This window comes from Bombyx mandarina, chromosome 12 (assembly GCF_030267445.1).
Source record: "Bombyx mandarina strain Sakado chromosome 12, ASM3026744v2".
NCBI lineage: Eukaryota > Metazoa > Arthropoda > Insecta > Lepidoptera > Bombycidae > Bombyx > Bombyx mandarina.
The window spans coordinates 1220688-1324262 of record NC_143219.1 but is presented as its reverse complement, the minus strand read 5'-3'; the positions used below and the strand labels follow the sequence as shown (position 1 = coordinate 1324262).

The window sequence follows — 103575 nt, the reverse complement described above, 5'->3', positions numbered from 1 at the left end:
GATGCCGCTGCACGTAAATTCAACAATTCCTGAATCGCGGTGACAAGATGTTACACAGTTGATAGGCGTTCTCGTATTTCTCTTGCTAAATTTTACTTACCTGGCGTAGGGGATACCGTAATCATGCAGGCGGTTCCCCCAGGGCGAGGCTGCTCCGGAGTGCGGAGTGGTTGACCCTTGCGATTATTTTTATCAATAAAAAAATCATAATAAAAAATGTATACCCGAATAATTATTTTCATTATACCTCGAATAGAACTTAAAATTAATATTTTTATGATAAGGGATTTCCTTCCTATCCGGTGTCCCACGACACCACACATCTTTTTTTTAATTCAAAAGGAGTTTTCATTTAATTTTCTTGGCACAAAGCGTTGCTTGCGATTCTCTATGGTTCATGACCAGTCGACCTCTAAACACATTGATAAATAAAGTCACGAAGCAGCGCATGCACTGTCATATTTCTTGCTTTGCTCGGCGTTTCCCGGTCATGTTAATTGCCATCATAAAAAGTACCCTATACCTTAACCCTAGTTAGAAAATGAAATTTCATCTGAATCAGTTTTAACATTTTTTGTGATTGAATAAACAGCTCCGGACTTACACACTTATAATATTATAGATTATATAAGCGATGTGATAAAATATGTAAACGCTCCTCTAGAAAACAAACACTTTGACCTCAAACAAGTTATTAAGCTAATTACATCTTAATTGTGATTACGACTGTTTGTATCAATATTATCTCGAAAACTGCATAACGTATGTTAAGTGAGTGAGTGTCTTGAAAATAATATCTAATAATAAATGTGTATCATCACTACATAGTATAAAATAAATTCGCTTTCTCTGTCTCTATATCCATATATATGCTTAAATCTTTAAAACTACGCAACGGATTTTGATGCGGTTTGTTTTAATAGATAGAGTGATTGAAGAGGAAGGTTTATATGTATAATAACATCCATTAAATAGTGAGGAAATCAATAATAAATCACAGTTTCCGAAGCGAAGCGAGGGCGGGTCGCTAGTTAACATAAATCAATTTAATTATTGAACATAGAATGTATCAATTATTTTCACTCGTTACATAATATATTGTTGTGTCTTTCAGTGACTTACTTATGATATTGGTGGGTGAAGAATGTCTCAGTAGGTATAAGCATAAGCATTAAGTGGCTGTCTAAGTATATGAACATCACAAGTTGGATGCCGCGTTGCATTCAGATATGACGTCATGGCGATATGACTTCAAAACGCTTGACTACTTCGCGGCAGAAATAGGCGGTAACAAAATAGTTTTGCCGTGAAGCAGTAATGCGTTTCGGTTTGAAGGGTGGGGCAGCCGTTGTAACTATACTTGAGACATTAGAACCTATATTTCAAGGTAGGTGGCGCATTTACGTCGTAAATGTCTATGGGTTCCAGTAACCACTTAACACCAAGTGGGCTCTCGTCCACCCATCTAAGCAATAAATATTTAAAAAAAAAAGTTTTAGCGATGACCTTTTAGCAGGTCCTTTTATGGTCTCAAAAGTGCATTTTAGATTTTATGGCTTTATAGCTATAGTGCTTTTGAGCATTTACATCCCGAAAAACTAACCTTAATGCTATCTAAAATTAATTCACATCACACGTGAAATATCATTTAATTGTGTTTACGTCTTGACAAAACCTAAGAGCTTGTTACATAGCAAACTCCGGGAAACAATTAACAACAGGTGGGTTAGTCTGTCCTACAAATATACTTACGATAAGCTCACAAATACATTTAACATACATAAATATAAAACAAACTAACAGTCCGTAGGAAAGTTTACGATGCGATGTTAGAAAAACAATTCAAACACACACAGAAGGATATGTTCATAAGCTGATGAATGTGAAACTTTTACACTCAAAAGAGCTTTCGTGTAAATCAGCATTCGTAAGACGAGCGGGACCCGGCCCTAAGCACGGAGCAAACGTGTTCACCGCACAGACGCCAACAGTAGTGTTGTACTAATAAACATTTAGCAAAAGCGCTGCTATAAACTATAAACGCTTTTTTCTTGATAATTCACATTCAAGCTTCCCTTTTTTTTCCTACCTATGCTGATAGCCTTGAGAGGCTATTTCAGCTTCACCCTAATGTGTGTAGGTGAGCTCACGGGGCTCAAACCGAAGTGTTGCTAACACTGACCCTAGCAAGAGCAGTGCTTCGCAGAATCTACCATCGGATCGGAAACGCGACCCACTGAGAAGATCCGGCCAGAAACTAAGAAGATTCGTAGATATTATTAAAAGTTTGGCTTTGTTTTTGAACTAACCCACTCCTGTCGACCAATAGATCGATTTTATTGATGTGAATCGATAATACGTTTCAGATCAGAATAGCTAAAATTCGACATCCAGTGAAGGATTCAATGTTACATTACGTCATTGCTTTGTCGTGAAAATTTTTCGGGAACACCTTATTATTATTATATTATTGTATGAACGTGTTCCTTTCAGAATAAAATTAAGAATTAAAAAGCAATGTAGCTGACACAGGTACGCAGGTATCAAACTGTTTACGTTTAGAAACTAGAGCGTCGTACGTTAGTATATACAAATTGGTTGCCTACAAAATATGATAATAATAAAATATGATAATATAAATTGGCGACCTTATATAATTAATAATATCGCGTCGTTATTTTTAGCGTCAACGTTAACAATGAATAGCACGCGCTATTTGCTGCGTATAGATAGCACGTTATTTTAATAGCGCTATGTTCCCTGCCACTAGCCTGTTTTGCCAGTTCCGATCACGGCGCGCACGCAATATGCTGTGTCTATCGTTATTCTTGGTGCTCCTTACGACTCCCATATGGACCTATGTTACCGAAACGCCCTCTTTCATTGATCGTCTTGGCAAACTTTACGAGAAACTTGAAAAAATCACAATAGCACCCGCGCCGGATAACTTCGGATCGAATCCTAAAGATAAGCTTTACGCGAAGCTGGAGAGATTTAACGCGTTGTCGCCCGATAAATTCGAGTTGTCTGATGAAGAAGAAGAGTTGATATCTACTATGGAGAAGTGGGGGCTCAGTGCTGATCAAATGGATATTATAGTGAAGGAATTGCAACGGACCAGGGAGGATGATGAAGAGAAAATTGAGAGAAATGAAGAATACAACGACGAGGATGAGGTAAGGAGGAAATTGGAATACTTTACTCTTAAGCTTTGTGATATTGTACAGAGAGAAAAATATCAAAAATCAGCTTGGATAAGACCAACTGGACAGGAAAAATAAAAATTCCCTCAAACTACATAGGTATTAGTTAATGTTTTGAAGTCTGAATTTTCCTTACATAGTGGTGAATATAAAATGTATCTGATTAAAATATACTATGTGTGCGGTTCGTAATTATTTTTATCAATATTGGTTGCACGAAATATTAATTTAAAATGTTAATTAAAGGGGGTATAAGCTGTAGTATCCATAACGAAATTAGCTTAATCATTTATTGTGAGAAATAGCTATTAGATGAGTTGAACCGATAAAAAATAATATAATAATAATAAAAATAATAAATACATAAAATAAATCAAAAAATGGAGGAGGATGGAGATTCGCATATATTTATTTATTGTTTTTTTTTAGAACCTCTTTCTAAGTGAACCGATTTTGATGATTTTTTTTTATTCAAACACTACTCATGTGGCCACATTTAAAGTATATCAACATCTGATCGTTAGTTTTAGATTCCTTCTTGATGATGCAACTTTATTTGATTTCGATTTTTTTTTTTTTTTTGTATTTTTGTTACATGTTAAACTCTGAAACAAAGGATTTATAAACATGATTATTACACAGTTAATGATACAGAGAGTTATAATGGCATTCCTATCGATAATAGCTGATTCGAGTTTAGGGAATGGCTCGATTGAGCGATATATATCTTTTATTTTTAAAATTTTTGTTTTCTTTTTTTTTATTGCTTAGATGGATGGACGAGCTCACAGCCCATCTGGTGTTAAGTGGTTACTGGAGCCCATAGACATCTACAACGTAAATGCGCCACCCACCTTGAGATATAAGTTCTAAGGTCTTAAGTATAGTTACAGCGGCTGCCCCGCCCTTCAAACCGAAACGCATTACTGCTTCACGGCAGAAATAAGCAGGGCGGTGGTACCTACCCGCGCGGACTCACAAGAGGTCCTACCACCAGTAAATCTATCGATTTATTCATTGACGCAAGATGACGCAACGCAAGATTGTTTTGCGGTCGAAACAGGCGGGATCGTGGTCTTTTCCCATGCTTACCGACAGTACTTCAAGCCACTACTAACCAAGCCAAAAAAAAAAAAATGAGCTGTCATTTTTATTTTGTACATTATCAGGCAGTAGAGAAAGTTAAGAACTCTAATTTGGGATTTGAACGAACTCTGCCTCGGAAGTCATAAATAAACACAAACTCTATCTCTTTCTCTACGCTAGTTTAAATATTCCAATTCGTCCTAATATACAGAAGCTCTAAGTACTTTTTTTTTGTTATTTTATGACTAGAATATACGTTCGCTTCTTGTTATGATAAATACGATTTACAATTAAATTGCAAATTTTCATTGTGATCATGAAATATGACTTGGCGCGTCTGCCATTCTCGGCATTGACACCAAAATAACGATTCTTAGCGAGCGACACGAGCTTTTACTCAAATTTGCGTTTATAATCATATATATATATATATACTAGCTGACCCGGCAGACTTCGGACCTAAATTTTTGTATAAAATAAACTTAAAACAAACAAAAGGAATCCGTTCAAAGGGAAAACAAAATTGTTATTTTTATTAAAGTCCGAGCATTTTCATATTTATCCACCTTTTAAACCTTCTCTGGACTTCCACAAATAATTCAAGACCAAAATTAGCCAAATCGGTCCAGCCGTTCTCGAGTTTAGCGAGACTAATAAATAATAATAACAATAAATATTTACTAACAATCACGCCACGTTAACTGGTCCCGTGATAAGTTCGTAAAGAACTTGTGTTACAGGTACCAGATAACGGAAATAAATGTAAGATTTTTATTATACACATACATATATTTAATATACATCCATAACCCTGGAAAAGACATTTATATTTATCATACAAATATCTTCCCTTGGCGGGATTCGAACCCGCGACCCCCTTGTGTAGTGCCCATGTCACTTACCACTACACCAGACGGCCGCCGACGAAGACTAACGAACAGCAATTCATTTTTATATATAGAGTTAATAGATAGAATTTTATATTTAGAGTTATCATATCGAACAGATTTATTTTTTAATATTATGGCAGCTTCAAAGGTCTCTGACACCATTAAGTTATTTTAAATATATTCGTGGCTTGTACCACTCTATAACTTTTTTCTTCTGTTTCCATTTCAAGTATTTTCAGTGGTCCAAGTCTTTTTATAAGCTGTAAACGCAAAGATTATTCATTGCAACTCATGCATTTTGTAAGAAACACTCATTAGAAGAACATTCTAGAAATTAAAGCATCAAAATTTTAACGTTCAAATGGTTTAAAAAAAATGTTTTTTTTTTGACACGTATTCTCCAACATTAGTAAAACTTGTGTTTTGTAGCTCTTGCGTTTAATCGTAAAGTAAAAATGAATGAGTCAAAATTTCACAAAAGATTTACGAAACACAGAACAAAACATAATATTACGATTAAGTCATAGAGCTGATTTATTTACAATGAACCCAACAAACAAAGACTTTATAATTAGATTCTTTGTAATATTTTCTTTGACGCATCAAAAGAATTAGTGATTTATTGTTCGACCAGTCAAAACCTATTCGAGGCAAACTTGCTCCAGTAGGAATTCAATAAAAACAAAAAGTAGGAATGCAATGTCTCAATTCCTTTGAAACTGGCAAAGGAAATGAGATTAAGTCAATTATATAACCAAGTTTTTTTTTTGAAACATTTTTTTTTTGTAAATTATATTTTCTTGAAGTCCTATGTTGCAAAAATTGATATCTGAATGCCGTCCATGTTTGTAACCGGTGTCTTAAAATATATTTCCCTGTTACCGGAGCGGTAGGTAAGCTCACGCGTTCAACCTGAGAGAATTAGCCAACACTAGTCCTAACAGGAGCAGTGCTTTGCTGAATCTACTACCGGATCGGAATCGCGATCCACTGAGTAGATCCGGATGTAAACTCAATGGGTTAATTTGAATTACATTTAAATGAATTAAATTAAATTAAATTACCCACTAAAACATATAACCTTTAAAATTTGAACGTTATTAAAAACCATAAACGTTTTTATTTAACGGGTTTACTTACGATTTTCAGTTTTATAAATATCGTATACTAGCGGCTTCGGCTTCGCGCGGGTCTTGAACAAAAATTTCAACGATATTTGACGTTGTTTTATTTTTTTAAATAAAATAACACTTATTGCGGCATAACTATAATAGTTACACATAATATGCTATCGCGACACTTTTTATAAATAATAATATTTTCTAAAAGTCGTAATACATTATTTTATTCTATCATCAATAGATTTCGCAGCGCACGCGATGTAAAGAATATTTTAGGTAATTTTTTAACATTATTTTTACTTTGGTTACATTATTGGAGTTTTAGTAAGGATCCCTAATTTTTTTCAAAAAAGATTATATCCTATGTCACTCGGGAATAGTGGAGTTTCCAAACAGTGAAAGAATTTTTCAAATCGATTCAGTAGTTTCGGAGCCTATTCAATACAAAAAAACAAGTGGTAGTGGTGGTTTTAGTGGTAGGCAGCGGCTTGGCTCTGCCCCTGGCATTGCTGAAGTCCATGGGCGACGGTAACCACTCACCATCAGGTGGACCGTATGCTCGTCGGCCTACAAAGGCAATAAAAAAAAAAAAAAAAAAACAAAAAAAAAAAAAAACTTTCCTGTTTATAATATTAGTATAGATATCAGTGGCATTGCAAGCGCCATGCATTAACAAAGTAGGTATTTCGACCACGAATAGGATGTTAAGAGTTAACAAATCTGTATATGTCCTTTATAGTCTTTGCTGGTCTATAGGTCTATCCAATTTCATTTAAATTTGGAATTTTGCCACAGCCAATCAGGCTGCCACTACTCTGCCTTTTGGAAATTAATCATGTGCTCTGGTTTAAAGGAGCAACTTTCATGCCAATTAAAATGAGGTTTCAATCTTGTCTTGCGGTGGCCAGTGGTACTCTTACAGTGGTACTTTTGGGATCCCATGCCGCCTATATATAAGACAGAACAAATCAGGGTATTGGTCACTGCCAATGTTGGCACTAAGGGCTGGTTCCTTGTTCTCTGGACTTCCACAAATAATTAAAGACCAAAATTAGCCAAATCGGTCCAGCCGTTCTCGAGTTTTAGCGAGACTAACGAACAGAAATTCATTTTTATATATATAGATTATTTACGACATCACATTAGAAACCTCAAAAATAACAGTATTTCTCCACTATTTAATGGATGTTATTATACATGATAAACCTTCTTCTTTAATCACTCTATCTATTAAAAAAAACCGCGTCAAAATCTGTAGTTTTAAAGTTTTAAGCATACATAGGGACAGACAGACATAGGGACAGAGAAAGCGACTTTGTTTTATACTATGTAGTGATTAGTATCGATATTACTATATCCGTTATTTGGTGTGTTGAAACCCCGACGAAATGAAAATGAGGTTGTTAACAGAGTGTTAACTATGAATGTGGAAGGATTTAGAGGAAGAGGTAGACCTAAGAAGAAATGGATGGATTGTGTGAAAGACGATATGGGTAGGAGGGGAGTTAGCGAAGAAATGGTATATGATAGGAGAAAACATGTTGCGCCGACCCCAGGTGACTGGGAGAAGGGCAGGATAATGATGGTGTGTTGAAACCTCGTCTTAATGTTTGTAAAATGTTTATCATTCTAATATAACTAAACTTAATTTGTTTATGATAAACTATTCAAATGTGTTACGGTAGATTTTTTTTATTGTCCATGTAGGCAAACGAGCATAAAACCCACTTGTCGGCTCACCGCACTCATGCTTACCGAAAAGTTGGTATATACTTGGGACTTCGACTTTATAACTCTCGGTGGGCAGCGGTACTCAAATTGTGACGTCTATTACTATCTATTCACTATACATCAATAAAAAAAGTAAAAGAAATAGCTTCTCGATCACCCACGTTGATTACTACAGGAAGCGAACCCGGAACCACAACAGATGTGCGCCCCACACACGGCCCGCAGAGCCAAATGGGTCACATTTAAAACGAATCATTTATTTATAACAGATCTCACAGCGCAATTGTATGGTACTCGTGGCTTAGTGGTATCATGGGTAGATCTCATCCGAGAAATCTCAGGTTCGAGTCTAGGTATGTTTGGTTTTTTAATAACCGTTGCGTTAGACACCCTACAGCTCTAACACTAGGAGCAGGCTCCAGGACTTCAGTAACCGTACTCGTCGAACTCGGTAAAGAGTTCCACGTGCAACCTAACCTAAACATCAGCAGGCTGAGTTTCTCGCCGGATCTTCTCAGTGGGTAGCGATTCCGATCCACTAGTAGATTCATTCGCGAAGCAGCTACTCTTGAGTTGTTAGGTCACATTTGGAGGCGCTCGGGTAGCTGTTAGCAAATCCCACGCCTCCCGCCTGAGCCCTTGCTCGCCCACTTGTCCTGGTGAAACTGGGAAGGCCTCCGGACCACCAGTAATCCCTCTATCAGTTTTTTTTTCTTAAGTACGCAGCTTAATTTCTTCTGCTACTTGTACTAACACTTTTAAATTAGTCAAAAAAATAATCAAATGACGTACAAATATTGTTTACGGCCATGGCGTAAGCGTCCGTGGCAGTTGAACAACACGACTCTTAAACGCAACTATGTATAACAACCGACCTTAGCGTCACGAGAAAAAACTATAAGTCACAAAAGCCAGTTTATCGAGTTTCAATTAGTGCCAACATATGTTCTATAAGACTTATATCGGCTCCTAATTAGGTGTTGTCGTAATGACCACTCGAAAATACAATATTAACAACTATTCGATTCTGTAAAGCAATTAGGCGTTCCGATTTTAATAATGCCTATTAGATGTAGCCGCACTTTTGTGCATATTTTTTTTTCATCAATGGGAAATGTCCTTAATTCCGTTTACAGTGGTAGCAGAGTCATTCTCAAGTTGAACTGACTAAAACCTCCTTCTTAAAAATCTGCATCTAAACTCTGGCTTAACAATCTGACTTCAAGACTGAACTGAACCGATTCGTAGCAATGTAACCAGAGCCATTGTGTATCACGATGGGCGGACCAGACCGACCTTATAGCGTCGCCAATCCCGGAAACCACGCTGGTGGATCTGGGAGTATGGTGTACCTGTTTTCTGCAACAAAAATATCTCGTATCGGGAAGACCGCGAACCCTGAGCTTTGAGCCTGAGCGTGAACCCTTTTCTGAGCTCGTCCACTCATTTAGGCAATAAAAAAAATAAAACAAACCCGATGTCTTGTAAAAGTGAGACTTACTTCAACATACTTGAGATTTCACTCTCAAGGTTTTCTTTGTAGTGTTCTATCCCAATTCGGTGTCCCTTTACACCGGGTGCGCTGCAAGCTTATCTATTTAAAAACAGGAATAATGGCACGTATTGCATCGCCGAGCTGACGCTCATCAGAAATTAAAAAAGGCATATATCATAAATTAGTCACGACCACAAGAAATAACAAAGTGTGTTCTTCCTCCTATTAGTAAATTTACTAGCCTGATGATTGAAATTCGATCTAAATCTTACGTACTGAGATTTCATTATTTGTATTACATTAACTGATTTGTTTTTTTTTTGACATCAAGAAAAAAACAAAAAAAAAACTTGTATATTTCTAAATACACAAAATTTTCTAAAAATAGAATATCATTAATTAACAGATGTAGTAGAAAACGTAGTTAGCTGTTTTGTCTTTACCTATTTACATTTAGTATAATAAACTAAACCAAGCAAAGATAGCTGAACCGATTACATGTCCTTCTTCAAACGAGGCTTATGGAGAGTATTAAGCGGTAGTCAGCGGCTTGGCTCTGCCCCTGGCATTGCTGAAGTCCATGAGCGACGGTAACCAATCACCATCAATCAGGTGGGCCGTATGCTCGTCTGCCTACAAGGGCAATAAAAAAAAAAAGATTTAGTTAAATGAAATTTCACATCAAGAAATATTCACAGCACAAGAATGTCATTATTTCTGACATACCAAAAACAAGCGAGCGAAGCAGCGGGTTTGTCTAGTTTTATAATTACACTAGTGTTTACCCGCGTCTTACCTTTGCATATTCCACAGGCGCAACAGTAGGCGGGAAGACTGATTTGTCGGTAACTTATCTAATGTATCTTATTCTTAATTCCAAAGAACGTCCTTATATGTCCTTTAGCAGTTCCATCAAGCTCACAACCCACTTGATATAGAGCGGTTACCTCAAAAAGACGTGACATCATCGCGTGAACAGAATTGATACTTCGAAAGCATCTTTCATGTCAATACCAATGACAAAAGTGTGTGTCGCCGAAGCACATCGTTTAAAACAATACACAGATTATTATTTTACGCAATTTTATTGTAGGTAATTTATGAATAATATTATCCTCGCATACTTTAGGCGCGCGTAAGTTTCATATTAAGTCACGTTTCTCAGTAATAATGTTGCAATGTGATAAATACCGCTGATAAGAGAATGAATAAGTAAATTTAGCTAAAAATTATGATATGAGACTTTAAGTACTATGAAGATAGCGAAAGGTATGATAGTACGTCGAAACAGGTACTGCTTTTCTTCTTATACTAGATGATGACTTACTTTTTATACTAGATTTTTTTTTTTATAACGCCTTATTGTTGTGTCTTTAAAGTGGTTAGTTACCCTCAATTAAGAAAAATAGAATTATTATTCGCCAATATATGTCAGGAAGAGTTGATTATTGAAAACACGAATAAAACAACATTTTCTGAAAATAAATCGTAGCTAGATCGATTTATCGCCCCCGAAATCCCCTGTATACTAAATTTTATGAAAATCGTTGGAGCCGTCTCCGAGATTCAGATTATATATATAGAAGAATTGCTCGTTTAAAGGTATAAGATTACATGTGTTAATAGGAATGTTTTCAATAATGAAAGTCTTGTATGTCTGATCTTATTGCTGTATCCATATGGCGTATCCAAATAATAGAGGGAAATATACAGTTGATGCCAGTATTTATTAAAAGATATTTTTTTCGTTACCTATTCGCTGATAGCTTAGGGGGCTATACCAGCTTCTCGCGGACGGGTAGGTGAGTTCACGGGCTCAAACTGAAGGAATTTGCTAACACTAGCTCTAGCTAGAGCAATGCTTCGGAGAATCTACCACCGAATTGCGACCCACTGAGAAAATCCGGCGAGAAACTCAGTGGGCTGTTTTTTTTTATTGCTTAGATGGGTGGATGATCTCGCAGCCCACCTGGTGTTAAGTGGTTATTGGAGCCCATAGACATCCACAACGTAAATGCGCTACCCACCTTGAGATATAAGTTCTAAGGTCACAAGTATAGTTACAACGGCTGCCCCACCCTTCAAACCGAAACGCATTACTGTTTCACGGCAGAAATAGGCAGAATGGTGGTACCTACCCGCGCGGACTCACAAGAGGTCCTCCTTCTCCTCGAGTCGTGTTCCTCATGTCTGAGGGTCGTGACCACCATCACCCATGAGCTTCAATCTTAAGATGTTTTTCCACTTTCCCCTGTCCACGGCGTCATGCAGCGCGCTGTACACTGTACTGTCCAAGAGGTCCTACCCCCAGTAAACTCAGCACTCTTGCGTTTTTATTGAGTTTATGATGTATTATTTTCTTCGTATATATCAAAGTGTACTCTACACATTTCAGTGACGTCATTTGACCTATTTGTGCAATATTATATATTTAGATTTCCCTAACGCTGATTGGCAATCTGTGTACCTAACCTTCGGCTTTCGACCTAACATCCTGCCTGGACTCGTCCTGTTATCTTTCACTGACGAGCAAGAGAGTTCACGAAGCTGTCTCATTGAGCACGCAATGTAAAATGTCTTCAACGGAACTAATGTTTTCATTGACGTTCCAGACTTTTTGGTGGGAACGCTAGGATCGAAGTCGTGTGATTTGCTTTATTTTGTCTATTTAGTGTTTCTTCATTTAATGCTTTATCTAATTAACGGAAGAGTACAGTCCTATATTCAGTCCTAGATCCCTAGTGAGCAGGCGGGTTTTGTGAAGGGTCGAGGAACACGAGAGCAAATTGTAAATGTAAGGCAAATAATTGAGAAAAGTCTGGATTTAACATATACCAATACTCCTGTGTTTAATAGATGCTTTTGATTGTGTTCGATGGGACTGTTTGTGTAGAATTCTGCGGGAAATGGGCGTACCTCAACATCTAGTATCATTGATCGCTAGCCTTTACCGGGATAGTGTGTCTATGGTTAGAGTGAATGACGTAATCTCGGGACCTTTTAAGCCGGAAAAAGGTGTGCGACAGGGGTGCATACTTTCTCCTATTCTTTGCAATGTGTATGGAGAATATATAATAAGGAAAGCCTTAGAAGAGTGGGAGGGGGGCACCTCAGTCGGTGGCATGAAAATTAGCAATCTGAGATATGCGGACGATACCACGCTTTTCGCGTCATCTGAGAAGGAACTTGCTGACCTATTCCGTAGAGTGGAGTATGAGAGTGGTTTAGTGGGGCTCTCCGTTAATAAATCCAAGGCAAAGGTCATGATAGTGGACAGGACCAGTCGACTCTCTAGAACTGGAGAGCTATCAGTTCTAGAATTCGTCAGCGAGTTCATATACCTCGGGTCCTTACTGATTGACCGCGGGGGCAGTGAGAGAGAGATAAAGAGGAGGACGCAGATGGCCAAAATAGCGATGACCAAGCTCAAACGAATATGGCAAAATCGCAAAGTCTCTAACGTCACGAAAATGAGACTCGTCCGAGCCTTAGTTTTCTCAATCTTTCTCTACGGGGCAGAGTCCTGGAAAATTAGGGCATCCGATCGCAAGAAAATAAACGCATTTGGAATGTGGTGCTGGAGACGAATGCTCCGAATTCTGTGGACGGCCAAGAGGACAAGTAAATCTATCCTGGATCAGCTTCGCATCCGAGTCAGGCTCTCAACAATCTGTTACCAGAGGATCCTCAGCTACTTCAGTCATATTGCCCGCCGACAGTCAGATAACTTGCACAAAGTGATTGTGACGGGCAAAGTAGAAGGAAAGAGACCCCGCGGCCGATTACCTAGAGGTTGGTGTGATCAATTAACCGCTCTAACTGGGTTGCCAGTCGCAAACGCCATTCGAGCAGCTGAGGACCGGACAAGGTGGAAAGAGCTCACGAGACAGGCAGCGGTCAAGTTTCAGGGACACGACCTTCAGCAATGAAAAAAGCGACGAAGAAGAAGAAGTGTTTCTTCAGGTTCAAATGTGTAATAACGGTGGTTTATTAACTGTTTAATATCTGTGAATGTGCACAAATGTGGGAAAATGAAACAGAGCCGCTGGACGTAACTTCTTGGGATCCTCCAAAAAGTCCACTGAAAAAATCTCAATAAATGAGCACCATTTTACTGAGATTATATTTCATCCCATATCATCTCATCTCATTTCATTTAATCTCATTCTAGTTAATTAATGTTTCAAATTAATCATCTTCATTTCATTTCACTCCATATTATCATTTTTCATAAAAATAAGATTGAAAATTAAAATAAGACTTGACCTAAAGGTCTTAGTGACAGGTCATAAGATGCCTTAAAAAAAATTGACGTTCCACACGTTCCTGCTAACGTTTTCTCTAATGTTATTCGTGCCAGAACCGACCAGACAAAATTGATTAACTACACAAGACTCAGTGGAGTTATAAAGTTAAGGAGTTATAGAGTTGTAAAGATATAAAGACCAACATGTGAAGATCAAATCTTTGCATATTGGTAAAGTTTATGTCATGGAGGGCAGCAAGAAAAAAAAACCTATCGAATGTGTTACAAATTCGTATTAAAAGATATTGACTTTTTTATTTTTTATTTATATAGTTTTTATTTCGTTAATAAATCAGTTTTCGGCCAATCTGTTGTTAAGCGATTACTAGGGGCTTATAGAAATCTAGCTTGCAGTATGAGGTCGACCTCATTTCTATAATACGCCTGCCCCACTCTTCAAACTGGAATTCACGGTAGCTTCACGACAGAAATAAGTAATATTATGGTACCTTTTTTTTCCTACTTGTGTTGATAGCCTAGAGAGGCTATTTCAGCCTCAGCCTAGCGATCTGGTGAGAAACTCAGTGGGCTGTGTCTGTGGGTTAATTTACTCGTTGAGCCCTTCGTTGCGAGCGATGGGTTCGGCGAGGACGGTGACCAGGTTGGTACCTACTCGAGCTCAATACATCCTGCAAACGGGGATTGATGATCGCAGTATATTGGTATGATAATTAGAGTATAGTACATATACTGCAGTGAGTCCCATAGAGATAACCCACGGAGTTTCTCGTCAGATCTTCTTAGTGAGCCATGATCTGTAGTAAACACTGCTCTTGTTAGGGCTAATGTTAATAAATTCTCTTAGGTTGAGCCCGTGAGCTCCAGATACCGGTCCGCGCGTAGTTGAAATATCCCCTTTCTTAGACTATCAACGAATAGGCAGGGAAAACACCCACGGAAATAGATGGGGTGGTGCTCTGGACAAATTTAAAGACTTCGTATGTTTCGCACGCCTGCGTCAAGAAAACTAACAAACCCTCAATAAAAATACCAAACATCAAGGCGGCAACATCCTCAGCAGAACATTTTCGAATCGCAAAATAAACTACAAAGAATGTTACGAGGTATAAAAAAAAAAACCTTTCAAAAGATATTTCTTTGATCGATCGTATCGTAACAGCCGTATGTAGGATTGTGAAATGAACCAGACGCGAGTAAAAATACATTGGCTATTCTTGGAAGCGCATGGGCGATGATGTTTGCAGGGCCGTATTCGGGAAATCGATGTAAGGGTCTTGTTAGTTTTTTTTATATAATGTCATTTAAAGTTTGATGGATGATGGAAGATGTATGGAAATGGTAGTGCAAGGTAGAAGGGGAAGAGGTCGACCGAAGAAGACATGGATGGAGTGTGTGAATGACGATATGAGAGAGAGAGGAGTGAGTGTTGAGATGACGGCTGATAGAAGAGAATGGAAGAGAAAAATTAGCTGTGCCGACCCCACCTAGTGGGATAAGGTGGAGAAAAAGAATTAAGTTTAAGCTTTTAGTTAAAACTTTTGTGAGTTACTTTTCGAGTTCGTAGATGAAGCACTTTAACGCCTTAATTTTAAAATTGATGTTTCGAATTTTTTTTATTGCTTATATGGGTGGACGAGCTCACAGCCCACCTGGTGTTAGGTGGTTACTGGAGCCCATAGACATATACAACGTAAATGCGTCACCCACCTTGAGATATAAGTTCTAAGGTCTCAGTGTAGTTACAACGGCTACCTCACCGTTCAAACCGAAACGCATTATTGCTTCACGGCAGAAATAGGCGGGGTGGTGGTACCTACCCGTGCGGACTCACAAGAGGTCCTACCACCAGTTACATGTCTATTTCTTTTTGTTTGTCTTCTTTCTATTTTATCCTATGTCTTTTTCTTCGTGACCCGAGAAGATCAATCTCTATCTGGGGCTATGGATTGATTAGACTTTCGTAAATTTCACCTTGTCGTATATGAGGTCGAGCTTCAATTGTATCATGAGCGAAGAAAACACTATTCATTATAGATATTTCTTTAATTTTCACACACAGAGTACTATGTACAGAGTAGACTTTTTATTATATTTTTAGCCCGTGCCAGAGGGAGACATACGTCCCAAACTCTGTACTCTGCGCCTAGGAGATCCTATAAGATTTTTAGAACAAGAATCCTTTTTTTTTTTCCGACGGAAATAGACAACGATCTGTGTCTATTCGCTCGGGTTCTCGATACGCTCGCCATACGAATTATGCAAATGAGCAAACTCTTAGGATTTAACAAACAAAAAAAAACACATAACAGGATATTATATTTTTCGTTCATAGAGAATCTTCGTGATGGTCGTTTTCTTCATTTCTGAAACTCTTTCGCTAAATGAATTTTCGTCCCATTTCGGTTGTTGTCATTTGTCAAATAAAAGAAGTTTATGAATTTATAGAAATGCTAGTAGCTTAATAAAAGCATCTTCTAGCACTCTCGACACTTTAATTAAATATTTTGCGTGATCGCACCGTAGTTAAGTTGCTTTTCAAACAAGACTTAATGTTTTATAAAATTAGCAGACGGAACAAAAAACGTAACACAAGTGTACCACGTTCAAAGGAGTCGTGACCTAAATCGTTTCCAACAAATTTAAATCTTTGTTTAGATATAAAAAAAAAACATTTGATTCAGACCATTATAAGTCCATATGCTGTTAGTAGAGTAATACTTATAACCAGCTAGTAAAATTAAAATTAAAATTAAGCAATCGGCCGCTAATGATATATTATGTGGCAATCTAAGAACCAGCTGTCACTATTAAAACAAATCACGATTTTTTAATACTTCTACTTCTTTACTTCTAATACTTTTAAGTAAGAAGAAAATTGATTAGAGCATTTAAGCGTGTGACATAGCATTTATTTCATTTGAAATATTTTACATCAATATTTGAGACTATTTAGGTACGTATTATGAATGCTCAAAATAAATTACTTTGTGTAATAATTTTTTTCCGCCACGTACTATCCAATTTTGCAATGAATTCCCACGCTGTTTCCTGAGTGCTATGAATATATCCTTCTGCAAAACGAAGCTTGCGGAGAGTAACCACCGGTGGCCAACGGCTTGGCTCTACCCCTGGCATGCTGACGCCCACGGTAACTGCTCACCATCGGGTAGGGCCGAGTGATCTTCTGCCTACAAGGGCAATAAGAATGTAATACGTATACTAAAACGTACATGATCGTAAATAAATTGCTAAGTCAGAATGGTTTGTAGTCGGTAAAAAAAGGAATAACAAATTTAAAAAAAAAACACACTAGAATTACTAAACGAAATACTTACAGACAAATCGTGAGCACTCGAGAGCCTAACTCTTTTTACATTCAAATGGTAGCGTGTTGACTAATTTTTTTATTTTATTGCTCAGTTGTGTGGACGAGCTCACAGCCCACCTGGTGTTAAGTGGTTACTGGAGCCCATAGACATCTACAACGTAAATGCGCCACACACCTTGACACATATTTTATTGTCATCTGAAATTCTAACCATACAATGTGATTAAAGCAAGGAAATTTAATGTCGTTTCACTGATAAGGAATATTGTTATGCCAAGTTCAACCTTGATACTGCAGATGAGGTTTGAGGTTGTTTCGCCCATTGCTCACGACAGTGCGTTGCAACTTCAATACCGATTGAAGATCCCACAGACATAACCCACTGAGCTTCTCTTCAGATCTTCTCAGTGAGTCGCGATTCCGATCCAGCAGTAGATTCTGCGAAGCACTGCTCTTGCTAGGGCTAGTGTTCGCAAAATCTCTTAGGTTGAGTCGGTGAGCTCACCTAACCGTCCGCGCGTAACTGGCATAGCCCCTTAGCTTAAGCTACTTCCGCCGTGCCTATTTCTGCCGTGCAGCAGTAATGCATTTCGGTTTGAAGAGTGGGGCAGCCGTTGTAATTAGCCGTTGTAATTATACTTGAGACCTTAGAACTTATATCTCAAGGTGGGTGGCGCATTTACGTCGTAAATGTCTATGGGCTCCAATAACCACTTAACACCAGGTGGGCTGTGAGCTCGTCCACCCATCTAAGCAACAAAAAAAAAAACTTAACGCAAACATAAGTAAACAAAAATTGAAGATTAATACAACTTTTTTTTTACATTTTAGTTGCTGAAAGATCTTTCCGAAGGCGACTACCTAAACGACAAAGACTGGGAGATTGAGGAAGAGGTCACATTCTCTACGTCCAAGCCACTTCTCGGAACCATGCCCTCGGCATTCACTAAGACCACCTACAAAAAGACTATCATATCAGCCGCTGAGCCGATCGCTTTGACGAATGAGAGACCCAGAATCTTGGATGAAAGTTAGTATCACAATTTCATTACTGTAATTGAGTAAACAAGTAGACGTTTGTGAAATATATATGCATCGTAACATGAATGCTACCACAAACCTTGAAACACGATGTCTAAGTCTCAATTGTACCATCTAAAGGTTGTCTCAGCCCTTCGAATCAGAACACAAGACTGGGCAAACAAGCTGGGCGGTGTTGCAAATCAAGGCGAGCTCATAATGCATCTTACCCTCATTGACTATCATTCATAAATTGTATTTATTGGGGGTTTGATTTATATGAAGCGACGATATTTCTCTATCGTGGAAGTTATTCGTGATCATCATAATATACTAAGTAGGAATTTCATAAAAATGTATATATACATGGGTGATATGAACACCGACACGTTTGCTTGCTAGAAGTACGCCGGACGTTTTATCCTTTAGGCCACAACGACCTCATACACGCACCTGTAGAGCGCGAACTAAACGTACCTTGAAAACGATTTCAGCATCATTGACCAAATTGGGAACGCAGCTTCGTCAGGAGGCGTTCGCTAACGCGGCCAAGTTCATCAGGGAGAGTAGATGTCACACTCCACAGGCTCGCTGGCTCACCGTCCGACAGATGGCGCCCGCCGCGGATACAAAGTAAGTGCTAGTGCCCACTGGATAGTGTGGTGGGGCTTTAACTAAACATCTACCTATATTTTGTACGACGAGATGGATTAAAAAAAAGATATAAATACCGTCGAGGATACAAAGACGTGGGGAAGTATAGTGCATCGAGTGGTGAGTTTTAAACTAAACACGACCTTCAACACTGAAGAGACGGACTCAGAAAAAGAAGAAGAAGAAAATGGATTGGCGAGCTGACGTGATCTTGAGTAGTTGCCGATATTCAGAGACATCCAACGTGAATGTTGTTGCCCATCTTGAGACATGAATTAGAAGTATCTTTTGTATTCTACGACAGTTCCCACTCTTCAAGCCGGAACGCATGGCAGATTCGCGACAGCAATAGACAATACTGTGTTACCAACTCGGGCGGGCTCATAACGCGTTCTACAACCAGGAAATACAACCGACTTTCTTCGACACGATGATTTTCCTTCATTATGGAAGTCCCCGTGAACACGTATCAATACACCTCTACTGTACACTACAGTACACTCTACTGGTAGTAGGACCTCTTGTGAGTCTGCACGGGTAGGTACCACCACCCTGCCTATTTCTGCCGTGAAGCAGTAATGCGTTTAGGTTTGAAGGGTGGGGCAGCTGTTGTAACTATACATGAGACCTTAGAACTAATATCTCAAGGTGGGTGGCGCATTTACGTTGTGGATGTCTATGGGCTCCAGTAACCGCTTAACACCAGGTGGGCTGCGAGCTCGTCCACCGATCTAAGCAATAAAAATAAAAAATAAAATGAACAGTCAACAAGCAGACACACATATTGTACAATAAGCGGTCTTATCGCTAAAAGTAATAATGGTGAATAATTTCCAGCTACATGCCCTCGTGTGTCCGGCTCCACCGTTGCACTCCTGACTCCGGCTGTTGTACCAACGACGCTGACATATGCGCACCCATCGAAGGGAAATATGTCGCATTACCATTTTATGTGAGTACTCTAATCAATCTTCTTCTTCTATCTATATATATAAAAATTAATTGCTGTTCGTTAGTCTCGCTAAAACTCGAGAAAGGCTGGACCAATTTGTCTAATTTTTATCTTGAATTATTTGTGGAAGTCCAGAAAAGGTTTAAAAGGTAGATAAATATAAAAATGCTCGGAATTAAATAAAAATAACAATTTAGTTTTCCTATGATGTGTCCCTCGTCGGACGGATTCCTTTTGTCTGTTTTAAGTTTATTTTATACAAAAGTTTAGGTCTTTTATTTATCAATTGAGGCACTACGAAGTCTGCTGGGTCAGCTAGTTCTGAATAGATTTAGATTGACTGGTTACATGCTGAATTAGTCAAATAGAAGTAAGTAGAAAAGTAGAAATCAAACCCGCAAAATCATAATTTGCGTAATTACTGGTCGTAGGACCTCTTGTGAGCCCGCACGGGTGGGTGCCACCACCCTACCTATTTCTGCCATGAAGCAGTAATGCGTTTCGGTTTGAAGGGCGGGGCAGCCGTTGTAACTATACTGAGACATTAAAACTCATATCTCCAGCTGGGTGGCGGCATTTACGTTGTAAATGGCTATGGACTCAGGTAAATACTCGACTTTACGTTGTAGATGTCTGTGGACTCAGGTTTTTTTTTTATTTGCTTAGTTGGGTGGACGAGCTCACAGCCCACATGGTGTTAAGTGGTTACTGGAGCCCATAGACATCTACAACGTAAATGCGCCACCCATCTTGAGATATAAGTTCTGAGGTCTCAAGTATAGTTACAACGGCTGCCCCGCTCTTCAAACCGAAATGTATTACTGCTTCACGGCAGAAACAGGCAGGGCGGTGGTACCTACCCGCGCGGACTCACAAGACGTCCTACCACCAGTAAGAATAATACACCAAATATAATGCTAATTTGCAGTTACACAAAGCAGACGGTAACACGAACGTGGCCAGAATGGTGTTCTACAACCACACCAAATGCGCCTGCGTCTCCAGAGAGACTCTGCAAACAACCATCAGAACCAGGATCGAGAGCAAGCCCGAGCCTGAACCAAGGAGAGACCTGGCCATCGAAAGTCAAAACGACTGGAGGATGCCCACGGAAGCTCCGAAGCTGGACAGCGAGGAGCCAACGGCCCCTCCACAACTACGCAGGTTCGAATCTGTCACAGCAATTGCAACGTAGAATCGCAATGATTCTTCTTTTTCTCCACCTTATCTCACTAGGTAGCAGGGCCGGATTTAAACTTAATGCCGCTACTGGGCACCGGAAAAAATCCACCCCAATCCTGGAAGTTTACCTAAACTTATAGTTTATATATATTTTATTTTTCAAAATGAAAATAACTAATTTATTGCGGAAACTTTATCATATATGTCATATAATCCAAAAACATAAATAAATATGTATTTGTTTTTTTTTCTAACAATTATAAATTTTGCACTAAAGGCGACTCATAATTAGATTACATAAAAAAAAACTAAAAACTAATTAAATTTCTTTAATTACAGAAAATAGAAAAATCGATTATTATTTTAAATATCTAAAGAAATAAATTGATGAAATCATTTTGATTAATAATTTTTACCAAAAGTGCCAAAATTATAATTCACAAATAATGGATAAATAAATTGCTTGAATTATCAGTTAAAAAGAAAATTATTTATTAATTATATTGAGCAATCTTCATGCGACTAAAAAAAAATTATTTTCAAAATTTTGCCGCCCTGGGCACTTAACCCGACTGCCCCTAGTGTAAACCCACCACTGCTAGGTAGAGTCAGCACCATATCGATTTTTTCTATTCATTTCTCTTCTATCAGCCGTCATCTCAACACTAACTCATACCGTCATTCACACACTCCATCCATGTCTTCTTCGGCCGATCTCTTCCACCTCTATTTTGCACCACCATTTCCATACATAGAATCGCAATGATTAAATTATCTAAAGTCAAATACGAATGTTTTAGCTTAGACCAATTTTCTAAAGTAAGCACTGGACCCCCGCTATCACTAACAATTTACGCAAACGAATCCAATAATAATGTCACACCGGTAAGATCAACGTCATCTGTCTTCAAATGGTGGAAGCGAATATCAAGGGAACTAGTAAAATCGAGAACGCTCGGGAAGTACAACGCCATCTTTTTTTTTTTTATTGCTTAGATATGTGGACGAGCTCACAGCCCACCTGGTGTTAAGTGGTTACTGGAGCCCATAGACATCTACAACGTAAATGCGCCACACACCTTGAGATATAGTTCGAAGGTCTCAGTATTGTCACAGCGGCTGCCCCACCCTTCAAACCGAAACGCATTACTGCTTCACGTTAGAAATAGGCAGGGTGGTGGTACCCACCCGCGCGGACTCATAAGGGGTCCTACCACCAGCAATTATGCAAATTATAATTTTGTGGGTTTGATTTTTGTTACACGATGTTATTCCTTCACCGTGAAAGTCAATCGTGAACAATTGTTGAGTACGTATTTCATTAGAAAAAAATGTACCCGCCTGCGGGATTCGAACACCGGTGCATCGCTCAACACGAATGCACCGGACGTCTTATCAGTTAGGCCACGACGACTTCTAACGATTTTTTTACCACTATTTTTTGCAGATGCACCTGTCCGACTTTGTTCTTGAGTACACCAGAGAACGGCTCCTGCTCTTGCATCTGCGACTGGCCCGAAGCCGCCCGTCGGAGGGACTGCCTGTCCCTCGCGCGAGGCAAGGAGCACTTCGGCCTCCGAGACCGCGTCTGCGTAGCACAAGGACACTGCAACCAGCCGTCCTGTGAATACGGATCTTACGACAAAACTAACGGGATATGTCCTCTGCGCAGATTCAGAAGACTAAGGTTCCATCGTGTTAGGCCACAGCCGGAGAAAACCATAGTGGTTTGATTGCAGTATTCATAGTTTTATTATTAAGAATAAATCAACTTGTAAGATAAAAAGGTGAGGCTCCCCTTTAATGTAATTGTCCGAAATGAAATACACTACTTACACTGCTTTAGTGTAGCCATGTGTCTCTTCGAAGCTACAAAGAAGTTTTAAGTTATTTTTTAATAAAATAAATATCTTTAGGGTCTCATATATCAGCATCATAGTGTTATGACAATTCTTTTATTTTTGTACTAGCGACCCGCCCTCGCTTCGCTTCGGAAACATTAAAACACACATGAAACCAAAAAAAAAAAAAATAAAAAAAAAAAAATAAAAATTAAAAAAAATAGCCTATGTTCATCAGGGACAATGTCGGCTTCTAATGGAAAAAGAATTTTTCAAATCGGTCCAGTAGTTTCGGAGCCTATTCGAAACAAACAAACAAACAAATAAACAAATCTTTCCTCTTTATAATATTAGTATAGATATAGATGTTGAACATTTTAATGCTTGTGACGCTCGGAGTAATTGACGCTGGCATTTGAAAATATCGATCGAGTGGATTAAGTTACAGATTGGACGATTGTATGTAAATCTGTAATTTTTAATTGTGACGCCTTTTGGAAACAAATGTATTTTGAGGGAGCTTCGCGTCGACTCCGTAATGTGTATCGTAATGCGAGAGAATTCTAGACGCGTCTAGATATTTCGATTAATGTAAACAGAGTGTATTGAATACGTTCCCGAAACCGAAAGCCGAGATAAAATAGTCCGGAATCCTCACCTACTAAACGTAAAATTTTACCGCGTCCGAAGTAGCTGACCCCGTGTGTCTTCGCATTTTTAATTGTGTTTAGATATTGCATTCAATAAAAATGAAACGTCACATTATAATAATATGTAGAACTGAAATCGTGGCGCATAAAATAAGACTATTCTATTGTTGCATTTTTATGGTTCTCTTCTCAAATCTTCTCTATTTTAATTTAATTAAATATTACCTATCTGACACCTTTTTTACGCTTTGCTCGTTCAAACGTCTTCGCCATCTTGCTTTTGTTCTGTCCTTCTCTTTTTCCTTTCTAACCGTTTTCCCTCTCACTCACATCTTAATACTCCGTCCCAACTCTTTTCATACGTTCCCTTCTTACGACAAAATCTAAGCTGATTTTAGCATCGTCGTATTGAGAAGACACGACTACGTTGAACGCCTTCAATACACCCCGTACTTATAAATTATTGTTTTCTTTTAATGATAACGACGATCACTGGTCGACACATGAGACTGCGATAAGCGAAAGTTTTTTTTTAATGTATAACTCACTAAAATATTTAATTTCATGCATGTGATCCGAGGCTATGAGTAAATCAGGCGAGGGGAATACGAAAACAATCTATTTAAAGGAGCAAAAGGGGCTATTATGGATCGTATTACTTATGAGGCTAACGGCTTAATCTCGCTCGTTGGATGATGATGCTCGCAGCTGAAGCGGTATTAACTGGTTACTTGAGCCCGGGCGACTAAAATGATAAAAAAAATCAAAAAGGCGAAAATTAAACAATAATATCGATGTATTAACGTAAATTATAGCAAAATCGTAAATTATTCGACATAATATGCACACACAAAAAACGAGAAGTTACTTACATAAACAACTTTGTAAAACGCATAATATTTTTTACGCTTTTTGGAGAGTATTTACATGTTTTTTTTAATTATTATTATTATTATATTTGATATAAGTTTTGTAAATATTTTTAGTCAAAATAAATGTATTATGTACGCATTTGGATTTCCTTTTCATTAAATATTTTATTTGTATTTCGGCCAACCTTCAAAACAAACAGAGTAGGGTAAGTATGAATTACACAACAATAATGCAATGTTGGCAATTTCTGCTATTGCATATATTTTTTTGGTTTTTTGTTTTTCCAACCAAAGCTGATGGTCTAGAGAGACCATGTCAGCGTCGCCGGGCTAGTAGCGCACGGGGCACAATTCTGACAATGTTGCTAACACGAACCCTAACAAGAGCCGTGCTTCGCAGAATCTACCACCGGATCGGAAACGCGACCCACTGAGAAGATCCGGCGAGAAACTCAGTAGGCTGTGTCTGTGGGTTAATTTACTCGCCGAGCCCTTCGTCGCAAGCGACGGGTCGACGAGAACGATGACCGGTGCTTGGGGTACCTAAAAGCACCATCAAGGCGGGCTTATGGCCCGTCGACCGAGGGAACCGGTGGTGGTGTCGCCGGTGGCCACCGGTCTGGCGTCTGTGGGAGGGCGGAATGGATGTAATATGCTCTGCGTCGACCCTATACCGCCGTCTCAATCGCCCCGACTGGGCTCCGACCCGCCGGGGTAAGACGCCGGCTGTGAGTGGCAGGATTTTTTAGTAATGTCCAACTTCTAAATAGCCACAGGGTCCGGTGATTTCCTCCAGTGGGAAAAAGAAACAGTACTTATGTTAGAAATTACGAGCTGATCGTCAGTGACCACGCAAACTTTCGATTTTAGTTTATATCACGATTGATGTTACACGTTTAATTCGGATCTAATACTACCTACCACATAAGAAGTCGTCGTGGCCTAATGATAAAACGCTCGGTGCATTCGTATCAAACCATGCAACGGAGTTCGAATCCCGCCGGCAGGTACCAATTTTTCTAATGAAATACGTACTTACCAAACGTTTACGACTGATTTTTTTTTTTTATTGCTTAGATGGGTGGACGAGCTTACAGCCCACCTGGTGTTAAGTGGTTCCTGGAACCCATAGACATCCACAACGTGGATGCGCCACCCACCTTGAGATATAAGTTCTAAGGTCTCAAGTATAGTTATAACGGCTGCCCCACCCTTCAAACCGAAGGCGATTATCGATTATCGACTGACTTCCGCGGTAAAGGAAACTTCCTTGCATCCATAATCCTCAATACTGAGGATCCTGGCCTCCTCTAATAACTTTCTCCTTATCCTGCGCCAGCCCTATTTATCCTCAAGACAACGGTGAAGGAATAACATCGTGTAATGAATAATAAGCCCGCAAAAATTATAATTCGCGTAATTACTGTCAGTGGGACCTCTTGTGAGTCGGCACTGATAGGTACCACCACCCTGTCTATTTATGCCGTGAAGCAGTAATGCGTTTCGGCTCAAAGGGCGGGGCAGCTTTTGTACTGTGAAAAGTGAACCTTAGAAACTTAGAGCTTTAAAACTCATGTCTCAAGGTGGGTGGGGCATTTAGGTTGTAGATGTCTATGGGCTCCGGTAATCATTTAACACCAGGTGGACCGGGAGCTCGTCCAAACATATAAGCAACAAAAAAAAAAGAAACATGGCAGTAGTCTCGCGGGCCAGTTCTAAATATTTTATTAATTTGTCCTCTCCTGCCTTCCCGAGGTTCTCGGCATGAAGAATGGTGATATCAACTAACACTGCTCGACGCGCAGACCGATATATTATTATCACAATATCAGGCTTATTGGCAACGTATTATTATTTTAATTACATCTAAGACCTGTGAAAGCCGAAAAAAATACTATCCTCTAACTACATCCTATTCTAGTCCTTAAATTCGCATGCAAATTTCTGAATTTAGCCAATTAACATTTACAATTCGGGCGCTTCTACACCGGAGCAGTCTGTCTTCAAATTTGCAATGGATCTATTTGTTCAGCTGAATTTGAAATGTATACAGTCGTGACGTTTTTACAATTCTCATACGTTGTTTAACTAATTACTGCGTATAACTAATAACTCAATTAGTTCTCTGAATAAATATTGTGGTTACCTTCCTGGATCATCCACGTTGGTAAGTGGAAGCTCTCTTCAAACCTCCAAGAAGGTTTTGTTGGAGCAAAGCTTGTTCCAATTTTAATTTATTTCATTTGTATGCGCCAAAGAGATCCTTTGTTCAGAGCATCGGTAAATCGACCTTAAGACACAATAGGTCACCTCAATTGTAAGTACAAACAACAATGCGAATAGTAAAAAAGTAAAGAATGAACTAAAAAAGTAATTTAAAATAAAATTGAAAGGAATACAACTGAAAAAAAAACATGAAAATTTCATACTGATCAGTCCCACATACCAAGCGCGCCCCCTAGGCGCGGAGACCTCGAAAGAGGTCCAGCGTCCAGTCCGAAAAAAAAGGTTATAAAGTTCTGATTCTTTTGTTTAATACACTGCCTCGTCATGAATCATGAGATAAAAACCCACAGTATATTGTAGCTATCCTACCCCCCAAGCGATAACGAACAACTGCTTTACGACAGGAGCAGACAGGATGATGGAATCTACCGGTACCTATCACTGGGTCGTACAAAGAATTCTACCTACACAAGCAATGATCTAAATATTGTAACCTTCGAACAGAGAGGTCAACAGAGAACCAAGTGACATTCGCTTCCAATGGCAAAAGTAAGGCAAATGTTGGCTGATGGCCAAACTCGGAGGTCCGTAAGAAAATATTGAAAAAAATGCACCAAATATTTCATGACAATGACCTGGCAATGTACATCATAAGAGATGGTTGTCCGGACCGAAATATTAAGTTTTTCAGATGATTCCATCATATCGTTTTTACCATCATACCGCCCACCACCGGAATAGAGTTCATCCACACTTCCAGAGCCACAACGTTCATCCACAGTGCGTTTCCAGAGATAATTTTTGCCACGTACCATCCGTCTTTAGAATGTGCTCTCCTCCACGGTGTTTCTCGAGCGCTATGACATGTCCTTCTTCAAACGAGGCTTGTGAAGAGTACTTAACGGTAGGCAGTGGCTTGGCTCAGCCTCTTGCATTGCTGAAATCCATGGGCCACATTAACGACTCACCATCAGGCCGTATGCCGATAAGGACAATAAAAAAATCTACAATGTCTGTTTGAAGACGAACAAAGGTTAGAGTTATATACTTAGAGGTAAAAGTTTTGGGCATAATATAGTATCAGACACAGCCCTAGAAGCAACAAAATCGGATGACAGTAGGAAATGTATAGTGTACAAATAATAAATACCAATTATCAAAGAGGCAACGATCGATTAAATTTAAATACCTTAATTCCCTAATGTCTACGCCGACGTGATTAACTTGACATCGCAATTAAGTTTAACGATATTACAAATCGCACTATTTATTTAGGTGTTATTAACGTGCTCAATTTAAGGCCACCCGCAAACTCTTTGTACATCGATAACTACATGACGTTATCACTCTTTTAAATTGTCGCAATGGTCAATGAAGGTCCAATGTAAAATTACTCTTTCACAATAAAAACTCCACAGAGACATTGGCAATGGAGTTATTCATTTATTCTCCTATCATCTCCTATCGAACTCAATTGGAGTTCATCTCTTTCACTAATACTATAGCGGTACATAAATGATCTTAAAACTCTCTCTTGAAAGTCGTAAAGGCTCTTAAAACTAGCCTCTTTCCGACTACTAAGTAATGAGATGATACGTGATGCGACCCTGCTGCTAAGAATTCCGCCACCATTTACTCCCTTCAATGTTATCACTAAGTTCGTACTTATCTCCCTGCGTATTTTTTTTATTTTTTTATTGCTTAGATAGTTGGACGAGCTCACAGTCCACCTGGTGTTAAGAGGTTACTGGAGCCCATAGACATCTACAGCGTAAATGCATCACCCACCTTGAGATATAAGTTCTAAGATCTCAGTATAGTTACAATGGCTGCCCTACCCTTCAAACCGAAACCGCATTACTGCTTCACGGCAGAAATAGGCAGAGCGGTGGTACCTACCCGCGCGGACTCACAAGAGGTCCTACCACCAGTAAAAAACCATTTCTTCATGGGCGTGTTATGTCGCAGAATCTTCAAGGCCCTGTCCACATCTAACGTCAAACGATCCTGCGTTCCTCTCGTAAGGACATGTTATTCCAAAAGCCGTAACTTTGCCTTAGTATATAAAAATTTAACATTAGTTACACTGCCAGGTAGTTATCCAACCAAAGCTATAAAGCGATGCAGAGAAAAAAGTTTTAAAAAGCTTCGCAAGGAATTCGATTCATCTAGCGCTTTGTTGTGGAGGTCCATCAAAAGTAATCATCCTCCCGAACTCATCCTATAGAGAGTAAGTGCCAAAATTAACTAAAGAAAAATCTTAACAAATTGTGATTTAAGGTATGCTTATCCATAAGAAAAAAGATTTAATAATTAAAACTGTAAAGGATTCGGAACGTCTGAAATAATGTAATCAGTGAAAAGACGGGAGATTAAATCCTAAAACTAGTTTTAATTATTTCTACGACTCGTGAAAATACAAGAAAATATAATATTATCTCGTTCATACAGACAGCCTAATAACTCACCAAAGATTTCGTCGTTACGCTGTCACGAATCGACAAAATTATTGATACAATTGTTCGTTTTATATAAAAGCAGATATGTTTTTATTCGTTGTGTGTTCCTCACCGGGCCATAGAGACATTGTCTTGGGCCTTGCAGGATGAAGGTGTTGTGCGCTATCGTTCTATATATCGCATTAGTGAGTACGCTTTTTCGCAAAGTTTTAAAACATTTTCTAACGCAATTGTAGTTTAATGTTAGCCGACTTTATATATTAATGATTACACAGTGAAAACTATTTTTATATCTATATATTCCGAATAGTTTACAGGTTGCGATAGTGATAGAAATGAATAGAATTACATGACATTTATTTGTTTTGTTGAATTGTGCTACAGTTTTTTTTTAATCTAATCGAGGGATGTAACGCGTTCTGTGGATCGTTTGTGAAGTGAATAATAATCTCTGTCATGAAATAGTGTATGGAATTTGCGGTGTGAACATCGATTGTGGAATAATAGACAAAAATACAATTTCAAAAACAATAACAACAATGTTCAACAAGACAATTTTGAAAAAAGACAATTTAATTTGGGTGAAGCGCAAAATCCTGATGGCTAAGAGGGTCCTTATAGATGAATAACGACGGAAGGCGGTACACACCGAAGATCTGGACGTGCCATGCAATGCTCGTTTCGACAAAAGCAGCGTTACTCCAAAGACATCTGGAGAAAATGATAATTCACTCTTAGAACGCTTCTCGGTGGCAGCCATCAAATGGATCGAAGAAACAGTATCAGTGTGCTTAGTGCGAGTTTTTTAACGTTCTCGATAGCGTTAAAGTTAACCCAATTTAGTATGCAGTTGGAACAGCGCCCCTAGCGGCAAACGTGCGCAAACGATCCCACTCAATACAAATATGAGCTAACTTTTACGCTATCGAGAACGTTAAAAAACTCGCACTAAGCACACAGAACTAGATCAAGAAGATCCTACCTACTGCTTTCGGATCAGAATTTCAAAACCACCCGGCTTAGTTCGTCAAATAGATAGTTTAAAGAAATAATTGAGTAATTAGTAAATTTTCTGTGTTAATAATAACTATGTGTATAAACACATACCTGTGTTTAGTAAAGAGCAAACCCTGAGTTTCTTACTGATACCTGCCAGCGCTGAAACTGCACACCGAGTCATGATGATTTAAAGGATCAACAAAGGTCTACCTGGATAAACACGTTTTAATTTATATTTTCTTCAGAGCACTAGAGTACGATGAGGTTTTTTTTATTGCCCTTATAGGCAGACGAGCGTACGGCCCACCAGATGGTGAGTGGTTACCGTCGTCCATGGAGTTCAGCAATGCCAGAGGCAGAGCCAAGTCGCTGCCTACCGTCAAACCGTTTGCGATGCGTCAAGCCGACCGTTATTTGTGTATTAGAAACAATGTCTGAAACACAATAATCGAGCACTTCCCAATCTTTATTTTCGTACCCCGCAACCCTAATGAAGTGTTTCATTAAACCCTCCCCTGATAACTCCATACATATTTCAATAAATATTTCTCGTTTCTCATAAGGTGTACCGGTTGGTCCGATTCTGACATGTAAGATTTAAGTTATAAGGTTCATTTCGGACTGCCCCTTGTAGATGTCATACGTCGTAATAATGTTTAGATTACTGATTTAAATTTTCAAGATTTCCGTCATTTCATTTTCACGTATCCTCAACGAGACGTCGCGTGCCCTAAAGGTCTGCGAACTACAGACTGGGAAACGCTGCACTAATTTAAAAAACCATTAATTAAAAATTATATTTTTTATTAATTTTTATTTACCTACCTCAAGTAACAAAAAAATATTATTTTAATTTTTTCTTTGGTGTTATTTCAGATGCAACCGGCTCTCTGTGATCCGCCATTTGCAAAAAGTACGTATATTTACATATTTACTCACTTTATTTATAACACAAACAGTAATATTACTAATTTGTACGTCAGTTATGTAGAGGACACCGCTCCTCTTGTTATGTTCGAGTTTCTAGAATTATTTTAAATGGAATCGAACAAAAGCTATTGTCGGTTCAAACTTTATTTGTCTTCAATAAATTAATAGTAGGTAGGTATTTTTCAATTAAAAACACAGTTACTTTAACACATAATTAAATATCAAATATGTTTACATGACTATGACTTTATTGACAATATCGATATACCTACAGCCTAAATATATTTTTAGATGGTTGGTTATAAATAGGCATCGAAGGTAGAAGTAAGGAAGTGGGGGGCAATTTGAAAAAGCGTCTACCAGTAAATAGCAAGCTATTGTTGGAAGATTCATCAAAGTCGGGAATACTTTACAATTCGCAATTCACTTCTTCCGCTTCGCTTCAGGTCATCCGTTCTCTGCTTCGCTTCGAGTAGAACCGCTTACTAACTGCCTTCGTGTCATCTCTGCAACGTTTTTATAGACGACACGACAACTTTACCATTATACCGCTATTTGATAATAGATGGCGTTACACTTCTCGAGCGTTCTCGATATTACTAGTTCTTCTGATATTCGTTGCTGCTATTCGACGACAGATGGCAGTACTCTTACCGTCGTAACAATATGAATATAGCAGTTATGAACAGAGTGAAATTTGCTTCTTAATTTAGTATTCTACGAAAATAGTTTAAGGCGTTGTTTTTAAAAACTTTCCACTTGCTATTAAGGCCCAACCTTCATTAGCTACCTTTCAGCAGACACTTTTTAATATACTGAGATAGTCCTTCTCACTCCACATATTAGGACCCGTTTAACTCATAAGTACAAACGGTCTGACAGAAACGTGTCAGACCGTGACAGAAACGGTCTGACAGAAATATTTGCGAGTTGTTTCTTCAATGAGTTCAATATTTTGACGATGCAATCTGCTGTTAAGTTGTTATCGAAGCGCATAGACATAGCTAGAATGATGTCTAAGTTACGAAATTAGATCAAAGTGTTAATTATCAACTATAACGGTTGTCTCACTCTACAAGGTGCTGTCTCACTCTGGCAATAAAAAAAGTCGTAATAAATTATCAGTCCTAAATTGGCACGACTTACTTTGGACCTACCCTTTTCGGTTTACAATACGTCCTGCTACCAGTGAATGCCAGTTAGAGATCTCAGTGTGCGGCTGTAAAATTCTAGGAACGCTTTTACGAAATCACCAAGCGAACATATCCGACCCAGACAACGCAAAGCTCGTCGAGACAAACCATTAAGTTTTTCGCCGGATCTCTTCAGTGGGTCGCGATTACGATCCGGCGGTAGATTCTGTAAAACACTGCTTTTGCTAGGGGCAGCGTTAGCACACTCTCTCAAGTTGAGCCCCGTGCGTTCACCTACCATACATAGCATAGCTAGAATAGCCCCATAGGCTATCAGCGAATAGTGGTGGTAGGACCTTTTGTGAGTCCGCGCGGGTAGGTACCACCACCCCGCATATTTCTGCCGTGAAGCAGTAATGCGTTTCGGTTTGAAGGGTGGGGCAGCCGTTGTAACTATACTTGAGACCTTAGAACTTATCTCAAGGTGGGTGGCGCATTTACGTCGTAGATGTCTATGGGCTCCAGTAACCACTTAACACCAGGTGGGCTGTGACCTCATCCATCAATCTAAGCAACAACAAAATAAAAAAATAGGTAGGCAAAAAAATGTAAGCGAAGTCGCGGTCTTTTAATTTTAACACATCCTAAAACACATTTTTGTTTTCAGAATCCAATGAACACTATACGTTAGATCATCTATTAAACAAAGGACCTGAAAACGGGAACAGATACAGGGCGCCAAGCTCGTTTTTTGAAAATTCTGCGATTAATAAACACTTTCAAAACTATTTCGCCAATCAACAGGGCAGAGCTCAGCCGGTACAACCTACCAGGAGCGCTCGGCATTTGAACGGCAAACCCTTCAGATTAGCGGAAAATAAACACAATTTACATGCCAAGGCGAGGATACCAGTGCGACAACCAAATATACAGCCTAAAGATACACAAAGCGAAACTAATCATGCAAAAAATAGCAATTTACCTACGCGTGTTAGTCTAAATTTGGATGATGTAACTACGGAGTCTCATATCAATGAAAATACAGTTCCCAAGCAACCAACTGAAGGCAATAGACAAATCGATAGTGTCGCCAATACTATTGACCCAATCATTAAAAAACCAAATGAAGTTAATGATAAGAAACCAGAAATACAATGGACGACGAATACTCATGAGCAGACCACGTCAGCAGTTGGTAAAGGAGAAACATCATCGAATAATCAATTAAAACTTAACAAAGACACAGTATTAAAAGGACACTACATAGTCAGACCTGCAACGACAAATGCTTTGGATAAAACGCAAAATGTAGAACCACTGACTACAGATTCAGCATACCAAATTCCTCTACTACCGCCAAGCACACAACCTGCTGATAACTTACTAAGCAAAGAAAGCAATCAAGAAGTACTAGAAAAGATTATAGAAGAAGTCATAAAAGATAATAAATATGAAAACTCAGACGATACTAATCCTGTAAAATTTATTTACAAAGAGGAATTGGTACCTAATGCTGCTATTGAAAATCAAGAGAATGTAACAACTACAGACTTAAAAGGTTTCCTTAAAAACATTAAAGAAATCAAACATTCTGAAGAAAAGATCGAAAATTTCAAGGAAAATAAAACACAGGAGTGGAAAAGTAAAAAAAATATGACTATCAAAAAAGCAGAATCTATTACTCAACATGACGTATCTAAGAAGACCAATGAATATACAAATGAGAAACGAAACGAAACTCGCGAAGAGAGTGACTTTGAATCTAACAAACAACTATCAAAATACACTGAGGAATCTCAATTTGAATTGAACACCAGGATATCTCTTACCGAAAATAGTGACGAATTCGCAGCTCTGAACGAATATCTAGAAGAAGTGAAAAAAATTGAAAATCAAAATAAAGCATATGAAAAAGTAGAACAGAAATCGTTACAAGCGGAGAATTTTGACGATCTAGAATTTTGGAGACAAGAAGCGGAAAAGGAAGAAAAAAAACGCGAAAAGGAAATAAGAGAAATGCAAACTAAATTGAACGGTGGCAGACACACAGAAATGACAGAAAAGGAGTTAGTGAGCAAAGCTGAAGAGCTTGTGGAAAACGATGAAGATGAATTTTGGAATCAAGAAGCTATATATCTAGACAATTATGAAAATTCAAAAACCCTGAATAAAACAAATTCTTCTATATCTTCGACTACTAACCCTAAGCAGCCGATTACTGGCGCAAATATAGCTAAAACTACAGCAACTGAGCAATTCACGACTGAGGCCAAGGTACTTTCGACGACTGACCTTAAACAGTCGATGACTGCGACAAGTGTACCATCAACTGTGGCTAGTGAGCAATCTACGACTGAGATAAGTGTACTGTCAACTACCGGTACTGAGCAACCTACAACTGAGACAAGTGTACCATCGACTACTGCTACTGAGCAATCTAGGACTGATATAAAACTGCCTTCAACTACGTCTACCGTGCAATCTACGACTGAGACAAGTGTACCGTCGACGCTCGAGCTTAAAGAGTCGACGACTGAGACAAGTGTACCATCAACTACGTCTACCGTGCAATCTACGACTGAGACAAGTGTACCGTCGACGATCAAGCTTAAGCAGTCGACGACTGAGACAAATGTACCATCAACTACGGCTACCGAGCAATCTACGACTGAGACAAGTGTACCGTCGACGATCGAGCTTAAACAGTCGACGACTGAGACAAGTGTACCATCAACTACGTCTACCGTGCAATCTACGACTGAGACAAGTGTACCGTCGACGCTCGAGCTTAAAGAGTCGACGACTGAGACAAGTGTACCATCAACTACGTCTACCGTGCAATCTACGACTGAGACAAGTGTACCGTCGACGATCGAGCTTAAGCAGTCGACGACTGCGACAAATGTACCATCAACTTCGGCTACTGAGAAATCTACGACTGAGATAAGTGTACCATCGACTACTGGTACTGAGCAACCTACAATTGAGACAAGTGTACCATCGACTACTGCTACTGAGCAATCTAAGACTGATATAAAACTGCCTTCAACTGCAGCTACTGAGCAATCTACGATTGAGACAAGTGTATCGTCGACGCTCGAGCGTAAAAAGTCGACGACTGAGACAAATGTACCATCAACTACGGCTACCGAGCAATCTACGACTGAGACAAGTGTACCGTCGACGATCGAGCTTAAGCAGTCGACGACTGAGACAAATGTACCATCAACTTCGGCTACTGAGAAATCTACGACTGAGACAAGTGTATCGTCGACGACTGAGCTTAAACAGTCGACGACTGAGACAAATGCATCAACACCTACTGCTATAGAGCAATCTACGACTGAGACAAGTGTACCGTCGACGCTCGAGCGTAAAAAGTCGACGACTGAGACAAATGTACCATCAACTACGGCTACCGAGCAATCTACGACTGAGACAAGTGTACCGTCGACGATCGAGCTTAAGCAGTCGACGACTGAGACAAATGTACCATCAACTTCGGCTACTGAGAAATCTACGACTGAGACAAGTGTACCGTCGACGACCGAGCTTAAACAGTCGACGACTGAGACAAGTGTACCATCAACTACGTCTACCGAGAAATCTACGACTGAGACAAGTGTACCGTCGACGATTGAGCTTAAACAGTCGACGACTGAGACAAATGTACCATCAACTTCGGCTACTGAGAAATCTACGACTGAGATAAGTGTACCATCGACTACTGGTACTGAGCAACCTACAACTGAGACAAGTGTACCATCGACTACTGCTTCTGAGCAATCTAAGACTGATATAAAACTGCCTTCAACTGCAGCTACTGAGAAATCTACGACTGAGACAAGCGTACCGTCGACGATTGAGCTTAAGCAATCGACGACTCAGTCAAATGTACCATCGACTACGGCTACTGAGCAATCTACGACTGAGACAAGTGTACCGTCGACGATTGAGCTTAAGCAATCGACGACTCAGTCAAATGTACCATCGACTACGGCTACTGAGAAATCTACGACTGAGATAAGTGTACCATCGACTACTGGTACTGAGCAACCTACAATTGAGACAAGTGTACCATCGACTACTGCTACTGAGCAATCTAAGACTGATATAAAACTGATTTCAACTGCAGCTACTGAGCAATCTACGACTGAGACAAGTGTACCGTCGACGATCGAGCTTAAACAGTCGACGACTGAGACAAATGTACCATCAGCTACGGCTACCGAGCAATCTACGACTGAGAGAAGTGTACCGTCGATGATCGAGCTTAGAAAATCGACGACTCAGACAAATGTACCATCAACTACGGCTACCGAGCAATCTACGACTGAGACAAGTGTACCGTCGACGATTGAGCTTAAACAGTCGACGACTGAGACAAATGTACCATCAACTTCGGCTACTGAGAAATCTACGACTGAGATAAGTGTACCATCGACTACTGGTACTGAGCAACCTACAACTGAGACAAGTGTACCATCGACTACTGCTACTGAGCAATCTAAGACTGATATAAAACTGCCTTCAACTGCAGCTACTGAGCAATCTACGACTGAGACAAGTGTACCGTCGACGATTGAGCTTAAGCAATCGACGACTGAGACAAATGTACCATCAGCTACGGCTACCGAGCAATCTACGACTGAGAGAAGTGTACCGTCGATGATCGAGCTTAAGCAGTCGACGACTGAGACAAATGTACCATCAACTACGGCTACCGAGCAATCTACGACACAGACAAGTGTACCGTCGACGATTGAGCTTAGAAAATCGACGACTCAGACAAATGTACCATCAACTACGGCTACCGAGCAATCTACGACTGAGACAAGTGTACCGTCGACGATTGAGCTTAAACAGTCGACGACTGAGACAAATGTACCATCAACTTCGGCTACTGAGAAATCTACGACTGAGATAAGTGTACCATCGACTACTGGTACTGAGCAACCTACAACTGAGACAAGTGTACCATCGACTACTGCTACTGAGCAATCTAAGACTGATATAAAACTGCCTTCAACTGCAGCTACTGAGCAATCTACGACTGAGACAAGTGTACCGTCGACGATTGAGCTTAAGCAATCGACGACTGAGACAAATGTACCATCAGCTACGGCTACCGAGCAATCTACGACTGAGAGAAGTGTACCGTCGATGATCGAGCTTAAGCAGTCGACGACTGAGACAAATGTACCATCAACTACGGCTACCGAGCAATCTACGACACAGACAAGTGTACCGTCGATGATTGAGCTTAAACAGTCGACGACTGAGACAAATGTGCCATCAACTACGGCTACCGAGCAATCTACGACTGAGACAAGTGTACCGTCGACGATTGAGCTTAGAAAATCGACGACTCAGACAAATGTACCATCAACTACGGCTACCGAGCAATCTACGACTGAGACAAGTGTACCGTCGACGATTGAGCTTAGAAAATCGACGACTCAGACAAATGTACCATCAACTACGGCTATTGAGCAATCTACGAATGAGACAAGTGTACCATCGACGACCGACGACAACGTGCAACCAGTAACCAAAGAGGACGTGACAGAACCAACAGCTGCATATATTAAAGTACAGTCTACTACTGTCACTGAATCAAACACTACAGGAGCAGCAGTGCAATCTACTACCGCAACAGAGAATACCACTACAGACGCAGAAGCACAGTCTACTAATGTCACCGAATTAAACACTACAGGAGCAGCAGTGCAATCTACTACCGCTACAGAGAGTGGCACTACAGACGCTGAAGTTCGTTCTACCACTGTCAACGAATCAAACACTACAGGAGCAGCAGTGCAATTTGGTACCGCAACAGAGACTGCCACTACAGACGCAGAAGCTCAGTCTACCACTGTCACCGGATCAAACACTACAGGAGCAGCAGTGCAATCTACTACCGCAACAGAGAATACCACTACAGACGCAGAAGCACAGTCTACTAATGTCACCGAATTAAACACTACAGGAGCAGCAGTGCAATCTACTACCGCTACAGAGAGTGCCACTACAGATGCTGAAGTTCAGTCTACCACTGTCAACGAATCAAACAGTGCAGGAGCAGCAGTGCAATCTACTACCGCAACAGAGAATACCACTACAGACGCAGAAGCACAGTCTACTAATGTCACCGAATTAAACACTACAGGAGCAGCAGTGCAATCTACTACCGCAACAGAGACTGCCACTACAGACGCAGAAGCTCAGTCTACCACTGTCACCGGATCAAACACTACAGGAGCAGCAGTGCAATCTACTACCGCAACAGAGAATACCACTACAGACGCAGAAGCACAGTCTACTAATGTCACCGAATTAAACACTACAGGAGCAGCAGTGCAATCTACTACCGCTACAGAGAGTGGCACTACAGACGCTGAAGTTCGTTCTACCACTGTCAACGAATCAAACACTACAGGAGCAGCAGTGCAATTTGGTACCGCAACAGAGACTGCCACTACAGACGCTGAAGCTCAGTCTACTACTGTCACCGAATCAAACACTACAGGAGCAGCAGTGCAATCTACTACCGCAACAGAGAATGCCACTACAGACGCTGAATCTCAGTCTACCACTGTCACCGAATCAAGTACTGCAGGAGCAGCAGTCCAATCTACTACCGCTACAGACGCTGAAGCTCAGTTTACTACTGTCACCGAATCAAACACTACAGGAGCAGCAGTGCAATCTACTACCGCAAAAAAGAGTATTACTGCAGACGCTGAAGCTCAGTTTACTACTGTCTCCGAATCAAACACTGGAAGAGCAGCAGTGCAATCTACTACCGCTACAGAGAGTGCCACTACAGACGCTGAATCTCAGTCGACCACTGTCACCGAATCAAGTCCTGCAGGAGCAGCAGTCCAATCTACTACCGCTACAGACGCTGAAGCTCAGTTTACTACTGTCACCGAATCAAACACTACAGGAGCAGCAGTGCAATCTACTACCGCAAAAAAGAGTACCACTGCAGACGCTGAAGATCAGTTTACTACTGTCTTCGAATCAAACACTGGAAGAGCAGCAGTGCAATCTACTACCGCTACAGAGAGTGCCACTACAGACGCTGAAGCTCAATCTACCACTGTCACCGAATCAAACAGTGCAGGAGCAGCAGTGCAATCTAGTACTGCAACAGAGAGTGCCACTACAGATGCTGAAGCTCAGTCTACTACTGTCACCGAATCAAACACTACAGGAGCAGCAGTGCAATCTAGTACCACTACAGAGAGTGGCACTACAGATGCTGAAGTTCAGTCTACCACTGTCAACGAATCAAACAATGCAGGAGCAGCAGTGCAATCTACTATCGCAACAGAGAGTGCCACTACAGACGCAGAAGCACAGTCTACCACTGTCACCGAATCAAACACTACAGGAACAGCAGTGCAATCTACTACCGCAACAGAGAGTGCCACTACAGACGCTGAAGCTCAGTCTAGTACTGTCACCGAATCAAACACTACAGGAGCGGCAGTGCAATCTACTACCGCTACAGAGAGTGCCACTACAGACGCTGAAGCTCAATCTACCACTGTCACCGAATCAAACAGTGCAGGAGCAGCAGTGCAATCTAGTACTGCAACAGAGAGTGCCACTACAGATGCTGAAGCTCAGTCTACTACTGTCACCGAATCAAACACTACAGGAGCAGCAGTGCAATCTAGTACCACTACAGAGAGTGGCACTACAGATGCTGAAGTTCAGTCTACCACTGTCAACGAATCAAACAATGCAGGAGCAGCAGTGCAATCTACTATCGCAACAGAGAGTGCCACTACAGACGCAGAAGCACAGTCTACCACTGTCACCGAATCAAACACTACAGGAACAGCAGTGCATTCTAGTACCGCTACAGAGAGTGCCACTACAGATGCTGAAGTTCAGTCTACCACTGTCAACGAATCAAACAGTGCAGGAGCAGCAGTGCAATCTAGTACTGCAACAGAGAGTGCCACTACAGATGCTGAAGCTCAGTCTACTACTGTCACCGAATCAAACACTACAGGAGCAGCAGTGCAATCTACCATTGCAACAGAGAGTGCCACTACAGACGCTGAAGCTCAGTCTACCACTGTCACCAAATCAAACAGTACAGGAGCAGCAGTGCAATCTACTACCGCTACAGAGAGTGGCACTACAGACGCTGAAGTTCGTTCTACCACTGTCAACGAATCAAACACTACAGGAGCAGCAGTGCAATTTGGTACCGCAACAGAGACTGCCACTACAGACGCTGAAGCTCAGTCTACTACTGTCACCGAATCAAACACTACAGGAGCAGCAGTGCAATCTACTACCGCAACAGAGAATGCCACTACAGACGCTGAATCTCAGTCTACCACTGTCACCGAATCAAGTACTGCAGGAGCAGCAGTCCAATCTACTACCGCTACAGACGCTGAAGCTCAGTTTACTACTGTCACCGAATCAAACACTACAGGAGCAGCAGTGCAATCTACTACCGCAAAAAAGAGTATTACTGCAGACGCTGAAGCTCAGTTTACTACTGTCTCCGAATCAAACACTGGAAGAGCAGCAGTGCAATCTACTACCGCTACAGAGAGTGCCACTACAGACGCTGAATCTCAGTCGACCACTGTCACCGAATCAAGTCCTGCAGGAGCAGCAGTCCAATCTACTACCGCTACAGACGCTGAAGCTCAGTTTACTACTGTCACCGAATCAAACACTACAGGAGCAGCAGTGCAATCTACTACCGCAAAAAAGAGTACCACTGCAGACGCTGAAGATCAGTTTACTACTGTCTTCGAATCAAACACTGGAAGAGCAGCAGTGCAATCTACTACCGCTACAGAGAGTGCCACTACAGACGCTGAAGCTCAATCTACCACTGTCACCGAATCAAACAGTGCAGGAGCAGCAGTGCAATCTAGTACTGCAACAGAGAGTGCCACTACAGATGCTGAAGCTCAGTCTACTACTGTCACCGAATCAAACACTACAGGAGCAGCAGTGCAATCTAGTACCACTACAGAGAGTGGCACTACAGATGCTGAAGTTCAGTCTACCACTGTCAACGAATCAAACAATGCAGGAGCAGCAGTGCAATCTACTATCGCAACAGAGAGTGCCACTACAGACGCAGAAGCACAGTCTACCACTGTCACCGAATCAAACACTACAGGAACAGCAGTGCATTCTAGTACCGCTACAGAGAGTGCCACTACAGATGCTGAAGTTCAGTCTACCACTGTCAACGAATCAAACAGTGCAGGAGCAGCAGTGCAATCTAGTACTGCAACAGAGAGTGCCACTACAGATGCTGAAGCTCAGTCTACTACTGTCACCGAATCAAACACTACAGGAGCAGCAGTGCAATCTACCATTGCAACAGAGAGTGCCACTACAGACGCTGAAGCTCAGTCTACCACTGTCACCAAATCAAACAGTACAGGAGCAGCAGTGCAATCTACTACCGCAGCAGAGAGTGCCACCACAGACGCTGAAGCTCAGTCTACCACTGTGACCGAATCAAGTTCTGCAGGAGCAGCAGTGCAATCTACTACCGCAACAGAGAGTGCCACTATAGACGCAGAAGCACAGTCTACTACTGTCACGGAATCGAGCACTACAGGAGCAGCAGTGCAATCTAGTACCACTACAGAGAGTGGCACTACAGATGCTGAAGTTCAGTCTACCACTGTCAACGAATCAAACAATGCAGGAGCAGCAGTGCAATCTACTATCGCAACAGAGAGTGCCACTACAGACGCAGAAGCACAGTCTACCACTGTCACCGAATCAAACACTACAGGAACAGCAGTGCATTCTAGTACCACTACAGAGAGTGGCACTACAGATGCTGAAGTTCAGTCTACCACTGTCAACGAATCAAACAATGCAGGAGCAGCAGTGCAATCTAGTACCGCTACAGAGAGTGCCACTACAGATGCTGAAGTTCAGTCTACTACTGTCACTGAATCAAACACTACAGGAGCAGCAGTGCAATCTACCATTGCAACAGAGAGTGCCACTACAGACGCTGAAGCTCAGTCTACCACTGTCACCAAATCAAACAGTACAGGAGCAGCAGTGCAATCTACTACCGCAGCAGAGAGTGCCACCACAGACGCTGAAGCTCAGTCTACCACTGTGACCGAATCAAGTTCTGCAGGAGCAGCAGTGCAATCTACTACCGCAACAGAGAGTGCCACTACAGACGCAGAAGCTCAGTCTACCACTGTCACCGAATCAAGTTCTGCAGGAGCAGCAGTGCAATCTACTACCGCAACAGAGAGTGCCACTACAGACGCAGAAGCACAGTCTACTACTGTCACCGAACCAAACACTGCAGGAGCAGCAGTACAACATACTACCACTACCGTGAGTGCCACCACTGATGCTAAAGCTCAGTCTACTACTGTCACGGAATCAAGTACTGCAGGAGCAACAGTGCAATCTACTACCACTACAGAGAGTGGCACTACAGACGCTGAAGTTCAGTCTACCACTGTCACCGAATCAAACACTACAGGAGCAGCAGTGCAATCTACCACCGCAACAGAGAGTGCCACTACAGACGCTGAAGCACAGTCTACTACTGTCACCGAATCAAACACTACAGGGGCAGCAGTGCAATCTACTACCGCAACAGAGAGTGCCACTACAGACGCAGAAGCACAGTCTACTACTGTCACCGAATCAAACACTACAGGAACAGCAGTGCAATCTACTACCGCAACAGAGAGTGCCACTACAGACGCTGAAGCTCAGTCTACTACTGTCACCGAATCAAACACTACAGGAGCAGCAGTGCAATCTACTACCGCAACAGAGAGTGCCACTACAGACGCAGAAGTTCAGTCTACCACTGTCAACGAATCAAACAATGCAGGAGCAGCAGTGCAATCTAGTACCGCTACAGAGAGTGCCACTACAGATGCTGAAGTTCAGTCTACCACTGTCAACGAATCAAACAGTGCAGGAGCAGCAGTGCAATCTAGTACTGCAACAGAGAGTGCCACTACAGATGCTGAAGCTCAGTCTACTACTGTCACCGAATCAAACACTACAGGAGCAGCAGTGCAATCTAGTACCACTACAGAGAGTGGCACTACAGATGCTGAAGTTCAGTCTACCACTGTCAACAAATCAAACAATGCAGAAGCAGCAGTGCAATCTAGTACTGCTACAGAGAGTGCCACTACAGATGCTGAAGTTCAGTCTACCACTGTCAACGAACCAAACAGTGCAGGAGCAGCAGTGCATTCTAGTACCGCTACAGAGAGTGCCACTACAGACGCTGAAGCTCAGTCTACTACTGTCACGGAATCGAGCACTGCAGGAGCAGCAGTGCAATTTACCACCGCAACAGAGAGTGCCACTGCAGACGCTGAAGTTCAGTCTACCACTGTCACCGAATCAAACACTACAGGAGCAACAGTGCAATCTACTACTGCAACGGAGAGTGCCACTACAGACGCAGAAGCACAGTCTACTACTGTCACCGAATCAAACACTGCAGGAGCAGCAGTACAACCTACTACCACTACCGAGAGTGCCACCACTGATGCTGAAGCTCAGTCTACTACTGTCACGGAATCGAGCACTACAGGAGCAGCAGTGCAATCTACTACCGCCGCAGAGAGTGCCACCACAGACGCTGAAGTTCAGTCTACCACTGTCACCGAATCAAGTTCTGCAGGAGCAGCAGTGCAATCTACTACCGCAACAGAGAGTGCCACTACAGACGCAGAAGCACAGTCTACTACTGTCACCGAATCAAACACTGCAGGAGCAGCAGTACAACATACTACCACTACCGTGAGTGCCACCACTGATGCTAAAGCTCAGTCTACTACTGTCACGGAATCAAGTACTGCAGGAGCAACAGTGCAATCTACTACCGCTACAGAGAGTGCCACTACAGACGCTGAAGCTCAGTCTACTGCTGTCACGGAATCGAGCACTGCAGGAGCAGCAGTGCAATCTACGACCGCAACAGAGAGTGCCACTACAGACGCAGAAGCACAGTCTACTACTGTCTCCGAATCAAACACTACAGGGGCAGCAGTGCAATCTACTACCGCAACAGAGAGTGCCACTACAGACGCAGAAGCACAGTCTACTACTGTCACCGAATCAAACACTGCAGGAGCAGCAGTACAATCTACTACCATTACCGAGAGTGCCACCACTGATGCTGAAGCTCAGTCTACTACTGTCACGGAATCGAGCACTGCAGGAGCAGCAGCGCAATCTACTACCGCAACAGACAGTGCCACTGCAGACGCTGAAGTTCAGTCTACCACTGTCACCGAATCGAGCACTACAGGAGCAGCAGTGCAATCTACCACCGCAACAGAGAGTAGCACTACAGATGCTGAAGCTCAGTCTACTACTGTCACGGAATCGAGCACTGCAGGAGTAGCAGTGCAATCTAGTACCGCTACAGAGCGTGCCACCACAGACACTGAAGTACAGTCTGCTACTGTCACCGAATCAAACACTGCGGCTAAGGTCCACGATCAGCCTACTAGAACAGTATTTACCTCGCCATGTGGAAATCATCCAACTTCTGTTGCAACTGACAATACTTCTGAAAAAGAAAGTAAACAGACCAACACTTCAACTGAACATACAGTCATTGTAGCGTACAATCAATTACACAAAACTCAAACTAAGACAACAACTTCGGCTCATCCAATTCTAGAAACAGTATCTGGAATGCCCTCCATACATTTAACTTCCAAAAACGATCCCCCAACAACAGATGAACCAATAGAAATTTGGGAACAATCCACGAAACAGTTTGCTCCAACAACATTTATTTCTGAGTCTTTAGTTTTGAAGAATAAACAAACTCAATCTAAAGTGATACCACTAGAAATTCCTACAGAAGCGACACAGAAGCCTGTGCAGTCCACAATCGAGCCTATACATCCTAAAACCAAACCTGAGAAATCGACAATAAAAACGGCGCAGTCCACAGACCAATCAACACAGGCAACAATGGGATCATTTCCATCGATTATCAAACCCATACAATCGCGCGAGCCGAATGTATTCAATGTCAAAGCGATATCGTCAATCGAACCTTTGAAATCGACAACTGAACCAGTACATTCGATAACACAATCGACAGTTGTATCTAAACAATCATCAAACGAACCTCTGCAGGTAACAATCGAACTTCTACAATCATCAATCGAACCTACACAGTCCACAGTCCAAGCACAGCAGTCGAACGGACAACCTGGACAATTCGCAACCAAACCTGTTAATCGAATCGAAACAGAAAATCCAGAAAGCAAAAAATCAAATGAACATAGGCCATTCATACAAGTTACAAAATCAACAAAGAGTCCGATCGGGAGCACCCTAAAAGGATATTACCGAGAAATCAACCCTACCCAAGGCTTCGGTGATGATGTCGGGGAAAATGAAGATAAACGCAAAGGAAGATATGATTTAACTAAATTTAATCAAGGTATGATTAATTTTCGATTTATTTTTAGTATATGTATTATGTATGTATATCCCTATATGATTTACTTATTTTATAAATGCCAAAGTTTGGGAGGATTAATAGATATTTGGTACTCTTTCAAACCAAAACAACACGGCACGTCCTTACGGATCCATCAGATGCATTAATCTCAGCACTAGACGCCTTTAGTTCTAACACTAGGAGCAGGCTCAGGGACCCTGGAAACCGTAATAGTCGAGCTCGGCAAAGAGTTTGACGTGTAACCTAACCCATATAGGTACATCAGCCGGCTAAGTTTCTCTTCGGCTCTTCTCAGCGGGTCGTGATTTCGATCCGGTAGTAGATTCATTAGTGAAAACTTCACTGGTTTATAACGTGTATGCATAGGATACTACTATCATGATAAAGTACTTGATCCAGGCAAGAACAAAAGCAAAAAATTTATTCAATAAAGTAAAGACGACTTTGTACCTATTCTCTGGTTCACGATTTTACGTAGATACCAAGGATCTACAAATAGACTGGTTATGGACGAGAAAGATTGAAAAACAACTTTTTATCTCGGGAAAATATATGAATTTTAGTATTAATGAATTAGAAATGTATCGCAGGTAAAACCGCGGTGCACATCTAGTAAGATTTATAATAGTAACTCGTTTGCGTTATATGTACGAGTATGATAATGTTTTCAAATTCCCGCCATAAATTACTTTAAAAAAAACTTTCCCTGGCTTGCGTGAGTTTAAGACATACGAGTAATTGAAATTGCTGTTACGTTTTAATACCCCGTATTTAATTCTCAATAAATGATTAGTGACGTTTCGAATACGTAGTTTTCACCCATAGTAAACCCTTAATAGACTCACCCATAATTTTAACTTTCAGCAAGTTTCGTACAGTGTGACAGATACTACATATTATCATATTAAATTAAACATATGGTTAATACTTATTAAAATGCTTTAATCATAACCTCGTTAAACATTTTTAATCATTGTAAATAAAGTAACCTCTACTCTGTTAAGTACTAATTACGTTTTACTGATTATCAGCTCCGGCAATGCATATGGCCGTTGAAAACGAAATAACATTGAAGACTCTGATCGTCGAAGACGGATCCAAGTATGGACGCTGCTACTGTTCGTGTGATCTGAATAGCAAGCCAGTCTTCATTAGCTTGGATGGAAGTGCTTTGAAACCTAGACGATGAATCCATAGATATACCTCCTAATTAAGTCATGCATAAACCAGCTATGATCCATACTAATTACTTAAATAATACAGTAATACAAATAGAACTATTATCAATTCTATATTCACCCGTACACTAATTTAAGTACTACTATCATAAAAGCTTGTACCTAAATGATAAGCGTACTTTTTACTATGCCAAGATATGATGTGTATCGATATAACCTTTTTATAGAAAGAAGATCCAATACGTCTTACGCTAGTACTTGTGGTCTAATGGATAAGATGCCCGGTACAATCATACCAACCACTACGGCTATCCGTAGCTAGGAGCTAGGAACTAGGAGCTACGGTATAGACCTTAGCTCAGATCCCGCATGCTAGCACTAATTTTCTTAGGAAATACTTTTCAGATCTTCACGTACAACTTGCACACATACATATTCACTCGCATCTAATACCAAAATATAATTTTTTTAAATAATCACGAAGCTGCGCAAATTATTATTTGAAAAAAATGTTAAGTTTTTCATTTGAAATTTGTCTCTATTCATTTAGTTTACAACTTATTTAACTATAAGCGAGTCACGAAAATCCATATTCGGAAATCTGTTTTATTTGCCTCAGTAAATTAAAAAACATTCAGTACCGGTAAAATGGGGCGATTAGGGATTGACAGGCGAATCGGGAAAAAACCGGGAAAATCTTTCGACGCTCAATATAAGTTTTATATTCGTTGCAAAATCTTACATTTTTTGTAGTTTAATAGTAGAATGTTGAAAGTTCACAAAACAACTCTGAATATGCATGATAATAGCTGCTAACTTATAAAAAATCGCGTTTCAAATTAACTTCCTGTGGTGGTCATTATTTTAGTGCTAGAAACTTTGCTCTCTTTTATTTATTTGATAATAATAGAAGACGACTATGATTTATAAACGTTATTTAGTGTTTGAACCAGCATATATATTAAAGGAAAGTCTCAGTTGTTATTGGTTTTAATGTATAATAAATAAAAATACATGTAAAAATCTGTTGTTTTTGGGGATATTGGGGACGTCTTAGGTACAAATAACAACGAAAAAGGGGTCAATTGGGATGAGAATCCGTGAAATGGAAACGACCTAAGTATAAATAGGTACATGTTTGTAGGGTTGTCTATGTAGTTATAACAATATTTTTTAAATTTGTTGGTAAAAATCTGGTTTATTCGAAGCGAAATTGGGAATAAGTCTTTATTTGAAATAGATAAGCAATTTAATATAAGTAAGTCGATTTTGCAGAGACATGTAACAAGATCAATGAAATCTCAAGGTGGACAAAAATGTCTAAGTAATACAAAATAAAATATTTAATATTTGTTCAGAGTGGGGGTATTCATCTGATTAATCCATGGAATAACCGACACACCTAATCTCTTAACCCAGATAGAAATATCAGCACTGTCGATTGCACCTATAATTGAGGTGATGTCTGCCATGTACTTTTGTCAGTTTTTCAATTTTTTTTATTGATGATCACTTTGTTGGTGCAACTAAATAAATAAATAAATTAAAACTATATATAAAAATAAAAGTAGTGCCAACCCTAGGAAATTTCTCATTTCGTCCCAATTAACCGCAATTTTCGGGTAAATAGGGATTACACCTATTTTTGCATTTTTTGCTTAAACTGGAATGCTAGTTGCATAATTTTAAATTAGACAACAAAGATGCCCCCAAGACTCAATCATTTTGATCCTGATATAGCATTTTAAACATCAACAACTACCTTAAAATTGCTAATAAAGTTGGAATTTGTCCCTAATCGCCCCATTTTACGGTATACGATGAAGAAGGTGGTTATTAGAAATAATAAGTGTATTATCTATGGTTATTAGATACACAGATTATTTTAATAGTTATGATTAGATAATTATAAACAATACTAGGGATAAAAAGATGCCACTGCCTCAATGCTGCCTCACCACTACCTCCGTTACCTACATTTATGTGTCAGTGCTTCGAGTATTCTGTCACTCGAATTCGATCTATCGCTAAAATTAGTATATTAGGTACAGGTTATATAGTATATTTCTAGTTATAAGTGACATAGAGTATGTTGCTATTCCGACAGAATATTTATGGCAACATTAACAGTAACGTCAAAAAAGGAACTGGTTAACTAACTGGCATTCTAGTTGTTGCGTTTTAAGCGTTTTATTTTTTATAATCTTGAATAAATTTTGTTATCTAAGGAACTTCTGTTGGAGCGTAATTGAATTAAAAAAAAAACCGCGTTCTTGATGAATGTGTAAACAAGTGATTGAAATTGGAGGCCGTAAATCATAGTGGGCCGGACGCTTGGCAATTGTCACGCCAATCTTGTGGAGTTCGTAATTAGCCCGGGACACCGTGGGGAATACCGAATTGCTGATCGATGGTGTGTCGGTTGCCGCGGTGACTGTGGGGACGCGTGTGCCTTTGGCCGGTGACTCATAACAGGACGTAGGGATGGACACTGACGATGGCGAGTCTTCGAGTAGCGGGCCTATGTCTAGCCTTAACAGCCTATTCTCATTTACCAGTCCCGCTGTCAAAAAACTACTTGGCTGGAAACAGGTAATCAAATTTTTTAATAATTATAAAACCTATATCTCACATTGAAATTAGGACTATTGGTATTGATATGGTATTATTTTGATTAAGCATAAATGTCTAAAAAGCGACAACTTACTAACAGAAATGAATGTACTTCTCATAGCTTCTGTTAGTACAATTACAATGTCTTTATGTCAACTAGATGAGAAACAGTATTTAAATTTAGCATTTAGTTTGTATTCGGTATTCATAACTAAACTGGCAAACGATCGGCAAGGACAGAGATCAGTGGAAAGGACTGTAGGAGGCCTTCACCCGAGGAGGGGTCCATATCCGATAACAAAAATTAACTCGTACTAACATTTAGACAATAAGCATTAATAACTAACTAAACACTAACAAATAAATACTACATTTCAAATGAAAGTTAAGGATAAGGAAATACAGGCTTTTTTATTTTATTTATTTATTTATAACTAAACAGATGAGATATTTTGTTAACTTCACTATAAAACACATGCCTAAGGTTTTGACTAATGCTTATAAGTGCCTACCATCGACCTAATGATCTAATTAGCATCTCTGTAGGTATATTTGTGATATCAACCCAATGGCAATAGGGGACCTTCGATTAGCAAGTGTGATGAGGATTCTTAGTAGTGATAGAGTAACTAAGTAGGGATTGTGTGTATGTAACATATCAGTACTGCATTATTCTCTTTGCTTCCTTCTGTTTGAGATATCCACTAAAATGTTAAGTATTTGTTGTATCAAAATTCATTTTGGCAAGGATTTCAATTATTATCTATAAGCTATAGTCTGACGGGTCAGATAAAATTGTGGGAAACAAATGTATTAATAAAGTAACTAAAAGTGAATAGACATCACTATTAGTATATGTAAATTGATATACTAATGACAGTTAAATGAGGTGTAAGCTAGACTGACTGCATACCTGTAGAATCTTCTGAAATCTTATTGATGAAGAGGTGCCAAAAAGTAAAGATAGGATATTTTTTCAAATGTAAATAACATAGAACATCAGATTCAATATCATACTCAACATGTGTATACAAACCTCGTTCACAATAATGCATTAATTTATGAAGGTAAAATAAAGGTAAATATTATAAATTTGGATAATGAGGTAGAGTATTTTAAATCTATTGTTTCATCTATTCTTTCAGTTGTAAAACAGTAATGCATTTTACTTTCAAAGTTGTGACAACCTTTATACAATATAAGAAAAAAGAATCTGTAAGTGCCTATCAGCAAAGTTAGAAGAGTCAAAATTAATTCTGCAATCTACAATTTCTGAACTGTAAATAACTGGGCCATTTTCACAGGCATTCTTAAAATAAGCAAGATTAAATCTTTATGTTTCATTCCCAATATTTGCCACATTTTTCCATGTACTTCTCATGAGCACCAGTCTAGTGCTATGAACCAGTAGATGATAGGAATACCACATTTCTACAGCAATAGCCTGAAGTTCGAATAAGCAACTGAATTTTACTAAATACTGGTTATTGTTGCTTTTAAAGACACAAGCATGCAACTGATGTTGAGTGGTTACCATTCATGATAGACATGCGTAACGTCACATACAGCTTAAGAAAGATTGAGGACTCCTGATATTTTCTGTTTACTGGGTGCAACTATGCTTGCTGTGTACTTGCTTGAACATAACATTGATCGTAATATAGTAGGATCATTGATATCACACTAAAAAAACACTTTTTTAACAATGATTCACAAAAAAATACTAAGAAAAACAATGAATCATAAGAAATAATATGAGATAATGATATTATTTCTTATATTACAATAATTTAGGTTATTGTCAATATAAAAAATTAAATAGCAGTACAATTTCAATAAAAATATTCTATTATCTAATCGGTGAGATTTAGTCTAATGGAACTAATTTTTTTATTTAAATGACCAACAAAGTCTATATTAGTGGTTGCCATTGTGTCCCCAAATGAGTTTATGGGCTATGATATACCCTAATATACATCAAATTACTTACTAACCTGATTGACAACTGCAGTACACCAGTGTGATCTTCTCAAAACACTGGAGCCTATTTTCCAGTGAATCCCTTGATTGCCTTTTATAACACTTATAGGATGGGATATCAAGCATGCTTATGGTACCGACCATTGGTTTATTTTGACTGGATATTTGTCTTATGTAGTATGTATGTTATGTTCTATCAAAGTGAGGATCAACTTGGAATTTAACTGAGTGATATCGACATAGTTAACAATAGTTAACATTGAATAGATAATATTTGAGAAATTCCTGAATCAGACTAATGACATTTTCAAGATAAGTTTGTATGTATAGTTATAGTATATACACAAGTGCCATACAATAACATTCTGTCTGTTAATGTTCTGAGCAATTTTCATACCTCAATTTAAATTTTTCCCAGTGTTGATCCCTCTAAAGGTTGCAATTATCTTCTTACAGTATACAAGTAACAAGAATAAAGTAGCAGTAATTATGATAATAAATATATACAAAACAGACGACTGACACAAATAATCTCCACATTTGATGCACTGGAGAGAGATCTGGTTGTGGGAGAGAGGTATGGTGGTAGGACCTCTTGTGAGTCCGCGCGGGTGGGTACCACCACCCTGCCTATTTCTGCCGTGAAGCAGTAATGCGTTTCGGTTTGAAGGGTGGGGCAGCCGTTGTAACTATACTTGAGACCTTAGAACTTGTATCTCAAGGTGGGTGGCGCATTTACGTTGTGGATGTCTATGGGCTCCAGTAACCACTTAACACCAGGTGGGCTGTGAGCTCGTCCACCCATCTAAGCAATAAAAAAAAAAAGATCTAATCAATGTATACATTATTGTACATTTCACAGCTATGTTGTATATAAAATAACTAAATACAAACTCTATGTAGCAAGAAAAAATTCTATTATTTGATTCACAGGGCGATGAAGAAGAAAAATGGGCTGAGAAAGCAGTAGATAGTTTAGTCAAAAAGCTCAAGAAGCGGAAAGGTGCTGTCGAGGAGTTAGAGAGGGCTCTCTCGTGTCCTGGGACACCATCGAAGTGTGTCACAATACCCCGTTCATTAGATGGAAGATTACAGGTATTATCGCCATTCTGTACTTCAACCTAACAATAGGTAGTAGGGTGTCTTATGACCCGCACCAATAGATACCACATACCACCCAGCCTATCTCTGCCGTGAAGCAGTAATCTGTTTCGGCTTGAAGGGTGGGGCAGCCGATGTACTGCAAAAACTGACACCTTAGAACTCAAGTCTCAAGATGGATGGCAGCATTTATGTTATTGATGTCTGTGAGCTCTGGTTACCACTAATACCACGATAATTGAACCGTTAGCTCATTCACCTGTAAGCAGTAAAAAAATATTAAAATCATTTGAATGTCCAGCTATAGTTTCTCTATTATGAAATACCTGCTTTGAATCTAAGCACCTTCCAATGTGAGGTATGTACAGAAGTATTCAAAGTGTGTACAAAGTATGCAATTAAGAGTGACTAGATGATTTTTTCGGATAACGCCATCTTGTTGTGTCTTTAAAGCGGTTAGTTTCCCTTTAGTTAAGAAAAATATTATTATTATTCGCCAATAGATGTCGGGAAGAGTCGATTATTGAAAACACGAATAAAACAAGGTAGCTAGGTCGATTTATCGCCCCCGAAATCCCCTGCATACTAAATTTTATGAAAATCGTTGGAGCCATTTCTGAGATTCAGATTATATACATATATATTAATATACAAGAATTGCTAGTTTAAAGGTATAAGATTGTGTTGGATGAGTGAATTGAAAATGATTTTGATCTGCAACCAGATTCCTCTTTGGAAATGAATGAGTGGAATATTTTTCTACTCTTTACACTGGTAAATGCCATTATGAAACAGAATTAAATACTTAATACTTTGACAAAATACCAGAGTGATTTATGTAATTAAGATGATTTTATTATTTGGACTTATAATTAATCTATTTATATCACTAAATATTTGAATGTTATTTATCACCAAAATTCAAGACGGGTGATTAACTGCAATGTTTGTATTTCCGTCATTCTTGTGAGTCATAAGACATAATAATTATAATTATTATTATCGTTATGATTGGCATGATATAGTAAAGTATTTGAACCGTCGGAATTGATATAATAACAGCAACAAGAAAACTGGAAGATTAAACTCAAAAAGTATTTTTAATTATTCAATATAATTGATCAAATTACATGCCAAGAGTAACCAATATGAAACTTATTTATTAAATTTAAGTTCAAGTTACTGTTAAAATGTTATTTGTTTTAAATTAACCTTATGCATATTAACATAGGTTTTGGGTGTAATTTATTTAAAAAACAAAAATGTAGCAAACAAAATTCACATTTACAAAACAATTTTTAAAAGCATCACCCATTACTTTTCAGGTTTCTCATCGCAAAGGCTTGCCGCACGTGATATACTGTCGAGTTTGGAGATGGCCGGACCTTCAGAGCCACCACGAACTCAAACCTCTAGAGATTTGCCAGTTTCCATTTAGCGCCAAACAAAAAGAAGTCTGCATAAACCCCTATCACTATAAGCGTGTTGAGAGTCCCGTACTCCCACCTGTCTTAGTGCCACGGCATTCAGAGTTTGCTCCCGGTCATTCTCTATTGCCATTCCAAAGAACCGCCGAACCTTCTATGCCCCACAATGTCTCTTACTCTGGTTCAGGTTTTCCGCCTTCAGCCAGCTCTGAATTACCAGACACCCCGCCTCCAGCGTACTCGCCGCCTTCCGAAGACTCTGAACCTCCTGGCGAGGTGGCCCCGGTTTCCTATCAAGAGCCCCTATATTGGGCTTCAGTCGCATACTACGAACTAAACTGTAGGGTGGGTGAAGTGTTCCACTGTAACTCCCATTCTGTTGTCGTCGACGGCTTCACTGATCCTTCGAACAACAGCGATAGGTTCTGCCTTGGGCAACTCAGTAACGTCAATAGAAACTCCACTATAGAAAACACAAGGCGTCACATAGGGAAGGGAGTGCATTTGTATTACGTAGGGGGGGAAGTGTATGCGGAATGTCTGTCTGACGCTGCGATATTCGTGCAGAGCCGTAACTGCAATCACCATCACGGCTTCCATCCGTCGACCGTGTGCAAGATCCCGCCCGGTTGCTCGCTGAAGATCTTCAACAACCGGGAGTTCGCGCAGCTGCTTTCCCAGAGCGTGAACCACGGCTTCGAGGCGGTTTACGAGCTGACCAAGATGTGCACTATCCGGATGTCGTTCGTGAAGGGCTGGGGGGCGGAGTACCATCGGCAGGACGTGACGTCGACGCCGTGCTGGATCGAGATCCACCTGCACGGGCCCCTGCAGTGGCTCGACAAGGTGCTGACGCAGATGGGCTCTCCGCACAACGCCATATCCTCCGTCTCCTAGCCTCCCCACCCACCGTGATCCTGAATAGATACTAAAATCTCATTTTGATTTTTTTTTATTTGCATTTGATTATTTTAAGTTTTAACGGTTTCTTTGATACGATCGTGACTTTGATAAACTTACGTTGGTATTTTATTATTATTATTATTATTATTTTAATATGTTATTATTTTTACAAAATTTAGATGAGTTTTGATTAATTCGTTTTTTTTTTTTTTTTATATAACTTGTATTTTATTATTATGTTTGCTGTTGTATCGAAGCCAAAATGGCGTCAAGTGCAGCTCAAATTAAGTGTCCAACTTTTTAAAGAGGTAAGGTAGTGTGATCGTTTGTTATGATTACAATAAAGACATAATTAAGGATTTAATTATACTCGTGAAAGTTATGACAAGGTAGAAAAGATATTATTTTGTGTATATATATATATATATTATATATAACAAGTGCTTTTGTGGGAATTTTGCATAGGAATGTAGTATAAAAGTAATAATTAAAAACTCACTCTCTTATAGTCTATTCTTTTTATATATGTCATCTTTGCATGTGTATTTTTGTCATAAGAATAGAGTATAAAACTGAAACTTTATATCGGAATAGCAATTTGCTGGTTGAATTCAATAGTTGCACGAGTAAAATAATAAGTTTTGCGAACCGGCGATTGACTGCGGACGATGCTCATTTGTATGAAATAGTTTGTGAACGATCGCGGGCGATGTTTTCACTTTCATTAAGATTCATACAAACCAGTTGGTTGATCTCTGCAGCGGCGGCTAAGCAACAATGCCGCTAGTTTTGAAAGTTTACCTTAAAAGAGATAAATGGACCGTTTATTTTGAAAGTGGTGTAAGTCCACTTTCTTTTGTTTCGAGAAAATTAAAGGTTACTATATTTGTTGATTTAAAAATACAGGCAAATCATATGAGGTCTGGCTATGCCACCTACCTCTGTCAATTGGACTTACATCACTTTCATAATCGATGATAATGCAATTTTATTTACCGACCGATTTTAAGTTGTACAAAACATGGGATTTTTTTGAGAAATTAAACACGGACTAGTTATATATAAAAAATTTACATTAAATTTCATGTAAATTTTTTACGTAACGTACATACGTACATACAACGTAACACGTAATTCTTGCTTAATTAAGCATGAATTACGTGATAGCTCATTTTTCTCAAAAATGGACTTACACGACTTTCAAAATAAACGGTCCAAATTTGAAGTCTAATATCAAAACTGTAGCTGCAAAACATAGCCAGTGTGCACTAATCGCTAATTGCTCAAACTATCTTTTTTTTAACATGTGCCATTATTTGAGAACTTCGGCGAAATGTCGTGTTTTGTGTTATACATATTATATTTTTTATTTGAAAATAATTGACCTGCAAATTCCCACAGATAACGTGCGTAGTTAAGTAATGATATTAAATAGTTATTATTATAGAGAGGAACGTTTATGATAGTTATAAGAATAAATATAGGTTTTTAATTTAGTTCTGGAAGCGTAGCATTAATAATTTTTTTACTAACATTTGGTTTTGAGGTTATTAATTACATGTATATCCATTTGCATGAAAAAAAATAAGAAAAAAATAGACACAGAGTCAGTGACGTCCAGTTCGGGATAATCTGTGGTGGAATGGCGTCATAAACTCATTTCCTAATGAACGTTCGACGCAAGCGCACGTCGCTGAGCAGCTGAGACGTGGAAATTAATAACGCAATTACATTAATACGTTAAATAAATTTAAAAAAGCCCTGGAACTCATGAAGTTAATGATAATTTACGAGAAATGAACGAATTTTACCAAATAACATTACAATTAATTGTCTAATGTATTTTATTCAAAAAGGTTTAACTAAAAAGTTGTACTGAAAATTTTTTTGGGAGTTTTGTCTTATTATTTGAAGATTTAACACCATACTTGAAAATGAATAATTTATTCGTTGTCTGAAAAACGAAGTGCCATCAAAAAACATATTGATATTTAGTTTTTTTTTTTTGTTTGAAGGGACACGACAATATGAAACAAATGTGTTTTGTTGATATCGAAACAAAGTAATATCGATACGTCTCTATATAGACGTTAAAGTAAGATACGTCTCTGTATAGACTTTTCGCATTTTCGGATCTCGTTGGCTGAAATCGATGATGAAACATGTAAAAATAACCAAAGGCTTGCATGCGCGCTACATTAAATTTTATATACAGGGTGTCCCAGAAAGAATGGATAATCCTGAAACACCTCATAATAAATAGAGCTATTGAGGGACACCAAAAAAATAATAATAAAAAAACGATTAAACCGTAAAAGTTAGGTATTTTAAAAGTTAAAGAGGTATCTGTCACCTCGATTTAATTTTTGGTGGTTAAATGGTTAGCAAAGCCCATAGATATCACAATACGTGAACGATACTAGGTTGATACTGTCAGACTTGTGATTTAAGAATATATAACAGGAGGCCCGTACTTCGAAGTGGTAATAGGCAAGGTGGCGGTACTTGCTCGTGTAGCTCACTAGAACCACGGGACCTAGCCCAACCACCGGAAAACGAATATTTATCACAACTAATTAAAACAAATATATCTATCTACCTTAAATCGCGGACATCGCGCAAGAATATATCGAGACGTGAAAGGATATTTGGTTCAAGCAACATTTTTGCAACTTTACCGGAGAGTCATTTAAGTTCAAAATTTGGAAAAATATCATAACAAAAAAAAACTTCAACTATTCGAGTGGAGTTTTCTTTTTTGTTTTTTATTGCCTTTGTAGGCAGACGAACACACGGCCCACCTGATAGTAAGTGGTTACCGTCGCCCATGGACTTCAGCAATACCAGGGACAGAGCCAATCCGCTGCCTACCGCTTAATACTCTCCACAAGCTTCGTTTGAAGAAGGACATGTCATAGCGCTCGGGAAACACCGAGTAAATTTAATTGAAGTTCAATTAAAAACATCGTTACTCTTGATACTCGTAGCAAATAAAACCCGCCTTTAATTACAATAAATAATCACTACATAGTATAAAACAAAGTCGCTTTCTCTGTTCCTATGTATGCTTAAATCTTTAAAACTACGCAACGGATTTTAATGCGTTTTTTTTTTAATAGGTAGAGTGATTGAAGAGGAAGGTTTATGTGTATAATAACATCCATTAAATAGTGGAGAAATCAAGAATAAATTGCAGTTTCCGAAGCGAAGCGAGGGCGGGTCGCTAATGTAATTATATAAATGATAAATGTGGCTTAAACCAAATAGCCTTTAATCCCTCAATATGTAAACATTCAAATGATTCTCGTTTTTATTGTCTCACTAGCTGACCCGACATACTTCGTAGTGCCTCAATCGATAAATAAAAGACCTAAACTTTTGTATAAAATAAACATAAAAACAAAGAAAAGGAATCCGTCCGACGGGGGACACATCAAAGGAAAAACAAAATTGTTATTTTTATTTAATTCCGAGTATTTTCATATGTATCTACCTTTTAAACCTCCTCTGGACTTCCACAAATAATTCAAGACCAAAATTAGCCAAATCGGTCCAGCCGTTCTCGAGTTTTAGCGAGACTAACGAACAGCAATTCATTTTTATATACAACATAGAAGGCAGAAGATTTGTTTGGTTGATTTTTATCTAAAGCTGTATAATGCTTTCAAAGTTTATACTGTCTGAATTGTTTCGTCGATTTTTCTAAAGCTGTATAACGCTTTCATCATAACGCTTATCGATATCAACTAATACGCTTTTATGAAACCAAAATTCGTATCGCGACAAAATGCAAATACTATAATTTTTTTTTTTTTTTTGTTGATAAAATGATCTCAGAATGTTAAAATATAAGATTCTATTAAAAAAAAATTATTAGTTCCTCGGAATAAATTCGTTACGTTTTGATGCATTATTAATGATGTTTGTAATGAGTGCGAAATGTGTTAGTTTTTTTTTTTTTTTTTTAATAAATAAAATAATATTGCCATTGAGAAAGCGGGGGAAACCAGAGTGCTGCAAACGAGATTTGATATGTTATTTAATGCACAATATCATAAGTCCACATTTGAATGTGCTATGAGAATCAAATTAGATCATTTCAGAAAATTAGGATTTTATAAGCTTTCTGATTTCGTGCCTGACAGAGAACGCACTACTTTAGAATATGGCGCCAGTATTTATCATGTGCCATATATATATGTTACTAACTCTTACCCGCGGTTTTGCGCACGTAATATCGAACACGGTATCCCTCTAGAACTATCTTATAGATTAAAAGTTATGTCCTTTTCTGTATCCTTGAAAACTTGTATGAAAAACTTCATTATATTTGGTTATTTAAGATGTGAACGCGTAACAAACAAACCAACTCACTATTACATCATTTGTAATATCCTACTATTAATATAAACGCGAAAGCTTGTAAGAATGTATGGATGTATGTTTGTTACTGTTTCACCCAAAAACTACGGAATGAATTTTGATGAGACTTTAGAATAATATAGCTTACACCTCAGAATAACACATAGGCTATAATTTATAAAGATATATTGTGAACTACTCAAAATATAACTATAGGTGTCAAGTAAGTAGGAAAAAAATCTGCCATCTCTATTTTCATAATGAATAATAAATTACAGTCCCCGATGCGAAGCGAGGGCGGGTCGCTAGTTATGCTAGCATTTGTTCTCGATCCCTACTATCAATTTAAGCGCTTTTATTGGCCATTTAATTTATTTTATTACTATCCAACTGTTTTAGTGATAATTTGTTTTTAAACAACACGTTTATCGGGTACCCAATTGAAAGAACGCCGACGACTCCTCAGTTAGGACACTGAACATACTCTATTTCGAGGGGTGAAAGCCACATGTATGCGACAGTTCGCTTAATACTTATAACGCGCGCCATCTAGCGACAAACGCAGGCAAACGTTCCAACTCCATACAAAAAATTGAATTAACTTTTACGCTATCGAGAACGTTAAAAAACTCGCACTAAGCACACAGAACGCATCGCTGCTTTGCGACAGAAATAACTAAAACTACCTAACCTTATTTAGAGTGTATTTTTTAAATATTTTATTGCTTAGCCCCCTTAGCGGCAAACGTAGGGACGCTGTAAAAACTCTCACTAAGCACACAGAGTTCTCGATAGCGTTAACCCAATTTTGTATGCAGTTGGAACAGCGCCCCTAGCGGCAAACATACGCAAACGATCCCATTCCATACAAATATGAGCTAACTTTTACGCTATCGTGAACGTTAAAAAACTCTCACTAAGCACTCTGTATTCGGGCGATGGTCTGACGAAGTCGATCGTGACACAGCGCTAAAGCCGCTGCCAACCCACCGCGTTTGACGAAGAATTGCCCCTTTAGTACGTGTACATTTTTCAAAACTACTATGACAATTTCTTGTCGATCCTAAGAAACATGTGTATTTAAAGTTTTCTGGGTCTTTCTCTCAGTCTTGAATTTCGGCGGTGTAGATTAATCTCCGAATGGTCAGCCTGAAATATAGGTACCCGCAAAAAACCGCAAAGGATATTTGTAATCTATAAATAAATTCGATATCGTAAACGGAAGGAACACTCTGGTCCCTAAATTTGAAATAACGCCTTTTCGCATTAAAGTGTACAATTTCAAAAAAATATTCGAAATTGAGTTAATATGCGTAAACATTTGGTATCACCAGTATTTTTCTCATAAATACTGTCAAAAGAGCGTAGTTTAGTTTTTGTTTTTTTTTGTTTTTTAGTTTCCCTGTTTTGACTAATATTGACAAAATTAATACATACATCATTTTATCTTACTTTAAAGACAGATAATGTAACTGGTCAAAAATAAAAATAAATTTTACAAAGATAATTAATATTAAAGATATCACATGTTAAACATTTAAAACACTCTCCTGTAAAATTAGTAAGTTTTGAGATTATAAAGTTTTAATGCAAAAAGACGATAAATCGCTGTCATCTTACAGTGCGTATGGCATATGAGCTTTTGACGATAATGAATATTAATATAATTACAGTCCAAGCAAATCGACTCGTTTGGATTTACAAGTTGACTGGATTGTATATGATATTAGGGATTGTCCAGCACTCAAAAGTATTAGATTGACCTATACTTTTAATACCTATTTAGGAAGGAAAAAAAATACAGATTAGTCTTTTGCGTATGTTTCTAAAGTGCACACATTTACTAACAGATTTAAAAAAAAATCGTATGCAATAATATTCTTGGTTACTCATCGTATCTAAGATTTAAAAAACAAATACATTAAAAACAAAAACAATATTTACTTTCATTGTGAAAATCATAATTCGATTTATTCTTATAAATAAATACATTTTTACTGCGAAATATAATGCATATTACACTTGATAATTTTGCAATCGCGAAAGATTTTTCATTAATGTGATAAGTCTATCAGAATATATAATATTTTTGAAAACGCGTCCTTTGATTAACGCAGTTCACTAATGATATTACTTTTCAAAAATACAATTACATTAAAGACGATTTCAACCAAAAAAAATGCAAAAAATATAATTTTTTTATATTAAGTAAGGCTCTTGAGTATATAAGAAAAATAGCTAGTTTTCGTTCAAAAAGCTAACGACGAAATTGTGGTCAAGAACATTAAAGAAAAATCATTTAAACTTCAATGATATTTTTTTAATCGTGAATAATTGAATATTCGCAGTTTCGAAGAGGGCACATCTCTGAAAATGTAAATTGTTCAGGAAATGACAAAAAAACTGATTATTTTCTAAAGCAGTGTAATATTTAAAATATTAACTTTTGAGATATATTTTAGTGTTAATTAGCAATTGAAAATTACTGGAATTATTATAGAATGGGTGTACGTAAGCCTCAAAACTACATGTATATGAAAAAACGTATTTGACAAAATATGCGACATGTGCCCTTTTCGAAGTTGCATATTCAATTGTTATCGATATTTGACTTCATTTACATTTAGACGTGAATACGCATTCGCAATACAGTCGACCCTCGTTAATTCGAAACTTGAGGGACTCTTAAAATATTACGAATTATCGAATGTTTGAAATATCAAATGGTTCGAAATTTGTGAGAGAAAATAAATAAAACTTCGAATTACTAAGTATTGATCAATAATTATTTATTAACTGCTATTCTACAACAATGAAAAAAGTTTAGAGTGTACATACATACATGTACCTACATTCTTATACATACATAAACCTATTCATAATGTAAATTAATTAATGTTTCGAAAGAACTCTGTTATACTGGTTTGCTTCAAAACACATTGTTGCTGCTCAGACGGCTCAATAACTTTTTTTAAGAGAAAAAGTGCCTGAAATGCTTTTTCATCACTTTCGTTCATAACAAAAACAAAGGCTCGTGTATGTTGATACAAGTTTGAACTTGTCGCAAAATGTACTTACATTACAATCATTCGACCTCTTTCTCTCTGCAACTTTAAATTGTCGAGTGTTGGACCCCGATGAGTTCGAATTAACGCGTCGTTTTATTATATAGCAATGATTTTTTCGTTCGAATTACCAAGTACATAAAAATGTATTGATTTAGTTCGAAATATAAAGAGATCCTGTAGGGAACTCGTGATAACTTTGAATTATAGAGAGGTTCTAATTATCGCAGGTTGGATTTTTTTTTTTTTTTTATTGCTTAGATGGGTGGACGAGCTCACAGCCCACCTGATGTTAAGTGGTTACTGGAGCCCATAGACATCCACAACGTAAATGCGCCACCCACCTTGAGATACAAGTTCTAAGGTCTCAAGTATAGTAACGACGGCTGCCCCACCCTTCAAACCGAAACGCATTACTGCTTCACGGCAGAAATAGGCAGGGTGGTGGTACCCACCCGCGCGGACTCACAAGAGGTCCTACCACCAGTAATTACGCAAATTATAATTTTGCGGGTTTCATTTTTATTACACGATGTTATTCCTGCACCGTGGAAGTCAATCGTGAACATTTGTTGAGTACGTATTTCATTTGAAAAATTGGTACCCGCCTGCGGGATTCGAACACCGGTGCATCGCTCAACACGAATGCACCGGACGTCTTATCCGTTAGGCCACGACGACTACATATCCGTTAGGCCACGACGACTACATATACATGGAATTAACGAGAGTCGACTGTATAACGTTTTAGTTCAAAATTCTAATGTTGCCATCAATTGAAACATCCAAAAAATAATGACAACTGAAATAGCGTGCTATATTTTTTAATCCTGTGCCTTTTCTCTTTGAAAGTATTAATCGAGTCATCGACAACGGCCTTATTGTTTTTAAGATTTTATAAAATAAATAAATAAATAAAAACTTAATAAATTTTATTGCATTTCTAATAAAATTAAATTTCCTTTGATAATTTATGATACGTCTATAAATGAAAATGTAAATATGTACTAGTGATTTTGAGTATTTTGATTATAATTAAAACAAATACATATGCCTTAATGTTTGTGAAAGCCCATATATGTATATTGATTAGAAGAATTATGAATGTATATTTACAAAATTACGTACGTAATGAAGGGAATGTCGAAATTTTTACGTAACTTTCTAAAGATGAAACGGGATGTAACAAAATTTTGTAAAAAAAATATATGTAAGTAAGAAAATGAGAGTTTTATTATTTATTCCAGTAGTATTGACACAATTAATGTGACATTTAAATAAATTAAACAATAGTACACGAAAAATACCTTAAAGCGTATATTAAAAAGGAGTATGAAACACTTTAAGTTAATGTTTTTTTTATTACCCTTGTAGGCAGACGAGCACGACGACCCACCTGATGGTGAGTGGTTACCGTCGCCTACGGACTTCAGCAATGCCAGGGGCAGAGCCAAGCCGCTGCTATTTTTCGGAGTTTGTTGATCAAAAGGACAGTGTTAATGGCTATGAGTATACCAATGAGATTCTTCAGTATAAATGTGGGTTGTGGTTATTTAGTTGGTGAGTGCTTCTCAATGCGTCATTCATGTAAAAAAAAGGTTTTGGATTTTCTATAGATTTGGATAAAATATTTTATTTATTTATTTAGATTTAGATGCCTCAGAAAGAAAGTATCTTATTATGTTCTCCATATTTTGAATATTATGATAAGTTTAGCAACACAGCTTGAAACGAAAGGTCACACATACACTTCAATGCGTGATAGAAATTTAGGTTACAAAACAAACAAGTTATTCTAATGATTAATTATTTAAAACGCAACCTTACAGCGCATCGAGAACCCGAATCACACAAACCGAACCGTCGGCTGCGGCTAAATAAACTAGGGTAATATTTGTCGCAACCAGGAACACCTAATCAAGTCGACCTGTGTAATACGGGCGGCATAATATGCAATTATCGTTTGCTGCGCCGACGCCCGGTAGAATACTAATAGTTAAGAGTCACGGCCGAGCGTTGCGCATTCCTCGTAACGTAATGCGGTGAAAATTAGGCTGCTCCGATATTACGAGACTCGCTTCGATGAATGAACGTAGTGTTATAGCGGAATGGTGTTCGTTATGGCGGTAGGACGTCTTGTGAGTCCGCAAGAGTATGTACCACCGCCCTGCCTATTTCTGCCGTGAAACAGTAATGCGTTTCGGGTTGAAGGGTGGGGTAGTTGTTGTAAGTATACTTGAGACCTTAGAATTCATATCTCAAGGTGAGTGGCGGAATTTGCGTTATAGATTTCTATGGGCTTGTGGAACCACTTAACACCAGCTGGGCTGTGAGCTCGTCCACCCACCTAAGCAATAAAAAAAAGAAAAGCATTCTGTTGTGTGTGTTGTCAATCCCGGTCACCGTTCTCGTCGAACCCGTCGCTTGCGACGAAGGGCTCGACGAGCGAATTAACCCATAGACACAGCCCACTGAGTTTCTCGCCGGATCTTCTCAGTGGGTCGCGTTTCCCATTCGGTGGTAGATTCTGCGAAGCACTACTCTTGCTAGGGCCAGTGCTAGCAATACTCCGGTTTGAGCCCCGTGAGCTCACCTACACGTTAGGGTGAAGCTGAAATAGCCTCTCAAGGTTATCAGCATAGGTACGTAAAAAAAAAAGTTGTCAATTTGTCAATGGTTATCGGACAACATAGATATCGCAGCGGGAACGACGCCGTACATTAAGAGACGAGAAATAGAGAATTAACGGGCATTCTACTCTCCAAAGTGGAATCTGTGACTGCTAAGATTTTAGTTTACTTCTTACGTATTTGAAATAGGCTCTAGCACCGGTAAATTTTGGAACAATGGAAAATACGATAGAAAAGGTCAAGAGTAGGTACTAGTGTTCACGAGCCCAATAATAAGTTTGTGTTTATTCTATTTAGCAATGAAATCGGCTCGAATACAAAAGCTGTCAATCATACGTTGACAACGAACGAATTATCTCCGCGTGAAAGGTTACTCATTGTTGAGCTGTAGGTAGGTAGTATATGTGTATCCAATTAGTAATGGTAGATGGAAAGGTCTCGAACATTAGATTAAGGAATCAATTAGAAGACCGTAATGCCCGAAGTGCTAAAACGAACTAAATCTATTATGGACCTCTCACCATTATACCATCTGTCTCCGAGCAGTCTGAAGTCTGTTTGAAGTCGTCGTGGCCTAAAGGATAAGACGTCCGGTGCATTCGTATCGAGCGATGCACTGGTGTTCGAATCTCGCTGGCGGGTACCAATTTTTCTAAGGAAATACGTACTCAACAAATGTTCACGATTGACTTCCACGGTGAAGGAATAACATCGTGCAATAAAAATCAAACCCGCAAAATTGTAATTTGCGTAATTACTGGTGGTAGGACCTCTTGTGAGTCCGCACGGGTAGGTACCACCGCCCCGCCTATTTCTGCCGTGAAGCAGTAATGCGTTTCGGTTTGAAGGGCGGGGCAGCCGTTGTGACTATACTGAGACCTTAGAACTATATCTCAAGGTGTGTGGCGCATTTACGTTGTAGATGTCTATGGGCTCCAGTAACCACTTAACACCAGGTGGGCTGTGAGCTCGTCCACACATCTAAGCAATAAAAAAATAAAAAAAAGTCTATCCCACACTTCTTGAAACAATTACAGGGTATTATTTTAATTTTTTTTTTGTTATTACCATTCGGCTCTGGAATGAGTTTAGCCCTTCAACGACGTTTCTCGAAGGGTACGCGATATGTCCTTATTCCTAATTATCATTATAAACAGGCCTCTGACATCCATGAACAGAGCAACTAAGAATTAGGCGGAGCCTTTGAGAGTAATGAAACTGAGTTCTGGTTTGTGTTTAGCTTATTCTAAATACCTAACTACTACGCAATCATCGAATCGCCTCTTCTAATAGTACTTTTATGATGGATTGCAACCTTCAAGTCCTAATTTATTTAGCTGGTAAATGATTAAAATCCGATACAGCAACGAAAGTGAGGTAAAACGCTTCTCGTGGTCCACATCTCCTATGGCCTCGATTGTCAACGGTTGGCGGACTCTCGAGAATCCGCCTAAACAGCTGTCAACTGATACCACTGAACTATTCTACTGTTTGAGAACCAGTCACGGTCGAGAAGCCTGATACTCCGTCATCTTGTTACTCTGTTTCAAGATGCTTAAAGAAATAACGGAAAAGGCGTTAAGTTAACACCCTCTCCTCTCGTCCAATAGGGAGGGGTTAAAGTGAAGAGAGGAGAGATCCATCTCTCGTGCACATTCCGCAGGATTGTGTACCTGCAGTTTAAAATCATAGAACTCTTGAAAATAAATCTTTCAAGAATTCCTGAAAATCTGAGATACCTACAAGAAGCTGAAAGAGTACCTACCCCAAACCTTAGGACAGCTTGCACGAACTATAGAAAAGGCCGAACCCCACAAGAGAAAGAAGGATGATAAAACTGAGAGCGTTGGTCTAAATTAATTCAGCTAGTTATTACTTTAATGTCAAAAACCTGCCTACAGCTCTTTCGTCTAATCATGAATCTTCGGCTGGCATTGATATAATCGCCGTTTAAGGACAGTTCACACGACGCATAATAAACTTTCTTGACATTGTTTAAAACAAAAGATTCGTTCAATGGATTCCAACTAACGACAAAAGTCCGATTTCGTAACTAAAAGGCAGATGCCAAACCTTCTTTGTGTAATAACATAATATTAGTTAAACTTGTGCGATAATATTGCTACTAAACTGTATGCAATACATAGGTACATGCATACACTCATTTATTTAAGTTACGTCTTGCACGTAATATCTACGAATAAAATTAAACTTCTTAGGTAAGGGTCAGTGCCTTTATACATCAGTTACGTTTTATACTGTTTTTTCATGTATTTTCCGAAAATGAGAGGGAATTGCGAACACTAGAACTAGGTACTGCAAAATTTCTTATTTTCATTTCGAAAGACCTCAACTACTTATTTTAATTGTGTGAAGAATAATATAATCTTCACAGAATAAAAAATGACTAAGTAGAGTTATGTATTTCTTTTTAATTTTTTTAATACGAATCTATGTTTCAAGCTCTTAATGCTAAAGCTACAGAATGTGAATGAGACAGGAGTCTCACTCACATTTCTGTAGCTGTCATAGTTTTTGACTTATAAAATGTGGGAAGCCATTAAGATTATAAATTATATCATTATAGTATTAGCATGAGCAACTTTGCTTCTATTTCGAGTAGTAATTATACACTAACTCAGGTCGACAATTAACTAACTCATACGTAGAGGAAAAATTATGTTTATCAGTCATGTCATGTTTATTTCATTAATCCCACTAAAATTACAGTTTACTATTTAAAAAAAATTAGTAAAAAAAACTTTACATTCTTCGAAGTTTTATTTTTATTGTTTATTGCTTAGATGGGTGGACGAGCTCACAACCCACCTGGTGTTAAGTTGTTACTGGAGCCCATAGATAACGTAAATGCGCCACCCACCTTGAGATATAAGTTCTAAGGTCTCAAGTATAGTTACAACGGCTGCCCCACCCTTCAAACAAACCGAAACGCATTACTGCTTTACGGCAGAAATGGGCAGAGTGGTGGTACCTATCCGTGCGGACTCACAAGAGGTCCTACCTCCACTAAAAAGTTACTTTCTTCGAAGTGATATAACAATTTTGATAATCTGACTTAAATTTGTATGTAAACTTAAATTTGTATGGAGTTGGAACGTTTGCGTACGTTTGCCGCTAGGGGCGCTGTTCTAACTGCATACAAATTTGAGTTAACTTTTACGCTATCGAGAACGTTAAAAAACTCGCATTCTGCACACCGGTTAGTAATAAAAATACAATTAAGAATTCGGCCTCATGTCTCAAGGTGAAAAGCAGCGTTCAATTTATGATCTCTCTCATTCGTTTGTAGCGCTTTTTGAATTTGTCGTAGTAGAGTGAACAGTAGAGTACAAGAGAGTGTCAAATGGTTGTAGGGAGTCGATAGAAGAAAAATAAAACACTCACTACAACTCTACTACTATCGCTCACTCTAAAGCAAATAAACACGACACTTGAATGACGTCTCAAATATCACTGAGTCATGTGTGGAGGCTATGAAAACGCGGAACTCTCAACAACCTTCAGTGAATTGATCTTATTAATCCATTTTTTTTTCTTTACCTATTCGCCGGTAACCTAAGGAGCTATTTCAGCTATGCCCGGACGAGTTGATCCATAACTGAGCTGAGAATGTACGAAAAAGACATGGCATACGTTTTTAGAAATCAGTAGATACCACCAAAAATATTAGTATATTTATTAATAACTAGCTGACCCGGCAGACTTCGTAGTGTGCCTCAATCGATAAATAAAAGACCTAAGCTTTTTTTTATAAAATAAACATAAAACAAACAAAAGGAATCAGTCCGACGGAGGACACATCAAAGGAAAAACAAAATTGTTATTTCTATTTAATTCCGAGCATTTTCATATTTATCTACCTTTTAAACCTTCTCTGGACTTCTACAAATAATTCAAGACCAAAATTAACCAAATCGATCTAGCCGTTCTCGAGTTTTAACGAGACTAACGAACAGCAATTCATTTTTATATATAGAGATATTATTAATAGAGAATTAATATTAATAAGCGGGGGGATGTCTTTTGGAAGGATATCATAAGGAAACTAGAAGGATTAGTCGGCATGAGAAAGCAATGACCAAAGATCAGTTAAAAGTAGTTCTTTATTTATTTATTTTTTTATTGCTTAGATGGATGGACGAGCTCACAGCCCACCTGATGTTAAGTGGTTACTGGAGCCCGTAGACATCTACAACGTAAATGCGCCACCCACCTCGAGATATAAGTTCTAAGGTCTCAGTATAGTTACGACGGCTACCCCACCCTTCGAACCGAAACGCATTACTGCTTCACGGCGGAAAAATAGGCAGGGTGGTGGTACCTACCCGTGCGGACTCCCAAGAGGTCCTACCACCAGTGATTACGCAAATTATAATTTTGCGGGTTTGATTTTTATTACGCGATGTTATTCCTTCGCTGTGGAAGTCAATCGTGAACATTTGTCGAGTACGTATTTCATTAGAAAAATTGGTACCCGCCTGCGGGATTCGAACACCGGTGCATCGCTTCATACGAATGCACCGGACGTCTTATCCTTTAGGCCACGACGACTTCAGAAGTTCTAGAAGAATTCACTTAAAAACGACTAATCCAGAAGATCACGCGGAGACGGAGAGGTCAATGAACTCGTGTACCGCCAGTCAGCTTTTTGGCTTTAGATTGAAGGCTCAACATTTATTTTCTACTTAGGCGGAAGTAGATGAATATTTAAGCTTATATAGCTATTGTCTATTGTATTTTGTTTCTATTATATCTATAACATTCTAAATTTTCAACTCTGTCCCAACGCTACCACAACGCCCGGCTAACATCTTATTTAAGTAGTATACATTTTGACTTAAGATAAATTAGAAACATACTAATAGTCCAATCTCGGTACTGTGACCTCTGATGTGAAAAGTAGTGAAAAGGTAGGACATTAAAAGGTAAAACATATTTTATTAATCGCTAAAAATTTACACCTGACACATAAGCAATTGGTTTAATGACCATGTACGTAGTACTTAGCACTGTAGGACCAGTTTGACACTCGAGCTATGCGACGAAGCGAAACCAGTTGCACTTGGCCTTGCTGTGTACATCTAGATCTATGGGCCGGTCTGGTTTAATAATATTTATTTCAGTTCAAGCTGAATGCGTCATGTTGCTGGAGCACACTTTTCCGTCTTTCGAATTCCTTATTTCTTTCGCTGTTTTAATCTGAGTCATACCTATAAGCGAAATGAATTAAGTTTTATATAAAATACACATTTTTTCCCCTCTAAGCACCTGTCATTTTTGTAAATACTTTGACATTGGAAAAATCAATGCCAAAAGAGTTGGCCATATAAAAAAAAACCACACTATTATAATTAGATAAAAAAGAGAGATATGCACACACACAGTCGTAATAATAATAAAGAGACTTGACCGAGAATTTTAAAGAATTTTCGCCACGAGGTGCGACTAATCGTCACGGTAGGTACTTGTAGCCAGCGGGGGTGTAATATTACAAAACCGAGCTAGGGCTCCGCTCTGCATAACAATATCAACCACTTTTGTAATTTAAGTAACGTTATAAATACAAGTGGGCCTCGTTTACACTCACAACAGTGAAGTGAACGGCGGCCATAACTCGTCGGCGAAGGAACGCGGGAAAACCTATTTTGACAGTTGATTCGAGAGAAATTTTGCGCGCGTTTTTGACAAGCCACCATGTTTGTTTTGAAGGTCAGTTATATTGTTATTTTTGTTTTTTTTAAGCATGTGACGATAGCTTCCAATTTAAAACGGTAATTCTACGATAAATAAAGCCAGCTAAAATAATAGAACAGTGCCATCTACGCAAAAGCTGCGATTCCGGAATATAGGTATATACTAGAAAATTGACATACATACCATATTTTTAATATCCGATTTTAATTTAATATTTTCTTAACGCTTAGGCCCATTTAGAGTGAACTCTCTATCCATATCGATTTTATCTATCTGATATAGAATAAGTGTGCCCACATACATAGCCAAAAACGGTCCCGTTATTATGGACATAAGCATTGTTCATTTATTATCTATAGCATAATTTCGAACTGATACTTGGTATGAAAATATTAAACTAAGGATATTATACATAGTGAATACATGTTATAATATGGATACAATATAGTAGGTCGGTAACTAGGTATTTAATAAAATCGTAATTAACTCAAAAACGAACAACTTTTAAAAACGAGTCTTTAATTAATTTTCCCTCGATAAACTTAGTATTATCATTTATTTGTTGCTCAAAAATGAAGATGCCCTGTAAATATATAAATAGCCTGTAATTATAAGATTTATCTTTCTCAGAAATAAAGTTTTGTGTGCCAACTGTAATGCCATTTAATATTAAGTTATTAATTCGTGTCTCACAATAGCTACCATCCATATTACGATAGTAATACAGATTAACACGAGCAATTCAGGTTTTTTCTCATAAGCAATACTTCTCAGAAAATTATAAAATGATTAAATCTCCTGCAACAATAGCTTAATGCTTTACAGCGTAATTTATGGGTTTTATTATAGGATTGTATTTGATCAATAACTTAATATATTTAAAAACAACTGTGTGCACCATAATATTGTTTTTTTTTTAAAAATAGAATTGACAAAATCATTTTAGTTTTATTTCCTAGATCTGTACTCATTTTGCTGGTCTTTGAAACATCAAATCGATATTGCCGATCCACTTTCAGTGCCACTCGACACTCCAAGCATCAGTCAGCGTTCTCGTCGAACTCGATAAGAATTCGAAGTTTAACCTAACCTATAGACATAAACCATTCAGTATGTCACTGGACCTAGTCAGTGGGTCGCGATTCCGATTCGGCGGTAGATTCAGCGAAGCACCGCTCTTGCTAGGACTAGTGTTAGCGAGTCCTCCCAGGCTGAGTACGTGAGCTCACCTACGAAACCGCGCATAGGTCTAGGCAGCGGCTTGGCTCTGCCCATGGTATTGCTGAAGTCCATGGGCGACGGTAACCATTCACCATCAGGAGGGCCGTGTGCGCGTCTGCCTACAAGGGCAATGAAAAAAAAAATAGCCCCTTGAAGCTGCCATGTATTAAGTAGGAAAAATTATTAGACCTAAATTAGATTAGATTAGACAGTTTGCGTTAAAAATTTTTTCTAAATCGAACATCGCGAGTGAGTACTTTGCATTTTTATTTTTCATGGTAATTGAAGGTTCTGTTACGTATGAGAAAAACAACAGCTATATTACGAGTATAATAACTTAATGACAAATGATTTTTACAACATAAAGTTTACCTAAAAAACACCTTTAGAATATAGATAGATGCATTAAAGCGGAGATGTATTCTTAGTACCAATTAGAAGCAATGAAATTCATAAGCCTTAAATTTTATTTTAAAACAACGTTACGTATTTACCTTTATTGCACTAATTATGTATTTATAAACAAATTTTATAAACAAATTATGTTTGTTTCTTACCGCTGCTATTTTAGTTTTCGTGGTCATTAGCGATTGAATTTTTACTTCAAGAGTTGTTGTTGTAATAATTAGTAATACAAACATCGTGCTAGTTGCTAATATAATATTTAACAAGGTTTTTTGTCATTGCATCGCTATCGTATCGTAAGATGGGTATGCAATTTTTCGGAATAAGCAATTGCTGTGCTGCGGCTGTACATTGCTGATGTCCGTGAGCCACTTACCATCAGATGGGCTGTATGCTCCATTGCCTACAGCGGTAAAAAAATCTTAGGCGGTTAAGTTAGAGGCTTTATTAATTAAACCACTGACAAAACTCCGATCAGGAGGTAAAATAATTTTAAATACTTTTTTTTTCCTACCTACGCTGATAGTTTTGAGAGGTTATATCAGCGTTACTCTAGCTCTCGGGGCTCAAACCGGAGTGTTGCTAACACTGGCCCTAGCAAGAGCAGTGTTTCGCAGAATCTACCATCGGATCGGAAACGCGACCCACTGAGAAGATCCGGCGAGAAACTCAGTGGGCTGTGTCTGTGAGTTAATTTACTCGCCGAGCCCATCATCGCAAGCGACGGGTTCGGCGAGGACGACCTCACAAAAGGAGTGTCTATGAAAAATTTAAAGTTGCAGGATGGATAGCTTCGAACATCTCATGATGAATGTGGGGTGTTTCATTTTTAAAAATGTGTATATACAAGAAGACGTAACGTGGGACGCCCCCTGGCTAGATGGTGCGATGACCTCCGCACGGTGGCCGGCAAGAAGTGGATGAGGAGAGCAGCAGACCGGGCTCAGTGGTGTAGATTGGGAGAGGCCTATGTCCAGCAGTGGACGACTGTGGGCTGTTGATGATGATGATGATGATGTATATACAATTCAAAAATCCAGTATACTTTTGTCTTACGATTACGATGCGTTATGTAGGTAGATATATTGAAAAACAAGCCCTAGATTTGTTGGCGATTCTTTGGTGATAAAACTGTTCCGAGTCGGTGGTCCATCCTAGGCCAAATAGCATTATCAAAGGGCCTACTTGATTAATTATAATTTTAATTAGATAACGAATCTTGATTAGACACACACCAGCTCAGACGTCGGTAACAAATTACGACTTACAACAATAAATTTGAAATAAAGTACAAATTATAATATCTATACATATAAAAAAAAAACAGACACTCCTGTTTGTAATATTGAAATAACCGCTACATGCATATGTAAATATATAGGTACGGTACATACATCAAAATAACATTTTTTACAATTTTTGTCTGTCTGTCTGTCTGTTTGTTCCGCCTAATCTCTGGAACGCGCGAACCGATTTTGATGACTTTCACTGATAGGTAGCTGATGATATAAGGAGTAACGTAGACTACTTTTTTAGACTATCTTCGCCCCGCGGCGTCACCCGCAGTACGACAACAACCACAGGTAACATCGCGAAACTCAACTATCAATAATAAAATTTAATGTTTTCGAAGCGATGCGAGGGCGGATCGCTAGTAATAAAATAAATATTATAAGTCTATAAAGAAAATGACTCAACGTGCAACAATTCTGTTCTAGTTATAATTTAGACACGCGTTTATTTCCTGACATTCACGCTATCGTGATCCGGTTGTGTTTAAATTGACGCTTTGGATCTACACTTAAAATCGCCAGACTGCACCGCGAGGTCGCAATTTCAACGCGCAGCAGCCATTTACAGAACTTATTGGATACCACTAGACCTCAAACATGGCAAAACTATAAAAACGAATATGTATATATTAAATATGTGTAAAAATCGGTAATTGTGTAGTAAGTTATTTGAATGAATGCTTTGAAATAACATTATAGTAGTTCAAGGTGGTCCCATTATAATCTCGCGATCCTTTAATGAACATCGCGAGTGTTCATCACTGGTGGAGTGGAACTTCTTACTGGTGGTAAGACCTCTTGTGAGTCCGCATGGGTACGTACCACCACCCTGCCTATTTCTGCCGTGAAGCAGTAATGCGTTTCGGTTCCAAGGGTAGGGCAGCCGTTGTAACTATACTGAGACCTTAGAACTTATATCTCAAGGTGGGTGGCGCATTTACGTTGTAAATGTCTATGGACTCCATTAACCACTTAACAACCACGCGGGCTGTGAGCTGGTCCATCCATCTAAGCAATAAAAAAAAAGAAAATCTGCGGCGATAAGCATCGGAACTTTTCAATAAATCTGCCCTGGTTGCGACAGTTACATGGATATCGTGTTTTCACAATAAAAGTATACAATTTCCAAATATATTCGAAATTGAGTTAATATGCGTAAACATTTAGTATCACCAGTAGGTATTTTTCTCATAAATACTGGCAAAAGAGCGTAGTTTAGTTTTAGTTTTTTTTAATTTACCTATATTTTGACTACCATTAACAAAATTAATACATAATTTTATCTTACTGTAAAAGACAGATAATGTAACTGGTAAAAAGTAAAAAATAAATGTTGCAAAGATGATTAATATTAAAAATATCCCATGTTAAACATTTAAAACACTCTCTTGTAAAATTAGTAAGTTTTGAGATTATACAGTTTTAATGCGAGAAGACGATATGTGTTTGTTTACACGACCCTCGGTCCTTTCAGGCTCGTCAAGTCTGTCACCGTCCTTGTCAAACTCGTTGATCTGACTAAGAGTTCAACGAGCGAACTAACCCACACACAGCCCACTGAGTTTCTCGACGGATCTTCTCAGTGGGTTGCGATTCCGATCCGTTAGTAGATTTGGCGAAGCTCTGCTCTTGTTAGGGCTAATGTTAGCAAACTCTCTCAGGTTGAGCCCCGCGAGATCACCTACCAGCCAGAATCAGGCTGGAATAGCCCTTTAGGTAACCAGCGAATAGGTGAAGGTAGAAAAAATGCACAATTTTTTCCTTAACATTAAATCTTATAGGGTTAGGTTAGAGATGTGCAACTGTAAAAGTCACAAGGCTTTTTTTTGTTGAATTAGCTTTTCTCTTTTGTTCAAGTTTCGTTCAAATAATTGAGGTCGATGTAACCCTAATAATTCTGTCCAAGTATAATTCAAGCTTACAGCCCAACTGGTGTAGAGGCATTACCGGGGTCTTTAGATATCATCTTGAGATACGGAATCAAAATCTTAATTACTGTATAATGAAGGAACCAATCTAGAAACCACTTGGTTTTGGCGGCAAAACAGGCAGGATGGCAATACCTACACGTGTAGGATCACAGTATGGTTTTCCTGTAAATGTGGCTCATTGCTGTAGGCTCAAACAGAGGCGGCTCTACCTATATTGCAGGTTTTTTTTATTGATTGAAGGATTACTAATGGCCCGGAGGCCTCTCCAGTTTCCCCAGGACAGGTGGGTAAGCAAAGGCTCAGACAGGAGGGAGGTTGCAGGGTGTGGATGCAGCGATGTTATGGGGTCTCGGCACTTTCAATGGACCTGTTACATATTTACCAATTCCGTTTTGACCGCGCTCTTACTAAAGTACGCTAGGGTTATGATCGCAAACGGCCACTACATGGGTTAAAAATTTCTTTGGTCTCAGATAACGGTGTTCCTTATTCACCCATGAATCTTTTAGTTGCCTTTCACCCTCGGGCTTCACACACAAAAACTAAGCCCGCAAACTTCTGGTCTGGTTTCTGTTTTATACCAATTTATTGTACTTAACGGTCCAAGGTTTGTTTAATGAGTGCCAATAGCTTCATGGCTACATTGGCAACTATTCAATACGATCAGACCTTCACGTGGATAAATGTCGCACTTGCAAAACTAAGCGACTATAGAAACTCAATGAAACATGAAGAAGAAAATTATTCATTTTAAATTTTTGGTAGTCAATCGTTTGTAGGACATATTGAGAGCTCGCACGGGTAAGAACTGCCATCCTGCTAAAAATCCGTTGTGTTTTCTGTTTTATAGGTAAGAAATCATTACCACCCCACTGTTGTCGACTGATAGACGTAGGCTTCTCTTATTTTACGTAACTAAGAAAGAAATAAATAATTTATGCGCTAAGCATAGTGAGAATGAGTTATTATATAAGTTAAAAGCAGCGTGTATGCTTTATTCCAGTGCAAGATATTATGATGTTATATAATTTACCATTCATTCATCCATAATTAAAGTAATAATTAAAAAAATCAATTTATTTTCAATGTCATCCTTAAGAAAATCATCCAGTCCAATCCATCATCCAAACCCAGTTCGGCTCGGCTTCGGCTCTCTTCCTCATTTCATTATACCCATTACACAATACAATTCAAATTTGAACCACTTATTATAATTTCTAAGGGTTTCCATTAAAAACTTAACAGCAGGCGAGGCGTGAGTTTGACCGCTAATCTATTGCGCTTAGAAAATAACTTTGGTCCTTCTCCACACCGGCTGAAGCAGACGAGATAATCTTGGCGCTAGTAGCATTTAAATCTGGCGTCTTACAAATATTAATTTGATCTAAATTGCATACAATCGAAATTCGTTCGGTGATTGGTCAACACTTACGCAATTAACTAGGTGGAGCGCGCGGCGTCACCTCCATTTATTTAGGTGAAGGCGCGGTTTGCATACCAAACAACAAAACGGTGTACGATAAATTGAGATATAATTCAAAGAAAGCTAACATTTACAAAGGCTAAATTGATGTGTTATTTTTAAAACTACTATTGTCCGTGGGATCTGGTATGTGTGTGGATGTGTCGCAATTCTGAACGAACTGGTACCCTTTTGAAGAGTGGGGCAGCCGTTGTACTATAAAAATTGAGACCTTAGAATCCATATCTCCAGGTGGGTGGCGGCATTTACGTTATAGATATTTACGGGCTCCGATTACCACTTAAAATCAGGTGGGCCGTGAGCTCGTCCACCCACCTAAGCAATAAAAAATAAAAGCCCTGGTCCGATTTCAGAAAGTCGGTTCGCGATTCAGTTTCAAGTGGAAGGCATTATCTAATACCACTTGGGAAGACTTAATGTGGTCAGTGACGATGTGGAGTCTATAAGCTCATCTATGCGAAACATATAATTAAATGGCGCCACTGTCAACCAAGCGACAAACAGATGTATTCCCGTACTGTCAAGAGTTCACGGTTCGGTTTTTATTTATTTATTTTTATCGCTTAGATAGGTGGACGAGCTCACAGCCCAACTGGTGTTAAGTGGTTACTGGAGCCCATAGACACCCACAACGTAAATGCGCCACCCACCTTGAGATATAAGTTCTAAGGTCTCAAGTAGGTATAGTTACAATGGCTGCTCCACCCTTCAAACCGAAACGCATTACGGCTTCACGGCAGAAATAGGCAGGGCGGTGGTACCCACCCCTGCGGACTCAGAAGACGTCCTACCACCAGCCGCGGGGCGGAGTTAAAGATTTGTTTTTATTTTTACACGATTTTGTTAGCTTCGCATGTGTGTATCTTCGTCACTATTCAAAGAAATATTGAATGTCATTCTCATCGACTTCAAAAAGTCAGTTTAACTTGAAAACTCTCACACCCGTCTAGGACCAATGTTGTTCCTCAAACGATGTAGATTACACACGCTTGTGCCACTGCCATGGCTAATGACCATGACAGCAGTAACCTTTTCCCGTTAGGAAAATCATACATGCACTTAACTGAGCCCTTAAAAATATAAATGACTTGCTAAGTAACAAACATGTAAATGTGGATTACATCTATACATATAAATAAAATTGGAGTGTCTGTTTGTAATATTGAAATAACCGCTTTTTACTGCATGCACATGAATATGTATACGGTACATACACCAAAATAGCATTTTTTACAATTTTTGTCTGTCTGTCTGTTTGTTCCGGCTAATCTCTGGAACGGCTGGACCAATTTTGACGGGACTTTTACTGATAGATAGCTGATGATATAAGGAGTAACTTAGGCTACTTTTTTTAAACTAGCTTCGCCCCGCGGCATCTCCGGCTGTACGACAATAATCGCGGGTAACATCGCGGGACTCAGCTATCAATAATAAAATTTAATATTTCCGAAGCGAAGCGAGGGCGGGTCGCTAGTTCATAAATAAATCCTTTATCTATTAACTACACGTAACAGATTTTATTATTGACATTTAAATGTACGTAGTATGTACGTGAACTTTTCATAAAAATCATAACTTTACGACAGCCCAATAAACTTCCGAAGTAACGACCGGAAAATAAACCAGTTTGGAAAACATTTCGTACCATATTAATGTACTCTGTGTCATTACTGTGACATTGCATTCCATAATAGATTTCATGCTAATCAGAGTTGTATTCACTACGGCCTAGGTGTCATTACGGCATGAGGTCTACAAGGTTAACTTGTTACATTTCAGGCTATACAATATTTATAGTTATCTGGAATATTCTAATATTTATTAAGTTGCTTTAAGGTGTAGAATGAATTATAAGATTATGATTCGAAATAACCTTGATGTATTTTAAAAATATAAACTATGTGAAGTGTGACGGTTTTAAAATACTTAATACCGCTTCTGGTTGGATCCGACTAAATTAAATGGTTATTTGTGTGATAATGATTATTACGATAAGGAACATTTCGAATTTTACAAATTGATACTTAAGTATATTTTCTTACTTCACAAGATTTTTTTTTATTACTTAGATGGGTGGACGAGCTCACAACCCACCTGGTTTTTTAAGTGGTTACTGGAGTCCATAGACATCTACAACGTAAATGCGCCACCCACCTTGAAATATAAGTTCTAAGGTCTCAGTATAGTTACAACGACTGCCCCACCCTTCAAACAAACCGAAACGCATTACTGCGTCACGGCAGAATTAGGTAGAGCGGTGGTACCTACCCGTGCGGACTCACAAAAGGTCCTACCACCACTAATTACGCAAATTATAATTTTGTGGGTTTGATTTTTATTACACGATGTTATTCCTTCACCGTGGAAGTCAATCGTGAACATTTGTTAAGTACGTATTTCATTAGAAAAATTGGTACCCGCCTGCGGGATTCGAACACCGTTGCATCGCAAGATACGGATGCACCGGACGTCTTATCCTTTAGGCCACGACGACTTCAAATACTAATGGTAATGGTACGACTGGTAATGAAATATCCATTAAAACACGGATAACCATAGTTCCTATGTGACCGACAACTACAAAACCGGTAATTTTGACTATCGCTGCTCACCAACAAAACCTTGGCTCAACTATTTTAAACAAACCAATGCCAATTAAAATAGAAATAAAACAAAACTGTTAACCGTTCACTTTAAGTGCGCCCGCAACATTATTTCATTATTCAATACGTTTGCATTTCTCGATTCGTATAAAAAAAAAAACACGAAACATGACAATCGAAAAGCGAAAACTTTCTTTTAATCTGTACTAATCTATACTATCTATACTAATATTATAAAGAGGAAAGATTTGTTTGTTTGTTTGTTTCGAATAGGCTCCGAAACTACTGGACCGATTTGAAAAATTATTTTTCCATTAGAAGCCGACATTGTCCCTGATGAACATAGGCTACTTTTTTTTTTTTTTTTTGTTTCATGTGTGTTTTAATGTTTCCGAAGCGAAGCGAGGGCGGGTCGCTAGTACGATAATAAGTGTGCTCGCTTAAATTATGATATTCTAGCGACCCGCCCTCGGATCGCTTCGGGAGGTGTAATTAATCTTTGATCTTATTGAATTGTCTTTTATACTAGATGATGACCGATTTTTTTTGATAACGCCATTTTGGTTAGTTGCCCTCAATTAAGAAAAATAGTATTATTATTCGCCAATAGATGTCGGTAAGAGTTGATTATTGAAAACACGAATAAAATAATATTTTCTGAAAATAAATCGTAGCTAGATCGATTTATCGCCCCCGAAATCCCCTGTATACTAAATTTTATGAAAATCTTTGGAGCCGTTTCCGAGATTCAGATTATATATATACAAGAATTGCTCGTTTAAAGGTATAAGATAAGATAAATCTGGCCTTAACAGTAACAAACACAGTAAAATAAGAACGTATCAAAGAAAAAAATCTAATGTCTCCTCTTCTTATATTCATGGTTCACTATTTTGGGGATAATTGCTTACACATAAAAGTCAAACATATGCTGTCATGGGCTTTTTTGTAAGATTTAGATAAGATATACATCTGCATTTTACATTATTTATATACATGTAACTCCAACGGTTTTTGCGGCGCACGCCAGAATAGCTTGCAGATGGCCGATTTTTTCCTACTTACTATACACTTTTTGTTATATTTTGGGTAATTTACACTATATCTTTATAAATCATAGCCAAACGTGTTATTCTGGTGTGATATTATTGTAAAGTTTCATGGAAATCCAGCCAGTAGTTTTTGCTTGAAAGAGTAACTAACATACATCCATACTGGTGGTAGAACCGAGTCCGGACGGGTAGGTACCACCACCCTCCCTATTTCTACCGTGAAGCAGTAATGCGTTTCGGTTTGAAGGGCGGGGCAGCCGTTGTAACTATACTGAGACCTTAGAACTTATATCTCAAAGTGGGTGGCGCATTTACGTCGTAGATATCTATGGGCTCCAGTAACAATTTAACACCAAAGGCTGTGAGCTCGTCCAACCATGTAAGCAACAAAAAACAAAAAATATACCCATTAATAAACATCTAATAAATAAAATAAGAAATATAATTACACACAATTAACAGTTTTCCTCAAATAGTTACAAGGAACTCTAATCACCTCGAAAGCCTATAACGAATAGTGCTAATTCGCTGGTTTGCCGTTTGGTTTCCTTCAGATCTGTTCACGTCCGCTTGTCCAAGGCTGCCTGCGCTAAGACGTTTACGAGCAGACAATGTTCCGTGAACAATTATTATGCCTTATCGAAATATATCCTAACAAAATATAACTTCCTTATTAAAAGCCCAGACGAAAGATTCGAAAGTCGATATTCCAATGCTACTAAGACCTGCGCCATGATGGAGTACGCTTTATAGTCTATTGGTTTCAGTGACTATCTATATCAGCTCTATTAAAAAAAAGAATGAATTTATTATTGCTTTTCTTAAGACCTGTGAAGCGGCCATATTTAAAATAGTGATGAAACGATTATTAATTATCGATCATAATTATTTCGCAAAATAATCGACGTAATCTTAATTTGATATTAAAACTATAGATCGATAAGAGCTATCGATAAGAGCATAATATATATCGAGTGGTGAAAAGCAATTTGGTTTAAGCGATATTTTTGCAACTTCACCGTAGAGCGATTTGAAGTTTAAAATTTAGAGGAAACTAGCGACCCGCCCCCGCTTCGCTTCGGAAACTGTATTTTATTATTAACTAGCTGACCCGTGAGACTTCTTAGTGCCTCAATCGATAAATAAAAGACACATCAAGGGGACACATCAAAGGAAAAACAAATTGTTTGTTTTTATATAATTCCGAGCTTTTTTATATTTTCTCACCTTTTAAACCTTCCCTAGACTTCCACGAATAATTCAAGACCAACATTAGCCAAATCAGTCCAGCCGTTCTCGAATTTTAGCGAGACTAACGAACAGAAATTCATTTTTATATATAGAGATTTCTCCACTATCTAATGGATGTTATTATATATATAAACCTTCCTCTTCAATCACTCTATCTATTAAAAAAACCTCATCAAAATCCGTTGCGTAGCTTTAAAGATTTAATTATACATAGGGACAAACAGATATTATTATAAGGACAGAGAAAGCGACTTTGTTTTATAGTATGTAGTGATATAACATAACAAAAAAACTTCTTCAGCTATTTGAATGGAGCAAACCTAATTGAAGTTCAATTAAAAAAAGCGAACTGTTGATGTTGATACCAAATAAAACGCACCTTTAATTACAAAGATAAATAAATGTGTTTGACAATCGGCCGTGACCATGAAAACTGCAAAAGTAATCGAAAGCAACGAAAAGAATGTAATGACCAAAAATAAGCAGGCATAAAGCTAAAATTACCATTTTTAAAAATTCCATTTCCAAAAGACAATTCAACCCTCAATTTGTTCGTATTGGCACTCACAAATAATCGCTTTAAATCGTAAAGTTTTCATGTAAGTAATTGGAGCTCCATTATTTGACTAAGGAAACACAAACCATATTCGTTACTGATCTTGTGACAATAGATCGAATAATAACTAACCGCAAAACAAAATGTCGCCCTACATACGTGTTTATTTAAACAAAACTGAAAGATTATCGGTAGTACTGACAATCGCAACGCAAACAAAATTCCAGTTTGAGGTTAAGATTATCGGTATTCAAGAGAAATAAGTATATGTCTATACCGAGTATAGCAACGTGTGGTGACTCCTAATAAAGAGTTACAAGCGACAAGTCAAGGCCAAAAATACCAAGAATATTGAAGATAAAAACACTAAGCTACCGTGAAAGCGATTAGAGTTACTGAATGGAAAAATATTGCCTCAACCTTGAACTAGCCCGCAATGGGATACTGACGAAGTTATTTAGTTACGTGATCTTGCGACTCGCCTGGCGTTAAGTGGTTACCGGAGCCTATTCACATCACCTGCTTGACCTTGACGCTTCATGTCTAAGTCCCAGTTGCATAGTGCTAATCCACCCTTCAAAACGGAGCGACCATCACCTATCATACCATGACCACATCACGAGCATCACCTATCATAACATTAAGATACCGACTTCACACCTAGAGATTGGCGACGACATTCATGCTCTGAAATCTATGGGCGCCGGTTGCAATTAAGGCAGTTAAGCCGCGGACTTATTCACTCTCAATAAAAGAGTAACATTTACATTTGATTTTCAAGTTTTCTGTACATAAATCTTTATTAATTAATACGTGAAGCAAAAACTTTGTATGTACCCCTTTTTACGAAAATTGCGCGGAGGGAGGAATATGAAATTTCCCACACTTATAAGGAGTGCAGAATGCTAATATCTTTTTAATATTATGCATAAAAAATACATTAAATCAATAAACACAAACATTACACACACTACCATGTATGTGGGTACATATATATAGGTACCCACATACATGGTAATGCTTAAAGTCTGTGGTCAAATTGAAAATAGATTAATATTGTTTACTTTTAATATTATTTGCCTATAGTGTAGTCTTGGCGAAATCTGTGATTATAGAAGTATAATAAATAGTCTTTGAGAATAGAACCATAATAATGTTCAAACATAAACCCTGCCTATTTCTGCCGTGAAGCAGTAATGCGTTTCGGTTTGAAGGGCGGGGTTGCTGTTGTAACTATACTGAGACCTTAGAACTCATATCTCCAGGTTGGTGGCGGCATTTACGTTGTAGATGTATATGGGCTTCAGTAACCACTTAACGCCAGGTGGGCTGTGAGCTCGTCCAACCATATAAGTAATAATTAATTTATAGTCTGTTGATTTACAATTGCCCTTTTTTTTTTGTCAAATAAAAAGAAAATATAACGAGTGCTCTAATTTTTCCAGACTCTAGTGTTCTGCTCGGCGTGGCTGCTGATACAAGCCCAAGGATCAAACGCTCCCGCCACCACTCCGGTCCCGATCCTAAAGCAAATCAACAGACAAAACGATGACGGATCATACAGTTATGGCTATGAAGCGGCTGATGGTTCATTCAAGATTGAAACGAAGTACCCTAATGGGGATGTCGCGGGGAAGTATGGGTATATCGACGAGAGTGGGAAACAAAGGGAGATCTCGTACGGAGCCAGCAGCGCTAGAGGATTCGAGCCCCAAGGTGGGTTGACTTTAATCATCTCTTTCTGAACTCGCGTGAACGAGCTCACGGACCACCTGGTGTTAAGTAATTACCAAAGCCCATAGACATCTACAACGTAAATGCCGCCACCCACCTTGAGACATGAGTTCTAAGGTCTCACTTTTAACAGTACAACGGCTGTCACACCCTTCAAACCGAAACGCGTTACTGCTTCACGGCAGAAATAGGCAGGGTGGTGGTATCTACCCGTGCGGACTCACAAGACGTCCTACCACTAGTAATTACGGAAATCACAATTTTTCCGGTTTGATTTTTATTACACGATATTATTCCTTCACCGTGGAATTCAATCGTGAACATTTGTTAAATACGCATTTCATTAGAAAAATTGGTACCCGCCTGCGGGATTCGAAACCCGATGTGTCGCTAGACACGAATGCAACGGACGTCTTATCCTTTACACCATAACAAGACCATATTAACGTTACCTAACTAGTACTAAATCGTAGGTTAAATAATTACATGTTTTTTTTGTATACAGCTCACAACCCTGTCCAAATTTTATATCGTGAGGAATAGAACACTTAGAATGTACGAAATCGTATAGACTATAGATCTACAACTTGTATATGTATAATAGACGATAGGTTAAAGAGCCACTTTTACAAACTGCCAATTAAAACATGGGTATTGGTACACAAAAACCACGTATTAACCAATCTAATTAGATGTTCTTAAGGTCCGACTATGAGAAACTGTGAGATTCGCATCTGATTTCATAACACGGTCTAGTTTTGTGTGTTTAATAAGGCCAGTTTCGATTAACTTTGGGCGGTAGGCTTGAGTTCACTTGTGGATCTATTATTGGTGATTTGTTTTTCGTTCCTAAGCTGATGGCCTTGAGAGGCCACTTCAACGTAACCCTAACAAGTAGGTGAGCTCACGCGGCTCTAAGCTGGTGATGTTGCTAACACTAACTCTAGCCAGAGCAGTGCTTCGCAGAATCTACCACCGGGTTGGAAACGCAACCCACTGAGAACCTCCGGTGAGAAACTTAGTGGGCTGTGTCTGTGGGTTAATTTACTCGCCGAGCCCTTCGTCGCAAGTGACGGGTTCGACGAGAACGATGACCGGTGCTTGAGGTACCTAAAAGCACCGTTAGTGGATCGGGAGGATCCGAAATGACGTGTTCTAATATCGTTGTGTGAAGCGATTTAGGTAGGTGGTAGGGACCTCTTGTGAGTCCGCACAGGTAGGTACCACCACCCCGCCTATTTCTGCCGTGAAGCAATAATGCGTTTCGGTTTGAAGGGTGGGGCAGCCCTTGTAACTATACTAAGATCTTAGAACTTATATCTCAAGGTGTGTGGCGCATTTACGCTGTAGATGTCTATGGGCTCCAGTAACCACTTAACACCAGGTGGGCTGTGAGCTCGTCCACACATCTAAGCAATAAAATAAAAAAAAGACATACCTAAATTCGTTTGTCTAATATCGATTATAACAAAACATTTTGGCGCAATTGAAACTACATGATGACAAATTGTTTGAACTTACATTACCTTACCACGAATAAAACTTCCAATGGGTTACGCCTCGTTATTATTTGCCTTATTTCCTAAACCTTTCAGGAGCCGGCATCATGGTCCCACCACCGACGCTGCACGACCCGTCTTCCAACGCTTTGACTGACGGACAAGAAGACGACGGTCAGTACCGCGAGGACCCAAAAATCTACGAAGACCCGAAATACAACGGCAGACAGAGCGCGAAATCCGCTCAAGGATTCAGACAGTTCCAACAACCAGCCCAGCCGGCTCAACCTGAACCGCAATACCAACGGCAGCAGTACCAGAGCTTCCAATCGAGCTTCCCAGCACAACCCCAATACCAACCGCAGCCTCAGTACCAGCAACCCCAAAGTCAATACCAACAAGCGCAATATCAACCCCAACCTCAATCCCAAAGTCAATACAGGTCGCCGCTATTCTCGCAGCAAAGCAACCTCTTCAATCAGGCACCTCAACAGTTCCCTCAGAGCCAAGTTTATCACCAACAACCTCAGTTTTCGTATCAAGCGTTCACGCCACAGCCATCCAGCCAATTCCAGTCCCAGAACTACCAGGCCCAGTCCAATCCCTTCAATGGCCACCCAGCCCAGAACTTTGATCCCAGTACCGGCTCTTACACTATTAACTTCACCGGGTAAGTTAAAATGTGGTGAGACGACAAGTGAGAAAATGTAAGACGCATAACATAGTCATTCATAATGTCAATATTCAAATCTGCCGTCTAATTAAATTGTAAACAAGCTTTGTTTGTTTGTTCGTAAGTGCTCCACAGTGGGTGGGTGGATATCGAATGTGGTATATTATTTTTAACCAGTTTATCAATAAGAAACATGCTGTAACCGACATGGTTATTTTGTGTTTTGCTTTTTTTTTTGCATTTTCAATCTTGATCAAAAGAGACAAAACACATTGTAACCGTGGCTAGGTCGTAAATATTAAAAACAAGAATATTCATTGCGATCAAATCGTTTGATAAATAAAAACGTTTTTCAATACAATTTCGCGGGTAAAATGAAAATTATTTTTTCGGGTTCGATGTAGCATTTATCTTTAAAAAAAATTACAATTTCCGAAGTTTCCAATATTTTACAAATTCCATGGTAGGTAACTAAGATATCAATTGTCAAAATTAGTTCCCAAATTTTAATATTTATGCAAACTACCGTAAAAAAATATTAAGGCTTTTTTTACGCAATTAAGAATGTAAAATGAAAAGAACAATCGCTACCTTAAACAGCCAAAGCAGATTTAATTTTTAAAATATTGTGACAAATTCACAAATTGATTTAAACACGGCCTAATACAAATTGAATTGGCAAACCTAAGACCTAAATAATTGTAGTTATTGAAGACTATAATTAACAGAATATCGAAGCTTAAAAATTAGTTAGTGTATATAAATAACGTTAATGATTGTAGTTGAGCTCATTTTTATATAATCTGTATTTTATTTTTCATTTTTTCGAACTAGTCAGGGAGTATATATATAAACAACAAATTTATTTAAAATATTAAACAATCTTCGGAATAATCTTATGAATTGATAAATAAAAATATGTTTATTTTCTGCTTTTCACAAAACCTTCAAGAATTATTTTGAAATGGCTGGAATTTTTTTAATATTAGGTATCTGAATTTCATTAATTTAATTTTGACATATTTATTTTTAAGAAAACACAATTGAGAAATAAACACAGATTCTTTTCAGGTTATGTTGCATCTGTATTTTGTATTTATAATTGATTAATAATTATTTGAAATTAACGATTTATTCAATATATTATAAATTTCAATTAAAAATTTACATCATGGTTTGTAACACTAATTGTATCAATTTATAATTTTGTATATTACAGAACTGAGTCTTAAAAATAAAAAAGGCTATGTGCTTACGTCAATAAATTTTACATTACAATTGTGTAACAAACAAACAGTATTATGAATGCAACGAAACACGGAACGTGCGGATTGCAAAATGGCCGCGGCAACGGACACGTGCCTTGTGTGTAAATTGACAAATAAATAAAATGTTATGTAGTTGTGTTATTGTTTTCTTTTCCTTGTCTAAATTTTCGAAACACTATCGTGGAGTGCATTCGTTCGCGGGCGGTGTCGATTGCATATGAATATCAATGCATAATAAATTAAAACAGGGTCCGGTGTGTTTGCACGTCGGAAAAAAAAAAAGTAATAAAAATTGTAGGGTAGGTAGGTAATTAAAGAATAGTAGTAGAAGATACATTAGCGATTTTTTAGGTAGGCAGCGGCTTGGCTCTGCCCCTGGCATTGCTGAAGTCCATGGGCGACGGTAACCACTCACCATCAGGTGGGCCGTATGCTCGTCTGCCTACAAGGGCATTAAAAAAAAAAAAAAAAATCTATCTTTTTTTTTGTGTTCATCTCCGAAACCACTTATTAGAAATTTCTAGAATTATCTAGAAGTGTCTAGAATTTTCTAGAATTTTCAAACATGATTTAGATTTAAAGTTTAAGATTCAAATACAGTTCCTTATTAAAGCCTTTGTTGTTACGCGACCTTAGGTTCTAACAACGAATTGACTTTGTAAGCCAAAACTGAAAATTAAAAAAACTTTAACACTACTTTTCAGACACAAACAAACGAAGAGCCATTTAAAAAAAAAAGTGTTTCATTTAATAATAATTAATCAACGATATTTTTTCACAGCTATTAGCGGTCAGAATTAAGTCTAACTTCGAAGTCGAATTAAGACTAAGAAGTTCTGATAACATCAATTCAACAATAAAATACTAAGCACATTCTAAAAATACAAGCTAAATCACAAAGACGTTGCACAGAATCTACCATTTTTTAATATATTTTTTGCATTACGAAAAGGATCGAGTAATTGTAGGAAGGCTATACAATTTATTTAATTGAATGCAGCAATTCATTCAGTAGAGTTTCAAATGTGTAAGAACATTTTAAGGATACGTCGGTGATACTGAAGTGTACTAATAAACGTTTTTCACTAAGTAAATTGGTGTATAAATTATATGACTGCAATTTTACTCGTAATCAGATTAAAGCAGGTAAGTAAAGTTATACAAGAGAATATACTAGCGCTAACATTGTACATTACTTGGCGTATAGAAGCTTTAAGGCTTCGTCAAACAGAACGCGTAATTAACGCACATCAGAACACTAAACTGACGCCGCGCTATGACGCCGAGATGTGTTGTACTACTATGGTAACATACCGTCAAACAGAGCCCCAGCGCTATAAGTACGCAACGCTCTGTCGCGGCGTTAGGGCGCTTTGACGTCACACATTGTAATTTTTTACAAATTTTATTTTAGCGTCCGAGTGATTGTGTATTAAAATTCTGGATAGAGCCCGAAAAATTGATAGAAATAGTTAGAAAATACCCATGCTTATACAATGCCACATCTGAATCACTCGACATCTTAATACTTTTAAAATTTCACACTGCTATCGAAAGGCACTATGATTTGGCGAATGCGTTGCGTCAAGTAGTCAATTAGTGTGACATGATAAGAGCGCGACGTTAAAACGCAGCGCTAAGTACGCGTTCTGTTTGACGAAGCCTTTAATACCGCCTTTTTCTTTATCATAAGTACATTGTTATTGAAAACAAATATATCTATTGGGATGAATTCGAACGATTGTTGAACTTTTTCCATTAATGTAGATATTGTTTACGAATTATAAGGGTTCCGTGTGGAAACGTAACAAAACATTTTCCAATCGATGGAAATTTGTTCGTTAAAAACAAGATAATTTGTGGAGATTGTAAACTAAAGTTTAGCTTTCATGTGTTCTATTATATTCGGTTTCTTTAACAGAACATAAAATAATCACAAAAGTTCAACTTGTTATTAAATATAATAATAGTAATGTATATAGTGTTTACAAAAAAATGTATTTATATTATTTAAAAAAAAATAACTAATACAATTTTAAATAAATATATTAGAATAATAAAAATAAACGGGGTCAAATCAAACATGGTCGTCTTGCCCCAAACTAGGATTCCATGTTCTATAGGAACCAGAGATACAGACTTATCTACATTTACATATAGACAACCAGACAAAGAGCAAACAAACTTGTTCATCGCTCGAATGTGACGAAGCCGGTCTGTCAAATAAATGTCTTCCAGTAACGCGGTTACATTCGAATTTTATTGTACAAAAATAAATTGCTTTATTCCTACAACCATCGAAGGCTTTATTACATTGATTCCTACGTCTGAACCATTAGCCCGTACGAAAATCTCTTTACGAAACTAATCTAAGTTGCACTGCAACGATCAAACATCATTGCTGAGAGGACCATGGACAATTCATACCCGGTAACTGTGCAACCTAATATAGGCATCAGCCCGCTGAGTTTCTCACCGAATCTTCTCAGCGGATCGCGATTCCGATCCACTAGTAGACTCATTCCCGAAGCAGCTCTTGAGTTGTTAGGTCTCCTTTAGAGGCGCTCGGGTAGCTGTTAGCAAGTCCCACTTCTCTGGCTCCCTTGCTCGCCTGGTAAAACTGGAAAGGCCTCCGGGCCACCAGTAATCTCTCAAACAGTGGTAGTGGTGTGGTAGGACCTCTTGTAAGTCCGCACGGGTAGGTACCACCACCCCGCCTATTTCGGCCGTGAAGCAGTAATGCGTTTCGATTTGAAGAGTGAGGTAGCCGTTGTAACTATACTGAGACCTTAGAACTTATATCTCAAGGTGGGTGGCGCATTTACGTTGTAGATGTATATGGGCTCCAGTAACCACTCAACACCAGGTGGGCTAGTAGCACGTCCACCTATGTAATCAATAAAAAAAAACACAAAAAAAACAATTCATTCTACAATGGCAATAAACTTATGAAAATATGAAATGGTTCATGTTCCCTGACTACTGGTTTTGGGGTAGACCTTAGTTTGACTAGCTGACTAATTTGGACATCTTGTATTAGACCACAAACGCTTCGTATGTCCTATGCTGATTAATTACCCTTGTTCGTCGCTTCAGAATAAAAACAGATTGAGAAAGGAAGCCCCGCAGGCGAGAGTCATACGTCCGGTTAATGTGGTCGACCTTGACTAATAACGATACTATGTAGTAAAGAAGCAAGAGCGAAATATATGAAAAGAAAAACCTTTATCACTTAAAAGCTTTGAAACTCTTTAGTTTTAAAAAAGATTTTTCTTAGACAGAATCACTCACCTGTCTGTCATTCGGTGAAGAGAGTAGTTTAGTTTTGCATAATTTAATAACACTATTTGAAATATCGTATCGCTTACGGTTGCTCATACATATACAAGTGACATTTGCGGTCAGCGGTTGTGGTCTCTCGTCAACTTAAACACTAAAGGTTTTTCTGTAGATATTTACTACTAAGCAGCGCCACGGCTTACGTCGCCACGCCAGCAAACGGTTTTTTTTTCCCTACATAGCCTTGACAGGCTATTTCAGCGTAACCTTAACTAGTAGGTGAGCTTACGGGGCTCAAACCGGAGTGATGCTAACACTGACCCTAGCAAGAGCAGTGCTTCGCAGAATCTACCACCGGATCGGAAACGCGACCCACTGAGAAGATCCGGCGAGAAACTCAGTGGGCTGTGTCTATGGGTTAATTCGCTCGTCGAGCCCTTCGTCGAAAGCGACGGGTTCGACGAGGACGATGGCCGGTGCTTGTGGTACCTAAAAGCACCGTTAATGGATCGGGAGCATCCGTAAAGACGTGTTTTGGACGACGTCGACTCTTTACCATTCGTTCTACAGGATTGGGTATGTATTTTCAGTGGCCACGACAAGAGGGTTGCGTAATAATGCCGACTGTAGATACTTACTGACCGAGTCAAATTCCAGGTCATCATGGAAATCCACGTTCCTCAGGAACCATGGTGCTCCGACAGCTATCCTGCAAAATCGAGATTGAATAACCTGAAGGGGCTTCAAGTTGGTGCGGGCTGCGTGAGCGAACACTACGCTTGCATACGTCATGACGGGGCGTATGCAAGTTTTGTAGAGAGTTACCTTATTATGGAAGGACACTTTGCTTCGCTTGCAAAGCATAGGGTAAAGACGTTTTAATATGAAGGCGGCACGGTCGCGTACCGTTTTAATATGGGGACGGAATTTCATCCCTCTGTCGAGGGTGACGCCTAGACGGTTTTATGTGCAGCTATAGATGATAGATGTTTCCCATCAATAATATGGTACACCATCTAAAATATGACTTATGCGTAGACCAGTCATTGAGTTCACGGCCCAGCTCGTCTTAAGTGGAGACTCGAACCTTTAGTCATCATAACGCGAACGTCACCTTCCACCTTCAAATACAAAATCCAATTCTCAGTTTTAATGTAAAAAAATCGCACTTAGGTTTACCAAAAGAAAGTTTTGGTTCACTTTTGTATGACTAATTTACCGAAATGTCAAGTGTGACCCGTACCAAGGCCGGGCGGTTATTTTTACAAGTGACCATTTAAATTGATACAATTACGATTGGTATGTTAAAAATTATGATCTTGTTTGAAGGCGATCTTTTTTTCGAGCAGCAAGCCGCACCTCCTAAGAGGTATCCGCGCCTAGGGGGCCAAAGATATTAGTATCCTACCGCACCAACCGACCTCCCTTGCACCCTTTCATTCGAAGGCCGATCTCCGCCTGGAGTCAGAACCCAGTCAGAGTAGGGGGTTTCCGCGGTCAACACTACAACCAGACTCGCGGCGCCACCGCTAGAACGATCGACTAGCGGCCGACGACCAACAACGCCGGTCTTCGAAGTACAGAACCCGTTAGGCAGCCAGGGCGATGCTTATGGTGTTCCGGGATACCAGACCGGATACCGATCAGAACCAGCCTGCAGGGTCGGAACGCGATACACCTTTGACTGGGTTGGTCTTCCATAGTATGCTTGGCCACGACAGCGAATAGAAAAAGTCTATACAAAACTTTGTTAACAAAGTTATACTATGTTATACTCGTATAAGTATAAGTATATGCAAGATACTAAACATACGTATCTCGACACGGTTATCTGCTTCGTATACTCGAACGAAAAAACAAACAAAAAAGTTTACAAAAAATAATAAAATCCGATACAGACAGGACACACGGACTTATGTTACAATAATTATATAATTATATAGTATATACCAACATTAGTACTTTTACGTCTAATGTTAAGGTCATACAGTGACCTCTATCTATTCTCACTCACTGTGGTCACAATTGGCGCATTTTTTTAATTTATTTTTTACTAAGCTGATAGCCCTGAGAGGCTATGTCAACGTAACCCTAACGTGTAGGTGAGCTCTCAGGACTCAAACCGGGAGTGTTGCTAACACTGACCCTAGCAAGAGCAGTGCTTTGCAGAATCTACCGGATCGGAAAGGCGACCCACTGAGAAGATCCGGCGAGAAACTCAATGGGCTTGGCGCATACTATTTAAATGTAATACTGCTTATAGCGCAGCTCAGGTATAGTTGAAATAATATATTTTTTACACTCTTATATACCTAGTCAGGTCATAAATTCTGTCACATGTTTAATGTCAAATAGTTGAAACAAGTTTATTCATTATGTAACCATTCATATACCAAAATGAACTTAACAAAACATAGATTCTTATGACACTAAAGTTTATTCAAAATGACCTCAGTGATTTTGAATACAGACCTTCAATCTGCGCGGCCAGTCGTCTATCGCAGCACGAACGAGGTCCATGTCAATATCGGCGGCTGCCTTAATCAAGGATGTCTTGAGTGACTCCAAATTGGGATGAGGCTTTGAGCACGCCTTTTCCTCCAAGTGTTGCCATATCTTGTAATCTAACGGATTCAAATCTGGACTGGAGGAGGACCAGTCTTCGTGCCGGATGAAGTCAATTTCATGCGCCGCCAGCCAGTCTTGTGCGCTCTTCGGTCTATGAGCTGGCGCCGAATCTTGTTGGAATACCCAGTGCCTGTTATTGAACATGGTATGAGAAACAAGTTCCACAAGGTTCGTCAGGACTGTATTTTGATACACAACTGCATTCGTTTTTACACCTTTCTCACAATAATGTACCTCTGTTAAGCCCCAATAAGAAACTCCCAACCATACCATGAGCGAGGATGGAAAATGACCTCGTTGGACACGCGGAATACGGTTGCTCGCTTCTTCACTACTGTGTGCGTACACCTTATCATTTTCTTTGTTGTAGCTCTCTTCTATGGTAAAAATTTTTTCATCCGAAAAACGAATTTCCCGATATTTTTTTCCGCGTACCGCTTCAACAAAGCGCGGCATCTCTTTACGCGGTTTTTACTGTGTGACAATACTTATGACCTGACTAGTTATATTTTTTTTTTTCATTGCTTAGGTGGGTAAATTCACAGCCCACCTGTTGTCAAGTGGTTACTGGAGCCCATAGACATCTACAACGTAAATGCGCCACCCACCTTGAGATATAATATAAAGTCTTAGTATAGTTACAACGGCTGCCCCGCTCTTCAAACCAAAACGCATTACTGCTTCACGGCAGAAATAGGCAGGGTGATGGTACCTACCCGCGCGGACTCACAAGAGGTCCTGCCACCAGGTCCAAAGAACATGCTCCTATGTCGTAACATTTTTAAAATTTATTGGTAGGTTTAGTTTTAACTCGACACAGATGGGCTGACGTCATCACTGTCCACATGATGCTAAGAGGTATTGCGAACTAAATCATAGAGGTATGTTATTACTTAGATCTATTTTGATAACATGCAATGTTATTGACATTCACAGGTCAAAAGAGAAAAATGTAATTCACAAAATGAATCTAAGTCTTGAGGTGACAGGGATTAAGGTCGATTTTAGAATTTGAATCATCAAAGGTACTATCGTCTATCTTCGTTTTCGGAAGCGATGTCCTAACACCCAGTATAATGGAGATCGATCTCATGTCTGAAGGCGCATGAAGGCGTGGCGGTTTCTATGGTCTCCAGTACGTCATGATAATAGCCTTATCGTTGCCGCCGCTGACTACTCCCCGAATCCTGATCACGCAAGAGCCAGTCACCGTCGAAGCCCTAGACACGTCCTTACGGATCCATCCGGAGCTCTAACACTAGGAGTAGGGACCCCGGTAACCGTACTCGTTGAACTCGACAAAGAGTTCGATGTGCATCCTAACCTAAGCATTAGTCCGCTTAGTTTCTCGCCGGATCTTCTAAGCGAGTCGCGATTCCAATGCGGTAGTAGATTCATTCGCGAAGCAATTGCTCTCGAGTTGTTAAGTCTCCTATGGAGGCGCTCGGGCAGCTATTAGCAAATTCCACCCATTTTGGCTGAGCCTTTCCTCGTCTATCTGCCCTGGTGAAACTGGAAAGGCCACCAGTAATCCCTCAATCTTAAAAAAAGGTCTCTAGCAACCGCTTAACAAGAGGTGGGCGTCTCGTCAGTAAATCTGCGAATAATAAATCAATTTAGCGGTAGGCAGCGGCTTGGCTCTGCCCCTGGCATTGCTGACGTCCATGGGCGACGGTAACCACTTACCATCAGGTAGGCCGTATGCTCGTCTGCCTGCAGGGGCAATAAAAAAAATCGAATGAAAAATTATTCAGAAATCAAATCATTTTTACGTATGAACTATTCGTTACGTGCCTACATTCTTTTGTCTTTGTACCTAACAAACTTAGTTCTCCCTCAAGTCACGATTTCATACACAAAACCTAGAATATACCTTAGGATCGTTTCAATAAATCACAATTTTCTATAAACAAAATTTTAATAAAAAAGCTACAATTAAAACCTCAAACGTTTTTGCCAAATAATTGCTCAGCCGAATTCGCATTTATGGCTCCGTGATTAAACCGGTAATCGCTTGAAGCTGATCTGTTGAAGGCAGCTTAAGTACTAAGTGTTCTGAATGTTGACCTTTACCTGAGAATGTTGTAGACGTCGAGGTGGACAGGCTCGGGTGTTTTCTACAAGACACGAGCCGTCAGAATTGACATATCATGCGAACGTCATAACGAATGCGCGTTTCTCCTTGTTGCCGCCCTTATTTGAAACAAGAATTGAATATTGAAATATTTAAAGTCGTCGTGGCCTAAAGGATAAAGACGTCAGCTGCATTCGTATCTAACGATGCAACGGTGTTCGAATCCCGAAATGAAATAAAATACCTACTAAAAAAATGTTCACAATTGACTTCCACAGGAATAACATCATGTAATAAAAATCAAACCCGCAAAATTATAATTTGCGTAATTACTGGTGGTAGGACCTCTTGTGAGTCCGCACGGGTAGGTAAGTACCACCGCCCTGCCTATTTCTACCGTGAAGCAGTAATGCGTTTCTGTTTGAAGGGTGCGGCAGCCGTTGTAACTATACTGAGACCTTAGAACTCATATCTCAAGGTGGGTGGCGGTATCTACGTTATAGATGTCTATGGGCAAAACGTTGAATTCTAAATATCTTAACAGTAACACAAAGAATCTTACTTGTTATCTGTGATACACTTATCATTGCAGCAATGTGCCCGTCAAAATATATGGACATAGTAAAGCTGACCCTTAATCAGGCTACTTCATAGCGCCATCGAAAGTAAGGGGGATGCTAGTTCTGGATTCGATCATAACTATATAAATGAACACAATGAACAACGCGATGGTTACAAGTGAGAAGAACACACTTGGCTTCAGAAATAGATAGGGTTGCGGCAAGAGAAAGTGATTGAGATCATTTTAGATGGCTTATTTTTCATCAATCAGTGTATTATGCAACTTACACTCAGACACAGCCCACTGTGTTTCTCAACGGTGCTAGATCCTCCGAAGCACTGCTCTTGCAAGCTCTAGCAAATTCGCCAGGTTAAGCCCCGTGAGCTCACCTACTCTCTCGGTAGCATTATCTAACGAGCTTACTAGAATAGGTAGGCAAAAAAAACAACTGAATTTGAATTAAAAGTGTATTAGACAAGTAATTCCGTAACATCGTGTAACCGAAGTATAATGTTAATCAAATTCATTGTTTTAAAATTACTATGTATAAATATGATTCGCAATTTGTTTTCCATGTTCGTACTTATGTTGAATCGTGATTGTTAATATTTACAACTAACTATCATTCCGTTATGTATTTACCAATTTGAAATGAAGACGCTTTTGATGTGTGAATGTATACAATGTACATAGTCTCATGTTATTATTATTTCGATACGCTTGAAAAATATTTAATACTAACGACGCGCCCCCATTTTGCTTCGGGAACATTTAATTTATTATTATTGTTGATTAAGAAAAGATGGCGAAATTTTTCCCTACTTAGTTGACACTTATCGTTTTGTTTTGAGTAATTCATACTATATCTCTATAAATTATAGCCTATATGTTGTTCTGGTATGTCAGTTATATTATTGTAAAGTTTCTCTACCCGATGATATGCAGGCGAAGTAAAATGTCCCTTAGAAATAAGGTGACACTCTACAAAACTTGCATACGCCCCGTCATGACCTATGCAAGTGTAGTGTTCGCTCACGCGGCCCGCACTCACCTAAAATCATTTCAAGTTATTCAATCCCGTTTTTGCAGGATAGCCGTCGGAGCCCCGTGGTTCGTCAGGAACGTCGACCTCCATGACGACCTGGACTTAGAGTCCATCAGTAAGTATTTTCAGTCGGCATCGAGGCACCACTTCGATAAAGCGGCATCGATCGTATGACGCTAAACGAGTGAGTTCAGACTGGACATATGCCTTCGAAGGCAATAAAAAAAATTATAGCGCACTTTTATAATTGAAGTAGGTAGCTTAACTAATCATTTTAAGAAAATGAGTTTTATTTAGTTATAGAGTTAGATTTGATTTGATTTGATTTATACTTTGAACGACTTATGTTATTCTAAGAGTTTCAAATTTTTTTTTTATAAATTCCATTTTTTTTATTGCTCTTGTAAGTAGACGAGCATACGGCCCACCTGATGGTGAGTGGTTACCGTCGCCCATGGACTTCAGCAATGCCAGAGGCAGAGCCAAGCCGCTGCCTACCTAACCTACCTAATTTAAATTTTACTTATAATAGAAAAGAACAAAGTACAAGGTCCCGTCTCCTTGTAATCACGCGCATATTTTAAACTTTATCGTGTGCGCTTTAAGGCTTAAAGTATTAAAATCAAAACTGAAAATTAAAATTCTTCAAATGCATTTTTGGCGTTTACCAAAAAACAATAACTTTGGATTAAGCCCCTTAAATTCTAAAGATGCGAATTATATTCTTCAGTTTTCGTGAGCAGTAGACATAATTAAACTATTATAAAAAAAATATGTAATATTTTTTTTTTTTTTTTTTTTTTTTATGATTGAAACTTTACTGGTGGCCCGAAGGCCTTTCCAGTTTCACCAGGACAGGTGGGCGAGCAAAGGCTCAGCCAAGAGGGGTGGGATTTGCTAACAACTGCCCGAGCGCCTCCGAAGGAGACCTAACAACTCAAGAGCAATTGTTTCGCGAATGAATCTACTACCGGATCGGAATCGCGACCCGCTGAGAAGATCCGGCGAGAAACTCAGCGGGCTGATGCACGGGTTAGGTTGCACGTCGACCTCTTTGTCGAGTTCGACGAGTACGGTTACCGGGGTCCCTAAGCCTGCCCCTAGTATTAGAGCTGAAGGCATCTAATGCAAAGGTTATTGGATCTGATGGATCCGTAAGGACGTGTCTAGGGCGTCGACGGTGACTGGCTCCTGCATGATCAGGATTCGGGGAGTAGTCAGCGGCGGCAACGATAAGGCGATTATCATGACGCATAGCCTTATCGAAGTAGCGTTCCGACGCTGACTTCATGTATTTCCGAATTGATTCGAGGCCCAGGTCGTCGTGTAGATCAACGTTCCTCACGAACCACGGAGCCCCGACAGCTAACCTGCAAAAGCGGGATTGTAGGGATTGGAGGGTGTCTATGTGTGTGCGGGCCGCGTGAGCGAACACCACACTCGCGTAAGTCATGACGGGCCTTATGCAAGTTTTGTAAAGTGTCACCTTGTTCCGAAGGGACATTTTACTCCGCTTACAGATCATGGGGTAGAGTCTACCGAGAATAAACGCGGCACGGTCACGGACTGATTTTATATGCGGGCGGAATGTCATCGATGCATCCAGGGTAACGCCCAGGTACTTGACCTTCCTGGCCCAGGGTATGGGTTGTCTAAAGAGAGTAATCGGGGGTGTGAGATTCCTCCTCCTAATCCGGAAGGAAATCCGTGTGGAGCTTCCCCTCTGAAATAGCACCGCAGTACTTTTCGCTGGGTTGATGTCTATGCGCCATTTTCGGAACCACTGTCCTAGGGCTAGGGCTGCGCTCTGAAGCTTCTTCGCGATTAGGGACTTATTTCTACTAGAATAGTAAACAGTCGTGTCGTCGGCGGATAAAGCTAAATGGGTCGGCGGCGACCGGGGAATATCGTTAATGAATAAGCTAAATAGGAGGGGTGAGAGGACAGAGCCTTGCGGGACTCCAGCTGTGAGAGGTCGTGGGGAGGAGCGGGTTCCCTCGACTCGATATCGAAAAGAGCGGTTCGACAAGAAGTCCCGTATGATGAGCACGAGACTATCCGGCACGCCCATGTTGAATAGTTTGAAAATCAAACCATTGTGCCAGACTTTGTCGAACGCTTTTGCGACGTCGAAGAAGAGAGCTCCCGTGTATAACGGTTTTGGTCGATTAAGCCCCACAAGAATGTGCTCCGTGAGGCGGTACACCTGTTGAACGCATGAGTGATTTGTACGGAATCCGAATTGTTCATCACGGTAATTCGCGGGGTGACCCTGTGTTCGACACAGGACGCAGCTAGGCGGTTCCGTCGCGGTTTTTTGGTCGCGAGCGCAGAGGGCCGTGGCGTGATCGCCCAAACACTTAACACATCGGGGGCGCGCGTGACAGTTACGGGAAGAGTGCCCGTACAATTGACAGTTATGGCACTGGCTAGGAGTGCCTTTTTTATGGGGGGCTTCGATGGCGATACCGGAGAGCCTACAGACGGTCTGTGTGTTGAAGATTTTCTTACCCTCGGGGGTAGGCTGGAGGGTGACTAGAACCATATTATATGGCTCCCTACCGCGACCGGTGTGCATACGGTGCACAGAATTCACTGGAAAGCCCTGTTCTAACAGATCGACCTTGACGAGCTCTACATCTAACTCTTTAGGGATTCCGCGTATTACAACGCGGAGTTCGCGCTCCTCCTGGAGCGTATAAGTATGGAAACTTATACGTTCCTTACGGAGGTAAGAAGAGAGGGCCCTATGGTCGTCGGGTGTTTGAACCTTAATTTGAATGCCGTTCGCGAGGTTACGGGCATTCGTGAAATTTATATTTTTGGCCTTAAGGGCCAGGCAAACTCGATCCCAAGCTGCCTTCTCCTGAAGGATAACCGGGGGAGGGGACTGGGTTTTATTTTGTGCCACCGGACGCGGCGACGGAGTGGCACGGGCTGGGGGCGCAACGGGAGTCTGAGGGCGGGGGCGCGACGCGTTCACGGCTTTGCTAATTTTAGCGGCCGCGGGAGCTCGAGACTCCGCGGCACGCTTCTTACCCTTCTGTACCAGGGTGAATCCATCCGTCGATGAGGCGGGGGCGAGGTCGACCTCCATGTCCGAGTCAGAGTCGGAGCACGAGGAGGCGGGTGCAGGCGACCTACGAGCAAGTGTAGGTGTTTTAGAGGGCGCGACGGAGGCCGCGGATGATCGCTCAGCTGAAACGATGGTCACGGCGGACGACGCAGCAGCTTTTCTCGCCAGTATAGGCGACACGGGAGCGGCAGGCACGACAGAGGCTGCGGTGCTCAATGCAGAAGCTCTGCACGCAGGTACAGGCGACGCAGGAGCAGCGAGCGCGGCGGAGTCCTCGAGAGGGCTCGCAGTGTGATTGGCCTTGAAGGCCAGAAACTCTGAGGCGAGCTGTGGGTGGCGAAGTCGGAGGAATTCCGCGAATACAGCGTCCATGATCGCTGAGTACCCAGGTGGGGCGGCCCCGGGTCTTGAAACACTCGCCTTGCGGCGAGGCCCCAACTTCTCGGACCTGAGCGGTTCTATTGAACACAGGTGGCAATGCGGCGCGATTACTACAGGACAAAGAAAAAGCACAACAAAACAGAAATTACAAAAAGAAACAAAACAAATAAATACTTGCAGGAAAACACTTTGTCGGCAAATGTTCCACGAACACAAAAATAACTAAAACAAAACAAATAAAAGCTTCCAGGAAACACACTTGGTCGGCAGATGTATCACGAACACAGGCCGCGCGAACAATGGCCGGGCTAACAAAAGCCGGGCGAACAAAGACCGGGCGATCGAGTGGACGATGAGCACGTCCGCACGTGACGGGTGCCTCTATCGGAATAATGTAATATTATCGTATTTATCAAGAATATTTTGTTGTATTAAAGAATATTAGGCGGTAGTAAGCACAGCATTTAAATGTCGACTATATTCAACAACTACATATAATGCATTTGAAACATCGAAAATCATATAATGACAATAACAAACGCTAGATTAAATTTTAAAAACAATTTAAAAAAAATCTTGACCTCTTCAGGAGAGTATGGCCATTACTGAGCACAAAACAACATGAATACGTTTTTTGTTTTCAAAAACATCATTACGAAAGGTCCTGTACTAACAATGGAGATATTTTAACACATCGAACATGCAAAATACAAAGTTTGACACATTAATAGGGACGCCATGTTTGTTTAAATTTGCTTTAAGCGAGGGATTACTGTCAAATCGGTTTATTTAAATAGTGTTTGTCTAATGATCGGAATTCAGAAACAATTAATGACATTTCAAGCACCGATAAATTTTGTAGTCGTCGTGGCCTAACGGATAAGACGTCCGGTGCATTCGTGTTGAAGCAATGCACCGGTGTTCTAATCCTGCAGGCAGGTACCAATTTTTCTAATGAAATACATACTCAACAAATGTTCACGATTGACTTCCACGGTGAAGGAATAACATCGTGTAATAAAAATGAAACCCGCAAAATTATAATTTGCGTAATTACTGGTGGCAGGACCTCTTGTGAGTCCGCGCGGGATTTTACATTTTTTGTTTGTCGTGTAGAAACAAAACTGTTTCGAATTTTTTATCGATTACACGAAAGAAAATCGATATTTCTCTCGGATCGTTTGGTAGCTCTGGCTCTACGTAGCGACTTCGGTTCTCTTCATGTACCATATGCTCCATGGCGAGACTCTGAGGAATTCAATGAGTAGATATATCTACATCATCACCATCGCACGACCCCTAGCCGGAGCAGAGTTCGCAGTGTATTTTCAAACACCGACTATACCACTTACCATATTTAAGCCAATAAGTGTTATGTCAAAAAAATATTGGTAGGAATCAGATCCACTGAATGCCGTGTCGACACCGTCGTGGACCTGAAACAGGTGATAGGAGATGACCGGTGGGAAATAATTGGAAATAACTAAATTTGCTGGTAATTTTTACTACACAATGCTATTACTGCATTCTAGAAATCGCTTGTGAACAATTATTATGTACGTATTTAGAAATAAATGCGGAATTTGAACCCCGGCATAACCGCATTGTTCGATAAGATTACGGGCGTCTTATGCTTGTGGCCACGGACGCTTTTCATATGTCGTACACGAGCAAATTAGTACTTTCGAAATAATTAGTAAGCATTGTTTAATTAATTTTTAATTTGGCAACCCTAGATAGCTATGACGTCATCAATGTGGCTGTCAACCGTCCGCGCTCGGAATCTAGATTAGTGAAAATATATGACAAGGTCATCACGCTATTACAAATTTACATTGTTATAACTTATTATTTATGGCGATGTGGTTGGTTAAAGATGTGGATTATTGAAACGGTAATTCTATTTTCCGGGTTATTGGCGTTGAAATCGTATAATTTTCGTTCAGTCGGCGTGTCAGTTTGTCTGTCAGTTACCGACTGAAGTAGATCGTTTTCCAGTGGGCCTAATATGCCGACCTCACTCACGTCATCTGATTTACGACTTACAACTTTATACTTAAAGGTTAAGCCGATGAGAAGGTGCAAGAATTGTTTTAAAATCTCAATCAGACAACGACATTTCTTTTTGTTTTTTTTAAACTTGTTACATTGTAAAGTGCAATTTGTATTTAGACATTCAGCTGCAGTTTTATGAAAAACAAATTGCACAATGTCCAGTGACTATGTTCAGTGGTATGTGCACTATGTCCATCTCAATCAATCTATAGTGGATCTAAATAGTAGAATCTTTAAGAACTCTTCTTTTAATTCTTCTTGTAGTCATTAGGTCGTCTATTAGATTTCCAAGATTATTTGTATGGGATTCTATCTATTACGGTAGGTTTTAGCTCTATGAATTATTTTAGTTTCTAAGTTTATGAAAAGATCTTAATAACGACAATTTAGAGCAATTATTATTAGAGTTCGCCCTGTTTTCGAAATTGGATCTTAATCCCTGTCACCTCGAGACTTAGATTCATTTTGTGAATTACATTTTTCTCTTTTGATTTGTGAATGTTAATAACATTGCCTCTGGGAAAGGCGAGGAAGTTAAAAATAGGCAAATAAAATGTTACCAAAATAGATTTAAAATAATAACATTCTTGTATGATTTAGTTCGCAATACCTTTTAGTATAATGTGGGCAGTGACGACGTCAGCCCATCTGTGTCGATTTCAAACTAAACCTACCAACAAATCTTAAAAATCCTCCGACACAGGAGCATGTTCTTTGGACCTGGTGGTAGGACCTCTTGTGAGTCCGCACGCTGGTAGGTACCACCACCCTACTTTTTTCTGCCGTGAAGCAATAATGCGTTTCGGTTTGAAGGGCTGGGCAGCCGTTGTAACTAGGTATACTGAGACCTTAGAACTTATACCTCAAGGTGGGTGGCGCATTTACGTTGTAGATGTCTATGGGATCCAGTAACCACTTAACACCAGGTGGGCTGTGAGCTCGTCCACCCATCTAAGCAATAAATAAAAAGCTAACATTCTGGAATTTCTTTCGGAAAAC

The 103575-nt window shown here is 39.2% G+C and overlaps 4 protein-coding genes across 4 annotated transcripts; all 4 read left to right on the top strand.

Moving 5' to 3' along the window:
- Positions 1-2738: 2738 nt before the first annotated feature.
- LOC114243450 (uncharacterized) lies at positions 2739-24431 on the top strand. Its single transcript, XM_028174957.2, has 6 exons — positions 2739-3176; positions 17953-18151; positions 18636-18774; positions 19633-19747; positions 20676-20911; positions 22377-24431. The coding sequence occupies exons 1-6, from the start codon at positions 2754-2756 to the stop codon at positions 22660-22662; spliced, it is 1398 nt and encodes a 465-aa protein (XP_028030758.2). The 5' UTR covers positions 2739-2753; the 3' UTR covers positions 22663-24431.
- Positions 24432-29073: 4642 nt separating this feature from the next.
- Positions 29074-47735, top strand: LOC114243503 (uncharacterized). Its single transcript, XM_089731735.1, has 4 exons — positions 29074-29162; positions 30853-30889; positions 32707-45513; positions 46566-47735. The coding sequence occupies exons 1-4, from the start codon at positions 29124-29126 to the stop codon at positions 46721-46723; spliced, it is 13041 nt and encodes a 4346-aa protein (XP_089587861.1). The 5' UTR covers positions 29074-29123; the 3' UTR covers positions 46724-47735.
- A 1072-nt stretch (positions 47736-48807) lies between these two features.
- On the top strand, positions 48808-63386 carry Mad (mothers against decapentaplegic homolog 1). The gene is made up of 3 exons (XM_028175028.2): positions 48808-49304; positions 52239-52400; positions 53732-63386. The coding sequence occupies exons 1-3, from the start codon at positions 49197-49199 to the stop codon at positions 54728-54730; spliced, it is 1269 nt and encodes a 422-aa protein (XP_028030829.1). The 5' UTR covers positions 48808-49196; the 3' UTR covers positions 54731-63386.
- Positions 63387-70362: 6976 nt separating this feature from the next.
- Positions 70363-87608, top strand: CPR55 (cuticular protein RR-1 motif 55). Its single transcript, XM_028175027.2, has 3 exons — positions 70363-70523; positions 83748-84018; positions 85632-87608. The coding sequence occupies exons 1-3, from the start codon at positions 70509-70511 to the stop codon at positions 86207-86209; spliced, it is 864 nt and encodes a 287-aa protein (XP_028030828.2). The 5' UTR covers positions 70363-70508; the 3' UTR covers positions 86210-87608.
- The last annotated feature ends 15967 nt before the right edge of the window (positions 87609-103575 follow it).

What these genes read in the sequence shown, in the direction of transcription:
- LOC114243450 (XM_028174957.2), top strand. Translation starts at nt 2,754, where the DNA reads ATGTTCCCTGCCACTAGCCTGTTTTGCCAGTTCCGATCACGGCGCGCA. An exon ending in ACCCAGAATCTTGGATGAAA is followed by an intron (nt 18,152 to 18,635) that starts GTTAGTATCACA and finishes AAACGATTTCAG; the next exon opens with CATCATTGACCAAATTGGGA. An exon ending in GCGCCCGCCGCGGATACAAA is followed by an intron (nt 18,775 to 19,632) that starts GTAAGTGCTAGT and finishes AATAATTTCCAG; the next exon opens with CTACATGCCCTCGTGTGTCC.
- LOC114243503 (XM_089731735.1), top strand. Translation starts at nt 29,124, where the DNA reads ATGAAGGTGTTGTGCGCTATCGTTCTATATATCGCATTA. An exon ending in TCGTTCTATATATCGCATTA is followed by an intron (nt 29,163 to 30,852) that starts GTGAGTACGCTT and finishes GTGTTATTTCAG; the next exon opens with ATGCAACCGGCTCTCTGTGA. An exon ending in TTTAACTAAATTTAATCAAG is followed by an intron (nt 45,514 to 46,565) that starts GTATGATTAATT and finishes ACTGATTATCAG; the next exon opens with CTCCGGCAATGCATATGGCC.
- Mad (XM_028175028.2), top strand. Translation starts at nt 49,197, where the DNA reads ATGGACACTGACGATGGCGAGTCTTCGAGTAGCGGGCCTATGTCTAGC. An exon ending in AACTACTTGGCTGGAAACAG is followed by an intron (nt 49,305 to 52,238) that starts GTAATCAAATTT and finishes TTTGATTCACAG; the next exon opens with GGCGATGAAGAAGAAAAATG. An exon ending in CATTAGATGGAAGATTACAG is followed by an intron (nt 52,401 to 53,731) that starts GTATTATCGCCA and finishes ATTACTTTTCAG; the next exon opens with GTTTCTCATCGCAAAGGCTT.
- CPR55 (XM_028175027.2), top strand. An exon ending in TAGAGGATTCGAGCCCCAAG is followed by an intron (nt 84,019 to 85,631) that starts GTGGGTTGACTT and finishes TAAACCTTTCAG; the next exon opens with GAGCCGGCATCATGGTCCCA.